General features: G+C 39.2%; 2 protein-coding genes across 5 annotated transcripts; one reads left to right on the top strand and one right to left on the bottom strand.

The window, feature by feature from the left end:
* The first annotated feature begins 54,115 nt into the window (after window positions 1–54,115).
* Klu (zinc finger protein klumpfuss) lies at window positions 54,116–124,283 on the top strand. Of its 4 annotated transcripts, none has more exons than XR_011731978.1 (3): window positions 72,105–73,192; window positions 117,011–119,340; window positions 119,749–124,283. XR_011731978.1 is itself a non-coding variant. In XM_071778104.1 (3 exons), the coding sequence occupies exon 3, from the start codon at window positions 117,095–117,097 to the stop codon at window positions 118,631–118,633; it is 1,539 nt and encodes a 512-aa protein (XP_071634205.1). In that variant the 5' UTR covers window positions 72,105–72,847; window positions 72,942–73,192; window positions 117,011–117,094; the 3' UTR covers window positions 118,634–124,283. The 4 variants fall into 4 exon arrangements, 3 of the variants coding, with proteins under 3 accessions (XP_071634207.1, XP_071634205.1, XP_071634204.1); XM_071778104.1 differs by having other exon boundaries at window positions 72,105–72,847; window positions 72,942–73,192; window positions 117,011–124,283; XM_071778106.1 differs by lacking the exon at window positions 72,105–73,192 and adding an exon at window positions 54,116–55,163 and having other exon boundaries at window positions 117,011–124,283.
* Window positions 57,339–58,338, bottom strand: LOC139813491 (probable chitinase 10). Its single transcript, XM_071779003.1, has 2 exons — window positions 58,332–58,338; window positions 57,339–58,145 (listed from the first exon to the last, which is right to left on the bottom strand). The coding sequence occupies exons 1-2, from the start codon at window positions 58,336–58,338 to the stop codon at window positions 57,460–57,462; spliced, it is 693 nt and encodes a 230-aa protein (XP_071635104.1). The 3' UTR covers window positions 57,339–57,459.
* Window positions 124,284–144,179: the final 19,896 nt, after the last annotated feature.

Here is a 144,179-nt window from a genome sequence, read left to right as displayed (position 1 = left end):
CAGACCTACTCCACCTCCCCCTACCCTCTTCTTGTCGATGCTCCCTCACTATAAAATCAGGATCGTCCTTCTCCTATACCACATCCTCTGGATATCTTTTGGAAGATTGCACATGCACCTGCCATAGATGCAATGTGCACTTCACGGAGAAGAATATGATTTCAAATCAACGATTAATGTTTAATAATTCTTTGATCTACGCTGCTTCGATAATGTCAAATAAAAAATCAAAATAAAATACAAAAGTTCCTGAGTTGTCTGCATATTCGTTAAAATAAGAATTACCTATTTTTAAAATTAAACAGCTTTTATATATTACATTTTTAGTATGTTATATATAAAATACTTTAAAAATGACGAGCTTTAAACCGATAATTCTAAAAACAATTGCGGCTGTTTTTTTATTGAATGGAACTAGTTGGTCCTAAATAAGGTTATGAGATTATGTCAAGGGTGCTTTTCTGGATTGTATATTGTATCACTCTGTATTTTAAGTAGAAAACACACAACTGATATATTGTGTAACTAGTTTTCACATGCGTGAGTGCAGTAGAACAACGTAATGCGATAGCCAGAACTAATCCCGAGCTCGGTCACCCGCTTCGCTTCCTGCTCCGCGTTACAAAGTACGGGCCGCGAGTCGCGCGGAGAAAAAGAGGATCGGCGCTTTATTAACGAGGCGTTCCGCAATAAAGCGGGACGCGCGAGCGTATTGCTCTCGTCTCGGGTCGAAAGAACCGCACGGGGGCCATGCTGTTATCGGGCCGATCTCCCGAACGGTTCCGCGCGAGTTCCTCCTCGCGAGAGAGGCGTGTTCGGAGGGCACGAAAGGGGTGTAGGTACGCGATACATTCGTTGCTCTTGCCCTCTCGCCCTCTCTCGCGTCCTCCTTCGTATCGATCGATTCTTCTTCTTACCCTCTTTTTTCGTATCGGACAATCCTGAATCTTTTTCGAGCCGTATAACTCGCGATCTTTTGTATATTTTCTGCCGGTTCTTAAAAATCTTGGAGAAAAACTTGGTGTTATCCGATTTACATTCTAAAGATTCGAGAATTCGATAATCCATAACTTGGTTATGCGAGTTTGTAGAGCTCATCCGTATGGCTTATTACATCAAAATTAATTCGCTGATAAAATTATAATACATCCCCTTCAAGTTATATTTAAAATTTTTTGAAAATAATCGGATATCTTATACACATACATATCATTCTTACAAAATCTCTTACATAATAAAATTGACTACTTTGTATACTTGACACACACCATTTAATTCTACTTGAAAATTTCTATAAAAACTCTCCAGAAAGCCACGTTTTGAAGCGATCAGTATATCATCTAACAATTCTATGGTATATAATTTATCTCTTATCTTCTACCGGAAAATTATAATCTCTCATGGGGGGGTTTCATAAACTCACTCCACGCGCGCTCCTACGCATCTGAAAAGTGCGCTTAGAATGCGCGCACGTTCTCTCTCGGGTGCATATAGGTATGCGAGACCCGTGAACGTTAGGAAGGCGCAACGGGTGAGCTCTTTCGCGTATATACGTGTGCACCGCGCAATTGCAATGGGCTCTGCATTAAACATAAAGCCGAGCCCCCCGCAGGAGCTCGGGCAAGGCGGCGATCTCGATAAAAACCAGTCCCATTTTCCGCGCATACAACCGATCTGACGCTCCACTATGGTAACCAGGCGTTCGTAACCGCGTTCCTGCTTTCGTATCCTTTGAGAATTTCTTTCTTACTCCTTCTTGACCGCCGCTCCCGCCACCGCCGCCTACCCCTCGTTGCTCCGCACGAGCTCGTTTTATAAACACAGCGGACGTAATAAATCCTGCCGCCGTTAATTCTAGCCCGAATCATCTTTCGTCCTTTCCCATCGTAATGGAACGCATATTCTCTAGTTAAGATCCCTGCTGCTCGTGTTTACTAAAGAAATGATCCAGCACGGGATTATCTAATTTGTGAAGCGTATCCTTAATGATGTACCATCAATATCTCTCAATATCTAAATACATATTAAATGATCATGGGAAACCAGTGGTAATAATAATTAATAAGTATCCGCATCTAATTAACATAATTGAAAACGAGTAAGACATAGCGGTACTTCAGGAGGAATATTTCTGGCAAAGCTAGTCAATCTTACGCGAGAGACTCGCAATCAGAAGAAAAACGAAAAAGGGGAGAGACATGTATGTAAAAATTGCGCAAATATTGTCTCGCTACCACATCTTTATACCGCGTCGCCACGCGTTTTCAGCACGCGGAATTCCGCGTAGCTCGCTTGACAATATCGGCGTAGGATCCTCCCAAGTGGGCATGACACACCGCGCGGAGGCGCATGTCGAACCGCACATGGACGACACGAGCCTTCAGCCTTTTACGGGCTAAACGCACGTTCTTGATGCCAGTACCTTGATCAGAGCTGTGACAAAGCCGCGCCGAACGTTGCCCGCTTCTTATCGATGCTTACGTCGTAAAACGGCAGGTGGCATTCGTCTTCTGATAGACGACAACGAGGATGTCTTCAACGAGTCATTGGTAAAACACACGCTAGAGAAATGTTTATGGAAAACGTATGTTAAAGATGCGAGACGGACTTTATTTTATAATAATTAATGATGCCGATTCAATCCAGTATGCTTTCTTCCAATCTTACAGAGAGAAAAAAATAACTTCGTAATAGAATCTTGAATATTTGATAGAATAATAAATAATCATCGTAAATAAATTAAATTATAAAGATTCGACAGCCCACTCATGTCGAATAAAACGCTTATATCGAGGCCATAAATATATTTCCGCGAATAGTCGTAGGAATGCTGTCGCGCTGACCGACGAGTCGCACAGTTCGAAGCTATAGCTGGTTTTTATTAATTGCGAGAGGAGGTAATTTTGATGTCGCGCGATAGATCGTAATAGCTGAACACAGAGTCGTCTCGTCGCTACCGCGTTTCCAATGCGCTAATACCGATTAATCAACGCACATTCGCGTCGTGCGGCAAATACGTTCCGCACGTGGAATGGAATGTCGCAAGGATTCGCGAAAATCGCGTAGGCGATATAATGCCACTTCTCGCGGCGCGTAATGCGCGTGCGGTTGCGTCAGAAGGTAACGCATGTGTAATTTATTAGCGTCGGGAAAAGGCGAATGATTCGATTTATTCCGCGCGGAGGCATTCGCGGAAAAGTTATGGCGTTTAGACCGCTCAATGCGCATTGCCCGCGGCGCGGATAGTCTAAAAGGGCTATTAGGACGGAGAGAACCTCCCGTTACGCGAACATCAACTACCCGAATGTTTTATTGTGCGAACGATCTATTACTAAAACGATTTGCAGAGGTATCCAATTTAAATGCAAAACACTCCGCGGTGCACAATTTTTCTCGCAAATGTGATACGACTGATACGTATAATACAAATTACATCGAACTATCTAACAGACAAGAGATACAAAGTTTATTTCTCTGATAAGTACAGAAAAAACAATAAAATTGATATAAAAGAGGTTGAAGAAAATACATAGAACGAATTTTATTATTACGTTACCTTACGGCTTCTTCTTCAACTGCAACTGTTCTTTTCAACCACTTGCTAGAGATACGCGATGTATTATCTCTCGTTACCCAAAACTGAAAATAAAAAAAAGTAACGTTCAAAAATGTTAATAAAATAGTGTAGAAGTATTTAACGCGAAGTAGAAACGTGGTGTGTGAATATAAAGAGAAGAACAAGCAGGAGAAAGAGACGAAGATTGAAGAGACGAACTCGCGCGATGCAGCCTCAGATGTTATTGTCATTTCACATTGCATAATAATAAGCCTTGATTAATTAACGGTTTGATAGATTGCCTGCAGTCGTACGGTATGAAAAATAATGAATCCGGTATACTAACTAGGAAGATGAAGATGAATTATTATAACTAGAAGAAAATGACGATAATGATGATGACGATGAAAATGAAAGACGATAGGCAGCTAGCAAGGCGAGGAAAAAAACAATCGACATTGTATTCTTCTGCTTTTTTTTCCTCGTCCGCAGAAATTTAATCGCGGGACCGATTTACGCGCGGGATTCAATCTCTCGGCTTCACCGAGTCAATAAACACGTCACTTCCGTCATGTGCAACGTTATATAACATGGAAAATTCGACGTGGAGGCATTGATTCTCGCATCGCAAACAATACAATGCAAATTTATTAGCGAATTTTTTTTTTCAAAGCCTTATTATGCGCGGCCGACCGATCGCGCACCAACAAGGATTCCTTTGCCACTGTGCTGTAACGTATGCCGTCGTCGTATTATGCGGAGGCACCACCTGTGGACATGTCGATACGCATTATTTACAGACACGCAACGACGCGGCGCGCGACGTCCGCAATCTTCCCGCGACGCGACGAGACGGGCTTGCACCGCGGTTTGTTTTGCACCTTGACTAATTTTAAAACGGGTCAGCCGCGAGTGCGCGCCGCCGCGACGATACATGATTAATGACAGACATTAAGACAACGATAGCCACGCTTTAACATAAAAGACAATGGTGCCCACTAACAGCCTCGCACGTTTTCCCTAATGACCATTGACTGGCAGAGTTTCTAAGGTGCCACCTTTGCACGCGAGACACGAGCGTTGGTTTCGAGCGCGCAAACTCGTTGCACCGGCCGGACTCTTGAGATCTCGGCCGGCAATCTGCTCGTGTACACAAATGACACGTTAGACGACGGAGTTAAAACAGCGAGTTCAACTATTTTACCCTCTCATTGCGCATCCTACTTCCAAGAATTGCCTTACGCCTACTTGTGAAGATTACACTAAAAGCAAGCCTTTGTAGAACGTCCGTTAAATGGATTATAACAAGAATAGATTGTGAAAAGTAAGAGATTAAATTATTTATCAGAATTTAAATCACTATTTATTATAGTATATATTTTTATTATCAAAACAAAATTTCTACTTTACATCTGACGTTTAAACTGTAATCGCTAGAATGAAATTTAGAAAAGTAGAAGAAATTTAATTTTCCAGATATTAATTGAAATTAATATCTGAAAGTACAATAATTAATTACACTTCAATATAAGATACTCTCACTTATTAGATATTGATTTATATCTAATATTGTATTAAAGTATTATGTACAATTGATGTTAACATTTGTACATAAAATTTTACGAAAAAGCTCGTAAAAACTATAATCCTCAACTCATATATCTCATAAATTCATCGTGGTTTCACATTATATAAAGTTGACTCGCAACAATAAATTATGAAAATTTGAATGCATTTGTCTAAAGTTTCTCTTAAACGAATAATTTTTATATTACGGCGTTCACCCTCATGTATAGTAAAAGAAGAAACCGCCGCCCCTTCTCCGTCTTCGGTGTACCCCGTGTAATTAGGTGGCCATTTAGAAGAAGGCGATCGCGCCGTAGAAACGCGGGTGCTCCGGAGCGTTAATGGGAACCGTCCTGGTCTATCATTACGCGTAATACGGACGTGTAATACCGGCTGGTACCTCGCACATTCGTACACACGTGTATACATGTAACGTGCACTTAAAACGAACGCTCCTACCGCGGACGGGAAAGATGCGCGCGGACAAGAATGGACAAGCTATCGCCGCCGCTGACATCAACAACATCACCGAGATGATGAGTACCACCATGTCGGTGTTGCAAACCCATATGAAATTGCATATCCAAGATCTAATAATCCATGCGATTAAACTATCTGTTACACTTGTGATGAGCGGATATAGCTATATTTTGAATCAGACAAAAATAATGAAAAGTGAAGCGTGAAGAATGGATATTCGGAAAATTTGGAGACAAATGTAACAGATGTTGATATTAGTTTTCTCTTTATCATAATTACTAAATTTTAGAATTAATAAACACAATAAAATTTTTTTTTTAATATAGACGATAAAAGTAAATATGAGAAAATAGTAAATATAGTAAATAAAGAGACACCTTTTCCTTTCATAAATACAATATTTCATTCTGTATTCGTTGCTTCGCGGATGCAAAATGATATAATATATAGACAAAGAATCGATGAGAGAATACTTTTTCAGATTATAATATTTTAAATCGTAGAAGTAAACATACAGATTTATTATTTTAAGGAGGACAGGCGCGTGGAGAATTTACCGCTATCCCAGGAAAACGAAAAAGGAACGCGGAATCCGAGATAGTAATTTCCACGATTCCGAGAAGCGCAATGTTGTTACCATTAGCATTACTATTCGTACCCAGGCGAGCACTTTCTCGCGCGAAGATGATCGTCCACCAACGACGAGAGCAAGAAGATCCGCGGAAACCGGCATTATGTAATTGGCTAAGGTTTTCATTAGAAACTATTATGAGCTACCGCTGCCGCGCGGCTGTCGGCCAGTAACGCGAAGAAACGGAATTATCGTGGAGCTTGAAGATACAAATAAGTCCGGCATCAGCCGGTATTGTGGCAGACACACACGGTGGGGTTCCCTCGTCGACCACATTCAACCATCAAGGTCGCAATTTTCTGGTACCGTTAAGGCGCTATAAATTAATTATCCACGTGCGTTTGCGCCAGGTCGGACTAGGGAGATTATAGTTATCATGCGTTTTGTGTTAATGTGTTTTATCGTACGACGAGAACCTCTTCTAGAAGCACTCAAATCGGACTGTAGCCAATGTGACACGTGATTTGTTGACGCTGCTATGATTCACTCCGCTATGTTCCATCGGTCAATTACAAAAACTAAAGTTTCTTTATTCTTAATTTATTGTCGATACAATTACTGTATGCTTAATTATATTATTAATTTATTGTTTCGTGGTTTTTAATGGTTTACAATTCAAGCAAAAACGCTTCGCGTTTCTTCCATTATAAGTGACAAATTGACTAAACTCTGATTTGATTAATTAGGTACGACCTCTTTTTTTCAGTGACATTCTGATGGATTACTTTAAAACGTTCATCACTTAAAAATTTCTTTATTTGATCGTTCATCGTACTTCATCTGGTTGTCTCATCGCACGTTTCGATTTTTTATAATCATCTATTATGTTCGAAAAATACCTCGTTTACGTTATACGATATCGACAATTCGTATCTTATTGTTGCGCGCAATATTGTACCGTCGGAACTCACTACAATCAAGACATTCCTATTGATGTTCCCGCGGCAGGGATCGAGATCTAAGACGACTCGAGAAGGAAACTGGTAGCCTTGAACGGCCTCCTATCGCAAACACAACGCCCGAGGCATCGAACGGCTCGCATTATCGAGGATAGAAGCTTGGCTCCCGCGTGTGGCTGTCTTGTATTATCTCTTTCTCTCTTATTCTCTCTTGTTGTCTCTCTTTCTCTCTCTCTCTCTCTTCTCTCTCTTCCTTCCTGACGTCGTACGCGTCGCCGGAGGTACGCGTACAGTTTATGGTTCTTGTCAATAGCTACGAACAGCCCACGAAATGCGGAAGCGTATTTACTGCTAGCCCTATGGCCCCTATTCGGATTTGCGATTGTGTTTTAACTCTCCCCTGAAGACCTTTGCCTTTTTATTGTATAAACCAAAGCCAATGGTCGAAGTGCATGTTCTACGATGATATTTATATTATTAATAGCGATCGAGTAGAGCTTTTATTGATTAAAAAAATAATAGAGGATACGTAATAGAAAGAGAGTATTATATAATTATATTAGAGTACATCAAAATTTATAAATTCTTTTTTTTAATTTAATAAAAGTGCTTGCAATTTTATGTAGATATTTAGTACATTCTCTATTATATAACAAGATACAAGGTATTCCTTATTTTCTTGTCCTTAAATTATGCTTTGCTTCAATTTTTTTCTTAACTGTATTACGCTACCACTTACGAGAACACATAAGTATGTGAGATAAACGTAAGTATCTACAGTATATTGAGTTTAGGTCCGTGAGCCTAAGCCTAAAATGACTGCGTGGAACAGTCGTTCCTGCGGAATCGTGAGAGAATGCCGGATGGACGCTGTAATGAAAATAAACAATCGGCACGAACGAGTTGATATTTTTATCTTATGATGTTTCTATCTTATCTATAAACAGTTACTCTACTGTGCAACTACGCCGATTGTGCAATTGAAGAAATATCTTGCAGTCGTTTTACAAGTATATACGCGTAGAGAAGCAATTATTTCTACGCACCATTTACTCTAACAATAAGCTAAAAATTTGACGAACAACGGGCTTTTCAATCACCGTGCAACCGGCTTGAAAATTGCTTATCGGCTCTAACAACGTGCTTCTGTGTCTCGATTCAATAGATCGAAGATCGTAAATCATAGAGAATTCATCGATCCGAGTGCGTGTCGCGAGAAAGAAGCCGCTATTAGCTCGTATTGTGGGAATGTGAGACGGTAATCTGCGAAAACATGTATAATAATTCGTCGCGTCCTAATTAAATCCTTGCGAGGAGAGCACGGACCTAGGCTATGAAAAGCCACCATTGTATGCAAACGATGCGGTAAGAGCGTAGCCGCAGAATTTATCAAAGCGACCGATATGAAAAACGCAGAGAGAAGTGGCGCGGCTACGGCAGTCCCTTCCATCTAAACGTAACGCCCGAGGCGTTCGAGAGAAACGAGTTCGCATTATCTATCCACATTCACGCGCACGTTCAGCCGAACGACTGTGCATTCGTGACGGGAGTGATCCGCGAAATTATGATCACCGATGGCAAATAACGCCACAAGAATGCCAGCTGTCATTACACGACCTGAATTACTTACCCCGGCTAATACACACTTCGCTTTTTCATAAAACGGCATTTTTTAAATTGCGTGATACTTTTTCTCGATACAACTGACAATCCATCGACGCTCGTTAAGCTCGGAAAATCCACTTGGCTTTAATTAAAAATTTTACTTAAAAATTAATGTTTAATTATGATGCCATTTAGTGATGATAATCAACAAGTTATTGTCTAGAAATTCCTATAGCGCGATGTTCATTACTTTCATAACCGAAAGGTTTGTACATCAGCCCTCTGGCCTCTTTCCCATCTTCTACAGAGAAATGCGTTCGCGACGCGTACGCGCTCAATTACGCGTCGGTATACGCGCACGCAACATCGTCGCGGTGCATGGCGCATTATCCGCTGCTTACGATGGCTGATGGTCGGCTGATAAATTTACGGCCCTGCTCCCGGTATGCCCGGAACGAGTACAAGAGGGGAGCGGCCCTCGTGTATTTACGGGTGCAAACGCTTTTTATTATCTGTACATGCGGTAGGTCACTTCCTCCCGTTCGCGTGCCCCGCGTGATTCCTGGAGAACGAGGCGGGAGCGTATCCTCTTGCCAACTGGACAATTACGCGATTAGCAGTTTAGCGCTTTTTGTTCCGAGACGGTAACGCGGTGTCTTAACGTCGTAATGTTAGGTTGTCATGAAAGATTTGTTGACTTTTCCAACGCGATCCTCGGGCTAATGACATAAAAATCCAGACTTTGTAAGATCCAAGAATGAAAATATGAAAAATTCATTCTTTGACGTAAATAAACATACAAAAAGTAATGATTATATATAACAAAAGTAAATTAATTATTTTTATTTTGGTTTAAATACTAATTATTTAAGTCTAGATATCAAAAAGTGATATAGCTGTTCATCCGATATATTTTCAACTTTAATATTGGGAAATTTTAAAAACTTAATTTTGTGTATTAGCTCTTTTTCAACAAAAAAGTTTTAGAATCCAAGTACCATGTAACGCACGAGCAAGATATAATTCACCGCAAAAAGATTTTAACAAGCTAATAGCTATCATCAAGATGCAAACCACGATAAATGTTTTACAATCACCAACGTTAATAGGAAGCGGCCTCGATGAGCGATCGCATCGACAAGCCCGATAACGCACCGATAAGCCGATAATTCAAAACGATACACGCTGGCGCGCGAGCTTTCCGCGCAGGATCGACCGGTATCATATTGTTCCAATGTTAAGCGGCAATTGATGCGTTACGATAAATTATAACGGCCGCGGTCGGCTTGTCAGTAATGATAAATAAATTACGTTGGTCAATATTTACGAGCTGCGGCGCGCGGGCCGCGCAGAAGGCGATCCTACCCTCCCCGTATATAATACCGTATCGTGATAGCGTATCGGCCGATAATTCAAACCCGGCCGGTCCCGCGGCCGACGACCCGGAACGACGCGTTTAACGCGCGTCGAAATTTTTCGCCGCCTTATCGGTCGCGCGCGTGCTCGTGGCGAACGCGCAGCGCATCTCGTTGCCGCGCGCCAGCCAGGCTCTTACGGAAACCCGAGAGCCTGCGGATGCGCTTCGCTGAGCACCCGACCGCCGCGCACGCATTAAGCGCCGAGCAATAAAGTATCCTTAATACGCCCGTCGACCGAATACATTATCGCCTTAACGATTCGGAATGCGGACTGCCAGCGGTAATCGGACGCATGCCCGCAGCAGGAAAATTCTAGCGACATTGGCGCCACAAACAGCCATGCTCAATTCTCAATTCAATCGTGACGATTTCGATGCATAGGAAGAATGCACATCTATTATTAGCTTGGACTAACTGATGAGAGCTTAGAACGTTCTTACACTTTTTTCAGGATATTTGTATGGCGACTAACGTGGGGCTTATCGTATATGTTACAATTGTCTTATTACAATTATTTTCGTATCGATTATCTTTTAATCTAATTAAATATATGTATCAGGAATCTCTTTATATACCTAATATATACGTATAATATACCGCGCTAAAAAAAAGAGAGAAGAAAAGAAGACGAATAAGATGCTTATTTTTTGGAAAGGTGCAGCAGGCTGAAGACGGATGGTTCCTGGCCGGATATCATTTGACCCCTATTACCCTCTCATTCGTTTTCTTCTGGTCTCTTGATTTTTATTAATTTGTCTGCCGAACATTGAAATCCCCCTTCGACTTTGTTCGCAGAGAATGTCACACATTAAATATGTAATTTTTCTCATCACTGTTTATAATTTTTGAATTTTTTATTAATTCATAAAACAATTAAGAAATAATTTATAAAATAATTGATTATTCTAGTCCAAAGGTATAAATTAATTTACATACAATCACACGAGACACGACACTATCAAAACTTAATATTTATCTAATTAATTCTAATTTATACGGAATAGCAACTATAGAAAATCCTTTAATCAATACCGTGAATTACATCGACCATTTCTCTCGAAAATATTTTCATTAATTTACATGCATTAAATAATTGTTTGGGAAATGGATGTTGTGCATAATAATGCAATGTAAAATGCATTCTCGATAAAATCAAATCATTATTCACACTAAAACGGGACAGACTCTGTTACAGATCGATTTTTAACCATTTGACCCCCATTATCCTTTCGTTCGTTCTTTTTCACTTTTACGATCTCTCCGTTTCCCCGCCCCCGCTCGCTCCTTCGCCCCGCGCTGTTTCTCTTAATTTTTCTTCGCCGGCATCGAAACTCCACCGGTGGAAACGGGCCGGTCGGAAGAGCGGGAGAAAGAGCGGGACGCATATTTATTCCCAGGAGCACACACCTAGGGTACACTGATATCTCGCCCCGAGGGCGGTTACGCAAGGATAATAATTATCGTCCCGGCGTACCTGGAGAGTCGTGAGCGGCGGCGATCAAACGAGTCTGCCGAACGAGTCGCCGCCGCGAGGATGGTGGGGACGAGAAAGAAGCCTCGGGGGCCCGGAGAGAGGGATCGGGGGCCCGCCGCCAGCACCTGCCGGATAGGGGTCCTCACGGGCACCGAGGTCGCGACACGCGGATCGATCGAAGCGCGCCGATACCTCCGTCTTTTGTCTCTGATCTTCTCAGGAGTCGCTTTTGTGTCCAACCTGAATATTCTCATTAATCGTGATTCCGAACTCTCATTAATAATGGCGTTATATAATCAATAGCAACCGTAAGTTATTTAGTCGGGAAGGGATTGACCGTAATTAGTTAGCGGTAGTAGTTTGGCGAACAAAACATTTTTTCAAGTTAGGTAATTGGATCCTTTTTTTTTTAAATTCTATTACAAAAAAAATACCTCACGTTTTCTTTCTACTACAAATTATTTTAAGCCCTTTAAAATAGCATTGCACGATTTGTATTCCTACTCGTTAGAATAATAAATAAATATTATCTTTTAACGGTTTAAAAAAAATTAATTTCTATCGTTCAAATTGCACGTGCACTTTAACACTTGCAATTCAATTTTAATTTGTAATCCTGTTTATCTAAAAAAATTAATGGCTCATGACTATTGGTTGATTAATTTCTCCAACATATATAATAAACAATATCGTTGCTATTCTTATTTAAATTTAATAGAAACCATTGGAAAATGTATCCAATTTTTCGAAACAATATGCAACTACTATCGCCGATCATACAGTACTGACAGAGACGCATTTGTATCGTGGTTCTGCGACTTATGTCCGAAGGACTCTCGAAAGAGTATGAGTCTAGTGACTCGGCTTGAGTGGGGCCCGTGGACCTCACGCTGCATACGCTGTGGTCAGTGGCCCCCGGAGGAATAATATTCCCACGCCCGCGCAGCATCTTTGGCCCCCTCCTTTACCGCTTTGCCACAGAGTCGAAGAACAAGACAGGTACAGAAAACCTATTCAGTTAAATGACATCTGTTCCAATATCCATTAAATTCAGGACAGACCACACCATTTTTCTACTTTGTTACAATGAAACATTAAATATTTCCTACATATTTCTTTGGTCTGCAATGTTCAATCGTCATTTAACGAAGTACTATTTTCCTCTGAGACATTTTTAAGATCCTGATTGAATATTTCCAATTTCACTAAAAGTTAACACGCATTTATATTTACCACCTCAAGAAGTATACATTCTCTTTTAAAATTAAGTAACGAAAATGTTCAAGAAATTGGACTGAAAAAACTTGATAGCAAATATAATAGCGACATGCAAATTATAAAAATAATACGATGATAATTTGAAAATTACTAACGAGTGTTCCACGCAATGTATGACAAATACTAAGTTTCGCGTGATAATGACGAAAATAAAGAGGCTGCACGATTAACGATAATGCCTCGAACGGAAAATTCGCGAGACCTTCTTGCGCTGTGCGATTCTAATATACTCCTCGCGCCAAAAAGCCATGCCACCCGCGTATACAGATAATTGTTAATAGGTAGCAAAACACACACGCTCTGTGATGCGCTGTTTCTTTCTCGTGGGAACGTAATCCTCGTGTCACACTGCGTCCTTGGCCTTCGCGCTGTCTGACAGTGGCCACAAAGTCGGCACATAAGTTGCGCTTATCACTCGCCGGAATTGTAAACCGTGGTACAGCTTGACTCCCGATGTTCCTACGTCGCCGCGTGTTGCGATGGACATATGCGATTAGAAACATCTTACATTAATGCTGGCAATTAATGTCAACTATACGAACATCAACGAGAATATGTCGATTTAATGCGATATAAATATTTAGAAACATCATCGATATTTCTCTTTGTATTAGAAAGTCACAGTTGGTGTTAAATAATATGAGAATTTGATTTAAGCATTATTTGAATCATTAATATGCAAAGATTTCACCGTTGCTCTCAAAATGTTTTAGGCTTAAAATTGTGATCTTTCCAGTTTTATATTAAATAAATTAGAAAATATTAATACAAAATTAATTAGTACAATTGACACAACATTTCGAAATAAATACGATATCTCATTATCAGTGTTTCTTTATGATACTATTGAATCTTTTACATAAAATCGCTATAGAGTATAAAACTATATCATTAATTACTATTTCAAAGAATTAATTAATTACAGAGATTAAAACATTTTTTATGATAATCATTATAAAATTCCTCAAGACAATAGAAAATGAAGCTTTCGCGTGTAGCAGAATTATAAATTATTATATCCGGTACCGTAAAAATGAATCGTGGCGATCTTGTTGACGTATGTTTTGAACACACCATCGCAGGTAGCCATTCTCATTAAAACACGTGACGAAGAATCGCCCCGGGTGACATCGTTTAGACGATGACTTTAATTGCCTGAAACACATATTAAAATTCGATCCGTCTGGCAATCTAGTTTAAGCCTGTTACGTTCCTCACAATACACGTATATATAGAGCAACATCTGGCGTCTTTATCAATTAATAATTTTTTTAAGATATAGCTATTTAATCGCTTGAACTTAATAACAGATCCAAAAATATAAATTGATTGAAAAAACTTTGATAATTGTGATCTATTAAGAAAGAAACACAAAGTCACACATATAAGAAATTATGACTATCTTTTTTATTAACTTTTCTTTGAAAAAAGAATAGAGCCAATAACTAAATTCCACTGTGTAGATATCTAGGTTCAGTGATCAGGTTGAAATCTTTCAGCCAGTTTTGAGAAATGGTGTAACGCAGAAAAACGCGTGCTCAGCATGAAACAGACCAGGATTCGACAGACATACATCGTGCGAACGCAAAAACGTAGTGACAACTTGCATCACCAATTCGTCGTCGGCTACGACAGCGAAACTCGCGGGACACGACAAACGGTACCGCCTATCCCCGGCTTTTAATTCTCGCCGTCCAACTTGCTCGATCGGGAGGGAGCTTGACCCACTTCTTCTTCTTCTTCTTCATCGTGTTACCATCGTGTGACGCGCGTCGTCACATCACCGGGACATCGATCGATCAGCTTAAGAAACACACCTGCGGTTTTGCACATGAAAACATCACATTGCAAAACTATTCACATCCGAGTATTTGTATATAATTTTTTTACATCTGTGCTTATTGTATTTTTAAAAATTCAATATCATGTACTTTAACTGTGGCTGCATTCCGTAATTTACTGTCACCAACTGTCAGTACTAAAAATCTATGGTATACGTGTCGTAAAATATAGAAAAATATAGATTTTCAGTATTGACAGTGAATATCGAAACGCAACCTGTATCTGTAGAAGTACAATAAGAAAATATTTTAAATAAATAAAACAAAATTAAATTATTGCAGGACCATCATCCTTTCCCCTTTAATTGATATTTATACATTGACATTAGCAAAACCACAATTTTTCAACTTCAATTTATGAATATATGTAGAAGATGCGACGTGTAGACCATTATCTTTCTGTAGAGTTTCTCACGCGGCCTCCATATCAATGAATAGCGAGTTTTGCGAACGTGAATTCGAGGTGCGGATAGACCTCGATATGAGAATATCTATAGGAGCTTCATAACAAGAGACCATGTAACGCCTACGCGATTGCTCTGCTATCTTCGCTTCTACAGGCGAGTCATATGCGCTCGTCCCCTACCGTCGGCTTTTACGCTTGTACTCGGGAACGATGATGAAGAGGGCAACCTCCCGTGGATAGAAAAAGATCCGTTCTAACGAACGCTCCTCGTTGGATTTATGTCGCCGTTTATCAAACGCGGGATGAAAACGTAAGCGAAATACATATATAATAAAACGAACTTCGAAGTGAGTATGTGGCTTTCGCAGCAACGCGCTCGCAAAATATGCGATCGTTTTTGGAATAACCGACTGGTAAAAAGTTTTTATGGATTTATCTGATTTAAACTTGAAGTTAATCCTGTCACTAAATTATTATAAGAAACGAGAATTCTATATATTCCATAATGTAGAAGCGACTTTTTCACATTCCAGGGCTTTAGCTAAAGATTTTCCGAAATATATAATTATGATCGGTAAATTCCAAACAAACGCTTAAAGGTGATAATTGATAGAGCCTAATCGAATTGCTTATTATCTCATTGAACGGCGAAACGTGATGAAGTTGATAGGATTTATACCGTCGCTTATAATCCACAGCGTGATTACATTAGCAATACATCTTTATTAACCCGCTATCTATACGAACTGTCCTCGTGATCAAGTGTTGGTACTTGATTACGGGCGTGATTCTCGATTGCTACGCGAATAAGATCCGATCTGGAGAAAACTTGTTCCACGACACTCCACTTTCGATTATGATTAAACACTCTCCTCTCGCCGGTATTCACCTACTTATCATACCCGTGTCCTTTATCACCATATGCAGATAGCTAGGAAGCAACCTCGAAAATTTATGCCGTTCAGGCTCGCCGCGACCGTCGCGCGTCGGGTGATATTGAGCCGATGGATCATCGCGATTACTGGCCGTCGTACCGGCGAAGTAGGCGAATCGTGCGACATCGACGTGCCAAATCTATAACAGTAATATCAGATCGTATCGACGATGATGTCTTCCTTCTACAGTGCAGAAAGAACGGTGACGAAGGAACGTCCCCGCGGCAAGTAGAAACATCCGTTATGGGGAACGGCGAACCCGGGGCGACTCCATCGTTTATCAGACGCAGGAAGGAAGCTCAGCGCGATGAGAATAATGGAGCGTTTGATTTTTCACCTTGCACACACGTGATACAGCGACTTGTAGAAAGACGGGAGAGAAAACTCACGCATTTTCATGGAGATCACGTAGCATCGATAAAACAAAGTCGTGTTCATGAGGCTTGTATGAGGCGGCCATCTACCGCGCGATTGATATCACAGATAATAAAGAAGTAACGGTATTGGTCTCTAACATAGGAAAGATCGCGTAAAAAGCACTGTATTATTAGGGAAGAGGCAAACATATCAATTTAACGACGATTTTATTTATAATAAAATAACGGATGGGGCGTAAGACTCTAAAAAATTTTTTTGTTAAGAATGTAATTGCATATTATGCATCAAGAATCATCTATAATATCTGTCTATTTACATTAAATGGCTATCGTATTTTTACGCTTCTTTTTTCAATGTTATCGTTTTATCGAACAATCTCAAGCAGCACTTGCAGTAACTGACTCTTCTTTCTAGATGTCAGTTGCCAATTTCCGAATCGCGTGCTCAATCACAGAGATAAGCGTAAAACAGGTCCATGAGATCGTATATCGATCCGGCTTGTCGCAATCATTGGATACTATCGCGCTAATGAAAGCGATTATGACTTACGTAAGTTAAGATACAATGTATATGTGGCTCACGCAGCATCGAAACATTAAACCTATATCGGTGAGATATAAGAACGCTTCCTCCTTCGTGTACCGGCACGGGTGATGAAGAGAACACTCACCAGAGAACATTACCTTTTTCTCCAGAGTTTCCTGAAGTGGTGATGCTCCCGCTTATCAGATACGGCTCAAGAAGCAAAAACCTTTAGACTTGCATGTCGCATAAGAAAATTCGTGTAGCAATAAAAAATAATGCAACTTCTGAAAAGGTCGGACAACAACAATTACACAGTCTAAACAAACTGATAAATTTTAAGATAAATATTGCGAGAAACTGGTACATCTTTTTCTAATTATAATAATAATGGAGATAGGAATTATTATATTTATGAAAATATAAAGTTCTTCTACACTTTCTTTTGATTAAAAAAAAAGTATTCCGCTGAAGTAGCATCTATTAAAGACGAAAGAGTAAAACGAGGTGAAGCTGTGAGTGAAGCATGATAACGCTTATCACGCAAAAAACTGCTACATAGCGTCTCGGATATCTCGCTTTAGAAATTGAGTTTTTCAACTGGTGCGTTTCATAATTCAAAGCTCAATGCGGTATTCGAGTCTTAATCTGGCTCTAATTCCACACGTCTTCCAGCAGCCGCGGATTAACGCGGTAGCTAAAGTACTAACCGCAAGGATGGACGTGCGTTGCCTGCTTCTAGCAGATACCTGCTCGTCAAGCGAACTCGGCGGAAGCCGTCTCGCGAGTTTACATCGATTCACTCTGCCGCGGCGATCATATACCACCATCATGCTGATGTTGCGTAATTGCGGCTTACAACCGACTAAGCAAACTGATGAGCAATAAAATGGTATCCCCGAGCCGCTTGCAAACGCATATCAACGCACGATTCTTGAAACCGTTATCAAGAATCCATTGCTTTCACTTGATTATCCAAAAATACATTAAAAAACAATATTTTATGAATAACTCTTAGAAGTCGAATTGATCGAATTATATAACATTTTGACACTTATATTAATATAATCAGACTTCGAAAGATTTGTAATTTAAAAAATTTTGTGAAATTATAAAGTTTTTGTAAAATAGTACCATATATATATATATATATACGATCCTAATTTCACAATTAAACCATAATAATAAAAAAATAAAGGTATAGTTTCTTAAGCATATGTTGAAAATGCATCGCGTAAACAATACCAAGTATGTTAAAAATCGCGTTTTTCTAACGCGACGTGTAGGAAGTACTCGCGACCTTTTCTACCAGGAATCGATGTCTCCCGGTTTACGAAGAGACTTCAAGACGACCGGCACTAATCGAGACAAATGGTCATCGCGCGAAAAGGGAAGAGAAATCTCCCATTGGGAAGCGTGACAATGCAAAGAATGCGATTTGATTCCTTTACCATCTTGCACCGCTTTTACACCGGGAGATTTAATTTCTCGAAAACACAGTTCAACTCTTACCGTTAAAAAGGATATTCCGTAGAATTGATTGAGAGAGAAACAAAGAACATCAGCTTGCGACGAAAAGGAATCGCGGAGAGATTCACACAGAAAGAATTATTTAAAAAAAAATTTTTTTTAAATTAAACGTAATTTAAATATTATATATGTAATCATTGTTATGATTCTATTTTTCATCCATATAAAGAATACACATTATATTAAAATTTTTTAAAGCTTAATATTGCAATTGTAAGGAAATAGCGAAATGACTTCATGCGTGACATGATAATTTTATCCGTGGTATTATAAGGCAATAAAACGATACGCTGATGATATGTTAAAATCGTAAAACGCTTTTAATGCGTTGCTAATATTTCCGCGTAATGTTTAAATATAACTCCCTTAATTTCTCAATCAATAACGCTTTAGAATCGTACAGTTTTTTACTATTTACCATTGCACCGGAACAAATCTTTATCTTCGTGCGTGTACAATTAAATTGTCGAATTCAGGAACTCTGTTTCTGAAGTGGCGTTGAAAGAAAAAATGCGATAACTCGATACGCATGCCGTCGATCCGCAGGGATTTTGAGAGGCAAAATCAATTAGCCGTTAAATTTAATTCGACGTGGCCGCAACGTGTCGCAAGAAACACATTGCGTTACGCGCGAATTTGCCCGCGGCCATTAACAGCTCCGCTCGTCCGTTCCGCTCCGACCGTAATTAATTAAGCTGAGCTTACTGCCTGCTCACTTACCCGTCGGCGTCAACCGATCCCCGTACGTACCACCATGCGCGAATATCAGCAGGAAGTGTCCATGAGACATCTCGCTGACGAAAATATCGTTATAAGTTGCCCTCGGGCCAGCTGCTCGGGGCATCGCGACGAGGCCGCAAACAAATAAATATGACGGAGACGACGCGAGGCCTGACTCGTAAATCAGTCAGGCCTCGCTGTGGATTCTCTGTCGTCCAGCAAAAGCTTGGATTCTCATGCGCTGACCTGCAAGGATATTTTTCCAAGTGACGTGTACACTACAGTTCTCCCTTACGTAACGTCCAGAGCATGTCGAAAGTACCACTACTTTTTTTAGTTTTCAAATGTTTAATTAATTCAATAATAATTTTCTTTAATAAAGAAATTTTGGCTATGTATTATCTATTTCGTGAGTTTTTAATACTAACAATTTAACATAAGATTAAGATTTTGTTAAAATAAAATTGAAGATGCACTCTCAACAACGTATCACAGTTCCATGAAGATACAAAAATGTAAATTCATAAAAGAATTTAAAAAATCGCAACTTTATACATAAATAGACCTAAAGAATTATACGACTTCACTACATATAGCATATATACATGATGATGATGATGTGATAGCCTAAAATCATAACTCGTGGATCAAAGGCGTGGCCATTTTGCGACAATCAATCAAGATCTGCTCCGTAATATATTTAAGTAGTAACTTGGAAATGTGTTCAATTTATCTTCTATCAATCTATCAATCTTCAATGCCTTCAAAGATTCCTCCCATTTGAACGCGTAGAATTAACCGGCGATTCTCATTGAGGCAAACGACCGGAACTAGAGTCATTAATGGCCCGCATGGACTTAATTATTACTTTCGGTAATTACACTTTTTGTAAGCATTTCTACTTCGCGGCTGGAAAGGAGTGTTTCATTAGTGCCTCGTACGGTTCGTGACACGATACGTCATAGTTAACTACCACAGAAATTTTCAATATTCCCGACGCTATTAATTATGCAAAGATGTAATCTTACAATTCTACAATCGCCCATTGAAGCACTTAAATGCGGTTGATCATACACTCGGAATAATGGAAGAAGTGGTTTTGAATAATGAAAAGAGATACGAGTCATTAATCAGGATCATATATCAATCGATTTGTAAATCGATTAGAATATAGATTCTTATTGACATTGCTGCATACAATAATCTTTCATACAATATCATAAACAGAAACTAATATACTTTGTGTTTACAGCAGGTTTCATTATTAATGCTTAATGTATACTTATACCAATAGTGGTTCTTTTAGAATTTCAGTTTTCATAAAATACACTAATTTTTAAGATAGACCACTAGTGAGGTAGAAGAAACAAGGACTAAGAGAATAAAATATGCTAATATGCTAAAGAATATAAGAATCAAACACATTTATATCCTTGGCCAAGTCTCAGAAGACGTATGGATCATAAGTCAAGTGTATTTCGTTCCCGCCGATTCGCGACGTTGACGTCGCGCAAATTGCTGTCCGGTAACGCACAATAAGGGCGTTTCGCGCGGGATCTATTGAGTTAAGCGGGAAAAATAATGCGCAGACGTGATGAAACGATGACATCAAAAGGGACGCCAGGTTTCTCTCTCATGAGGTCGCACAAGCTACGCGAGCCGCGGCGAGCCTCGTCGATCCGTACTCTAGCGAACAATTATCTTAATAGCGCGAGTGGCTCTAACGAATAGCGAAGTTTTTGCTTAGGCGAAATAAGGAGAGGGAAAGGCAGGACGCGCTGACGCTCCTGCTACTTCTCGTCCCTCTGCGGTATCGTCCGCTTGGCTCGCCGGTCCTGATGAACCGCGAGGCTACGTGAGGCTCGTTACCTCAACGAGAATACGAAAGAGCGCGTAAGAACAATCAAGAGAGAAAAGCTCGTTAAATCCGAAGTCGCGAGAATGTCTGCAGGATCGCATCAAAAAGGAAACCCCGCTATGAATTTGAGTTTCACCCGGACGCACTCCTCGTTAACGTTATGCCTCATTCGACGGTGTGATCTTATCTCGATTCACCTTGCTACGTGGTTTAGAAAGTTTTACCTGTTGCCTCCTCACTAAGCTCGGTAACACAAATTGCCAGGCCCCTGCTTTGTTTTAGCAATAAAATGGTCGCATTTCTCATACATATTTCAAATACGCTTTGTAATTAGGATTACGATTTAAGAGAGCGATTTCAAGGAGATTATTCTCCGTGATTTATATATTCGATCTATATCACGCTTATGTAAGATGTAAGAAGTAAAAACGCTACAAAAGAACACTATTAAGATTAAAAAGTTAAATAAATCACTAGGCAGTCACATGGAATCACATAAAGTTAAACTAAAAGTGCGTATAATACTTTATACTTACATGCTACACTCATTGTCGTCGACTATACATTATGAAACAGTTACGAGATAGTACATTTCTCTAGATAGAAAATCTTAGAGTATATCATAGATTTAAAAAATTATATAAGAAAATTTTTTTTGACTTCAAGATATATATCGAATCACTTTTCCAAGTAACAAATTTTTTCTCCCATTATATTTTTTTCTTTAAAATTTTTAAAGCTACGTCATTAATCAACTTATAACTCGTCTTAATCTAATCTCAGAATTTTGTCTGAAAATCCCTATGAAACAATTTTCCAATCTTGGCAAGTTTATACCTTCTTCCGTGATAGAGAAAATCTATAGAAGCTAAACAATAACGCACAGATAAAAGAGAGAAGATAGCGATGAAGGGGCTATAGAATATGCCAAAGAAAATCTCCGAGACAGCCGATTATTAAACCTTCGCGGAAAAAGCGCCGGTAGATTCACGGTGATGGAGAAACGGTGTATAGACACTTTATCGGAGGCTACCGACACGACGGCTCGATTGGTTATCGAGAATCGATCACCAGGATTGCTGAACGTCGGTCAGCGTTCGGAGTCGTAGAAATCTCTTCTTGCCTCCTTGCGGCTCGTATTCGCTGAAAGATATGACGTTGATTGCTCGTCCGTGGAGGGGACCCGGTGATGCACCGCGCAAGTCGATGACCTTCGTGACGCCCGACCCTTCGAAGAGTGAAGAGAAAACGGCAAAAAGAAAGGAAAAGAGAGAAAGAGTGAGAGAGAGAAGAAAGGTTCGCGGCAAGAGGAACTTTGACTCCCTGAAACGTCAGTTTCTTCGTCATCGTCTTTGACGACGACGACAACGGCAACACTCGCTTCGCGAACGTGCATAGCGGGCGGCTCGAATTCTTCGATGATTTCTCGAAGTTTTTCACACCTTGAGATTGCCGGTTATATCCCGTTAGCGAGCAAAAGGTTAAACGACGGCTAATGTTAACGCGAGTCAAACGGTGACGTTCACAAATCGATCGTAAATTCGTAACAATTGCAATCAATGATTATCCTCGCTTTTCAATCAACTGTCAAAAAATTTCCAGCCTATTTCTTGCTCCGATCATCATAAACTGCAATGGTCCCTTCTATTTAGATAAGAAAACAAAATCTTATTAGTTTAATTTAATAGACAAATCGGCAATATTGAATTACAGTCAATAGTGACATTAAAAATAAATTGTAAAGAGAAACTTATATATGTGTATGTGTACATGCATATTATAAATAGGATGGATATTGGTGGAATATTGAAGATGGAGTGGATTTTACGGAAACTTGTCTCGATTAGACTGAAGATACAATGTTAGTCCAACATATCGAAAACGATCGACCCTCGAATTAGCCGATAAAATTCCTCCTCTCATTCGCTCCCTTCCAAAAATATCTGGAGATAAAAGTGGGCTACTCGGACAACGTGAAACATCGTAAAAATTAGGATAACGCTTAAAGGTGCCGAACGCGGACGTACGAGACGTCTTCGCGCTCTTATCTGTTTATGAGTTTCGGAGCCGTGGCGACTCCGCGCTGCGCGAGATGGATAAAAAAAAACCGAACGGACACTGAATGACGCGGGTGGGGTCCAGCCAGCTCGTTTGAGACGACTGGACTTCTGCAGGGAGACGGAGAGAGAGAGAGGTATCGCGCGTTTCTCGTCCAGTGCCTTCGTTCAAGGCAAATTCGTCGATAACGTCCCACGCCTACCCGCCCGAATAATTAATCATCTGTTCTCGATGAACTGACGTACCGTTAGAGCAAGCCGCCTTCAGGGTACGTTGATCCTGCGTCGAGCAAAAACAATTTCAGTAACACAGCTTCAGTAAACACTATCTTGCGACATCAAAAACGCGACATGCATATTTTAATAAAACTATATTTAATTTAAAATAAGCGTAGAGCATTTATCGGATAAATATCGACGACAAAAAATTCGTTTAGTTCAATTTGAATGAAAAAAGAAACTTTTCACGAATAAAAAAGGTAATACGATATAAAAATTAAAGATTATTAATACAAATAAAAAGAAATTTATAATGTAAAAAACATAGCAACAATACGATCAAAAGAAAATATAAATAAAAAATAAATATTTATGTTTTTTAGTGCTTTTAAAACGTGAAAACGAGTCCTAAAAAAAGACTGACTGATATATCCAATTCCTCAGTCCTATTACTCGTGTCCGAGCGTGGTGACTTCTCTTCATATACATGTGTTGCGCACGTAGATTATACACATTGTATATGTCACCATAAGTAAATTAGTGCCTCATTAGTAATTTAGAATGTTCCCTGATAAGATAATCATCCATTAACTATAAACGAGAATTCTTCTCGAGAGAGCAAACTTTCATCTAAATAATAATATCGCAAAAAATATCGCAAAATATCACCAGCGCGTTGATTTCTCTTTATCTCTGCAAACGAACGTGTTACAATGTATCTCGAGTACAAACATATTTGTCTCTTGCTAAGAAACAGCCTGCGTTCCTCTTAATGCAGAACACACTTGGCGAAGGATCAAACTACATGTGGCGCAATGTGGCGACTAAGATTTCGAAGAATCCCCTCGTTGAACTGCGAAGTTCCACCATAGTAATCCTGAAGCCGGTAAGAAGAGCCTTCTCGGTAACCCGATCTCGCCGAATTTTACCGAGAATTTTTATGGGGCTGCTTAATGGCGTTTTAATTGCGTGGCCTCGCCGCCTCGGTTGATTAAGCAGTAAATTCACGTATTCATAAAACACTGTGGTTTACGAATGTACAACGCGCGCACGTATATGTGTACATATGTATACATATACACGTTCCGTGCAACTTTTATCCCGCCGCTTCGCCTCTCGCGCATCACTCCTTTTATTATCCATCTTCCTCTTTTTTCGACTCACAGACCTCACGTCGAGAATTATACGCACCACGGCGTCATTTCGATCCTCAGCATGTCGCGCCCGATCGAGGAAAATCGCCTTCGCGCGTTTTACGACGCGCCGCGTGAATCACTCCGTGCATCAACCGACGTATCGTTCGCACGGTGCGATTAAAAATGATATAACACAGTAATTAATCGAAGATACGCTTTCATCGAAACGGACATTAACATCAGCGATCCGCGCGTCCGCCGAAAATTCTTTACGCCAGTCGGCGGAGACTAATGAAAAGTAGCAGCAGAGTTTAATCTTAATTTAACGCTCGTTAAATGAACGGCATGTAACTTCCTTATCCGTACAGTAAGATATCAAAAATAAAAAAGAGACGTATGTGGAAGTGGATTTCAAACTTATCTTTCGTACTCAAGAGTGTGTTACAACAGCAACAGCGTTGCGCGGTACAGATCAGTTAACGTTTTGTCCCTTTCCAGGGTACACATATAGCCCATAACTATAACGTATATAGAGATGAAAAATATAGCTGACTGCGGTAGCGCTAAGCCGTCATCGATGCAACCGGCCCCCGAGATTGCTAGCTACTTTTAATGAGATGGATGCGGTTGCAGATACGCGATATCTGCGCGATAAATCACCAGTGATTCTATCTCGGCAGGGCATCAATACTGTTACTCGCGATGTCGCCCGTCCGTCATTAACTCGATCGCGAGAGCATGCCGTCGCACGGATTTGAGAGAGAGAGAGAGAGAGAGAGAGAGAGAGAGAAAGCTAGAGAGATTCTTCTTTTAGAAGCTCGGCACGGTGCTCGAAAATGAAGGAGGCGTGTGAACGAGAGAACCAGCTTCGTAAAGCAGAAGAAGAAGAAGAAGAACATGACGAAAAAGAAGAAGATGAAGAGTAAAACGGGGATGAGGGAGGTGTGTCCGTGCGCAGCGGCTACCTGCAAAACCACTCTCGGACGAGCTATATATCGCGGTCCCTCCCCCGCGCAGTATCGCTTTAATTTTAAATTAAAATTCATGAACGGGTTATTACCTTTTTGTCGGATCAGGTTACGCACTTTTTCGGGGCCAGGCCGTTGCGATTCTCCCCGGCCGCGACTCCGCGGCTGTTACCCTCGGTCGGCGTGCCTCTCGGTAGCCTCAAGGACGTTTATTTAATAAAACGTCATCGGAGCGACTAGATGCTCGTCGGCAATTATAAATCCTCGTTACGCCGCGAAAAATATCGAGCACCCCATAGATTATATCCACCGTCGAAGCTGTTGCTTCGCGTAGTGGGAACATTGCTGTACATTACAAAACAGAAATTCTACATCATCTTCTTTTGGTTTCTCCAGATAATTATAATTAGCAGGCATAATAATAGATGAACCGTCCGATAGAACAGCGATATAATGTATAATACCAGTTTTCGTAACAGAAAACAAAAAATTTCACACGTAATTATTATTTATTTCATCATATTATTTTTTAAATTTTATAAAATTGTCTAAACCTTTGTGTCATGCTAAAATAATCATGCGCGAAAAGTATGTACACATTTTCGCTCATAACTTATGTTATCACCAGCAAATTCTTCTCTGATTTGTAGATGTCAATGCGTTGTATATCAAATATCTTTTTAATTATTACCGAATTCGTTCTCGGTATTGATATTTTCGCATAAATTATAAAGGAATGTCCAACACGAAGAAAAAAGAGAGTTGCACGAAAGAATAGCAACGCAACTGCGATTTCGACCGACCTCAAAATTATACTTACAGAGTCCTAAAGTTAAACGTCGGCATGTGCTCTAATAAAGCTAGGAAGAAATTGCCCTTTTTCGCGTAAAAACCACCTTCGATGATCGAAGGACGACACTTCGAGGTGGCCTTGGTCTTCCGACTAACCCGAAATTATTGTTCTCTCTCCGTGCCGGCGATGATTCTTCGAATGCCAAGGACGCTTTTAACGCGCGATCCTCTTACCCGACACTTACCGAACCTAACATTATTGTAAAGATTATTGGAGCGATCTTTTGAGTAACCGCAGTTTATGGCGCAACGTCTACAAGTTGCGAGTCAAATACATCTAGTAACTGATAAATGGTCCAATCTACACCACCTTTATTTACGCGAAACTATAGGTATGGTGTTAACTACGAACGATAATGTACCAGAAGCTCGATAAGAAATAACCATAACCACTTTCCCGATGTTTATAGACACAATAATATATATTTATATCCCAATTGCACGATTAGATAGATTTTATTCATCGCGCGAGAACTAAATCAACTCCTGAAATTACTTGTTCTTGCAATTAGTTCTAAGCCAAGGCTTATTGTAATTGAACCTTGCCGTAATTGAAGAATTGAGTGTAAGTAGTATGCGACATTTGTAGCAGGATAAGAACATTATTTACCGATACTTCATATTATCTTCATCCATTACTTTTAGATCAAATTTTTCGAATTTAAGCAACGATATACATGTGCGTTTGCAAAATTGAAACTTTCTTGAGTATTTCTCGAAGATTTGTAACTCAATTGTGGTAACATATTACCTCCAGCCTCTCTCGGCTCTTATTCCACTCATAAGATTAGATCATACTTTGTTTTTACGCGCGATAAGCATTAATGCTGGTGCTTCGTATTAAATAGCGCGTCGTAAAATGCGCTTTACCTCGTGGTTATTAATTTTTTTCATCCTGGTGAAATAATCTCCCTACACAAATCCCGTAGTCGACGAGTTACGAACAAGATCGTTGCCTCTCGCGAGGGTACCCGTGAACCGCGCGCGTTCAGCAGGACGTAGCGTACCACGTCATTAATTAGGAGCGCGCTCAACTCCCTGCGTCTCGAGGATTCATTTGGGCCCAGTAATGAAACTCGAGCAACACGCAACCTCGGCGTACCGAGCAACGGTAGTAAGCTCCGCTTCGTGTATAAATAAAGCGTATAAAACATCTCGTAAGCCCACAGGAACACAAAGGGATGTATTTTTTTTTACAGATTATCGTAACTTGTTTCATCGTAAATTATCATTATTCGGAATAAATCGATATTTTGGCATACTTTGTATTCATGAGGAAAACATCGAGAAATCAAGTAACTTCTTAATGTCTTCTCTTCATGCATGTCAATCGCTTATCGTGTGTATATATATGTGTAAAAATTGAAAGATTTTTAAATTCTTCATATCAATTGTAGCTATATCTTATTAATACTAATTATAAGATGTAATTTATGCCATTTACGCACAACTGAATTCTTGGAAAGAATAAAAAATAATATCAAGATTAAATTAATTCTGTGATATTTAAATTTAGAGACACACATTGTTTCTACATTAAGTTAATGTATTATACTTCTTATACTAGCAAAAGACAAAAAAAAGAATTAATGAATCGCAGATTTTAAATCTGCATATCACACTTCTTAACATAGTGATTTACAATCCTCCGCCGCTTATCACGTTTTTTCTATTATTAGAAAAATACCTTCCACCTGGTCGTCATAAACTTATGTTCAACGGCAATGTGTTACTGTATTGCGAGACATAGCAAGGACGTTCAGCAAGGACTACACCCTAAGCCGTGACGGGCTTTGAACCGCCATCCGTCGCACTGAAAAACGTTTATTTGCATACCTATCGATTACGGTGCAATTTGAGAGAATATATGGCATACACGTTCGAGGTGTCCGCATAATACAGATGCCACAAAGTGAAACCCACGGCACGGCGAGCAAGATAGGCGGCATGTTCAGGGGCGGATTTAAATAAAATAATGTTCCAGGCTCATTATTCCCGCTATTGTTTTTTGTGGATCGACAATGTGTACATGCTTATTGTAGGTTGTAAAAGAAAATTATGTATGTTTGTGTAAAAGAGGGTAAATAAAGAAAGATATAAATAACTTTATCTCATGCTTCATTTAGTAGAAAATTTCCTTTAGAAACATAAATTTCTAATAACAACTTCGACTAAATAAAGTTTAAAAGTTTTAATTATAAAATACAAATATATACTAAAAATTTAGCTATTTAAGAAGACGTTAAAATATTCCATAATTAACTCTTATATTCCAAAAAAGATTAATGAAATTATTTTTTAATAAAACAAATACATTTACCAACGTTACTGTCGTACTTTAATGAATAAATAATATTTATTGTATATGATATCAATTGTCTCATGTATTGAAGTGTGTATGCGAGAAAGATATAAAATAATTATGGAAATTGTTCACCAGATTAAAGCCTGAAACGATGGGAAAACTATTTTGGTTGAGAATTCAGGAATTCGCCTACAAGATACGTTTATCTTTCTTCGGAATGGTGTGCCCCCAACTCGGAACCTCGTGGTTTGGTACCTAAATCCAGCGCTGGCGGTGTGGAAACTCGTTTCCACGCAGCGCACTGCCCGGCTAGACATGCGTGGGCGTGCGTAACGTAGCGTAACGTAGCGCAGGCCGCTGCGAACGCAAGCGCGCGCGTATAAGAGGGAGGCGGAATGGCAGCCAGGCATTTCCAGATAATGAGCGGCACTTAGGCCCGCGTGGGTGGCTGAAAATAGCCCCGTACAGACGATACGAACCATCGTGTGGCCTGTAATTCGAGCCTCGGTCAGGTGCGCCGGGTCGATTACCTTAATTCTCGAAACTCGTTCCCTTCTCGATTTACAGGCGCTTCCACAGGAGGAAGCATTATATCCCGTCCAAGCGACTTCGGTAATACCACCTTCGCCGGACGCTATAGTGCGAGATTGCTCACTTAACTTTCAGTTTTAAGTTATAAAGTTAAAATATTGCATTTAAACGCATAACTATACCTGCCATTTTATTTAAATCCGTCTGGACTTCTCGCCTGAAAGAGGTCTATCACCGATAATAAAGCGGTCGTAAAGCCTGAGAAAAGGTTGTATATTGATTTAAACCTCAATTAACGCACATAGTTATTATGATTTATATTTTCTTGGGGATATTAATTATTCGTGCGACTTGCTTTTTTCGGAATTATTATCGTTTCCCAAAATTTGTATCTATACGGATTATTTTTCAAGATTGTTACTTTCCTAGCCTGTACTAAAATTGTTCATGAAAGGATATTGTATTCCATTTTTTAAGGATTAGCAATATTATCCAGAAAACTTACTAAATTATAAAATTGCAATATTATCTACAAGACCTATTAAATTATATAATTTTTCAAGCAACCAAATTTCATATAAAAGCCCACTTGTTACATTTTATAAAATCGCAAAAGTAAGATTTGCAAAAATGCAAAATAATTTCCCGTTGACAGAATGCACCGTTAAGCTCGTCAACGGGTCACAGCAATCAATTTAAACAGAAGCGAACACACGCTAGACAACATAACGATGCGCTCCTCTCTTTCGCCCGTACCATTACCCGTACCGACCATTAAGGTATCCTCGCCGCGACGTTCTCTAAGAATATTAACCGAACGCGCCGTCAGCGCGAGAGTCCTGCGAAGGGGGAGCTTGTTAAAGCTTTAGTTAATCACGGCTCGGACATCGGTCACACGTTGTCGTGCTTAATTCTCGAAGTACGCCGTTCCTCGCGCCTTGTCGCGTCTCTCTTCATCCCGTGCGGTCCCACACCGTCTTCCATCCGTTCTCTATCACCGTCGGAACCTCATCCTGCCTTCTCTTTCCCCTCCCCTCATGAGCATGCGGGGCTCATTGGACATCCCACATAGATGTATCTCGGTCTCCGTATCGCAGAGCTGAAAACTCAATTACTGCTTAATGAATTGGCACGAAGGCCTCTCCGGCACGAAGGAGGCCAACAGGCTTCGCTCGAATGAGGTTCCAACGCGGCCCACCAGTAACGAGCCGCACGGTAACCCGTGCAACCCGCACGTACATACATCGGGGAGGCCGAAGAGATACGGGGCCCGAGATACGGTGATCTTCCCGAGAATCGATCCTCCCTTAGTGGCCACGATCGGCTGAACGCGCGCGCCATATCGATCAAGCGTACGCTCGTCTCTCTTAGCATAAACAGCTGATCGATCGGCACCGCGCGAGATTCAGCGCGATTCCGTAATCGGCGATTTCCCTGATCCGAGATCGGCACTAAGGGAAATACCGGTCGCGAACGCGCACGGCTTCAAATTTGATGAAAGATATTACATTGTACGTGATGGGCGGGATTGAAAAGTTCCGCGTGCACCGCTCGAGCGATAATCGCGAGTACGTGTGTAAGATTTAATGAATAAACCTTCCCCCGTATGCCTGCAAAGGGCCGTTAGCTCGAACTTCCGGTAAATGGAACCGACCAAACGCCCGAAACTTGACCAAAGGTCAGACGTTCATATTTCATGTAATATAACGTTCAAAATTCGGCAAATAAGAGACAGAAAAAATCTGACTGCTTAAACAATTTTTAAAGGCTATATATATGTGACAAAATGTAATCAAGTTTTATTTAAAAATAAAGCTTAATTACATTTATATTTATAATATTCTTTAATTGATCACTCTTTAGTCATTTATTTTCGAAAGTCGAAGTGAGCATTCAAAACAAAAGTCTTGTAGAGAGATAACTTCATTAAGCACGAACGGTAGGAGGACCACGCGGAATAACATTTATCTTGCCACGAGAGGCAATGACTATAACGAACAAGCGAAGTTTTAATGAAAAACACGGCATGGATCATTAGCGCTGAACAATATTTACGAGCGGCGAGCGCGTGAACGGCTTAGATTCCGGCGTAAACCGGGGGTATAAAAATTTTTCTCTGAACCAGCTTTCGCGCGCACGCATCGCCTTCCCTGCGTGCTAATGGATCGTCAAGCTCTTTCCTCCTTTTCTCTTTTTTATTTTTTCGAACGCGTACGAGCCGAGGTAAAGGCCGAGGATTTCACGAGCGGCGTCGTGCATGTTCATTGGCCGATCCCGCGAAAGTAGGAGCGCAATTAAAAAGGGCCGCGTAGAAATCGTACGATACGCAATTTGGCGCTAAGTCCATGAAATACCGGCGACGTTAATCGCCCGCGCTACCTGGCGCACGATCATAAATGTAAGGCGTAAACGCGCCGGGAACGCTACAGTTATCCCACATGTTTTGACGAGGCTCATCTCGAGAGGGCGGCGGAAGGAGAAGGAAGCCGATGAAGTCGAAGTGGTCTCTCGGAGCCGCCTCGTTAGCTATCGTTGCGCTCGTCGAAAGAAAAGCTCTTGCTCTAGCTAAAAAATTAACCTTTGGGATAATACTAATACCGTATTGGAATTTTTGATACACGTCATGTGTATGCAGTATGTTATATTCGAGATATTTTTTGCAGACACAACTGAGCGATTTCAATGCTCGGTGAAGCGATGTTGCGCCAAGAAAGTTCAACATACTCGATGCATATTTACGCAATGGTTCAAGAAAACAGTCTATTCCCGAATAAATGCACACTATATCGATAACTCTATCATTTTGCATGTTTGCGAATAATTAGACCCGCATGCCTTAATAGTAAATAAAGTAAAACACAAGATTGTACTTAAAAATTATAAAGCTCATATGTATAATCATTTGTATGCATCATGAATGTCATCGTAAACTAACTGTTGTAATTAAACAAATTTCAAATATTTCTAAAATATATTGAGTAATAAATTTATCCAAATCTGATATGACCTCCACAAAATGAACTTTTTTGTATAGCTTTAACATTGCGAGTTTTTAATCGTGGGAAGAATTATCGACGGTGTACAAACTCGAGCGTGAAAACTAATGCACCACGTAACAATTATCATAACAATCCGCAAACAGTTATTCTTCGCAAACCTGGAAAAAATCCCAAGAAGAGAAGCGCACCTAAGAAGAGAACCAAGCAGCTTTCTCGCAGCCGAGTATCGATAAGTTACCAAATCTCGATCGTCACGGATTACCAAATAATTCGTTAAATGTTTCGCGAATGTTCACGGAATTACCGGTAAGTAGATACGCCACGGAAGAACGGAGAGAAAAAAGGAAATGCCGGAAACAGGAACGGGGGTAATGCGTTGCGGTAAAAACGGAGCAGAGTTGCTTTCTTCCCCGCGAAGAAAAAGACGCGCGCTTCCTGTTACGCCGCGCGGCCGCGGATTTATTTTTCGGCGAAGTGAAATTAAATTTTATGTCCAGCGGCAATAATGAGACCGTTGGTAAACGCCAGAACGAAGGAGAGAGGAAACCATCACTACGAGATAATAATTTCACCGCGTATAAAAAGGCGAATAGCACGAACTTGCATTTGAGCTTTTTTTTCAGCCAGTGACTGTTCATCTCACGAGTCACTTAATTCCTATACTTACGAAAATAAAAAATGTAATATTTTCTAAATTCGTATGAAATAAAACAAGTAGAAAAGGCAGATGTACGATTCAATCTCTTAACGTATCGCTTATAAATTCGCGGATTGAAAAACAATGCTCGAAGAAGCGAAGAGGACAGGAGATATTGCTTTGTCAAGAAAGGTATAGGTATATTCCCCGTGAGAGCATGTCGAGGTGTTCGTGGCCATCGCGTGGGCGGGCACGCCGATAGAGCCTACATGCTCCTCGGCATGTGCAAGCCAGACTTCGTGGTTGCTCGACTTTTTCGATTACCTTTCTGCCTTTTTTATTTGCCGCCACATCGAGCCGCAGCGCGATGGAGCTCATCGCCAAGAAAAAAAGAGAAAGAGAGAGAGAAAGAGAGATGCGATGTTCGGCGCGTGGGAGGAACGCTTCGTTCGTTCGTTTCGTTGTGTTGGAGAATCGAATTTTAATAGCCTGGATGCCTTTGAAGATCCTGGTCAATCGCGCAACTCCCGCCGCAAAAGAAAGCGAGCGACGGCGGTGCACGGTTATCGATTTAAATATGCGGCAAACATCGAGTAACATACTTGTAAATATTGAAAAACGTCATTTTTATGCGAGAGCCTTACACTATTCTTTCGGCACGCGATAAGACACAATAAAATACTGACTTGTATTAAAGTCGGTAAATTAAAGCTACGGTTTGTTCGATCTAAATTAATGAGAATTGTCACATATTATTCTTGTAAGGACGGCGGAATTTTAATTAAGTTCCTTTAACCGATATGAAATTAGCACACGCGACGTTACGCGCGAATGCGGAGATTAATTCGAGCGAATAAATACGCAACTACGACCGATAATTACCGTCAACGTAACCGACATTGTTTTACCCTTCATTCCGCAACAAGATACGCTAATGGGCGCGCACCTGCTCGCGAATATTGGCTCTTCCACGAAGACTCCCGCTTCGACGAAATCGCATCGCGGAAGATTCAAGGCACTCCGCCCGTAGATTATGCATGCCTGTCCTCCTACTCCTCCCGAATGGCGAAGTGGAGCATCGACTGCACCCGCGGTATGAATATGCAACGCGCGTCCATCGCGCGCGTGAGCACAAGCGTGTTAAGCCTCGTCTACAGTTGAGAGCACGCGGGACAAGCTCACATAACATGCAAATCTACTTGTTCCCGCTTAAGTCATTCCTCAATGTATACTAAATAATAACGATTAAGTTAACAACATCAGTGACAATAATAACGTATAAAGTGAAAGAATTAAATACATAGGTAAATTATAAGATAGTGCAAGAATGGCATAATATTGTTACATATGAATAAGATTTAAAAGTCATCAATAGAAATACATAAATTCATGGACGATACTAAAGTTCTGAGTCGATCGTAACGACATTCGGTACGATACGAAGTACAAGCAAATGTCTCTTTGAGCGTGTACCAAAAAGCGATTCGAATCTCACGTGCGTCGGGACTCGCCTCAACATCCGCATTAAGTCCGGTCTACATATAGGCCGCAGTTCGCAAAACGCAAGACACACGCACAGAGAGATTAGATTGACATGTAGACTGTGTCTAGCGTGTGTCTTGCGTTTTGCGAACTGCGGCCTATGTAGATCGGGCTTTAAACATCCTCTGCGAAAAATGCACGCGTGCTCGAATGTGGAAGCGGCTTGAAGGCGCGCTCACACGCGCGTACGGCGCGGCGGTGCGGCGGCGCGGTGACGAATGCGTGCCGGGACTGCCGGGTACATCGGTAAGCATGCGTGTAAAATTGTACGTGCGACACACGTGCGTGTCGAGGGTGAGGCTCATGTGGGTGACTCTCTCCGTTCCACCCACACGCTACGTTCGCTCCTTGCTCACGCGCGACGACCGTACCTCGAATGGCAATAAATATCAATGAACTCTCTTTGTACCTGTCCCGCGTTAATTACCCGAGACCATTTCTTACTCTCACGAGACCTAAAGAAACCCCAAGGAAAATAAAGGTCCTCTTAATTACACATAGCGGTCGTCCCATCCCGGCGCTTTCATTCAGTCCCGGCTCAGAGAAGGTATTAAAAGAGCAAAGCTTTCGGGTTTTAATACCGTTAATAGCCATATAATAAACATCATATTAATAAGATATAGTGTGCTTTAACGGATGTATCTGCCATTCGAAATCTCGATAGCGGAAAAATCGCGTGATTTAATCCAGTAAATTAATTTTATTCCGGTGATTCGTTAACTCGGGATTCTCTAAGTGAAGACACTGGGAGTGCAGATTTAATTAAAATTCCTTAAAGTTGTAAAGAACGCTGTTAGAATCTTAGAAGCATGTAGACGTAGACGGTTGGAATTCGCAGCAGGTAACGCCTAGTCGCCTAATGTATTTTTAATTTATTGTTCATATAAAAACTAGATATAGGAATATATCATAAATATGTGCATACTATATAAATGTGTCTAATCCATAAATATGTTGACGTTAAATAAATATTTTATATAAAAAAGTATGTATTGTAATTTACCTTTTCCAAAGTCTTCAGGATAGAAACATCAGTGATTTTAATTTCAATAAAAATGTTCATTTTAATTTATTACTACATAATAATACGTCTTTATTTTTAAAAAATATGATTAAATTACTATAGATATTATTTTTACAGACACTACAGATTTTTACAGATACTGCAGACACATGACAATACGCGTCTTTTATGCGTTGGCGATCCTCTTGTTCACATAAATTATGCTGCGCCAGATAGGCCCCCCAATGCCCGAACATTTGATTAAAATTATCTGTTGATACTTGTACACATTTAATCTTATGCAGGCTTTCTCCTTCGATACTTAATTTACGCGTGTTTATCGTTCATGTAACAAACGAAACTATTCTGCGTGTTCAAAATCGTTTTCGCACTCAACAAATAAAGAAAAATGAGCATAGAAATTCGAGATAATAAAGAGTAATTTATACTTTTTTGGGGAAAGATGTAACAATTTAGGAAACACGCTAATAAATCTTGATGTTGTTGGAACGTAAAAAATTCAGCATGTATAGGTAGGTAGACAGAAATTGATTCAAGATTGTATAAGTGACATATATATGATAGCTCGTATTTCTGTTTTCTCATCAACAATATTTTTTGATACATATTGCACTTGTATTGTCAAAGCTGATCACGTCTTTCGGGGGGGGGGGGACATACAGGTACTCCATATACGTCGCGTGTGGAATCGATATCCGTCTCGTAAAATCTCGTGATACGTCGGCTCACGCATTATGTCAACCGAGAGGATACCGGATTTATACACGAATCGTCGTCCGACCGGCGCCTTTATCGTCGCGCGTTCAGGTTTTCAGGGTTGTCGAATCGGTTTCGGTTATCTAAATTGCATCGGAATCGATGTCGGTGCCCACGGCTTTGCCGCGGCGTCATAAACCAGCACCTGTTGATACCGACGCGTGCACGGGGTGGTCCCGCACGTTGTCGATGGACGACGTGTAAAAAACACGGAGACTGCAAATACTTCCACTTGAAATATAATCGTTGAAAGAATTCATTTCTTTTTATCATTAACGAATGTGCCGAGCTCAGCAGACATATTTTACGTAAGATAATGATAAGAAAGATAAATGGAATACAAAGTATATTCGGAATAACTGAATATTTTAGAAGAAATCTTTTTCGTTGCAATTCCTTTCTCAATCTTTGCGATAAGTGAGCAAATAAATCTCAATTAAAGTTTCTATTGAAATAAAATCAAACTGAAATTAATTGAAAAATTGTGTTATTGCATCTTTCAATTAGTCTTTACTTTTATGTAGAACATTATTATAATCAAACCATTTAAAAATATTCGTTTAATTCATGAGCAGATATTGTCCTCAATAATCTCAATATTTTCTCCAATATTGTTTCTAATTCATTACGTATAAATTATTGTGTGTGTGTGTGTGTGTGTGTGTGTTTTGGTATTTTTCAATAGTTTAAAAATATTATGTACAAATGTATTATGCCCATTTTTATTAAAAATTATTATTCAGTCAATCAGTTGAATCAGTATGAACAGATCTTCATCTGTACGACAATATTATCCCATTTTTACGTTCCTCTACTTATGTCGCCATACTTCGAGCAAGAAAGCCATCAGAGAAATGGTGCAAAACTTGTTTGAGAGTTGGGATATTTTGAGTTTCCGTTGGCAGAAGGACCGCGGGAGAGGAATTCCTGGAACTGATCGACCACACGAACGTCCAACTCCTACCGCGTGCCCGCGTCCGCCAGAAGGTAAGCCAGCTCACTTCCTTTGTGGAATATTTCATCGTCTGATTAACGCACGGCCTCTAATCACTCACACGCGCGTTTCTCACCGACGACGCGTTTGCGGCCTTAAGCCACATACACACGAGCGACGAGCGCATATACTAGCCGCAGGACTTACACGAGTTCGTCGCGCAACACTTGTCACGGTACGATAATCTGACATTGAATAATGAACTGTGAATAATTACGCAAGGTGAAAGGCACGCCACCGGCTCTTCTGGCTCTTCGGAACGTTTTGACGTTCCGGAAGACTCGCCGTCTAACCATCGATCGTGGGTGAGCTCGTAAAAGTCGAGGTCGATGTGCGACCTTCCAAGGTGACCAAGATGTGCGTTTAAACGTAAATCTATGCGCAAACTGTCTATAAATTTTACATTCGTTATTACATCGTATTATCATTGTACGAAAGTTTTTCCTTACGTACTATTTTAATCCATTATTAAAGACTGGAAATTTTTGCTTGCAAAATCTTTTCTTTCGCTTCTCACTTAAGTACGTACGGTTATTCTTTTGCAAATAAATTTCGTAATTAACATTTTATACACTTACATCTCTCCATACACTATCTATATTTTTATCAATAAATCTCATTTTTTATGTTTTACATATTTTCTTTTATTATTTGGAATGCTTTTCATCATTCTATACTGGTTATTCAAATAATTGTTATGTATTATTGATTTATTCATTCTATATTTAATTTAAATAATTAATACATCATACTTAGACGTGATTACTATAAATAATGATTAATAGTACAGTCAGTAATCAATGTAATTATCACAAATACTATTATATTATATACCACGCATTTTATACTTTGAATCGATTCCTGACGCAGAATTAATTCTAGCAGGTGATAAATATTCATACTCTCTTTTCGTCCTTCTTTTTTTGTACACCTGGACAATTATAGAAATATTATTTTCTATTTTTATCTTTAGAGAAAGCGGAATAAGGAAGTTTAATGCTTTCAAATTATTTCCTATTCCTAGGCATCATTACGAAAGCAATTCGATTATGTTCCGTATCTATGGAAGAGATTATATTCTTATAAACTGCAATGATTTATTGGTGGATTGACGTTGCGCGCTTAGAAGAGAACCGTGTCGAAACACCGAGAGACAAAGACGGAACGAGTCGGCTCTACCGGCTCATTAATTTTCTCTATTAATGACTGCAATCAGCGGTACAAGTGTGCCCGGTGAGCGCTCAATTCTGTTCTCGATTACGAATGATCCTCGAGATACGATGCCGACGCCTAATCACCATCGGTAGGAGCGCCGGTAATCATTGAAGACTCGGCAAAGATCTCTCTATCAACCTTATAATATTGTCGATTCACGTTCAGTATTCCAATGGAAATAAATTATGGCAATCTATACCATAAGAACCAACTACCGGTGATATCTGTAGTACATTTGAAATGAAAAGGGAACATTAGCAGATATAGATGAAATTCGGAAACAAAATCATTCAGAATAAAGTTATTTCTAAGAAATGATATCTCATGAGAATAATTTATCAGATTTTAAAGCAGACTTGTATTTTTTTTAAACGATTGTGATCATTGATTTTTACCTATACGTTAACAAATGCGTATGAAAATTAAAAAATCTGAGGTCTTAAGAACTTTCCAAAAGAAATAAATGTAAAAAAAATTTTGAAAATCTATAAACTTTAAAGAATCTGAGAATACGAAATTTCAGGGATGCAGATCTCCAATATTTCAAACGTGTTAAATTTAATAATTTACAAATTTAAGGACGCAAGGTATTAATCGAGAAGGACATTAAGTTCTCCAAAGATTGACCAAGATGCAAATTAATCCACACTACTTAACATAAATAACACAAGTATACGATAAGTGGTCGCAGGCGACTTGGGTTGTCAGTTCTTCGCTAGTTGAACGGAAAGATAATCCTTCGCTGAAGGGCTATGAAAGGAGCTACTTCATGGCACTCCTCTACTCTACCGCAAAAGAGAGAGCGGACACATATCCTCCTTCCATTCCTCAGCTGTCCGAGTTTCCCACAGTTCTCCGAAGGGGTGACCTTTGTTTCGGATAAGAAGGTCTAGCCAACTATCACCCTCCTTCTCACTATGCCCTATCTTAGGTCGGTTTTCACTACCAGCGATTTATCGACGGCGAATTGTGAAAGTTTATGTACCGAAAGTTTATGCGTTGCGCCGTGTTTGCGCCGAGCTCTCTTAACGACCGGTTTCTCTCCGAGGGATGATCGAGGAAAGCACCCCCCTTCTTGTAACCCCGTGAAAACGTGATGCGTATCGATTCATCATTCTGAGGGGAACTTTGGGCCCACCAACACCAACGAATTACGTGACAGCTACGGCTAGTGTTATTTCTTTGAAAGCGCGTAGAAAAGGCGAGAGGTACAAGGCATTTCAAAATCGCCGTTGCACATTTTAATGACAGGTGTTAGAAAAATCACTAGCGATTTATTCAATATCGAAGTACTGATAGTTTCTGAAATGTAGCTTGCTTTGAATATTAAGTGTCAAAAGAATCTTGTAAAGTATTTTATCATTACAGAAAAGTTATTTTTATTTTATGTTAAATATATACAAATTTGAAAAAGATGAATACAGAACAAAATTCATAAACTCAGTTCAGAAAAAAATGTATATGGCCTTAATATTATTATATTATTATTAAAATAGGTATCGATAGCATTGTCAAACAGTGATTTGTAATAACAATTTGTGTTTAAAGTAACAATAACATATATCAAACGTATTAAAATGATAATTAACATCATCATTCAACTTGATCTATCGAGAAATACACTTGCTACACTCATCGAACGGCTTTCACAGCACTCAGCCATCATTTGAATAATGCACGAGACAAAAACTGAATATGGATGGACCTGGGGTAGCGGCGTGTTGATCTTACGAAAGGACAATAGCGTACAGACAAAGGTAAGACAGAAAAGAAGTCGATTTGGAGATAAATAAAAAAGAAAGATCGATTCCATTCGGAATGGATATCTGGTGATATGGCGGGGGTGGGAAAGACGACTGAGAGAGAACACGACTGTGTGGTGGGCGTTTAGGACCGGTTGTATACATACGTGTACATGTGAGTGCACGTGTGTGGCTTTCCTCTGTGCGTTATGAACCGGGAGCTCGTTAATGCGCGTGCATGCCGTAACATAATGCGCCATCGAGCAACGCTAATAGTTGTTTCGTACCGACGACAATCTCGTGAAATAGGCCCCCTCGTGCTGGCCCATGTATCGTACGCCGGTACTTGTACGATTCAGCCGCCCACGCGGATCGCGGATGATTCACGCGACGCCTCCTTCGACGAGCCGACGCTCCTAAAGGACTGTAAATTTGTCTTCTTTACTTTCTTTATCCGAACCGTTCTGTATATAATGCGCCTTCTCCTTCACAATGCTCAATGAAAACTGACGACCACGCGTTAAATTTTCATCCTAACTCCTTTGATGTCTGCGTAGCGATTTGCACAATTTAGCTTAACGAGTAACGATCTATAATAAAATTATGACGATGATGTGTTAATATTGTACGTTAAGTAAGCTATTTTATGAAGATAACGAGATGTAACCTTTGTTAAAAATATACTAATAAATAATAAAGCTTTATCTTTCAATTAATTTTTAACAGTTTTTAACTTTATCTTAAATTTCAATACCGATATAATTTATTTCGCAGTTTAAAAAAGTGAACTGAGAATATCCAATCAAATTTTGATAAGGAACGATTTAATGTTAAAAGAGAGATTTGTTTTTATCGATGTATGTACTCAAAAATTCACAGACAAATAAATTGTCTATATTGTAGGAAATTTTCAAAAAAATTCTAATAATTTATATAAAAATAAAAAAACACTACCTTTGTCATTACCTACAACTTCGGTTAGAGCAAAATATTTTATTACAGGAAAACGCCCGTCAATTTGTGCGGCTCGACAGTAACTCTCGTTGTAACAAGCGGCGTTATTACGTCGTAATGTCAGAATAATGGCAACTTTTACTAGAACAATGGTGTTGGCGACACAACGACGTACCGCCGCCCCGGACACCTTCGTTCGTGGGTAAACACGATGTTTCTTTTTCCCCTCTCGCAAAGAAAGGCACCGTGTGGTGCAGCACAGACGCGTTATATTATGTATCGCGGTCTTCGCCACCTACGTGAAAATTTTAGAGAGACACGACAACGGGATGCGGCGTCTCTCTACTTTGCATACGCGGATCTTGTTTCACTAAAGCGCGTGTTAGATCTTAATGTATGCAATAACATATTTTGCTGAAAGCAGCATAAGGTGTAAAAAATAAACTTTCCGTATTACATCACTAATCCGAAATAAAAATTGAAATACTCTATGTGGTATTTTTCGCTTGTTATACATTTTTGTTTTTAATATTTAAAGAAAATATGTATTTATATAAAAATTTCTTTTGTATATTTTAATCAACAAAAAGATATTTTAAGCGGCAAAAATAGATTTATGTCAAAACTAATCAATAATAACTGATGATCAAATCTTATACGTTTCTCGTTCTGCTCAAGAAACTTTAAAGGACGATTTCGGTGGTGTCATTGACCTTTGGAAAATAGCATCCAGGTGTATGCCGAGACTTGTTTTCCGGAATCTCGGCACGCATGAAAACGCAATCGGATGATACCGATGGAGGGTACCGATGGAACGCTTGGAAGGCGAGTCTCTTAGCTTTCCCAGCTCTAAACGGTAAATGTTCCCCTTCGCATCTTGCGCGGTCAAGAGGGTGACGTGTTCACGTAACGAGAGTGTGCTATGTAAAAAGGGGGAAGAAGTAAGGAGGGGTAAAGGAAGGGAACGCAGCCCTGCAGTTCTTCAAAAATATATGCACCGGCGGAACGGGCGGTGTGCGTAAGAACACGTGTGCTTGCATCCGTCGAGAAAACGTGGGGGGGTAGCGACGAATATCCCCACGTGGGAGTGGACGCTTGAAAAATTCCTTCACAATACCCGTTCCCCCACAAGTCTGATCCAGAGAAATGTCATCGTTCTTCGCGTAATGCGCATTACTCCACCACAGGTCGGATTCTCACAGTCGAAAAAAACTTTCGCGAGTTGTGCCATAAAATATTACTGTGATATTTTTATACCTTTAATTTCGAGAATATTTAAATCGTTTTGCTTTAACTGGAATTCGTGGAACTGGATTTACCTTTTTATCATTTCTCAATAATTAATTTGGTCAAAAACACAATTGTACATTAATTGATAAATTCCTTCTGTCGTTCCTTTACTATATTTTTTTACTTCTAATTTGTTTAATATATAAAATTCAGAAGAAAAGAGAAAGAACATAATTTCTAAAAATTACAATTTTACGCACACGCGTTAAAAATTGAAAATTTAACATCAAATGTCAAAAATAAATATTTCTAACACCGATTGTTAAAATTTCTTTAAACTTAAGAACTCTGCGATACCGATTCTTAGTACAAGCATCTGTCCTTCGTCGATTTTACAGTTCATTGATTTTATAATGAATGTTAAGTCACCTGCCGGAACTTTAGCGGGAAAATTTCGACGATACCAAACTCGCAGCCCTGCGCCCTCAGTGCGTTAAATCCGCGGATCCCTCGCATGACGTGTCGGCTGCATGGGTCGAACGTGACATTAAAGGTTCTCCGACGGTGTTTTGGCGGGAAGCAATAAGATGTCTTGCTTTTGAGGCGCGCCTGCGTGCCTTGCGCAATTCCCACACGAAGACTGTATACGCACCGAAATTTCCCCCTCGTCATCCCCTCGTTAATAACTCCCTCGACAATAGAGGGACCGTTCCTTTAGGTTCCTCGAACAGCGGGAGGAGGGGGATGCTGACTGGATAAAGGCCGCCAGTTACCACCTGGAGGCACCGTGCGCCTGGAGGCAACGTGGGAGCTGCTGGTTCGTGATATACCAGAGTTATATTTTTTTATATTCGCAAATCTCACATGCAAAAATAAGGAGATGAAATCCGGACGCTAAGAATAAACTTCATGAAAGTTACGTGAACTTGTGCTTGTCTCAAATCGTTACTTGAAATTTACAAACTTTCGAATAAAGAAATTTGAAGGAAACAGTAAAAATATAAGAGGTGTATTACATTAAGAAGTTTTGCGAGATGATAGTTTTCCCGAGAATTCTGTTTTGCTTTATAATTGCAACTTATAATAGAGTCACGAATTATACATATAAACAGCGTACTACTCATGCGGAAAGAGAATAATTTAATGAAATAGACAAACTTGACGATTTATTGTAATATAGATGAAACTTGCAAATAGAGACATAATATAACGTATTAGTTTGCAAGATGCGATATAAGGCACATTATCATCGCTCCAGCAATTTGCGATTCACGATCAGCATGAATCATGAGGCATGAATCAGAGAAATGAAAACATGTAGAAAAAGATTTCTTGAAAAACTCAAGGATGCCGAACAGATATTAGAATTCGGTAACTCGCCGATCGTTAGCTCGGTAGATACAGTGTAAGGCATATTACGATCGGCATTCGAGCAATTTGCGATCTGAAATCGACGAGGACCGAGAATCGCGTACCTGTCGCGTCGACAGCCCGAGAGCTCGCCATCCGCTGATCCGCCCTGTGTCGCGTTCCTCGCGAACGCGCGGATAGGCACGGTTTATTCGGAGTTGCATTGTGGAGCGACGGGCCGAGGTCAGGAGGTTCTGAATCATCACGATCCTTATCGGTCCTGTCGACTCTCCCGAGTTGCACGGGGAAAGGTATCCGAGACAGGTAACCCTCGGTTGCCCGAAGATAAGTCACTGCATGTCTAAGCGCCGTAGCCGATTATCGTCCTCGTCGATCGTGCTCGATTATCTGCAATTCAAAATGCCACCAAGACGACAACGAGGATGACGATGACAACGACGACAACGACAACGACGTGGAGAATGACGGCGAAGTACGCGGCATTATCTTTATGCGGGAGTGCTTCTGCCTCTCGCGAGCACCGATTTGCTCTCGCTCGCAATCAGAGCAACGTTGGTTACGTCGCTCGCATTCGCATACGTGTCACGTAGAAAGCCGTACAATTTGTGACACGACGAATTGAAAGACTTCGCATTGGCGAGCCGAGTCGCGAATGAAGTCGGCAATGGAACAAGAGCGATTGAAAAAAAATGTTATTTCTATGTAAACCCTAGTAAATTTTTCTCGCATTAAACTTGATCACTATTATTATAAATTAAGCTTCAAAAGAAATAAAATTCAATAAACGCGAAAACGAAACGTTATCAATTAGTCACTGGGCATGATGAATGTAATAAAGATTGTTTACATACATAACAAAAAATTTTGTTACTTCCAATCACAGCGCCCTTATTCCTTTGACACAATTACATTTAGCCTAAACGGAAGCAAAACATAATCGTACACATACCTAACGTACAACCAGCCTCTGGACGAGCAGATCACAATCACATTGTTACCAAAACACTACTTGGAGCAGCAACAACGGTGGACCTAATTAAAATGCCGGTGCGAGTAGTGGAGGGCGGTCGTGGGAAAGGCACAGAAATAAAGCACAGCGAGATTTTCGAAAGACGATATCGAGAAACTCCCTGTTTCCTCGCAGAGGAGGCCTAGCCAGTATTTCGGCGACCCTCGAACCCTTAATCTAACCCCTTCGAGACGCGAACGTCTCTAATTTGCATGCGCGCGGTGCATTACATCTCCCCCTTCCTCCCTCTCTCTCTCCTTCATCCGCATATGTTTTCGTTCTCCTCGTTTGACCAAGTAAGAGCGACAAGTAAAAACGTGACGTGACGTCACGTTACTGCGAGAAGCAAGCAACCCCCGGCGAAACAGCTGCTCGCAAATTTCTCACGCGTCCAAAAGCCACCGCGAGACAATTGAACTTGATTCCGGTTCGCCTGGGGTGGCTTCCTCGAGGTGTAAGAGACGAGGGCGAAGAAACGAGGGAGAGATCCGGTCCACCCATATGGGCACGCACCTTCCGCCGCGAGGAGCCCGCTCCGATGACGCTTCCGGAAAAATCGATAGACAGGTGGAGCAGATGCAATCAGGATATACCGCGTGCTTATAGATGACACGGAAATCACCGCTGAACGTTTAAGCGAATCGCTTAACGTTTCATTGGCAATATTTCGAGATCAAATATTACCCGTTTAACATTTGTTCATTATAAATTTTTAATATAGCTATTAAAAAATATTGAGTTAGTGATTTTTAGAAATATCTTCTATGGACTTATTCTATGGAAATTATGTCGTATAAAAAAACAAAAATCTGCAACAAACTTAGAACGGTATACGCTATTTAAAATAAAGCATGCAGATAAATAAATCTCAATAAAATCCTTAAATTCTGTAAGAGTAGACCAATGATTCTTCAGGTTATCGTTTCACTATGACATGATTTTATAGTCAAGCAGCAGTCCTTGTTTACGATATATTCTTCTTTTGGGGACACGCACACGCAGCCGATCCTGTTAAATCCTGGATTCGGATCCTCTCGTCGAAACGCCGCGCCGCAACGATCAGCAGCGGTTATCGATGTCGAACTATCTCCAGACGATTCGGCAATTCGACCTCATATTCAGAACGGAGGTCCTTGCGTCCTGATCCCGCTGTTCGACCCGGCTAGATATCCTGAGGTAATATGCATTCGCCGGTCAGCCGAATGAATTATGCAAACTCCCAGGGACCCGATCCGCACAGTCTTTATGCATCGATTTCTCCTCTTCCTTCTACCTTATTTTCGTTTCCTTTCTACGACGCGTTACCCGCTCCTGCTGACCTAGAACTTACAAACGTCTAGGAAAAAAAATGTAAGGATATTCCAGACGAATATAGCTTTAATAACAGTATTAGGCCTCATTCTTATTTTTGCTTGGCTTAATAACGAATAAAATAATTAATAACTCCAAATCACTCCAGACTGCCTCGAATAACTGTTACTTGACTACATTAACATTACTATTACTATTAGATGCAATTATAGTGACAATTTATTATCTAAAATGCAACAGTTATTAATCGTAAATCAACAACTTTCAGTTGTTGATTATGATTATGTAAGTTTGATAATATAAAGTTCTGTGTAAAAACTCTTAAAATATATAACAGATTAATAAAATCATAATAGAAATGTAATAAAATATACATAATACTTAACGGAAACCTCTTAACATCTAATGCGTAATAGATAAAAGTGATGTAAAAAAATAGAACAGGGAGTGATGCCAAGCGATTGTTTGTTATTCGCAACGGCACTAGCCGAAATATGAAATGCGCGCGTGTTGCTAAGCGAATTCAGGCCCGATCTAGCAATGGAAACTGCACTCGGCAAACTTACGGATCTAAATTCATTTATTCGACCGCGCGCGATCGACGCAGTCTGGTTTCCGCAAGCGATGCAAATACCAAACAACGAGGCGTAGGTCTGTTTGCAATTGCCTCCCACTGCCACTCCGTAGTATCATCGCTGTTAGATCTAAACATAACCAGCTAGAACACTTATATTTATATCGTATAACATTGTGTCTCTGGGAAAATTGAGCATCAACGATATTCGGATAGTTGATGCTATTTACTACAAAAGTCAGAAGTTTAAGAAAAAATATATGTCAAAGTTGATAAGTCTTTGTACTTTATAAGAATACAGTTAATTTAAAAAAAAAATGATTAAAATTAGATATTTTTTGAAGCTATTGTTAAAATGTACTTAACATCAATTATTATTTGTCGTACATAAAGGAACAAAAACGTAGAGATATCTTCGCGTAACATCGACATCATTTTTTTTAGTTTCAATCATTGTTACATCGATATATAGTACTGATTTCGATCACTGTAGTGAATAATTAATGGCAGGTACATTTACTTTTTTTCTAACCCTCGCAGGAACGTTCTGGGAAGTTGTCATTGGCGCGACTAAAAGAGGTGGAGTTCGATACGCTTGGACGACCGCCGTGATCGATAGAACGATTCCTCGCGAAACTCGTATTATATACTCGTATTATATTGCCGACGTGAAAAAAATACAAGTTGCTTAGTATAGGAGCATAGAGTTGCAACGTGACTATCGCCGGATTGCAGTAATGTGAAAACGTTTAATCGACGCAGCATCGACGACACTCCGTGTGCGATTAATTATTCACGACGTCGACAACTATGTATGCGCGTCCGCCTGTTAATCATTTGTTATATCGGAGCGCACGAGCTCTGCGTGCCCTCGTTCGCACTTGGCAAATGACTTGATTTACTAAGATCGGAGTTAAGATTAAGTAACGATAAATTAATATTTAAATCGTTTTTTCTACCAAGACTCGCTTTTCTATACGTATATGTGTCTACGTAAAAGGTATTCCATTAAAATTGTGCATCAAGATTGTAAATACTTATATGATTGTACGTTAGTATATACGTTTTTCTCTATTCATTAGTGATACATTCATATATAAATTTAATACATAGGTATAAAATTAAATAGATTCATAATTCCGTGCTAGTACAAAAATTTATCTATCGTTTGTCTAATTATATAAACTTACTGATAACGTAAAAAATTTTACAAAAATATTTTTCTACATGTAATATTAATTATTTAGATTCCCAAAATTATTACTAGAGTAGAAAAATATAAGAATGTATTATTTTCTCTCTTTTCTTAAACATTGACGTTTCCCTATCCGAGATACCGTTAGACAATCGTTGTTATGGCCGGTTGTCATAAGAAAACAGTCCATTTATTTCATCGGTTGAATGAAATTAATAACCACACCGCACCGGAAGTGGTATGTATCACGAATATTCTTTCATGCGCGTTGTACTCACTTTCGTATTATGCTTGGTAATTATCAAGTTACTTCACACTTCACACGTTTGTTCTCACCGCGAAATTCCTCAAGTAAACCGTTTGAAACAAAGAATGCCAAATTTTAATGAGATATGTAATCGGGAATGAATTATTCAATTATAATCTAGTGTAATTTTAATAATTATTTGTGTCATACTGTATTAAAACTTTGATAAAATAATTATCAATAAGTATTGAAATAATTGACGGAGGATTGATTCGCAATTCAAATTGCAAGAAATTTATTTTGACAAAAAGAAGATCGTGTAAATTTATTTTTATCTTTGCAAAAGAGAAGGAAGAGAAAGGAGAGAGCGGCCATCGTGTGTCGCGGTTCATGACATACACGACAGAAGATGAATGCTCTGCGCTTTTGTGAGCGAGCCGCAACTCCTTGGGCGGGATGCGTGTTTTCTTCATCCCGCTCCGACACCGTATGTGTACTCTTATGATGAATGTCGACATTAACTGAAACAATAATTCAATTAAGACTACCGTTATTCGCGGCTCGCTGGCGTCGCGAGGTCGACAGGTACGTTGCTCGTGCGCGCGTGCCCATTGTGTATACTGCCTGTAATATTGATGTCGATCGAACGATATACGACTGAAAGTCATTCGTAATTGATACCCGATTTAACGTTGTTATGAAACAGAATACGTCGTGGTTTAAAAGTATATCTTATAAGACCTACACACACACGATATAAATACATAATTAGTGTAATTTATCGGGTATTTATTGGTCTCCCATGAAGATTTTATAACTGCACAATTTGTTGATAAATGCGCAAAATTCTTTATTTATCTCTGCTGTCTTTACTTAATGTCTAAACTTAATGCTTTTTGCTTCTAATAAAATATAATGTTATCAAATATAAATGCTGTTTACTAAATACGATAATACCATCAGAACGGAATGTCATTTTGCTTTTCTTTTGCAATTCTTCTTTCAAAAGAATTATTTCTTTCTAAAGAAAAATTAAATTCAAACTACAACTACTACTTTCTTGTTTCAACGCAAGAAGGAAACTCGCGTTTATTTTACGACACTGATTCGATCAAACGAGTTTCCGTACTCTCGGGATTGATGAGTGCACGGGACCATTGTTTCTACGTTTCGTCTGCGGCTTTCGGTTTTCACTCTCGCTCTCGGCGAGAGATAACGGCGTAGGAGAGAGACGAGGGTCCCTCACCGAGTATAATTATTAGTCACGCTGTGGTCAGGGAATGTATACCTGGACGCGGTCTGACCGAGACCAGCGTAGATTCCATGTTATTTCCACTGATTACATTCATTATCGGATTTAAAGTTAGTAGACCCTTAGTTAAGAGCGTCCCGAGCGTCTTGTTGGCCTGCCGAATGCTACGAATCCGACTGGGACTTCTGATGCACGAACACGGCGAGGAACCGTATATTAATTTTATTAAGCCGCACCGATTATTTTGATTTGTGTTGTTCTCCACTGCCCTACTTCACTATTTCTTGTTTTGCTATATTGCGAAAAAAGTAGACGTTTCCGTCGTTATTCCAAACAACCAGACAAAATCGAATGCAAGTTTCATTATTAATGATTGTTTGTACGTTTATGTGCGTGATTAATAGTTTGATTATGAAGCTACAATACAAAGTACTTATCAGTAGTAGTAGCAGAAGTGCTACGCCCACGTAAGATAATGCGAAAGTCACGTACGTGTATAAAACACGTGTATCAAAAATATTCTGAAAATAAACGCTTGAGAGTACACGCGTTCTAAAACGTTCCGTATTTCTCTCGTACGGCGGGATATCACAGGCTATAAAAAAAGTCTCAATCGAATGATCAGGTCGACGTTAGGTCATCGCTTGAATTCAAAATATATTGTCGAATATTCACTGATTTGTTAGCGCAATTAACGATTAAGTCATTCTTGCGGTTATATAAAGATAAAGTGGTTGACATATTTTTTTCTTAATACTAAAACAAAACAAAAAAACGCACATCTTGATTATGTTTTAATCATGTTTTGATCACGAGTTTACTAAGACGTTTTCAGTAAATTGTAATTACGTCTGAATCTTTATAATCTAATATTATAATCTCAATTTAATATAATCTTTAATTTTCATTCTTATACCCAAATTATAAGTGATTTTTTTATCTAGAATAAATAATGTTTCTAATCACAGCTGCGTATGATATATATTATGTTTTACAAGATAAATTTGACCTTCTCATATTGCAGATGCATCAAAGCATGAAATGGATCAATGAAATCCACGACAGATTTTTCCGTCGGGCAATGAAATTGCTGATCGAACGATGTCATATTGGCCCCGATCAATACAATTGCGGCCAATTGTCGATGTTCCCGTACCCGATCGATTGAATTTGCGGTGGGTGCTCGACACAGAAAACAATTCCGCCGTATCAATGCCGATGCGAATGGTACGATCAATGAGTGGTGTTCGAAACGCCCACACTGAAAGTTACGCAAACACCGATAATACGATTTTATCAAGTTTTATTCATAAATTGTCCGCGTGATTCGTACAGTATATTTCCTTCAGCTTTCAGCGTGTCTCGTGATTTTATGTATCTCAGATTTTATTTTCGAATTAGTCACGATAAACGAATACAAAAATATTGTCGAATAAAATAATTATGATAGATAATTTAATTTGCTTCTTTAGACATACGATTATAAATTAATGCATAATTAAAAGAAATAACATTGATATAACACTAATATCAAATATTTAGAATGAATAAAATCGATGTAATGGGTAATACCAATTGTTGTAAACATATTACGATAATATTATTAACATATATAATAACTATTTTATTCTTTCTACTATATTTCATATTTATTTTATATATCATCCTTGATCTTTCAATCGTGTAAATAACATTAGCTATTACATATTCCGAATCGTGGCAATTGAAAGAAAGATATCAGATTAAACGCGACGATGTTTAATTTATGTATAACTTTATATAAATAGATAACTTTATTGTTTATTTAAATGGTCCCAATAAGCTTTCAAATTGTTAGTTCGTTTCTGAATAATAATTTAATAAATAATAAAATATTAAATGTTAAATATTAAAAAAATACTTCAGTGTAATAACTAAATTAAAATTAAAACTATTAAATTAGTCTTCTGACAGATGTATAAGATTATTCGTTATATTTGTAAAGATATTAATTAACCATAAGAGTTAACTTATTCTGCGCTAAAATTAATTGCACAATTTAATTGTACGTAAATTGAAACAAAATATGCACACATCGTGCACGAAAAATTCGTGATATTGTTAAAATCTACAACTTAATTATTATCTGCGAAGCTTCTACGTAATATATTTTGAGAGAGCTGGTCTCGATACGTCAAACGAGATGATGCCGAATAAACTCGTGTCTGGCTCCACTATCGATACATTAATTAAAACATCAATGCTCGGCCGTGACTGGCAGCGAACTCACGCCCAGATTCAATCATTCGAATTTAATATAACGTAGTACTTTTATTTTGCTCCTCTTCTCTCACTTGACGTATCTCATTCTTCCTTTACGACGCCTGTTTTTAGTCTTGTTCTACAAGTCCGTTTTCTTTCATTCCGTTTATACTCTTGCAAAATTTCCCACATACAAATTAATTAAAAAATGTATCAAGAGAGTGATTAATTTACTCAAATAATCACAATTTTTTTAGACTTGGATTATCTTATTAAATATTCATAATATATCACGCTGTTGCTATACCAAAAAATAAACTTTAAAGAATTTTATATAAATTAAGATACATAATGAAATTAATATATTTAAAATATAGATGTAATTTTTAATGGTCCTATTGCTTAAAATTTAGCATATATAATATATTATATTACTATAATATACTATACTATATAATATATTATATTATATTACTATATTATCAATGTTTTATTGTTATTAAAACGATATTTGCAATATATTCGAAATTTAGTTTACAATTTATGTATTTCATAATAAAGCATAGCGATGTTTTCAACAAAGAACCCTGTATAAACCTCGCCACCAGTTGCTTCGAACTTACATCACTTCGTGTACAGCTACGCGCAGCGTGGGACACGACGAATAAATCTCAACCCCCGGTGGACGCGCCGGGGGCGGTAGCGGACGACTTCCGAGAGGAGCGGAGAATAGAGTAGTACGTGCTCTACCCCCGTAGAAGGGCGCGTCTCTAAGGGAGGAGCCGGGCAGCGAGGATGCCGTCGAGGAGGCGGTGGAGGAGAAGGGACGAAGAGAGGTATCGGAACGTGGCGTGGGAACGGAGGGAGAGAATGCTCGCCACCCCTCTCATCGCCGACTCGCTCATCGGAAGGGGAACAACGGGGGAAGCGGGGGAAGGTGAGTTTTGCAACCCCAAGAGATGGTCGACAACGAAAATCGTCGTCGACACTTAGTCGTTTCTCGTTCATTGACACGCGTGGGTTTGTTTTTCAGTCTCGACGTGAGACACGCGAATTCGTTATGTGCGATTCATAACAGAAGAAAAAAAATTCTAGCTGAAAATTCTTTCTTCCGGTATAAATACATATTAGCCAATTTACGCTTTTACCATTTACCAATTTATAGGAAATTTTATTGTTAACTTGTTCTTTATCGACGCGTGCTGTCGTAGCCTTAAAGAAGAGTGCAGAAAATATCGTGAAAGGATATCGTGTGCTCTTAGTTCTGAAATAATTCTAGAAATTATCGATTGTTATCATCATTTATCGATTTTTGATATGTTATGAAATGAATGCCGTCTCCCAGAGAAATTGTCAGCTTGCTACTTACATGAAAATCTCTTACGATGGTGGAGGTAATACATCCGTCGTACGTAAATGAGGAGCGAAGTTTTAAAGCGGTGAGTACAATAGATTATATAAAATAGTTCATAAACGATCATATTATTATGTTGCATCATATTATCGAAAACATTCGATAGTTTTGCTAATGAGAATGCTACCACTATAATCCGTGTGTAGGTAGTCTCGTGTGTGAGACGTTCCATTACATTAATCAATATTACACGTGTATGAAAGTTAGATTCATTGTGCACAACAAATTTAATAGACATTTCTTTCAAAAGCCGACCATACAAATGTCCTATCTATGTCTATTCTATAATTGATTTGTTATTCTTGATAGAAGCGTTTTTATACTAAAAAAGATCATGCAATAACATTGATTTTATAAATAATGAATTAAACTGATGTAACGTCAAATTATTCACGTCGGTCAAGTGTTGGCCGCAGCATATGATTAACAATAAGTTGTTGATCTGTATAAAACGTATGCTTGCGTACCGTGAGGCATATTGAGAAGTTTCAAAGGTAAATGTACATGTCAAGAGAAAGAAAAGCCAAAGTAGAGTTTTCTTGCGAACCAAACGACACTCTACGGATACGTATGAGAAACTAAGGTATCGCGCGTAATCGAAGGAGATGGAGGAGCATACGAATCGCGAACGAGAGGCTGAGATCGGTGGAGAGAATGAAGTGGAAAAAGAGAGAACGCGCGCAAGAGAGTCTGACGCGGAGAGAAGAGAGGGTGCCCCATGAAGGGGGAACCCGGAGGAACGAGGGGAGACCGTGCGTGCCCCACTCCCACTGACCCTCTCTCTCCCTACCAAGGCTCGTGTCGCGTGTCCCATCTCCCACTTCTCTCCTACCAACACGTACAACACCGACACCACCGCCGCCGCTGCCGCAAATCCGGTGTACCCACACGCGCGATCGCGCGCGCCCATGTGTGCATCTGCAAATGGTTTTGCTGTAGTTGGCCGCGCCGGTATCCACGCATTCGTTCCGATGAAAAATGTAGTAAGTATCCTATCAACGTGAGAGAGAGAGAGAGAGAGAGGGTGACCCACGCGGGCTATGGCATAGCCGCTATGCGAGATTGGAGGGGGAGGTACAGGAGGGTACGTCGTACGTGTCGGAGATGCACGCGCGCGCACGACGGTGTGACGGCGGCCACGCGTGTGGTGGAAAGAGAGACCCCGTCGGAAGAGAGGAACGAGAGGACGAGAGAAGAGACGAAGGAGAGAGAGGTGAGACTTCTCCTCGGGGGCCTTAGTCGCCGACTGTCCGCTACTACGCGCGGTGTTAACACCACTATCATCGTCATCGTCCGGTCCTCTCTCTTTCTCTCCTTCATTGCTCTACCTATCCCTCCCACTCTGCCCTCTCCTCCCTTTCCCTCTCACCTGTTGCGGCGCACCCCTTTGATCCAGTCGTTTTCGTGCGCCCCGCTTGAAGATCGCACTTCGCAGCGACGCGTCGCGCGCTACCTCGTTCAGTATCCTTGGAGACTAACTACCACGTGTCCTAGAAACAGCCAGGGTACGACTGGATCAGCGAGATCTTCGAAAGAAATCTCAAAGAAAGGACGTCGAGATATCGATTGCTTCGCTTCTGGATAGCAGATCGAATCGAATCGTGGGTATTGATCGAAAAGAAGTTTTAACCGTTAGCTCGCATCACAATGGAAAATTATTGCTTGTGAAAGAGTAGTCTCTCTCGAGAAAAAACTTCCAGAATATCAAGAAGTCGTAGTCACTTGTGAGTTTCCAAAACAAATGATGTCGGGTCGACGGTTGTAATCATTCGAAATTTCGTCGAAGTTGGTCTATTTACGGATTATTCACCGAACTAAGATCAATGACACGACTACCATGGATGTGGAAAGTGTCGAACGGAGTATAAACAAGATTGTTATACTCTACTAAGTCTACTACGCTCAAGATCTCCGAGTACTTCAAGTATGTGTGTTTCACTCGATATCGTTGAAAGTATCTCTGTATAACTGTTTTCACGCGAACTATGAAAGAGCGACCGCGGCGCAAACTGATGGACAATTTGTGAGAGATAAGGTTGTCGAAAGCTTGACAACAAAAGAAGTGGAACACTGCCGATGAACTTGTGGCCGTGTCAGTTCCCTTTTCATCCTAGTAGAAGCTGACTTGTTTAGAAAGTGAATTTTCAAAAGTGTCAGACAAATGCATATGAGTCCCAAGTGAAGTGGAGTGTTGGCTACGAAGTGTACTGGCATTGAAAGGTGCTCTCCATCTCGTTGTCACCATTGAACGACCGTCGATAAACGGATTCACGCTGCCATCTGCACGAGAGGTGAGATCGTCGCGAAACGTGATTCCTTATCAGAAACTTTATCGAATTTACATACCATTAATTTTATCTTAAACCAGACTCTGCTTACATGAACAAAAAACCCATGGAAGAGTTAGCAAGTCATTCAGACTAAAATATTCGATTATTTTTTATATTCTCTTTAACACTCTTAAATGTATTTCTCTAATATATTTTAATTAAAAGACTAAAGGCGAAAGAGTTAAAAGACTGTCTTAATAAAAGATCGTTGATATAAACAAAGGTTCGCGACTTCTCATATTTATCAGGATGGACAAGACTGAATTAGTGATGGAGAAATGTGGCGCTGATTTATTTAACAAACCTAATGCCCGCAGAGTTATGAATATTCTGTTATAATTGTCTATCATGTTTACATTCAGTTAACCTCGTTTTACTAAATTGCAAAGCATATCAATATTATTGGCGTAATTTTTGTGTAAGATTATTTAATTGTCTCATATTCTTTCACTTATAAACTATTTATCAAATCTAAGATACTTGTACCAATTTCATGATGTATTAAAATTAAAAGAAAAGGAAATTTCTATTCACATTATGAAGCGCTTAAACGTTACTCACGTCGCCAGAGATTATCGGCGGGAGATATCACAAAAGTTTGTCTGCTAATTGCTTTGGGACAACGGTGGGCGGGGGTGACGTATGCTGCAACGAATGTCATTAAAAAGAAATGGCCGTTTGCCTTATCAGAGATCGTTAGTACCGGCGTCTGTCTGTCTGCATCTATCGCTCCGAAATATTTATTAACGGCTCCTCCGCCACGTTGACAATTAAATCAATTCCTTTTGTCCGTTTCATATACACGTGAACTAAGGCGTCATCCCCGGCTCAAGAACAACGGGGCCCGATTGTAAAGCTGTCAGCGAGAACGATAAGCGAGCGTTAACTTTATGAGCGTTAACCCCTCAACAAAACGTGCGTTTGGTAAAAATAAACTTTCAAATGATATCATTTGCGGAGAATGTGTACCGAGAGCAAGTTTCTCGTACGCGCTCGCGTGCACGCTTTTAACGAGCGGTAATAAAAATATCTAATAAGCTACCGCCACAATAATTAATTCCGGCAATAGCATTAATCGTGCCCATCGTGGCGGCAATTATTTTTAAACGTACTGCCGTTACGCGTTTCATCGTAAAACTCGCTATACTGCCAGTGCTTTTTCTACCCAATATCCCGTAGCGGTGTAAAACGCTGGTTCTCTCAAAAAGCAAGACGCGCATTTACCGCGCATAAACGGAGCCTATCTTTGGAACATTTGGTCCCAGATAAAAATATTATCCGAGATCCTTTATATGTACACATATATAATTTTTTTAATTAAGGAAATAAATGCACCGTATTGGACTATATACGGAATATCCATTTCTATAACTTAAAATTAAGATAAGAGAATTGTGGATTTGCTGATATTGATTTTATTTATTCTCATTATCACTTTCTCAGAACTCCTAATCCGTAAAACAGATATTACGAACATTCGCGAAAAGTCTCTCGATATTCTGCTCCGAGACTTTCCGCCGTAAGTTATGGCAAACATGCAGGGTATCACATAAATCAAGCATGAGTATGCGGAATAAAAGGAAAAAAAAGTGAGAGGTAAGGTATGGTAGACACCATAGGTATATCGTCTAACGCAGATACACTATCGCACAATAATAGCGGTGCGTACACGCTCGCGTTGGCACACGCGGGCGATTCGGTACTTACATAATTCGCGCATGTTACAAGTAGTAACGCGGGTAGCCGACATGCAATCCACTCATTCTTTCGCGGTTGGAACTGATTGCATCTGAGATACGGGCAGCAAGGCGGGTAGCTCATAAGAATACGTTAGCACACAGACAGCTCCAGACAAAATAGACCACTCCTTCGCTCCGCAGCGCGCGAAAATCACCTTTTAACCTCCGGATGTAATATCTACTTCAGATATCTATATATCTTCATATTGCCTTAATATAAATAGAACTGATGGAAACAGGCTCGTTTATATGTTTCTATTACTTGTTGTAATGCACGTTTAATTTTATACGTCTCATCATGCCTCCTTTAATCTTTCCGCAGAGGGATAAAATTATTCCAAGGAATTCTTTCTATCTTACAAGTTTATTTTAAATGTAGGTAATTAGTATTCGATAGTCTGACACAAACATGGCTCTTTCATAGTTTTACAAAGTTTCAATCAGGCCGGATTATTTGTTGATTTTTTCTAGCAAAAATGTTGTCTGCTTTATTTTGCAATACGGAAAAGCATCTTAAATTAATTTACACATTTAGCTTTGTCGGGAGTAGTGCACTTCTTACTCGTGCGATCATAGTGAAGACCGCCATAGCAATACTTTAAAACATAGTTACCATTATTACACTCATGATACATATCGCAGTGACATTCGTGAGGGATTTTAACGCCATTCGTGCATAATTCCAGATTTCCACAATTTCCACCCGCACGATTTCCAACGCAATCTTGGCATGTGCGACTGAAGCACTTATCCGCAGGACAATATTCCAAACGCTTTTCACCGTTTTCGCACACGTAGAACATCCTACAATTGTCTGTTTCGTGAGGTATTTTGGACCGCGGCCAATTGCCATTTTTGTCCTTTCCAGGACACTGAGCGCAACCGGCTTGCCATGGCCAATCGCAGACCTGTTCGCGCCTATTGTAGTGCAACCTTTTATTCGGGTCTCCCGCGGTCATCAGAGGACAGTCTTGTAAGACTCCTTTACCCAGGAAGCACTTGTAAAATTTCGTACAATCGGTTTCATGTGGAAGATTAGTCGTGATGTTTGTCTCTGGGAATGGGCATTTTATCGGAATGTCCTGGTAAACTCCTTCCTTCTGAATCGATTCTTCAGGTTGATATTCCTTCGCAGTAACCTCAGTCCAAGATGCCAGGAAGGCGATAGCAATTACGTATATTCCTGTACCGAACGAAGTTATTGCTAAGATGTCAATCGTAGTACAATCAGATTGTAATATAATCGACTTTTATTACAATCAGCAAAATGTCAATTATTTATTAAATTATTAAATTTGAATTAATAAAACTCTCGACATGTACGATGTAAATGTATATCTCTATCGTTTTATTTTAATAATCTTATTATGGAGATACGTTAAACGCTTACCCTTCATCGCCTATTGTCTAGTCAGTCCAAGATTTGAAAAAAGAAAAGATGTAACGTTCGTTGCAACACCTTTCTCATCCGTTCAAATGCCGTGACTGGTTAAAGTCAAACGGACCGGCTTTTATAAATGTACATTATCGCGAACAAGGATTATCATATCTATCGATCTCTATCAAAGACACATATTTCCTGTTTATGTAAAAAAATATTATCCGTATCATTTAGCAGAAAAATCTTTATGCAACGTCAAATTTTAGTCATGAGTAATAGCAGTTTTTGTACGTCATCCGTAAAACAATAGTTATGACATGAAAATTTGATTAATAAAGAAACCCTTTATCGTGCAATTTTTATCGTTAAATTTGATTTGGTCAAACATGATTTATAAATACTATAATGATAAAAGATACGTAATAATTTAAAGAGGCGCAAAGATAACTCTATTGATTTTTCAGATGTTAGATAAAAATCGAATATTATCGATAAAAGATACGTAATAATTTAAAAAAGCACAAAGACACCTCTTATGATTTTCAGATGTCAGATAATAATCGAAACTCCAAAAACCTTTCATCACAAATTCCTAACGTATTACTGTACTTCCCAGTTGTTCCATTGTGATTTAAGGATATACATGAATCATTGAATTAAATATAATCTTCTGTCACCAAAATCTTGGACTTTTATGTCATATCTCAATTGACCTTTGCTTATAACGTTATATTATAACGTTATCAAAGCACAATCTGCATTGCTATCAAATACGATATAAAAAAAAGAAAAAACGAATAAGAATTTCTCACATAAGTTTAAATGAGTAATCGGTTAATCTTATTGCGGACACAGCGAAATATCTCCGTGCCAATGAAGAGACAGTTGCAATGACATTAAAATACGACGAGATACGGTCAATCCGTCGCCGTTGTCGAGAAATTTTGACTCCGACATCGTTGTGCGGTGTATTGTAACTCCAATCCAATATTTCGGTAGCATAATAATAATCAACAGTTGACCGTTCTGCAGGCGATTCATTGTTATACTAGGTGTAACATATAAAATAATAAATCGTTATTATCGTATTTTAGATATCCGAATCAATATACACGCATGAGTTTATTATTTTATATGTAATTATATCGCTTTATAATTACATCTTTGTTGAATCTGCACAACATTAACAAGATTGTAAATATGTGTGTGTGTGTGTGTGTGTGTATCTCTCTCTCTCTCTCTCTCTCTCTCTCTCTCTCTCTCTCTCTCTCTCTCTCTCTCTCTCTCTCTCTCTCTCATCAACTATCATTTATTGTTAAATTTGAATGGTATATAACTACTGTGGTATAGTCAGTCTGTTTAGCATAAATGAATTAGATGTAATAATTAAAGTGCAATACATTAATTAAGCTTCCAACAATGTTAAAAAACAATAAGCTAATTCTACTTTTACTTTTTGTAATGTTATGTGAAAAAAAATAAAAATACAAAATTACGAGAATATTAGATATCTAAAATTAAGCCAAGTATGTGAATGCCTATTGCTTAATTCTAAGTAGCATCAAACTATCATTGTTCATTAAGTACTGTGACAATCACGACAAATTATTTTCGTTCACAATAATGTTTATATTATAAAAATTGAATTTTGTTAGTAGAAAAGAGGCTAGAGTTATAATCAATAATTTATTCATCAACATCACATTCTCCATGAAAGGATTTCGACATCGATTGATTGATTTTATTCGCCGTTTATCATCACGTAGCGGTACATAAACAAAACTGCAATGTGAAATACAATGAAGTGAAAGTAGTTTCGAAAGAATGAACTTGTTTCACCGGATCTATTATTCCTGATTTATTGGCGATGTTATGACGGTGGTGGCGTTCGATACGAAGTTTGTTTGCGGGCTAATGTAACGGCAATGCTTCAGTTAACGTTTGAATGCGTTACGATAATATAATCAATGCTTTAGAAATATCTAAAACGTTCGTCGCGCGCATCCGTCATTTTATGTTGCGCCTAAAATTTAATATTTGCACAATTAGAATTTTTAATAGTTATTTATATTAACGCAAAATCGATTTTGCATTCTGTATATAATTTAAAGTGATTGAAGTTAAAAATTTGTAAAAAATTAAATACTATTTCGTCTCAATTTCGTTTTATCATGTTATTATGTTTCGATATTAAGGGCCGGTATCACAGTCTCCGATTAACGTGATTCTCCGATTAAACTCACTCTTCGTCTCTTTTTAGGGGGACAGTTAGAAAGAGATGCAGAGTGAGTTTAATCGGAGGATCACGTTAATCGGAGACTGTGATACCGGCCCTAATACTTTCTTGATAAAATACTTTCTTTTTAACTTTTACATAACATTTATAACGTTACAACAATATTATTATTTATAATTTAACAAATCTAACAAGACGGATCTACGTTCGAAATTCCAAGGACAACGGAATCGTAAGTTTCGATATGGCCTGGCTATACAGATACCATTCGATCATAAATCCCCACGCAATTCCGGTTATCGCATCGAAGTAGACTGCCACTCGGCGGCAATTTGTTATCGGCCGATTTATTGCATTTCAGCGGCTGTCGCGGCACGTCGTGGTAAACGAAAGTATCTATTCAGGATTGCGATTTCTGTCGACAGAGTATGTCAGTGTACTGTGAAGAAATGCCAATGCACTACGCCATAACCCTTTGATCGCCATACGTACCTACCAGTAGCATAGCAACTGGGGGCTGAATGTACCGACCTTATTGTATATGTGCACCATATATCACTAGCTCTTGCATGCCCGAACTCGCACGCACGCACGTACGCACGCATGCACGGATGTACGGATGCCTAGGGGCTGGATTACGTGCACGCGTCATACGTATAAATACGTTCCGCGTAGCGATCATATGCGCGCAAGCATCGTGTGTGCGTGTATGCGCCTGCCCTAAAGGTGACAGATGCGTAGCGCGCACGCATTTGCGTCCCGGCACGCGAGCACCCTCGCACGACTCTTTTCTCTCGTACTGCAGACTTGCCGAGCGATTCCGCCATCGTTCAATGAGATCTTGCGATGCATATAAACTGCATCCTGTGCAAAAGATCTGTATAGTTTCTTCAAAATTTATTATTAATAAAGAATAGATTTCACAAAGCACACTAAAACAATATAACTATGCTATATGCTTTTGCATCTAAATGTATATTTTAGACACGTGATAAGAGAATAAATTATTATAAATAAAGTCAAAGTTAATGTAAGATAAAATAAATCACTGACGATAAAGCACAAAATACTTTTCACAAACAATCTTTAACTATTTTGACTTAAATATTCTTTAATTAATTATTTTACTTAAAAAATATAAAAACAAAGAAAAATGTTCATTATAACTGTAAAAAATTGTATGCTCATTGCTTAGTCTTTTCTGTAATACTCAAATTAATTTGTTTTCTTGATCTTACATTTCAATTTCCATCGAATAATAATGTTAATTGTACCGCAATTACCAATTTCTTGTGCACCTCAAGATGCGTTAGATACCGAATCAGATCGTGTAATCAAAAAGCGAATTCGCTACGCTACGTATCCGTCATGGTCATCGTTGCCGCGAGGATGGCCCGAGGTTTGTACATAAAAAGATCCGTACACGCGAGAGAGACACGTGCCGCAGGAATCGTAACTTTGGCGGAGCAGCTGGCGAGGCGAGCCAAAAGAAACATCGAGGAGTTCCCTAGTCTAGACCTAGATCCGTCTCTAGACGATCAGATGGACGGGCAAGCAAACGGACAAACGGAAGGGAGGGAGAAAGAGAGACAGATCGCCAGACGTAGGGCCCAAAAGATCACGACGACGGTAGCACGTGCCCCATTCAAGACGTCGTCTTGCTGCTAGGGGCCCCTCCACCCTCGTAACTTAGCCTCACCTAATCCAACCTCCTTCTAGCCGGAACTATTCAACCGGTGACGAGGCGAGCTCTTTGTGACCTGAGTTCGATCAAAGTAGCGCTAGTACTGATTCAGCCGCCGCCGTCTCGTTTTCTTTCACGCTTTTTTTTATCGCGTTACACATCAGGAAGTTATAACGTCCGTTGCCTTTCGACGGGGCCTGCGGAGGCCCCCCGAACTTAAGACGGCTAATCAGCGCGAAATAATAGAACAGGGAACGGTAATAAAGATTGGGTATAGTGTGATGTTTCTGCTTTCAGCACGTAACTAGTCCAATACCTCTCCAAACTTTGATGTTCGTTCAATACCGTGACTCGCGAAAGAAAAGGGGCGTACATTTTGTTGCCGAGGCATGTGAAATACATATCTACAGATAAATTTAGTTTTATAGCTGCAACTATATAATTACAAGATGTGTAGGTACGAGTATAAAATGCAGGGAGTTGATTAACGATTCTTTTAAGTAATTCATTTATCGATTCTTTGATCATGTTAAAACAATCTGCTTAACAAAATAAAAATTTATTTTAATCTGATCTAATTTTAAATATCAAGTATTTTAATAACCATATATCAAATTTACCTTTCTTACATAAAAATGTAATAAAGAAATTATATATATAATTTCAACATATTAAATTCAATATCAAAGATAATGAGAAGTGAATAGAAAAACAATCAAGAGAGTATGGCACATCGTTTGTCAAATCTGGCATAGAAACCGCAAGTTGACATACATCCTGCCGCTTTACTCCGAACGTTCACCCGTGTCTCCATTTTCCCTTTTCTTCAAAGAAAATCCGACTTTCCAATAGTAAGTGCCAATTTGTCAGAGGTTCGCAGATAAATGGACATTTAGCACGCGTAACCGCCCCCGCACATAAATCAGAAAAAGAATATTAGCTTTTAGAAACGTTTACACGCCCTTCAGAAGCCTACAAGGGATTGCTTTCACTGGCTCTTGTAAACTCGGTGGCCATAAAGATTCGGAAGCTTTTTGACAGCTTTGACTTTTCTTTCGGGATAGCGAAGAGGGGGTAGAAAGGCAATGGGTCAACGAAGATGGACCGCCCGTTGTTCCTGTTTGCACCATTTAAGGACAATGGTACGCGAGCTACGCGCCTTGAAATTGTAGTGGACATCGCCGTCCCGTTCAAAGAACCGTAAAGATCGCGGCATGTTCACTCGCAATAGAAAAAGAGAGAAAAGAAGAACGACGAAAACCAACTAAAGGAGCATAAACCTTCCTAACACCAGGTCAGGGTTCTTTCCTCAAGAGGCGTGTCATCGCCATGGTCATAAATTTATAATTCTCCGATTTATATATAGCCAATACAAGAAACTCCTTATCTTTTATTGTGTTGTAGATATTCTCATTTTTTTCGCATTTTGTGTAGTAATCCGTAAAATTTAAAAATTATAAGTATCAAGATTCAAGCATTTATATTTGCGCTTTTTCTTTGCGAAATTCGATATATACGTGTATGTACTTCTTATATTATTCATATTTACTACAACCATTATAAATTAAAATAAAATAATTTTTTATTTTTTCTTATGAATTACACACTCCACTTTATTCTTTTCTTGTTTAGAAATATATGATTAAAATTAAAATTGAATTAATTAACAAGTATATATAAATTAGCAAACATAAAAGCACAAATTCTATCTTTTTAAAATATTTAATCATTCCTAATATTATTTTTCTATAATTCTGTTTATTAAAACTTTACTTTAATATCCACGTTAATTGAAAAACAATGCGACAGGCTTAGTAACTTGATCAATAATGCGTTTTAAGCATCATAATTTTTGTTACATATCGTTCAGCCTCTCACGCAGTAGTCCAGGAATAATGGTGATGGCCTCTCATTAGTTCTCGGAACACTAAATCCGTCCGTCTAATTACATAGCGGCCAAGGCAAGTCTCGTATGAAAACGACCGCACGAAGCAATGATGCCATAAGAATTTCTCTCTGAAATCTTAAAGAGTGTATAGGTATTTTTATTTGATTCTCCATCAATCAATACCGTTACACAATTATTTTACATAAAACGTTTATATACGATGTTTCAATATATTTTGCGTATCAATTGAAGAAATCTACGAGAAATCGTGAGGAACTCATGATGACGATAATTTTTAACGTTTTGTGAAAACATGCTATCTGAAAGTCACGACATATATATTTATCTTGTAACATTTGCTCAAAAAACTTTTCAATTTTGGCATAACCATATCATCAATAACGAAATATGTTGTCCAAAAAAATTCTCTATTATATGAAACCTATTTTCAATATAAACTTTTCAATTTTGGCATAACCATATCATCAATAACGAAATATGCTGTCCAAAAAAATCCTCTATTATATGAAACCTATTTTCAATATATTATACTAATACGTGTATATGGAGAATTATAAGATGCAAAAATATGAAATAAGAAATAATTCTTTTTAAATTTTTCGCATTGCGATAATTTATGCTAAACGTTCATTCTGCGTCGTAATATCACCGTACTCGCATGACGCGTCGCTACTGGACGTTACCGCGGTTAGTATAGCGGCGGTGAACCAATTCAGGTTTCTTTGGGGCCCGACTTCTCTTTTCACGTCGCCTCGAAAGGAGAGCTCGATATTCTTTCAGAAGACCGATAAAGGTTTCGCGCGCCCGGGCACACGTTGAAAGGAGGACTCTCGCAGCGTGTGAAACCATCGGCGCGATCTGCCGCGGGCGATCGTTAATAATAAGGCTTCATTATGGCCCGCGGAGCAACAGTATATAGCGTACAATTACGCGTCAATTCTGTCAACGTGTATCGTCACATCGCGGGATACCTATGCTATTCTTGAAAAGAATTATAGACATTCACGCGGTACACACATACGCCGACCGTGGCATGCAAGTTTCTTACAATTAGAAAATATTTCTTTTCGATCTACAACACATGTATGTGCGAATCGAGATTTTTCCTGATCACGCAGACTATTTTAACATTGGTAAAAGACATCGTCTTTCATTTAAAAAAATTGTACAGTCTAAATCACTTACGATATTAGTATCTAAGATCTTATGGCTGCTTACAATATTTTAATTATATCATTTTAGTATTTTTGCACATTAGGTTTACTGACAATTTTAAATATGTTTACAATTTTTAAATGTTTGTATGTTTTTATGATCGTATCTTTAGATTCTTGGGCAGTTGAACAAAATTTGAAATCTCTTAAACTTTAACAATTTGCAAAAGAGGGAAAGAAGGAACAATTTCCCTTTCTTTTCCAGATTACTCCGATCAAAAGATTTTCTCAGAGCATTGATATAACGGTGAGGCCCCCCACAAGATCATAATTATCTTCGCAGATCCTTCGATGCCTAGAAGTAGACGTAACGCAACATGACGGGCAACTCGGCGTTGCGCACCTCTCGCGAAAGATACAAATTGAGATAGCTGCATCACACAGAGGGCTACATCGCACCCCTGCGGCTTCGTTGTTCCTGTGCCATTGTCTCGTGAATACGTGTACGGTGAGGGGGCGGAGGGGGCCCTAAAAGGCACGTACACGCGTGGTTTACACGCGGAGTACAAGGCAAGCTGCAACAGCGAGCGTCTCATCATAACGGTCGCCGACGAGGTCACGGGGAATACGGGCGACAGGACAGGCAGCCAGCCCGAGGGCCATTATTGTGTGCGGACGACGATCTTTATGTGAGATCTTACACGGGGTCCTGTGGGGCCCCCTTTTCCGTCCTGCGTCGCACGCCCAGTACGGAGGGTGCTGCGGTTTCGCTATTTTTCTCTCCCTCATCAATCCCTCCCGTTCTTCCGCGCACTGGAGCCCTCTGTAATCTCTCACTCTCTCTTCATACTCGGGCACCCTCTCTTCAACGTCTTGTAAATCTCTTTAGGCGTTGAAAAATACTATACATATAACGTAAAGAAGGAAGAATTTTATGACCGGGAAAAAAATCACCAATTGATAACCCGTAACTTCACTAACAATAAGTTAATATAAAATAGATGGTTTTTAACACTCTTGTCTGCCTTCAATTGTTTATCCTGAGTGTATAACAGTCCTAAAACCTTTATCAAAGTATATAATGGTTCTCTTTTTTTTTTAAGAAAAATTATTCTCATTTTTTTAAGAAGAGAAAAGAAAATTGATACAAAAGAATTTTACAAAATCTTCTATTTTTATTATACCTTCTTATATCTTATTTCTCTTCTCATTTAATGTAATGTCCAACGTTACTCTAACGGATTCACTATCTTTGAATTAAATTATCCAACAAAGTAATTATCCTGGGTACAACGAGAATATCTTTACTCATCTCTATCTTTTCGTTATACGTCCACTCTTTAAAATTCCATTTTCGTAATTAATCTTCGCAACGACGGGAGTGTTCTTCATACAAAAAACCATCTATATGATTTCTTACTCACCATTATTTATCTTATATAACTGATGCTACAATCCTGTAAATACGTATTCGCATTTAGATTCTATCAAGAATGTATCTCCCCAAGAATAAATCGTGGTCTCTTTTTCTCTCTCTTCCTCTCCATCCTCAATGTCGCGATAGGAACACACTCAAGCGGCGGCAGTGGCGATAGCATGGTAGGGGCAAAATCCTAATGAGGATTCCCTCTCTACACCGGTTACAGCCGACCGGCGCAAAGTAAATGAGCAGGTGCCTCTGGTATGCGCCCCGCCTACGCTTTCCACTCCGCTCCTCGTTCTCCACACACGTTTCTCCGTGCCTTTACTTTTTTTCTCACTCTCTTCTCGCGCGCTCGTGATGGGAGATTGCGTGGAAAAATGGTCGCCGCACCCGACAAATTATTCGTTTTCCTTCGCAGTCTTTTCCCGCCGACCTATCCCCTTTCCTACGAACGCGACCAGTCACGACCGTATTAGGGTGCATTAGGAAAGCCAACGTCATAATTTACGCTCGAATTCTCGGTGTTCCGCTTCGCCACATTTGGGAACCTGTTGCGCTACGCGTTGTTGTGTCGTAGGTGGATCGTGTAAATTACTTCGGTATTCCATGTGCCACTTTCATGATGCAGGCATTAAATTTCCTCTGTCCTCTTTACGTTACTTCTATGGCCCGTGTACTAATCCGTATATTTATGATTCTCAAGCGGCGCCCGACCTTCCTATTATATTGCTTTACAAGTTTATTCCATAGATATCTTAAAGATTAAATTATATTTAGATGGACATGCTGCATTTCCAATAAAAAGGGAAGAATTGCACAACTGTAAAATCGCCATTCTAAATTAATTGGATTAATAATTACAGAATATCTCCAATCAGATTCGAACTTCTAAGTGAATAAATTAGTATTAACTATATATAATTATATGTTACAGAATAATAATTGTCTAACTAAAATTATGTTCTAATTAGCCTAAAAAAGGTTAATTTTTAATTAATTTTTTCTCTTGGACGATAGTAAAATACGAAAAACATCACATTTTTCTTCTGTAATAAAACTAATAAACACTTCTTTAAGTATTCTCATTATTTTTAAATTTTCAGTAACTTGTTACATAATCGTATATCAAAATGCGAGTACATTAAGTTCGGGTCTATTTTCTTCCGACGAAAGCAATCAATGAAAGCAGGAATTTAGATGAATCGACATGTAATCCCCTTATCTGTTCGATCACGGATGACGAATCGAGGATGACGGTCGTTAGACTTTCAGCCTTGAAGAGAGACCTTCCGAAGGTGAGCAGAGACGGTGACACGGCTGGCTAAATCGGGAGGAGAGTTCTCGGAGCAAGACTCCTCTCTTCTAGTCGTACGTGCCCGCGAAGAGGTCTTCGAGACAGAGCAAACGCGCGCGCTTTTTTAATACCCGTAGTCGTGCATGCTCAGTTGCGTGCTCGCGCATGAACGCGCGCTCGCGCGCGCCGTACCTGCACGTGTTTGCTTAAAATCTTGACGCATGACCGACCGTTTGATTTGTTTTTCCTTCCTCAGGGCCGGTATAGATGCTTGCACAAAACTAAGATGTCGGCTACACGAAATTGTTACCCTTCAATAATACCAAAATTTGTTCTCGAAACAGGGATATAGTAATTACTATTTGATGAAATTCTTTCCGTTTCTTCTTGTGCAAGTTAAATAAAAAATAAAATTGTGCTTTTCATATCCAAAAATTAATCCACAAGTTCCACAATTCCATTTCTAATTAATTCTAATTAATGTAAAATTACTTAATTGACACTACTGAATGCAGTAATTTAAATGATAACGCGAAAGTGTTATTTGACCTCGAGATGGGCGAATCCGATCCTGATTTCTGGAAGAGAAGTCACCGTCCGTCCTTCGTCGATCGTACATTACTGGCGACCTTAACGACGTGTACGTCTCACTCTATTCGTCTTCCAAAGTTATCGTATCTTCTCTCGCCTCTCGGAAAAGGACGAACACCTCCCTATGGGACCTTCCTTCGCCGCGGTATGTAAATACGAGAAACGAGAAGGCTCCTCATCTTGGACGACCGACCGCGGTGCATCGTATCGTATTCCGCAGCCATTTGTCTTCGCGATCCGGGATTACGTTACCACGATGATACACGATGACATTTATTTCGGGATTTGTTCGGCTCGGGCCGTGGTCCTTTCTCTCCTGCCCGGGAATCCTTCATGGGATACTCCTTTCGTCGCGAGCCACGCGCATTTGTGCACAACCGGAATCATGCGAAAATGAATGCCCGAAAAAAAGACATTTTCTTAAAAATTATTCTTACACATATTATCATACATAAAAATAAGACAAAATTTATCTATTTGAGAAACTTAGTAAAATATAAAGATAAATAATAGCACTAATTTAAATTTTTGCAAAATATCAAAATTCCATAAATAATAGAAATTATTTCTTGAATGTTACATAGCTAAGTTTATTATACCTAAAATTTAGAAAATTTTGTTTTCTTAAGTGTTATGTGTGATGTACCGTATATAAAATTATGGCGGTTTAGATCTGTTACCGGTACCGGGGTGTTCTCTCGTCATGCAGGGTATTAGCAAAATCTGATATAACGCGACATTACGAGCACGAAGATTCTGTAAACGCAGATGCCGTTACGAAATCCCAACGTAACGCGCACGAGCTCCCTAAAAAGGGAGCGCATGGCGGAGATCAAACAGCTGGATCATCTCGTGCGTGCCTTTAGGTAAGGATCTCTTTCTTGCGGGAAAGGTGGGTATACACCCAGGTGCAAAGCTCGAAAGGCGTGCGTCACAATGCGCGTACGTACGCACGCGTGGTTTGTGCGACGTGACGTGAAAGTCGCGCGTAAAAAAAAAGAAGAAGAGGAAGTGCAGTCTTTACGTTAATACGAGTCAATGACCGTTTTTTGCCTTCTAGGAAAGTGCATTCAAAAATACGCGGGAAATCTATCTTTATCAGTGTTCATCCTTGAATTGTTAAAATATATATAATCATAAATAGATATATTTTTAATTATAAATTAATTTGTAATTATTAATTATTTTATCAGTATAGATGTGATTGATGTAAGCATAAACATGATAACGTACAAGAATAAAAATTAAAAATAAATTTGTATTTTAATGTATTCAGCAAATCAGCAATTCCGGAACTATTAAATAACACTTGTTTATAATTGATATATATATTTCTAGATCTCTCAGTGTTAGATCTATCTTTTAGAACTCTATTAATAGAAATAAATATAAATTTGATATGATTATGGTTTCCTAGTAAACAGTCATTTACCGGTGCATCTATTTTTACTGCATTTTCATAATCGACAAACATGTGAGCATCGATTCGAGGAAGTGGTAATCAGAATAACGCAAATTGCATCAGTTGTTTCGCACTTGACAAAGAGATCAGAGAACAACAAGATACATTACGATCTATATATGTTGTACGCGCGTTGTGTCGCACGCTCCAACCTGCAATTACGTTAGATTTTACGGACCGACCGGCGCGGCGACGAGGTGCGTGGGCACACGCACTGTGGAGAAAATGCCGCGCCGTATGGATCGTTTCGAAAGTGCAACGGTTTCTAAGAGGCGTTAGATCCGACCTGAGCTCATTAAGGTTAATGACGTGGATTGCGCAATTATTCCAATAAGCGATGGCCCGGCCCGAGCTTCTAACCTATCAATTTGTTATAATTACAAGGAGAGTGAGAGTAGAAGAATATATATATATGGCTTCGTATTAGTCTACGCACTTACCAAATTACGCCTCTCGATTATAGGAATATTACTTATTATTAAGATGGGATAGATCGCGATTTCTGGTTCCGAACATACGTCGTCACGATTCACACGAAATTATTGACCTCGTCTTTGTGGAGCTTATTAATGTCGACAAATCATCATCATGATGGTTCATAAATCATCTAAAGGCGATTAAAAATTATGTAATCGTGATTTCCTATACGAAAGTCTGTAACGACAAATCATATTTGACCGCTCGGCAATAGCGAGTGATAAACTATACTGAGTGAGCTCGTTGCTTGTTGTTAGGTATTTTATTTTACGTGGTAATAATTCCGCGCATTATACGCGAGAAGAGGAAATGGATGACGTTAAATTTGTATTCGTGGCACGCGAGAGTTCCTAAAATAAATCAACTTCGACTATTCCGCGCTTTACGGTTCTCCATCTGGCATTAGGTCGCCGCCGCGCCGCGGCGGCTTCTTCGGTAGAAAAAAAAGAAAAAATGGAAAGAGGAAAAAGGCAAATACGAACGTCTAGAAAAAATTCAAACGGTCGAGCAGCCACTTAGCGAGTACTCTCGACATGGTGGACACGTGTCTAAAGTGTGGCCGGAGCCTCAACCACGTGTCAATATCTCAAGGGGCATTTGTTTACAAAAGTCGTACAAAGAGAGGACGACGCGTCAGGTATTTTTATCAGAAACTTTCCAAAAGGCTATATTTGAGTTTCTGCGTTCACGGAACGGAGTGGATGTTCCAAATTTGTCAGGCAACTTGTTTGCGATTATTCTTGAAAAAAAAAGTTGCTAAATAAGATATACTTATTGCTGATCAAATTAAATATCTCTTAATAAACGACAAATTAATGAAAATCAATAATTAAGCGACATCGACAAAATATTGGCACCTGAAACGTCGTCAGACATAGAATATATTAAATTTCGCTTAGGAAAAATTATTATTGCGATGGTCTGATGGTGCTTTTTCAGCAGAATCATTTGATAAAAAGATAATTTTTTCCAATGTTATCTATTGGAAATCGTAGAGTCAGCCGTGATAGTTTAAGAGCTATGCAGCGCGTGCAACGCCGCGCCGCGCCGGCTTTCTTATCAAAATGCCTCTGCGTACGTGTGTACGCACCCTTGGACGCGTGGGCAGTCCCGGCGAGACGCCAGTAAGATCGCTCTTTCTCTTTTTCCTCTCCTCTCTCCTTCTCTCTCTCTTCCTCCTCATTCTACACGTCGCGTGCAACCCTGTTCCCTCCCTCGTCCCTGTATGTCGTTCTCGCTCTCGGTCACCCTTGGCTATTTCGCCAGTAAAAACAGCGTGAACTGGTCGGTCGCGTGCACGAGGTAGGGAGATAGGCGTGGTTCGACGTTCGTACGTGCACCCACGCGCGATGGTGTGCGTGCGCGTACCTCGCGCCTATTGCTCTCGGTTAGGCTGACGCGACGACTAAGAGAGGGAACCGGTCTCCGGAGCCGGAGTCGTCGGAGAGGGTATAACCCAAGTCGATGGTGGGGCCAGCTGGCACGGGTTAAACATTGACGGCGGAGGGGACCTAAGGTCCGTGAGACACGAAAGTCAGTGGGGGATGCCGAGCACGTGGAGAGAGGGACGGAGGGTGGCGAACGCGGCCGAAGGTGAAACTTCCGAGCCGCCGCAGCCTCGTACTCCTCGCAGTCGGCGCGAGACCGCGCTACTGAAAGGATTGCCGTGTTGTCGGCTGTGCGAACGTGCGCCACGTCTTTCTCCTTCTCCGAGGTGTCCAACAACGCGCTCTCTCCCTCTCCCCTCATTCTTTCACTCTCGTGCGACAGCGAGAGAGCCGGACCACGTACGAGGAGTCATCGGAGCGCGAAAGGGGAAGTCCCACGAGGGGTTGTTCTCAAGAGGGATGCCGTTGCTCCCGTAAAAAAAAAAAAAAGCGCGCGCGATCGTCCGTCGTGGCGAAGGATCGTCGCGGGACAACTCAAGTCCGCTTATTGAGTTCGTCAATAGTAGCTGTCACGTGATACTTGGACGGTGATATCCCGACGGACCAGAGAATTCTGTGATCTCGATGTGCCTGATTGATCTCGCTAGCCGGCCGCTCGTATTAGTGTCCCGCGCGAACCTCTAACTGTTAATGATAGCGGAATATCGGGAGAAAGAGAGAGAGAGGGGGAGAGAGAGAAAGAGAGAGAAAGCCTACAATCGTTAAACGCGTGGGAGAGAGCATCGTCATTGCACATCGTCATCGAGTAGTGCCATTCCCGATCTCGACAGGAGCGTTCGTTCACACGTGAGCGAGAAGCGGAGGCTGTGAAGTGCCGCCGTTGAAGGGATCGGCGAAATTTCTGTGTGTATGTGCTAATGCAATGTGATCAAGAGTCGCTTCGTCGAGCGATCCCGCAGTCGTTGTTGTTCATTGTTGTTTCCGTTGTATATCGACTGGAGTATTGTCCGAGGGTATTAACGCCGCGAACTGTGCACGCCGCACGACGACGGCCCGAACATTCGATTGTTACTGTGATAAAGGAAGGAAAGGATGGTCCCTGTATAAGCTAAGTTCAGTGCCTGCTGTATTGTGATTTGTGACTATAAGGAGATAGATAAGGAGGGGTGTCCGGTACGATTAAAGTGTCCCAAGGTGGAGGAGGTTGAATCTCCGGAGGATCGGATGCGCGGCAGCCCCTAACTGTTACCCGGTAAGCGACGATCCGATCTTGCCACCCTTTATTGGTGAAAGCGCGCCGCGATGTCCGTCGACCCATCCTAATTATCGATACCTACTTATCGCGAAGTCTCGCTCCGATCGGATAGGGAAATCGCGAATATTGCTGGTAAAAGCAATGTTTCGTTAATAATGAATATCCCATAACGTTATTTCATTATATGTGTCATAATATGCTGGTCTTTCCGACTTCATTTTTGGTGATCGTATATTTTTTTACAGTTAGCCCGTCATGTATAACGTGAAAATTAGTGCAGAATTTGTGAGCAAAAAATATCATGTTTTATAAACTAATTTTATATGGAAAGAGAGAAAAAAGATTAATTAAAGTATGTTAAAGTAAGTGTAAGTGTAAGATGTTACACAATATGTTTTACAATGCTAAAGGATTATCGTGCAATTTTTCTTTGTGGGAATATACTGCCTACGTTATAAAAATGTCATGTTAATCGAGGGTTATCATAGTATCACAGGCGCGCGCTATATCGAAACTCGGTTAACGGAATAATATTTCGTCGTAGTTTTATTCGCTGCAACTTTGTTGCTTGCTCTATTAATGTCACAACTTTAATCGCTGCTCCCATTGCACGTTGAAAGAGAGAGAGAGAGAGAGAGATAGACAAAAAAAACAAAGAGGATTAAACACAAACTCGAAGAGTTGTACATTTTATCGGATGGCCCATAAATTGGGGTAGCAATGTGCTGCAAGTAATCACTTAGCCTTAGCGCATTGAACGAGAGCGAAAGAAGCAACCGGAGGAGTCTCGTCGGAGGAATCGAGAGAGATAATAATCGTGCAACGAACTGCCATTTAATATCAAAGCCGCTTCTTCCACCCTCGTTGACACTAGAATGCGTTTATAATCGATCTCACAGAAGCGAGTTTTCCTTCGTTGTCACGTGCGAGGGCGGTTTTAACATCGTTACGCCGCGCTCGTCGAAGCGTCGCGGCGCTAAGCGTCGGAAGTGGAGCGGACACGCGTGGTAAAGTAAATACGTATACGAGGCGTACGTTCTCGACTACTCTTTTTCACGCTCGACCTTTTCCGGCTCGCGGTTGAAATTTTCAACACAGATCGATGCAGAAGTTTGAAAACGAGTAGAAAATATTTATTTATTATTTCTCGATTGTTGCCGTAGAAATATATTATTCCAAGTTGTACGCAAAAGGAAAAAAGTAGTATTGCGGATTTTAAATAAGCACCTTTAAACAATAGTGCAAATGCGTGTGTTATATTTTAAATTAATGAATTCTCCAAGGCTTTGTTTTTGTGCATTCATTAGCTGTAATCTCATGTATAAATTGACAGTCAAAGTCAACTGCGACAGTGACGAGTAGTAGTTTAGTATTGAAATTGGCAATATTTCCTAATTAAAGTTTACCGATTTAATCTATGTGATATGTATACATTATACATGCATAATGTCCAATTATTCTTCCTCTCACTATTTTAAAATATACTGTACTGTAATCCGGATACGTGCATATACTGCGTGGATGTGCTATCGAAGATTTCGCACTTTCGACAGTGTTATCGTACGGGATTTGCGCGCTGCAAAGACTCGTGAGTTTTGAAAATATCTCCCAGCGACGTTACGCTAAATACGGGTTACCATCTTACGCGCGAGGGTGGCTTAATGTCGGAAGTGGAGCGGACACGCGCGTTAACCCAGCCACGTAGAACGATCTGCTGCGACCAATCTCGTTTACGCGCTTCGTCCCTTCACGCCTCGTGACTTTGACGCGTGCTAAGCGTGACACGTACGCGTTAAATCTCTACCGTCGTTACCGTCGCGCACGCGCCGATCTACCGCATATTACTACGCGGAAATCGGCCACGCCGAAAGTGCGTGCCAATATACGCAAAACAAACTATCGGATGATTATACAAATTAAGAAACGTAAAAAACGTCGGTTTAATTTTAAGAATAGAAATTTCAGAATATCTCTGTTTCCTCATTCCATCTATTAGGGCTATAATTTCGTTTTTAAATTGATATATATATGAATTATAATTTTGTACACTGCTTTTAACGTATAGTATTTTAATAATTATATTTATTTTTATAAATATAACCCAGAATATTAAAGAAAACATGGAAGTAATTTTTGGCCATTTCTATGATATTAAAAATTCTATACATAATATATCTTACATACCTACGTTAAATATTTTCTCTATTTTCATAATGTCGTTATTAATTTGGTTAAAGGTATACTGCTTTTTGACATTTGATATATAATCAGTTCATAGATTTAATCATATCACATTACATATCAAGATAAATCGTCAATAACAGTTTTAATTTCTCTTGCATTTTGGGTTTTAACGAATGTTTATTGAAGGAGGTAAGATATTCGTGTGAAACTTACTTCCATTGTTTCAATAAGTTCTTAATACGACGGAGCAATCCCAGAAGTCAGCGTCCTTCTTGACGTGCGTGGTAAAGAGAGTGGCCGGACACAGAGCACACAAAGTGTCAGATGTCACGGCTGTCCTGTCTCATTTGCAAACAACGTACTGAGCGACGAAAACGTTCTTCAATCCCACGAGCGATTCCCCTTTTAGCGTCAGCGCTTCATTTCATATGCTACTTTGATACATGATAATCGTTTGATGTAAAAAGTGTTATATAAAGATAAATTAATCCTATTTTGTTTACTATTTCAAAAAACTAAATTTTGTGGTTATTCGTGCCTGTCCTTACGAAGGGAATTATTAAATCGTAATTATGTGATGTACACTTACACGATAGATTTAATAAAGCTCTAAATTATATAGACGCAATTTGGATGTGACTAATATTTTACTCACGCATTTGGGTTTTAATCTATTTACACAATTTTAATATTTCAATCAGTCTTATATTAATTCCAGCCATATGCTTATTAATTGTCACTACACAAAAAGGAACACGAATCATCGAAACTAGACATAGTTTTTCTCAATTATCACCGTTCGGTGACTGTCATCCGTCGATCGATATCTATTGGCGGGCATGATTTATCGTGCTTTATGCACATATTCGCGCCCGCCGCCCGCCGCCAGTCGCCGATGCGCTGCAGCGGCAGCTGCATCGGCGGAGCCCTGGGTCCGCGCGCATAATGATACATTGCGCCGGACATGAAAGTTATAAGCTTTAATTCGAGGCTCGCGCGATTCACCGTGCGTCGGTGACCGTATATCGATCGCCAATTTGCTATGCAGATCGAAGGCCTTTCGGTACGCTCGCTCCCTGACGCAGCCCCTGCAATCTTCCTCCACCTCCTCTGCCCCGACTCTTTATAACCCTCCTCCCCTCGTCGTTCTTTCTTTCTTCCCTGTACGCATCTTTCGCGCTCCCACGTAAAGACGGCGGCCGTGCAGAAATAGAATAAGCGAGGATTAAGGTAGTCGCTATCTCGGCGATAAGATTACACGCGACTCCTCCGTTAGGAGAGACAACTACCAGCGCACGAGCGTTTTGTTGCTCTCCTGCAGCGACCACAGCGCGAAACAGTGTGCGCGTGCTTCTCAGGTTGTTCTTTATTCTCTGAAACGATTATCAATGGTAGGAGAGTTTATCATGTTTAGTGAAGTTCCTCGAAAAATATCGCACGTTCAATTTTTCCTAGCATTTAGAAAGATTTAATGTTTTTAAAATTCAAAAAATATGTATTAATTTAACAATAATCAAGTTTTCACGGTAATAACTGGAAATAAATTTGATTTTATGTGTTCCAAAATAAACTTGATTTTCGAAAAGAGACCAATTCTCTTTTTTATTTTGCCAATCAGAAATATATTCATTATCGAAACATTTGAAAATGCTCAGATTCATTCATTCGTATATCAATCAATTTCGTGTTTCATGAATTTTGCGTGCCACCGTATATCTTTCTGTTTTATATAGATAAATGTATCGCGGAATCGATCTTGTCAGATCGAATCCGGCGGCAGATATATTTCTCACGACGGCACACAAGAGTATACGACGGCTTCGATATCGCGATTTTTACTGATTCAACGGACGCGGGACGATCGAACGTGAGTAATCTCTTCGTGGCACGGCGCCGCAATTAGGAAATCCATTTGGCGTAATTGCGCCAACGATCACTCTCGGTACTAGCTACCGCGCTTAATCAAACGGCCGCCGCCATCCACTTCGCCATTTACCTGTACAGAACATTTCATGAGCCTTCGAGGGCTACAAGTGCGTATTTCTTAATGTATTCGTAATCGACTTCTTCTTTCTAAAGATTGAAAACTGAGCGAAACTACTTAATATCGGGAAATTACGAAATTTTACCGAATTAAACTTCAAAGTAAAATTTCGAGTAAAACTTGAGCCAAGACGCGGATGTGATAAAATCGTATTCTTCAGTCAATGCGGTCTTTTAAACATATCTCAATTTAAGATCTCACAAACTTCAAGATGTGTTCCAAGATGCATTTAAATCTGGGTATACACTTAGCGAACGAAAAGCGAACGCAAACATTCGTTGTCATTATTCAAAAGATATAATCAAAAATCTCAAATTGCTACATGCATGCAGCAAAGACCGAATCTATCGAATTGTGTTTGGTGCAACCAAACAAAAAAAAAGAACAACCAACCTAGGAACATAAACGCGAATGTCCAAACGTTCGCGTTCGCTGTTCGTTCGCTAAGTGTATACCCAGCTTAAAATGTCTTCAGAAATTAATATATTTATTTTATCTTATTGATTCGAATCATCTCATCTCTGAAATTTAATAAGAAAATTCTGCGGAATATCGTGTATCAGCAACGAAAGGCGGTCTCTGACGCGGGCGCAATCGCATATTTCGATTATAATATTGTGTAACGCAATGCTCGATTCGTTCGTTTTGGAAAATGATCAAATAATATATTCTTTTAATTCTTTATTAGTTGTAATTATTCATTGTTTCAAAGTATATATCGGAACCGTCGCAAAGGATTAAAAATGTATTCTCTCGTGTTTTGTGCCATATGCGTTTGCATTTCGTTATTTCGTTATTTTATTATCTGAAGAACATTCATTCGCACGTGATTTCGAATGTACGCCCACGAAAATCTGATGATGTCGGCATAATGATCGGTGATTATGCTAATCGCGGAGTCTGCGAAGGCAAATCTCGCGCTACGATACGCGTTGCGAATTGTCACCTGCACAACGCAAAGAAACGTACTGCAAATCGTACTCGCGAGGAGGCACGACATGCAAATCACGCCTTCAAGGCGGTCCGTAATTGACGATGTCGATTTTTAGAGACGCACGTTCAATAGGCGGTCGAAAACGTCGCGAACGTAGACATCGCGAAAGCCTATATTTTGTATTGTCAGTCTAATGATTCAATGGATCATAGCTACGTGTACAATATCATCAATAGAAACCGTTCAACGAAACGTATTTAATCTTTGAGGTTCGATGAATGGCGAAAATTCGAAGTTTTCTAAGAATTCTAAGGAATTTAATCGTTCCGATTCATATCTGATAAATTATATTAGGTATAATATAGAGTTTGAAAAACTTGCGTTTAATTTCCCGCGTTCATATAATAATTCTTTCATCGTTCAAATAAATTATATATACTTAGTTATTATAAATTTCGTATTTAACGCACAATTGTAATTATTATGATTTTCTTTCCTTTGAAAAAAATTAGTGTTATTTAGAAAAAGCATACGGGCCCATCAGAGAGAACATCGTTTTAGGACGCTATGAAAATGTCAGTCAGACTTACGCACGCGTATAATTGTATGCACCGACGACGAGCGGACGTACGGAGGCGTGTGAATTCTCCTCTAATTAATTCTTCGAGCGAACTGATAATACGGTTCTGAACGCGTCGAGCGAGCGAGCGAACGAGCGAACGAGCGAACGAAGCAGTGGAGTGCCGCCGCGTAGGTGGGCTCGAACGCGGCGCGGCGGAGTTTCCTCATCGCGTGGCACCGTGCGCAGGTGTAGCCTTCGCGTAACGAACGAACGAACGAACGCCCGATAGCTTTCGACGATATTTTATACCGTTGTCTGTCCTCCGTCGATTCCCGCCGCACGCCGAGAGATCTGTGGAAAGTAAACGCTTGCGTAAAACCGTCGTCTGTCCCGGTGGCCCCTTCTCCCCCCCGTGTCCCAAGGCGACTTCGTGCCAACGATTCTAAAATGTTCACCTCAGCGGGCGAGTAGGGTAGCCAACCTGTGCACAGAGGCAAATTTCGCTCCGGCTTCGTTTTAGCGTCCTACGCGAAATTCTTCCAGCTGCATAGACACCGGCGAATACCTACACTTGATTTACGCAAAGGCGCCGTTTATTACTTTAAAATGTAAAATGTTAACTATTAATGTTAACTATTAATGTTAACTATTATAATGACGAATATAATAGATGTATATAAGAATACTTTTAAATAGTCTCAATTTAATATAATAGAGCAAAGAAGTTAGTCATACAAAATATATATTTTAAAATTTGCATTATAAGATTGGTATTTCTTTCAAGAACTTGGCTTCACGTTAATCTGTGAATTGTGGAGAATTTTTATGTGTGCCTTATTGTGTACTCATTGTCAGACACAGGACCTTAATGCTCTAAATAAACCTATTAACGAACTTTGCACCACATCTCAGCTACAGGATGACGTTGATCGTTCTAGCCGCGAGATATAGATACACGAGCGCGGAGGTTGAAGTCGTTAATCACAACACCGTAAAGCTTAACCGGGCGCGCGTGCCGGGTGGGTGAGAGCGAGGGTCGCACGAGGATAACACGGAGGGTTGGTTTCACCGGCCTTGACCGTGAATCCACCACCCCTCCCTCCCCCAACACGGCACGGAGTTGCACAGGTCGGTTGGGTTCGTTCCACGGCACAATGCACACGGGCGCGCTGTGTGCGGTATGTCGTCTCGTCGTTCCTCCTCCACTCCCGCTGGAAATCAATATCGCTCTCCGCTCGTGCACCAGCAGAAGCTGCGTCGCGCCTACGGACCGATCCACTCCAGCCAGGCGACTCGGATGTATAGTGTTCTGGCTCGCATTGAAAAATATATCACGGTTTATCGCACAATTACGTATTACTTTTTTTATGCATTACGGATATGTCAAATACGCGAAAGATGGATCAAAGATCGGCTGATGGCGCTCTAATATAACGCTAGGATACGAATTTTAAGTAATTCCTAATTATTTCAAACAAATGTATTCAAATTCTGTATTTAAAAAATGTCAATTTTAATTCGTCGTTGATGCGTCACATTTGGGTTTGCGAGTCACGAAATTGGGATACAAAATTCCACTCGATTATAGTTTCTCGTGATAAATGAAAGTCAGTGACCATAAGACGCAAAGGGCTTATTCCAACTGTAACAAAACGAATGTTGCAGCGAAAGCTACATCACAAGCTTCAAATTGGAGCGAAGCGTATTCGTGCGGATGAACCATGAAGTACATACACCCGCATTAATAAATTTGCATCATTTGTTGCGACAAGCAATATCTGACTCGGATGTATTATTAGCGAATGTTATTGCGACTGGTACAATATTTCTGTTAATTGATCCCTCGAATCTTCCGCAGAACTTTAGATTGCTTACAAGTAAAATGATATACGACAATCTGTCTTTCGAGGCCGAAAGGTGCTAAACTTAGATATTCTCCGTTATAATCTAAAGCCGTTAATCTCGGAGATTATTCGCCATAATCGTAGCGCGACACGAAGCTCCTATATATTTATCTTATTATGTTTGCAAGCGTCAATATTTTGCTTTAACATTACTTATACGATTCCACCGATTTAGAAACTTCTTTTTAATTATCTTCATAATAAATGTAATAAATATTAAATTGATAATTTATTCATTTCTTACAGTATAATTTAACTTGTCGCAGTTTAATTATAAGTCTCAGTTCAATTAAGTATAATATTAATTGACAACAATACGGACTGTTAGTTTTTTTATGATAAAAACAAAGGAAAACACAATTAAAATTAATCAATGTTAATGAGACCGGCTCTGATAGGCAACCAGAGTCTATCTACCGTTGGGCGTATAATATACTTGCGATGTGCCTGTGACAGGCAGCAGCCGGGTATATATTATCATTATTATCAATATTTTATATCGCCGGTATCACGATGTCTAATACTCCCACTAACGTTGCGACGCGGCGGATTTAACGGAGTAATTAACGCTCACGCACATCTTCATAACGCCAAGTGTCGCAATTGCCTTTCGCCGCAATTCGCTACTTTAATGTAAGCAGATCGTACCGGCATGGCACTACCGGCAATCCGATGGCGAAGGTACGCAACGGACGTGATGTAGCGATTCACGATTTCCGGCGACGAATTTTTCGCCTTTTCCTCGCCAACGAGGATCGTTAATTGCCTATCGGCACGAGATCGCGCTTTGTCGCGACTCGTACATAAGGCTAAAACAAAAATCGACGTCCACGCGAGACAAGCTGCATGTTTACTGTTAATTGGACGATGGTGAATTTGCATTTTAATCGATCGCCAGTTCGAAGCCGCTAGCGCGCGTTTTATTTACCCGTGAATCACGTTTTTGAAATTTCCAATGTGGTAGGAGACTCGTTGTGCGGGTGCTCCTATACGAAAACAGCCAATGTCCGGCAATTTGAAAACTAATAAGTAGTAATCGATTATCCCCGCTACTCCCTGTAACATCCTTTAGCCTTTCGTTAACACGGTTTTGGCACACGGCATAACAATGTTCACGGTGTGATGCGATAACCCGCCTCTAATTTAAAATCGTTGCGCAATATGTTTATAGATGGATTTACGTAGATGTTGCAGTTTATCATACGGCTTACAGTGTTAAAATTTGTTTCTATATACTGTCTAGCAAAATTCGATAACGCGTATCGAAGTGCAAAGATCCCAGACATTTTTATACTTTGTTTGTTATTTACATGGAGAAAGTTCGCAAGGTGCTTCGCACTCGCCGGCCGCTCGCACTCCCTCGCCCGGAATTTCCGATGTTTATATAGGTCAGGAGATGCGCGTGGCGCCTATCGATCGACCCTGGGATGAGTTGAAGGTCGCGCATCTCGCGTTTCAGAGGCTGCACTGCTCTCTCGTGTTAGTATAAACTACTACCACATTCGGATGCTGAATATACGATGCGATAAACGTGAAGCTTGTCAGACTTTTCAAAGTGATCCCGAACATCCGGCGTGTTTGCATCGACATATTTCATTGGCGCAAAAAAAAAGTAGCTCGTATAATATAACGCGTGATGCTATTGTTTTAATATATCCATTATAGAAAAGAAGTGAAGATAATTTTATGCTTATAATCTTTCTTATAGTATTTTGTACATGAAACAAATTATGTGTGCATGCCATATATACTTGTCGATTAAAATTAAAGTTATATATATATGGAGAGGTAAGTCAATATTTTAAAAAATTTGACTTACACCACTATGGCTCTTAACCTTCCATATGTATAATGACACGATTCGAATACAAAGATATTAAAATGTATAAAATACTAAAATCAAATGCAAAATTGGAAATCGAACATTATTCGGTACGTCAAGATTGAATATTAAATTATGTATATATGTGTGTACACACAATATTGATACCATATTATAAAAGCTGTTTTATCCTCGATAACAAATCTTCTTTCGTATGCGCGTACTAACATCGCGTCGTATTTAACGCGTTTCATAATTCATAAGATTTTTTATACAACATAATATATGCTAGTAATTCTTATATAATATCTCCATAAATGTACATAACTGGTTTCTCTGATTGTAAAATATGGCCGCGAAGATCACCTTCCAAAGTATTACGACGATAAATTACTTACACAAATATATAATAAATTACACTTTGGCATTGTTATAGGCGCTTATATATGTCTTCACAACGTTTTGTATAGAATATAAAAATATTCAACTAAGATGTATGTGTCAAAGATTTTCCAAAGTAAAACTTGGAAATATAATAATTTAGGATATCTATATATATATATATATATATATATATATATATATATAGAAAATATAATACAAATTAAATAAAAATGAATTTATTATCCTACTCTTGGCTCTTGTTCATTTTTTACAAAATGAAAGATGTGTATTGTTACGTGGCAATATTCCTTTCCTTTACCTATTGTATAATGGAAAGTGCAAGATTAATAAAACTTTGACACAATAAAATACGTTATATTTATTTAGATTATTGCTTGAAGTTAATGCGACGCGATAAAGGCTTAAAGATGTATCTCAACCACACTACGCGAACGCACTGATTTCAGTCATTTAGCACGATAACATTCGACTCTCGCGCTCGAAGCGTTAATCTCCGGACCGATTCTCATCGTTCTCGTTTTCCCTCGCCTATCGTCATCCCTCTTCTTCATCCTTCTCCTTTCATCTTGCGGTTTGCTCGTTTCCGCAACCGTTGCTACCGATGAACGATCGCCGGCGCTAGGAAAACGATCATTCTCTATGGTCGAACAGGTAGCTGGGTTGGGCTTGGGTCGTTAAGTAGGTGTATGTACCTGCCGCGCGCGATCGCAAAGTTGCCGAAGTGCTATTCAGCTACCGGAGTTAACAAGTTGAATCAAGCTTCTCTCGTCCGACTCTCGCGGTCATCCACCCTTCCTCTCGCTTCTCTAGGCACGAAAGTATCAAAGAGAAAATCGATTCGGAAATAATCGAGTTGAAGAAACATGTTACAATTGATCTTTTTTCGAAACACGTCGGGACTAATATGTCAGTTTTTTTTAACTGATTAATGGACCGATTCTTAATTTATTCGTGGAACCATTGAAAAGTATATATTTACTTATGCTGACAGTTAATCGTTATCGTAATAATTGCGGCAGAATAAAAGCAATGTAAGTTTTGTAGACAGACTGGAAAATGGTTATTTTGCGTGTAATATTCTTAAAAAGTCTAGTCAACAAATCTATTTTAAATTTATATTCAATTATTTATATTTCAATATTTCTCGGTATTTTGAGACACTGAACTATAAAATGTCAATTTCCTTATAAACTAAGATTTGAATAGCCATTTAAAAAAAATGTATTGAAACTAAGGAAAGGGGTATTACTTTGATTAATCAATCAAGCATCGTTTATCTCTAGTCTCTAGTCTCCGCTTCTTTGTAAGACGCCGATCGATATGTATCCGTGCGGGAGAAAACGCATCGTGAGAGATATCGATATCTAACCACGCGCCTCGAACCGAAGATGAGGTGCATGAGGTCCCTTTACCTCTTCCCGCGCTCTTGTATTCACCGCTCGTATACATACAGAAGCGACTCTTATCGGAGATCGGATCGCCATCCTCTTCCTCTTACGGCAGCCTTACGTTTGACGTCCCGAGGCTCTCGGTCAGTGGTTCCCAAAGGATCGATGTTTCTTACATAGTATGTGACGAAAAGCAATATTCCGCGCGATAGAATATACGTAAATTGACATATCTTCGATGATTTAAAGGAGAAATTAATTTTAAAATTTGTGCATTTATAAAATTTTGAATTCTTTGAACACCTGAATATTTGAAACTCCTGAAGAATTTAATTGTTTGTTAGATCTTTAAAATTCTCGATAAATCCGATTTCCATTGGTTAAGCTTTAAAAATTAACGATCATAGAACCTTTCGTACTTTTACGATTTTAAATTATTAAATTTTGGACTATTATTTTCTTGGTACTTGGGTTTTTATAAGCATTTAGATTTAGAGCGTACAGCGTGAATACTAAGTCTGTACATTTTTAATTCAATGAATATCAGAATACACAGCGCTTATAGAGCACTTTTAGAGGCTGATAAGGAAAACAATATTTTTTACGAATTTTATAATTTTTTCAATTTCAGTATTCAATCTCACAATTTCTCAATAATATGAGAAATAATATGAAGTTGATGCCTCAATGGAAATGTTCGTTCAGGATATCCGCTGTTGGACTACCCGAGATTAATTTCTTATCTGCGTTGATTGAACAGAAAAAATGATGTCATTAAATGTCAATGTTAAACAGTCGAGTCGCGAGTGGCTCAGATGCGCGCAAAATTTCGTTGCGTTCAAGGTTCACCCATTACACCTGTTACATAGTAGGCTTTTTAGATTCTTCTTCTCTCCTACCTCTCATTTGTAAGCATTTCGTCCCTCCTCTCGCCTCGAACTTCTTATTTGTTGGCGCGGCTGCCTCTAAACGTTCCTGCCTACTTCTCGTCGGTCTTTCGGACCGCACGGCAATAAATTCTCCGTGTTGCTACTTCTTCCTTGTTGCTCTCCAAGTTTTTTTCCTCTCGTTTCCACATCCTTTTGACCACTAATCTATTGTCTTTTCATCGACATTATAAACTGGAGGTACAAAAGATATACAGAGGTTTGAAAAAATGCTTGAGTTTTTCAAAGATATCAACAAATTTTCATAAAGATTGTATAGATTGTCTTTCTTTACTCTAATTTCAGTGTTATAATTTTTCAAATTTTTTTTTTAATTTTATAGCATTTTCCTTTATTATTGAGATTATTGAAAGCCGTCCGTACTAACGCGCGTTAACGATATAAATTGTAATGGTAATTGTATAAACATTGCATTTGGCTGGATTTTCGAATGTTTGATGCCGTTAGATCTCAAACTACAGCTGTTCTATGAAACTGAGATGCATTGGCTCGTGCGCGCGATTCGGAGCGTATAATTTAAAGCCCGATCACTACGGAAACATTCAATATTGACTCGAGTATGCAAACACCAAAAAATATTTAGGCTTTCGAGTATACTAGCGTCCCGAAAATCCTGGTCTCCAAATATTCGACTAGTCAAACATCCAGATGTTCAAACAAACCGCCAAATTAGTTACCTATCAATCGAATATCGAAAGATCAGATATAGTATGTAAGTAATCTTTAAAAATATAGCCTTTAAAACTTTTGGTATTTGGATGTGTGTGTGTGTGTGTGTGTGTGTGTGTGTGTGTGTGTGTGTGTGTGTGTATCATGAAATAAATATATGTTTTTTGATATCATAAAACTTTATATCAGATTTTAATATCCATTTTGTATTTTACGAGTTTTACTCCTATCTATATACTAAAGTATTACAAATTTTTCATTTTTACCTTCATTAACAACTTAAAATGGCAGATATTACAAATTTACAACAAAACTAATAAAGAATTAATAGAAATATTATGTATTAAAGCAGAAATAAAACAAGCAAAAATAAAAATTATTACGACCAATTCTACAACAAAATTTGTCTCTATCTTCTGTTTTCGACAATATTGTTATTGTCCATTACCATTTGTTTTATTCTCTGTTCGTTGAAATTACGAGCCACCTGTTACTTGTTCTTATTCTCCCAGCTTAATTCGTTATTTAATTTCTTTATTCTTTATATGTAATATTTTAAATATTATTGAATTTAATATAATTGAAGTATTATATTTCGAAAAAGAGGGGGGAGAAAGAAAGAGAGAAAAATTTACCTAGTTTTGTATTTTTTCCTCGAGGCTATTTTAACAGCTATTTTGAATAGTACATTAAAATAAAATACCCTGTACATCTACCTTGCAGGTACCACCATTTTACACCATCGCGCCATCATCACTTTTTGTCGTCGTATGCTATTATTATTTCAGTTTATACCCGGTTAGCCATGTAGAAGAATTGAGTGCAAGTATGAGGCGCCAGGTGTCTTCTTCGAAAAAGTAGCTATGGGCTCGATACTGGTCGCGCGAATTCAAACACATCGAGCTGTAGTGATTTAATTTTAATTGGCCCATCTGTCCTGCCAAACCGTATACCTCCCTTTTTCAATATCTGCCTTAAAAGGATGACTTTATCGATCGTGATTTATATGTATGGTGTGATTTATGTATGGCGATTCTTTGAGCAAATTCGCATAAAGATTCGTACACTACTGATAAAGATCATCAGCTTGATAAAGTATTTTCTGTCGTTTATTTTGTTAACAGCTGCAACAACGTTATAAATCCCATCGAGATCTCATTCGGATTAACTAACTTTTTCTACATTTATATTCATTGTGGATGAATGAATATTAATTTTATTACTGCATCAATTACACGTAGTAAAGTGTCATTCTGTTTAATATTTTTAGGAAAATCTGTGTGTTAGAAATAATATCCTGACTAGATTCTGGTTTACTTGGACTCTTTGCTGATATTAATTAGCTCTAGTTACTATTTTAGCTACCTGGTTACTACCAATAAAGAGAATGCTCCACTTTGAAATTTGTTCGACGGATGGAAACGAATTCCATCGAACTGGGTCATTTAGCACAATCGATTAAAATTTATACAGAAATTTAGTGCTCTTTTGTTGCTAATTTGTTGCTCAATTCCCAATTTTGTTGCTCCAGCCGTTTCGGAGAAAATAGTAGCTGTGCTAACTTATGTTTAAAGTTAGCACAGCCATTCAAAAAATTGTGTTAAATAAAAAAAAAGACATAATCTTTTAGTGCTTTTTTGTTGCTAATTTGTTGCTCCATTCCCGATTTTGTAATTTCATTTTTAAACCCTGGAAACTACCCCCAAAGCTATTTCTCCTTAAAAAAATACTCTAAAATTGCAAATTAGTCAGATATTTAATTAATTATGTTCAAGATTAGTTAATTACGTTTTACTGATTTTATTGCCAACCATTTGCATTAATTCCGATTTTGTTGCTGCACCCTTAATGCTTAAAAACCACCCTTAGCTTATCCTACACCAGCACAACGCATTTAAATTGTAAATTAAACAGATTTCCGAATTGATTATGCATCCCTGATTTTGTTGCTCGCTATTTTTAACAAATTCGATTTTGTTGCTCCACCCTTAATGCTTAAAAACCACCCTTAGCTTATCCTACACCAGCACAACGCCTTAAAATTGTAAATTAAACAGATTTCCGAATTGATTACGTATCCCTGATTTTGTTGCTCGCTATTTTTACAAATACGATTTTGTTGCTCTACCCTTGACTCTTAAAAACCACCCTTAGCTTATCCTACATCAGCACAACTCCTTAAAGTCATAAATTGAACACATTTCCGAATTGATTACGAATCCCTGATTTTGTTGCTCGCTATTTTTAACAAATACGATTTTGTTGCTCCACCCTTAATTCTTAAAAACCACCCTTAGCTTATCCTGCACCAGCACAACGCCTTAAAGTCATAAATTGAACACATTTCCGAATTGATTACGTATCCCTGATTTTGTTGCTCGCTATTTTTAACAAATACGATTTTGTTGCTCCACCCTTGATTCTCAAAAACCACCCTTAGCTTATCTTACATCAGCACAACGCCTTAAAATCATAAATTAAACAGATTCCCGAATTGATTACGTATCCCTGATTTTGTTGCTCGCTATTTTTAACAAATACGATTTTGTTGCTCCACCCTTAATTCTTAAAAACCACCCTTAGCTTATCCTGCACCAGCACAACGCCTTAAAGTCATAAATTGAACACATTTCCGAATTGATTACGTATCCCTGATTTTGTTGCTCGCTATTTTCAACAAATACGATTTTGTTGCTCCACCCTTGATTCTCAAAAATCACCCTTAGCTTATCGTACATCAGCACAACGCCTCAAAGTCATAAATTGAACACATTTCCGAATTGATTACGTATCCCTGATTTTGTTGCTCGCTATTTTTAACAAATACGATTTTGTTGCTCCACCCTTGACTCTTAAAAACCACCCTTAGCTTATCCTACATCAGCACAACGCCTTAAAATCATAAATTGAACACATTTCCGAATTGATTACGTATCCCTGATTTTGTTGCTCGCTATTTTTAACAAATACGATTTTGTTGCTCCACCCTTAATTCTTAAAAACCACCCTTAGCTTATCTTACATCAGCACAACGCCTTAAAATCATAAATTAAACAGATTCCCGAATTGATTACGTATCCCTGATTTTGTTGCTCGCTATTTTTAACAAATACGATTTTGTTGCTCCACCCTTGATTCTCAAAAATTACCCTTAGCTTATCTTACATCAGCACAACGCCTTAAAGTCATAAATTGAACACATTTCCGAATTGATTACGTATCCCTGATTTTGTTGCTCGCTATTTTCAACAAATACGATTTTGTTGCTCCACCCTTAATTCTTAAAAACCACCCTTAGCTTATCCTGCACCAGCACAACGCCTTAAAGTCATAAATTGAACACATTTCCGAATTGATTACGTATCCCTGATTTTGTTGCTCGCTATTTTCAACAAATACGATTTTGTTGCTCCACCCTTGATTCTCAGAAACCACCCTTAGCTTATCTTACATCAGCACAACGCCTTAAAATCATAAATTAAACAGATTCCCGAATTGATTACGTATCCCTGATTTTGTTGCTCGCTATTTTTAACAAATACGATTTTGTTGCTCCACCCTTGATTCTCAAAAATTACCCTTAGCTTATCTTACATCAGCACAACGCCATTGATGTCTGTAATTTCGGCACTAAAACTGAACCAATAAAATTACAAGACATACCAAACACTATTAAAAATCCCCTAAATCAAGAAAATGATTTAAAATTGATAGGGATTGTGGATTATAAAAAACCACTGATGCTGACTCGAGGATCCGATACTGACAAATGTACCGGACATTACACTGCAATAACTCGGCGATCCGAAAACTGGATAGAATATAATGATTTGCAAGTAGCAGAAAAAAAAATAAAGAAAACCAAACAAGTACATCCACATATTCTTATGTACATCAATAATTAAATAAATTATATATTATATAAAAAACAGAACAACTTACTTATTAGTTACATATGATTTATTTATTGCATTGTCCTTAAAAAAAATTAAATAATTTATACTATCTTATTACACGCAAAAAAGTAATTTAACGAAAAATATTACACTTAATAAATTTTATATTAGAATACAAAAATATGTTTAAAACATAATGTACATATAACAAAATTATTATACAACAAAATTGTTATCAGCTAAAATATGATAAAAATGCAAATTTTATAAAAGCAAGATGTAGCAATAAATCCGAATTTGTTAAAAATAGCGAGCCACAAAATCAGGGATACGTAATCAATTCGGGAAACTGTTTAATTTATGATTTTAAGGCGTTGTGCTGATGTAAGATAAGCTAAGGGTGGTTTTTGAGAATCAAGGGTGGAGCAACAAAATCGTATTTGTTAAAAATAGCGAGCAACAAAATCAGGGATACGTAATCAATTCGGGAATCTGTTTAATTTATGATTTCAAGGCGTTGTGCTGATGTAAGATAAGCTAAGGGTGATTTTTGAGAATCAAGGGTGGAGCAACAAAATCGTATTTGTTAAAAATAGCGAGCAACAAAATCAGGGATACGTAATCAATTCGGAAATGTGTTCAATTTATGACTTTAAGGCGTTGTGCTGGTGCAGGATAAGCTAAGGGTGGTTTTTAAGAATTAAGGGTGGAGCAACAAAATCGTATTTGTTAAAAATAGCGAGCAACAAAATCAGGGATTCGTAATCAATTCGGAAATGTGTTCAATTTATGACTTTAAGGAGTTGTGCTGATGTAGGATAAGCTAAGGGTGGTTTTTAAGAGTCAAGGGTAGAGCAACAAAATCGTATTTGTTAAAAATAGCGAGCAACAAAATCAGGGATACGTAATCAATTCGGAAATCTGTTTAATTTACAATTTTAAGGCGTTGTGCTGGTGTAGGATAAGCTAAGGGTGGTTTTTAAGTATTAAGGGTGGAGCAACAAAATCGAATTTGTTAAAAATAGCGAGCAACAAAATCAGGGATGCATAATCAATTCGGAAATCTGTTTAATTTACAATTTAAATGCGTTGTGCTGGTGTAGGATAAGCTAAGGGTGGTTTTTAAGCATTAAGGGTGCAGCAACAAAATCGGAATTAATGCAAATGGTTGGCAATAAAATCAGTAAAACGTAATTAACTAATCTTGAACATAATTAATTAAATATCTGACTAATTTGCAATTTTAGAGTATTTTTTTAAGGAGAAATAGCTTTGGGGGTAGTTTCCAGGGTTTAAAAATGAAATTACAAAATCGGGAATGGAGCAACAAATTAGCAACAAAAAAGCACTAAAAGAATATGTTCCTTTTTTTTTATTTAACACAATTTTTTGAATGGCTGTGCTAACTTTAAACATAAGTTAGCACAGCTACTATTTTCTCCGAAACGGCTGGAGATTGTGCTGAATTGGCTGTGTCAGCTTAATAGACGGTCATTTACTTAAAGTTTTATCGATCACTGCGAAAACACTGCTTGAAAATTCTTTATTTATTTTGTTGGTGATTAATTTTCAAGAATTTCAAGTCATCATGCACGATTAACTTTGTCACGCCCGATCAGATAGAACATTTTTTCTAAAAACGGAATGTTTCTGTCGAATTAAACAAGTATAATAATATGTTTTCTTTCTGTTTTTTTATATTAATTTACATATGTATAAATAATATTAATTTATTATCGCGGATTGAATTACTTTTATTTACTACGAAATATATAATATTGCAAAATCCAAACGATACTGCGAGAGTTATTTTCAATTAATAATTATAATTTTCACACATTTAGTATGTGTTACTGCTTATTAGATATTGAAAGCGTGTATCTGCTATTATAATAGTAAAACTCATATGGATATTTAATAACAGATACATAAACAATAAGTAGAAACCTTTGGCCGCTTCCTCCGTCCGTATCTCCATAGAGATTTATCATTTTTTAGTCAGAAAAACGGACGAGAAGCCGTCTTCGGCGCTTCCGGACGTCTTCTGTAGACCGCGCACTTCCTTGATAAGATCGCTCCTTCTTGCGTGGTATTAAACTCTAATCTCCGAAGGGAAGCGGCTAACCAATGCGGAAGGCGATTGCTGTACCGCGCTTTCAAAATTGTATTACGAAAAGTATGCAGAGAAATCATATTCTACAATCCATTATATTATCAGATCGTTCTAAATTGATCAATTTAAATTAATTGTTATTTGGTTAAAAACAAAATTAATTTTAATAGTGTTTGCGGGATTTTCCGTTATTATAATTATGATTTCCGTAGTACGATTCAAGAGCTGTTCGTTATCTTTTCCTAACAGAATTCGTAGACTACAAATTACGCAGTTCCTATCGGTATAAATTACAAGTTACTATCAATTATATCGATAGTACCAATTTTTTATTTTGAATAGTTTGGCTTTTCAGGCATTTTATCTTGGTCCCTTTAATGACCTTATCTTATATTTTCGAATTACTGAATTTCTCACATCGAAATTTACAAGCCAGAAGAATCTTCTGGTTCGCTGTGGACAAATAAAGATAAGACAGTCATTGCGATAAAAAAAATTATTTGTTTTATCTTTTTTTTTCCACGCAATATTGTACAATGCACACGATGATATTGAACGGAATTATTTGCGGAATTATCGTGCTTGTTTATCTACAATATTATATGTTTGTATATATCTTGTTTAATATTGAACATTTATATTTTCCGCTCATTTCGAAATAATGTAAAGTGTGCATCGTAATTATAAAAAAATATATATTTATGCAAGCCATGTATTAAAATAAATATAATTATTGTTGCGTCGCAATAACATCTATTTTTAAAATTATGGTATCTTTTGTAATCAATAAATAATTATTTTTACTCGAAACTGTTCGATGAATTTACATTATCTAATATATTTTCATTATATTTTCCGATTCTTCCACGTATGGAAACTGTAATTCGAAGTTCAGTTTAATTATAGAAAAGGACAGAGTTGATTCTTCACGTGTTAGATAAATTTCTGCTGCGTGATGAGTTTTCTTATCTTTGCTTGTGGTGTTGAAGTGCGAAGTACGAATTGGAAAATATTATAGATACGCGGCGAAACAGATATTTATCGATTACTTTCGCCATCGTTGACAAACAAATACAACAGCCGCATTGCAATAATTGCAAAACAAATTTCAGATTTTAGAAAATTAGAATTGATACTTGTTAAACTTATAATATGATAGTTAATTGTTTCACTATCTTGAGACATGAGATTAATTTACATTTTTTTTTCTCTCTTTTTTCTCCCGATTTGATATTGAATGAAAGCATATCATATTTACATATATATCTTTATTTACAAGTCTATCTAAACAGACATATTTGTTTCATATATTTAGCTGGATAATGTCAAATTGCTCAAAGCAATAATTTATGCAAACAATTGTGCAATTTAGATTTTGGCATTCAATTTATGGTAATTCACGTAAAATTCTCGTTCATAGGATATTTTATCAGGAAATTCGGCGCAAGAGAAGTTCTTCGTACGTTCAAAACCGTTCATAGTTAGGGCGAGACATTTACTGTACCGTAACGAAGTTAAAGTTACAAGGAGCCTATTCTAGGTTTAATGCACCTGCGACTAGTTTTACGACTGGCTCTGGGAGATCGACGTCTCCTTGCGAAAATAGAACGTCATTTGGGACATTGTCGCAGTTCTCCATGCGTGTGAGCGACGAAGATGCGAAACGGGATGAACGAAGATAGCCGCAGGAAAAAGAGAGAAAGCCTTCGGTGCCGACAGTGACAGCAATGATTTAGAAAACGGTGTCCGCCAACGCGCAAAAGCGCGTACGCAATTTCAGAGCTGAAGCTCGCCCCACACACTATATCTCGCGCCGAATAGAATGAACTCTAGTTCATGAAAATAAATCATATAGAAATAACTCATAATAAATATTCCTTTAGTAATCTGATGCTTTTATGCGCTCCTATATTTATTTAGTATTTCAATTACTATGCTTTTATACATATATATATATATATGTATAATTAGGAATATATAATTAAGAATAATGCTTATTCATGGGAATTACTAAGTTAATATTAGCGGTTACCGTGGGATTAATGTAAAAATTTTTAATTAGCTATTCCTAGCATACTATAGTGTCCCGTTAAGACTTACGCGTCGGTACGACGCGGAGGCGGTGACTTCTAAAACATGAAGAAATCGAGGGTTAATGCCTTTTGTTTGTCTTGGCGGAATCTCGACGAAGTGAGTAGCTCATTTGCAATTTCGTTCGCTCGAGAACAGTCTCGTAAGAGATCTCGAGAATGCCACGAAAACTCTCCAGGCATTTGCGTCGCACACATATCACTATAACGTTTCTTCATCATCATCCTACGTCTTTTTGCATTGTCGGAAAATAGACACCGACAGAAATTATCTAGGAATTCCGGAGAGAGAAAATTTCTAGAAAAAAGCTCGAATATCGAGAGTATAATAAATCGCCGCAATTATATACATGTACCGAAAGAAAAGAATCACGTGATATTCTTAGGCGATTTATCGTCTTGGAAAAGTTAGAAGAGAAATCTGCCAGGTTGAAATCTGCCGTTCTCGCGGCTCTTCTTCTCTCGGCGCTTATTTCCATTAATTCTGAAGCGATGGGTCCGAAGAAGAAGTCCTTCCGGAGGACGATGTCGACGGCGCGGCGTCGCGTGGGGCCGCCATTATGTGGGCAAGTGGAATAGCCATAATATCTCGCGGGGCCTCCGCGGAAGGCCGTAACGCAATAATGTGTCGACTTTATGCGACAATTATCGCAAAGGCTCATGGCGCGGAAAGACGACGAAACCGCCGGCGAGATCGCATTAACCGGCGTATGGTGAGCGCCTCAGCGTGTGGCACCTGTCCGGTCTTTCCTCTCTTTTTCTTCCACCCTCCTGCGCGCTTTACCTTCGTCCTTGTGCAGACACATCGCCATTAGGACTTCTTTTCTCTCGAGATCCTTCTCCGAAGAGTCTTCGGAGTGTCCGTTGCGACATAAGAAAGGCCTCCCACTGACGTGCGATCATTGTGCTCTTTCCCTAGCCTTTTGTGATTATACCGCATATCTTTGGCTTTTCGGTTAGAGCAAATATCTGTATCATTGTTGAAAAAAAACTTTCGAAACCATTAGGACTAAATTATGTATTATTTTAATCTTCCTGAATTTAAATAATAGAAGAAAAATTATATAATATATTTTAAATTAGAATGTTTTAAAGATTTTGGATTTAAAAACTGTAAAACTTCTCAAAAAGCTTGCAATTTCCTCGTAATATTGCATCTTTAATGACAAAAAACATCGAAATTAATACGTCTCTTTTCTACAGAAGCACGAATAGATAGCACGAGATATTGGCATGATAAATTATCACGTTACATAAAATAAAACGATATTACGAGAACGGTGAAAATCCGTCAGATTATCTTTAACACGATTTGCACAAAACAAATCGGCCGTTAATTGAGTCAGTAATCAAACGGTATGTATTAGTCATCATCTTTTACGCGGATGAAAGTATCACCGCGTAAAATCAAGCGTACCGACGTAATAGCCGTGACTACCGCACAAGTTATTCGATCCCGTGTTTGTGCGACAGACCATATCAAACCGATAATTATCAACCTCGATTGCAGACCGGAGATAGCGGGTGCTGTTCGCAAAACCGCGCAAAATCTCAGTAGCTTTAATGGCGTTACTGCGACTTCGTGAAGTTCTTCTCACAACGAGTTCTTGCGTGCACGAGCTCTTCTTTCTTGGAAAGTCGATTCTTCGAGAGCTCACGTTAAGGCGACGGAGATACAGAATAAAGTAATATAGAGACTAAAGCTGTCAATATCACTGTTGTAAAATAAACGAGCTCACACCGTGATAATTTTTCTATAATGCATCTTATCGTGAGAGTAACTTTATCTGCAATAATAATTGCGCTTTAGAACATAAGAGTACCGTTGGAGTAATATTTTTTACTTCAGCGATCAGAACTATAGCTATAATTTTATTATAACACTTGAATAATGTTGCATTTTTCTCAACGTATGAATTAGCTTCATAATAATGATTTGATATTAGCGCGCAAGAAATATCAAATAATTCCGCTACTGTGCAGAAATACTGTACAAAAATCACACGTGCTACTTATAATTTTCTTTCATACAAATGATAAAACATATCAAAGTGATAATTATCTCGATTCATCGAGTCGGAGATAATCAGCTGTTGTTCGCGTAACGATGAGCATTTGACGCGTAAAACGACAACAAAGTCGTCGTTTTCATATATTAAATTTTTTCATGTATTAAATTATTGTAATCATACATGGCGATAATTTAATATCGTAATATTTGGTTCAACTCACGGCAGAGATATGAACACGTCTGTGTGCGTAATCATGAAAAATGTCACGAAATGCTTATTCGAGCTTAATTCCTCACAGCGACTGATACCTTCACCTCATTCTTTAGTGTAGATTCTACGCTATGAATAACTAGCAAGTACCAACGGATTAAGTAATAATCTGTGCAGATGAAATAAGCTGAACCAAACATACCCCTAAACTCTTATGAGAAACGAAATGTTTAAAATGAAAAAATTGCCTAATATATTCTCTCCCTAATGAAATCCAATTGTACTATTATTTACAATGTATGTACGCAGCGGCATTTTAATGCTTTCTTGTCTGCAAGATCACTGCTTAACCCAGAGTTTACGAGAGACCAAACTTTAGAAAGCCAAACTCGCGCGAAAGTGGAACAAACGTTAAGTTAAATAGTTAAAAGATACAATTCTTTTATCAATGAATGCGCACAATTAGGATCCATATAGGAATAAAAAGCAGTGTTATAAGTAAGATCGTAAAATAAATATGGTTTAATAAAAGTTTCGTGAAAAATGTTTAACGCAATGCTCCTGGAATGAATACAATAAACTCTGTTCGTTGATGATTTCGAGAAAGTTAGCAATTCCGTATGCTGGAACCACGTGGCATTAGACCTTGTAACAAGTTCTCCCGCGCAAGTTCCGTTGGAATTCCCGACGATTGCACCGGAGATGAAAGTGGTGCGTTTTACTTCGTAATAAATCGTTGGTATTAATGAATCGCGGGCGAGATGAAAGTCGGTGTATTCAGACCGTTAATCGATCGGCTCATTTTAGCAAAGTGTATACGTGCAGCGGCGAGAAGCGCGGAAAGAAGCGTGTTTGTCGCCCCACCGCACCGGTGCATTCGTCAAAATCTTCATAATTATTTTTGATAAATGAACGAGGGGCACACGGCGCACGGTCGTTCGAGACGGCTCGAGGTATGCAGTCAATTCAGTGATTTTCGCCGGCAATGTGGGCTGAATGCAATTAAAAATGTGTCATTGTTATTAACGACTTCTTGATTTTTTCTTCGAGTCGAGGTAACAGGAAAGTCGTCCGAATGAGGAGGGGGAAAACCAGCGATTAAAACAAGTTAATAAGCGTTAATTAAATCGGCGGGCTGTAAAATCGCGATCGAGAGGCGCATTTTCTTAATTGCATCCGCAGGCGTGTTCCTTTTTTGTTTTTTTGTTTCTTTTTTGGCTTACATTTTATGTATTCCGGCTTCGATAAAAAATTCATTTGTGATAATTACCCGTCGTGGATTTAAGGAAAGTCAACGGTATTCCAAATATAGGATAAAAGATCGCGATGTTTAATTTCGAACAAAATTATCAACGTTGAATCGCACACTAATGTGCATCAATTAACGAACTCGACGTTTCGATCGATGGTCCTCTTTTTAAGAGATAATTTCCAATTTCCTATTAATTCGTAACATACTGATCTCCTTTTCATTCGATCTCACGTCAATTTCCAAAATCAACTATTTACGCTATATAACGAATTATTCTTCTTTAATTCAAAGAAGATATAAATAAAAAGTAAACTTTAACTTTCGCTATGTTTCAAATGCTAGCTCGCCATGAAACATCGAATGAACATGGATTGGCCACCGTCCCTCTATGGCCATCTTACTCGAGTTTACCCTATCAATCTAGTAATCTAGTTCTTATTTTTACTTTTTTTATACTTTTAAATTGAGTCGTATCTTTCTTTTATTTTTCTTCAAATATATATTGCACTATCACTCATAAAAACAAATGTACGTTATGTGTAAATGATACATGAGCGGTCGCAGCATATTGTCAATGAGTCCGTGGATTCGCTAAGCCCAAATAACTGTACAGAAAAGTACAGACCAATTACCCCTGCGGGATCCAACGGATCAGAATGAGACAGTGTCGCAGCAACACGCTTTGAAGCGTTCATTCGCCGAACCAGCAGTATTTTTCTTTCTACATTGCTAAGTCGTAGACACAGATCGGAATTCCGTACGACGTCTGGCAGGTTAAGCGATTACTGACGTGCAATCGCGACTGTTTTATAACTTTTTTCTCTTTACTTCCATTTTTTTCCCTATCCCGCTCGTCTACATCGATCTCGGCGAAGCGCGAAAGGAAATCGCTGCGAAACATCTTTATAGCGGCAATCAAACCGTGTTTCCTCGCGGAGAAACTCACGCCCGTACGGACGGATCGGTTAATCCGTTGCCACCGATGAAGCCATAAAACGAAAAGTTCGTGAAAACGAGGAATGCGACCGGCTGCCCGATAGGCTTAGCGGAAAAACGGATGACACGGTAGCATAAATCAGTTTCTATCATACGTCTACTATAGTCAGAAATATGAAAGAGTGGATAAATGCAATTAGTAAGGAAAAGTAAGACTAAAGGAATGTACGTTCGAATCTTTTTGGGAATTAAGATTATTATTATAAAACAATCTTATATGCATTCATTTGTTTAATTATTTACCTACTTACTTATTTATTTTATATATTGATATTAATGTATTTAAAAACGGATTTTAAAACTGTTATTGAATATACAGTCAACAAAATAAAACTAGAAAAGCGACATTGAATTTTCGCGCAAATACACTGTAAAAAATTTAATGTCCCAGAAAGTCCACTTTAAATTTTGTGTTAAAATAACTCATGCATTGTGTTATTTTTTACATTTAGAAATGTTATATCGACTAAAATAACATTTCTGAATGTAAAAAATAACACAACGCATGAGTTATTTTAACACAAAATTTAGAGTGGACTTTCTGGGACATTAAATTTTTTACTGTGTAATTCTGTGTTGGCGAAGATCTAGTGAATAAATCACTAATGAATAAATAAACAATATACGTAAGAGCATCAAACCCGCTTCTCGACTAAGGACCGCGGAAGCCCATAATAATGCCAGATTATTAGACGTATCGTATTATTGAAGTGCCGGATTAGCGAGAGCGTACATAAAATCTCGAAACGATATAAATTATATAATAAATGATGAAAAATAATTAACTTAAATACCGAAGTTTGTAGCATGCTCAATATATTCTTTCTCTTTTATCAAAATTTAGTTTATCGCAATTGTAAAAAATAAGTTAAAGCCCATAAAGATATAAAAAATGCAAATTTTTTAACGTTAGACATAAAATAAACTATTATAATTTCTGCACCGTCATTTTTTTCCAAATTTGAAAAGTATATCGCATTTACCCGCGTAATACTGCACGAGATACGAAATAGCGATTTATGCGAGTGCGATAAATTTTATTCAAACTCGTCATTAATTATCCATTATATTGTGTATTTCCTTTTCGTTTTCAGCATGCGCATTATTTTCTTATTAACTTCGTTTTCACATAATCCCACCCGACATACCTGTTCCGAGCGCATATTACAACATTTATCAGCATGTTTCGCAGTGGATAAAATCATCAATTAAAAACAAACTTGTAATTAAAATATTTGGAATTAATATTTTATCTGCGCCATGGCATATATCGTTTATACGCTGGCGAATGTTATTTTGCCAGATATAGCGACAATTCTATTTACAGATTTACTTTGCTCTCGGTAACTTTACTTTTGAAGAAAGCTTTACTTGCGGACTTTTATTCGTTCTAAGAACGGCTGCGGAAACGTAATAGTGATACCCGCGAAAAATCGAGGCTGTTCGTAACGAGCTGTGGTGACGTGGTGCAAAGTCCGGTCGGTCATGCGAGGATCACTTAGGGCGGTAATGACGATCAGACGGCCAGATGGTGGCCGCGATAAAAACTCGCCTTCACCACGGCCATAGTCACCATATAATACCGTCCGTCCATCCATCGTAACGCGTCTTCCCCCTTCTCTTTCCTTCCTCGTGGATCATTTACCTTTCCGTTCTATCTGTCGAGCTATTTTCCAGTGCCGCCGATCTCTCGCATCTGCTAGTCTGCTAGTTAGTTTTAAAAACACTTTCTTCGCAATATTTCACATTATTTTTATCGTATATTTCCTTACCGTAAGAGAAATTCACATTTATTAATTAGCGATAGTAATTTAAAATCTCTTTATTATTTAACTGTAAGTGAATATATTAAAGCTTTTAAATACAATGGACGCGTTAGAGAAGAAGTGTGTATTTCTCTAAAAAATGTAATATAATGAAATTATATGAAAGTAACAACGGTATTCGTTACTTTATTACGTAAAATATATATGACATTGGCATATTTATATGATATAGATTATACTAGATCAGAACACTTGGATAAAATTTTTAAAAATAAAAATTCATTACATTACTAAGAAATAAAAATCCAAGAAACAAAAATGCATGGAGTGAAATTATTTACAATAGTGATTAAAGCGAACATTTTTTTCTGACTTTTTGGAAGAAGCGTATCGATACCATAATCGGGAATGAAACCGCATGAGAACCACTGCGATACGGTTAATCGACACTTCATTCGACAAGATCGTTTTTGTCGCGTCCGCGAAACGGGACCGTTAATTTCTCGCTCCGCGCCGTGAGATTTAATTTCGTAATTTTACGAGCGGCACGTAAGAGATGGGCGCCTTCATCCTCTGACGAGAGAGATCGTGCCGATCCACATCGAAATAGGCACATCTCGATGAATCGAGGATACTGCAGCCGACAACGGCGACTGACTAGCGCCCACGCTGGGTGGATCGGGTGTCGAACCGAGATCATCTGCGTAACACCCAATCTTTTTTTCTTTATACGGATAGAGCCGTCAGATCTTGCAATTGGTTCCCTTTTCTGATCGCGTTTGCGAAGCAACGAGTGATGGCAACGCTGCTCAGGCGGCCGATTCGTTGAATGACAGAGAGGCAATGCGTGGAGAAGAGATCGGCCGGTCGATACATCAACGAGAGGAGAGGAGCGCACCTCGCCCGCGCGTTCGATGACTCGGCCCGATTTGCCATCTAGATACCGTGCGCGATATCGCTGCGAGGAACTCTGAAAATCCGCGGGCGGATTCTCGTCGTGGCCGAGCTATATAATTTCAAAAGGCTCTCTCCCGGCGTCTACGGCGGGTGATTTATGTAGGACGCGTCGCGCCCGTTGCGGCATATAGAAACTGCCGTGGAGATGGCGAGGTGGAGCCGCCGCGCTGCGCAAGATCGTACTCCGGATAATCCTGTAAACTGCAGTATATTTCGCCTTTACAATCCACCGGCGCGCGGCGTTTCTCTCACGCCTGACACCGCGTCGCATTTTAATACTGTCTCGACAAAATCGCGCGAAATTTCTCACCGCGCAGTTTACTAACGGACCGCGGGTTCCTTACACCAATCGTGAAAATAGTATCGTGAATCTGACGAATAACGAATAACGAAGATTTACATGAAAATATGCTTAAAAATATTTTACGCAAATTATATATATGATTTCGTATATAAATTTTAGCTTTTATTATAAAAAACATATATAAGTTTCTATAAAATCTTTCCATTATTACACGGAAAAAAAATTAACTACCGTGGCAAATCTGGTCGTAAAATATGAACATTTTTTGCTGCGAAAGCTATATTTTTAGCAATAGTAGCAAAACCTTTTTAGCAATAGTTGCTAAAAATATAGCTCTTGCAGCAAAAAAATGTTAGTCGTCCATATTTTACGATTCCTTTTTCTCCGTGTATAATTGGAGATTATATAAAACTTTAACATTTTAGAAACAATAACATGAGGAAAAATTCCATCTTCCCTTTAGCTTTAATTGTGTTTCATATCAATCAAGGATAAAATTTTAAACTAATTATCAAGGTATTTGATATCAAAAATATGAAATTTACTCGATAAAAACAATGTTTTGAGAAAATGTTCGTCACTGAAGCGATTTTCCGATAATGACCAGGCGTATATTTTGTTCATTCAGACACGTTTTCTGCTCAGCATCTGTAATTTCACCGTCTCGCTACGACGCGCATGCGAATGTGGAACCTGTGAAAACAACCCGCTCTGCATTCTCATTTTTCCTCGCCCGCCGCGTTATCAGTCTTGCTCGCGCACCGCACAGATCTCGTTCTTGCATAATATACGTGGCCTGCGTGGCCATTCGCGATTTTATGCCTTTGTCGTAGAAAACATTAGTAAACGCTCGATATAAGGCGTTTGAATAAAGTATGGGCCATTCGTTTCGATATAGCGATATCAGATTTCTGTAAAGCATTTCGACGCCCATTCCGCCGATCGATTCGTGTCACGCGCAAAATCCGATCGTAATTTATCATTTCCGCACGTACTTAAAGCGATTGGAATGTTAAATAATGTTATTTGTTACACGTTCCTTTTTTTACTTATCCAGTAATTACTTCCAACAATTTTAACTTTTAACATAAAAATGTTTTTTTTATATATGTGTTTATAAATACATCATTATTATTATATCAGAGAGAATATTGAAAAATGAAAATGCTTATTATTTTTCGCGCTTCTTATTTTTACGAATATTCCATCAGATTTGTTATCCAACTTCTATTCCTGTTCTGCGATAGAAGAGAATTATGATTTACATGTAAAAAATAACGTCCTCGAGTCGAAGACGTTTCAACGCGGCCGCTCGCTTGCAGGAATGCGGCGATCAAACACGGGAAGTGCGTACGCGGCGTGTGCGTGATGTTTCGACGAAAGAAAAAACCGCGCCGTCGCGAATTCGTATAATAAGCAAACCTCGCGTTTACGTACGTAATGACCGAGTAGCCAGTCGGCAGGCGCGCCTTCTCGCAGGAAGGAAAACCCATAAACACGCGCGATCGGCATGCAATACCTCGATCGGCGTGTCCGGCCGGATTTTTTCCAATTTTTGTGCCACCGCCACCGATCGCGTTCCCGAATGGCAATTGTGACTATAGTCGTTAGATTGGCACCTACTCGCGAGACGGCCGCTTCTAATTATAATGATCGCCAAATGCGGTTACTGTTTGCATGGCCGCAGAGACGGTAGCGAAAAAAAGAGGCGGCGGCGGGCGGTTCGCATGCCGAGCGGCTCGTGAGCGGCTCTAATTTCTATCTTGGGCTTACGAGCGCACCCGTTTCTCTGTTTCCGTCGGCCGCGAGGTCGCTCGATATCATTAGAGCCACGGCATCGGCTGTCGACACGTTAATTAATTGCACCCGCCGCCCGTTCAGGCAGTTTTAATTGGTGACTCGGATCTTGCACGGCGCGTGCACTTGACTCTGCCTTCGCAACGTCGATGGAATACTCTCGCGAGCGCGGAGAGAAGGATCTTTAAACGAGAAAGCGATAGATCAGCGGTTAAGTTTGTTGGAAAAATACAGACGCCTCTAGACGTCAGAAGAACGATCGCGTGAAATGTTATACGTAAAATTCTTGGATTTAATGAGATTGCATTTGGCACAACGTTATAGACGATAGAAGCATAAGTTGCAATAATTTCCTCGTAAACATGATTTAAAAAATTTATACAAGATTCATTGAATGCATGGTTGATATTTGAATTTGTATACTTGTGGTTTGACTCTATGATGTGATAATTCAAAATTATATTGTAGAGTACCGCCTGAGAATTTTATTACATAAATTCATTGCGATTTAAATGATCATAGTTGGATCTTTTGCATGCGCTCGTATCAAGAATTCTGTTTCGTGCAAATAATATATTGAGAAAGTAAAAATAAATGATAATCGAAACCTGGTTTTTGTCAAAAAAAAGAATATTATTTCAAGCAAAAAAGCGATGTTAAATCTAATTTAATATCTTGCTTTAATATATATAATCTTTCGTGATCATTATATCTATTATAACTATAATATACCTACTTTAATATTTATACGTTTTAGTAATCAATTCTCACACACACACACATACATGTACTTCAAACACACATATACATATTTAAATGCTTATAATTAATGTTTGAAGCGTTTGAAAAAAATAACTGAAATTGCCAGTAAATCTTGTTGGGTCCCCTTTAACATAAAACGGTAAAGAATTAAAGTTTATATCACGGCAGTCCGTTTAAAGCTGAAGTAAATTCTTTATGTGCCGTCCGATGCTTGGCAAATAGTTAGTATATATTTGTATAGACGCTACACAAATAATTCATATTATTGTACTAACGATAGACCATTAATATGAGGACCACGGATAACGTTCGAGAAAGCGAGAGCAAGGTAAGAGCATACTCTCGCGCTCGGCACGCGACGTTCATTAAAGGCCTCAGGGTCGGTTGCTGCCGAGCGGGCCCTTTTTTTACCGGATACCTCGAACCTACAGTGTGTCTCGGGCCGGTGCGATATCGCGCCTGGCCCCCCTTGTCTGAGCCGTTATTCGTCGGCGGTGTCTCGTCGGGGGTGGTTAATTTACGTGTCGGCTAATTTACGCCGGCCACTCATCATCATGCGCCTGCTTATTACTACTCTCCTTCTCCTCGTTCATCTTTCTTCCGCTCCTATCTCTCCTCTATATCTCTTTCTCTATCTTGCATTCACGTGAATCCCTCGCGATCGCGCCTATGGCGCGGGTGGAAATACTCTCTGACGGTTAAGACGAAGTACACATGTCCCTCTCTTCATCATCTCTGACTACGCGCTCGTGTACCGTGACGATTGCATGCCGCATGCGACCAAATTGTACTGCCGCGATTTCTCGCCTCACAGCACAACACGACTTTGTAAAATAAACGTATTTCAAGAGATTGTTAAATCCGAGATGAATGTTCAGAATCAAAATTCAAACGTTAAAGACTCCTTTGCATATAAAGATAAAGATATAGCTTCTAGTTTACTTTTTACTTTTTTCCTGAAAATATTAAGCCAGAACTTGATCGATTATAACATTAAAAACACTTATATTTTATCATTTTTTAATCATTTTATAATCTATTCTTAATTTTTATTTTATGTGATCAATACTTGATAAACAAAAGATTTATGAAAAACTTCTGAAATATATTTTAATATATATTTCGAAATAATTAAATTCCGACAAGCATGAGAGAAGATTGAGAAGTGTTATAATGTATTAAATGTTATATTCATAAAGCACGTCTTAGCACTTCTCGATTTGGATCTTGTACGCGGGAAGTTCGCGCGTATAATAAGAATTATAGCGGAAACCCATTTGCCAGCGACCACATATCCGGTAGTCCGTAATTCAACTCTCCACGAAAATGAGTCATCTCAGGTCCTTCGTACATTGGTCACTTCTTTCTCTTCCGCAGTTTTTTATACTTTATAATTCTGTCCTATACGACTACGTGTGCATCTTTTTGGATACTGTAACATTCATCTGTAACGTTTTTTAATTAATCTATTAATACGGATAAGTATAGAAAATAGAAATTGAATTTGATATTTCTGTGATAAATAGAAAATCGTTAAACTTCAAAGTTATATAACTGAAACCAATTATTGTAGATATTACTAATTTGATAATAAGTTTCAAACTAGAACGCTTGTTATAAACTTTTCTTTAATTTTTCTTAATCTATATACGATTTCTTCGAGTGAACTTTATTCTGGATTTATAAATAATGATATGATAAATAACTCCGAATAGAAAAAAAATCACAATGATCATAGAGTAATGACAACATCAAGGATCGAGATACGGAAATTGTGCGCGATCGAAAAAGAGCAAGCACCTTTAGGTCCGACGCAGACTGCCGGTTTACGTGATCGCGTGCAAACTGCAGTACGGGACAGGACGGCAAGTAGAAGGGAACGAGGGAGGTCGATGATATTTGCATACGGGAGATCGCGAGTCCGCCGCGAATGTTTACGATATCCGCATAATGAGAGCGTGGGTGTTTCTATTAAGGCATACGGCCTATACCTGCCAGCTAAAGAGACCCGACCTATCCGAGGCTGATCTCTCTCTGAGAAGAACTCACATTCACGCACGTGCGAGCGTGTGCACACGCGTGTATAACGACCACAGCTCGAAGGAGACCTTATGCTTGACACCGAGAACTTAGAATCTGCTTGTGCATCTGCAACGAGTGCATCGCTCTGTGGAACTCTCTTCCAAGTGCCACTCGTTCCTCTGATTCCTTCTTTTCCTCCGCATCTAATCTCGTCGAAACGATTCCTTTTTAACCGAATAAACGAACAAACACCCACGCGCCACGAATAAATAATTGAGCTGCGTTCGACGTTGAGATCTCGACTTCGTTGAGATCGACATTGTCGGTCTCAAGAATTTCCCTCGCTCCGTAAAATTTATCTAGAATTCTGCATTGCGGATTCTGCGATGCATCGAAGAGAATATGGATTGCTCCATAGATTTTCGTTTCTCTTTAACAACAAAAAAAAGTTTTCAAAAGTTCAAACAACAGAAAAATGATTTTTATAAATTTAAATTGAGTATTGTCGAAAAAATATTTTCTTAAAAAGAATTTTTATACTTTTCACACGTCTGATGAATGACTCTTATCTATCTTCACTTTATTTGAGTCCAAGCTCTGTGTAAATGAGTCTCTAGATTTCGCGTGCCTGATTTCCATGTAAATTATTGCACGGACAATCGTCGGTTTCGCGCGACGAAGCGTAAAATATGTTCAACGAGCGTTGGACGAAGAGCCCAAGAGACTACTAGGAGATGTCTCTGTCGTTTGGCGAATGCGATTGCGTGCAGCTACGCGAAACGACAAAACGAGACAGGCCTAAGGAATCGCCCACGCCTTGTACGCTGTCGTCTGCCAGCCTCGAATTAACCCGCAATTACACGATAATGTCCGCCATACGAATGCCGTGGTTGGGATAGATTGTAACAGCCGTTACGACCGAATGCATTTACGCGTGTATACGCGCCGCACTACAGGGCTGGCTTATTATCAATTTTAGAGGATCTGTTAACTTACGACGTCGGAAAATTATATTTAAAATTTTTGAAAGATATTATAATTTTAATGTCAGATCATAAAAGATCATTAATTTCATTACTTTATAAAACCAAATTTTAAGGAATTACTATTCCATATCCCGAGATTAAATTACTGTATCATGTAAAATGTAAAGGTTATGTACAAATTATATTACTATATTATATTTCAAAAATGTGTGAAGTAAAATCGGTTATTTTAATATCCTTTTGTCCTTTCTAATTTTATATACATGCGTTTTAGAAATTCCGCACAAAATCATCCTCGCGCAAATCAACGAGAAATGCTATCTCATAAAATGCATACAATTTTAATTATAACGTCTTTTTTTAATTAGTCGATTATTTTCACGTCTGATCACACATCGCCTATCTTATCGATAATCGTCGTGCTAATGATCGCAATTTACTATACACGAAACCATCTCGTGAACGACGTTGTATAACTCTCAGCGTATCAAAAATGTAGAATCGACCGTTGGCTCGTAAACTTTTCCTTCTTATCGCTTTTATCAGATATTATCGTTAAAGCTAAAGTGTAATTACTACGATAAACGCCAGTTCGTTCTTACACGTGTGGTTAAACTTTGTCAGTTCGACATAATAATTGCATCCCGCTCGCAGAAAGTATTACAGCTGTATAATAACGTCTACATCTCTTGTCAAATTCCTGGCAAATTTTCTACTCGTTATTATTGCATTTTTCCGGTTTGAGGGACCTCCGTGACCGTATATTAACGATTACTGCGCTACATTTTGGAACCTGCTGCAGTCCTGCTGCACTGCAGTGCTATGACACTTTCGATGCGGCATCGGGACAGCGCGCATACAACACCGTACCTTGCATCTGAACTGTTTCGGATCGAAATACGCTCCGAGAAGAACCCAGCGGGTTATTATCAAGAGATGAAAGTTTTCAGTCATTACCTTATTTTAAAGTTTAACTATTTGTAGGTTATATAATTTATTTTCTTATGCGTCTATATAAATATGATACATATTATATTGCAGTTGTTAATAAATAGACGTATCTTGAAAAATCAGTGCACCGTACCGTTTACATCACCTGAAGTTTAATTGTAACTACATATATTCAATATTTCGAATTATAATATACATTATTGATAAATATAATTATCTACTAAAGTATTCCTTTATGTTATTAAATATTATTATATTAGAATGAAGCATTTTCTATGAAAATTAAGCTTTAGATTCTTTTTAGGTCTATATGTAATTATATACAATTTATTACTTATTTTTTTAACAGAAGAAAAATTAAAAAGAGCCATTTTATGACTTATTTCATCATGCGTTTGTTTTCAATCCCATCATCAAATATTCACGATAGTTAGGATTTATGTCTGTGTAATCAGACAGTGAGATACTTTCCCCTGATTGTTATAAGGATATTCAAGTGCCGCTCTCGGAGCCGGTTATGTGTGTTTTTATGCGCGTGCTCGTAAAGAATCAATGTTACTCGATTTTACGCGCAGCAGATATTAAATTTTTATTATTTTCCACTCGCATTGCGTTCTATTCGCGGATTATTTTATGTAATTCGGTAGCAAGTTGCGCTTTTGATATTTACGGCCCGCGGTGCGTACCATAATGACATGCGATAAATCGCGCGCACTATTATAAACGATGCTGTTCATATTGCGTTGTCAATGATATGAGTTCGCGGAATACTTTAGCGCCGTGACGCAAGGGAATCGATTGCGGACAACACGGATAGCGAACAGGAGCAAATGTTAAACGAATTGACTATTTATTTGTCGATTCGGACGTCACCGCATCGTATTGCCATCATCACGGATGTGTATTCTAAATTATCGCAATGTATGCCCACACAGGCTCAGACATTTTCACTTCGTTATACGTTCAAATCGTCGCAATAATCTAAGTACATGCATCTATTCATGCAAAGTTTAATTTGATAAATTATAATTTGCACCCTCTTGGCTCGATCGCAATTCATCTCATTCAATAAACTGCCGCACTTTGCGATAAGTTAAATATATGCTGCGATTTACCATGGCACTCTATTTTCAAAAACAAAAATTGCTCTGCTTTAGAATAAGAAGATTCAATTTTACTTCTTCGAAATTTTACTTTTTCGAAATATATTTTACACATATTAAATATTATAAATGTTAAAAATCATATAATAGTTTCTTCGATATTCTCTTTGGAAAAATCCGTTATTCAAAATAAGGTCGAGTGTTCTGAAATATTCTGTATGCACATGTAAGCTTTTTCAGGTGCGATGCGGCTCTCTTTGGTTTTCGTCGAGAGAGCGCTAGGTCGTTAATGATTACCGGCCAGTTTTACGCTGGCCCGTAAGGCGCCGACATACGCGTCACGTCTCTCTTTCTCTCTCTCTCTCTCGTGTATGTGGCGTGGCGTGCAAGGTGCAAACCGTAAAAAGCCAACGACGTCGACCGACGAACGACGGCAAGCAAAGTCGCGCGAGAGTTTAATTACCAGTGCGCCTCTCTTTCTCCCTCTTTTTCTCGGCACTTGGAGAGGGTCTCGGGACCGCAGGACCGACTGACTAACGACTCGACGATCTTCGCGGCCGCGGAGATCCCTCGGCGGATAACGATAATTTCAGGAGCATATTTTCAAACTGCCTCGTTTGACTCTCCTCTCTCCTCTCTTCGATCGCTGTCGCCGTCTCTTTTCCGCAAACGGATCGGCTCGGCAATCGGAACGAAGAGAAATAATATCGTTTCGCGGGAATGGGTTGGCATTTTGCAGCGGCATTTAAATATATATCTAGAATCTGCACCCTCAGGAAGTGAAATGAAAGAATATCGAGCGTTTACGTACCGTAATGGGATGCGCGGGTTTTGCGGCGGCGCGGCGTGCGGCGGCCAGGTGCATGGAGACGCATGCCGTGGAATAAAATGCGAGCGGCGCCGGGAAAACGCGACCGAATGAGAAGCCGGGATAATCGGATTATGCGCCCGTCGAAATGAACTCGCCTTAATGTCGACAGAACAGCGTGACATCGCGATACGTTTCGGTTGACTGAAAGATCGCAGAGTGTAATGGAGAGTTTGATGGGGGCATTTCGGAACTATGACAAGTGAATAACGGAAGTATATCGTATTTTTGATACCTTTCTCAAGCTTCATAAAAATATCGTTATTTGGAATGACTACTGGAATGACTGGAATGGTATATATTATAAAAATAGAGAGTTGTTAATACAATTATATATCAAATATATAATTTTTAAAATTTTGATTTATCTTGAAGTCTACTAGTCTTCAGGGCAAATTTCCAAAAATCTATATACAGATGCTAAAGTAATTTATCTATGCATGGCGATGAAATAACTTTTACAAAAATGCGATATTTCCAACATACCTATACTGAATTATAATGCATTTACACGTGGCGTAAAAAGAAACAATTGAACTAGAAATCCTTATAGTAAAAAATGATTATGTGCGCGAGAATAAACTGCACATAGATATATATATACCTGTTTTTCCTTTTTCATTTGCTTAACATATCTATATATGGCACAATCCATTAAAATGAAGAATACGGAATTAATGTCTTATTCAATAATGCATGATGCTGGATATCGCCATTTCAGCGTAAACAAGTGGAATCAGAGGAAACGGGGCGTTATCATATCGGCAAATTGTCCCGAAGGCGGTGTGATTCAGCGAATTCTAGCCCGTCCCCTTATAGAGACGAGGGCGATCGATTACACGCCAATCGGATCGATGGATCGCGCTAACTAGATCGTAAGAGTCGAGGACGACGATGCTCTATACCTGCCTATGAGCGCCAAGTCCCGCCTCGCCATCGCAGACGCAAAAACCGCGTCTTAGTCTTTTCGTGGAAGTTATCTAATGGAGGAGACTCTTGGCGACTCTCCGGTATCGCGATGCTCTCTATAAAGCGAAACCACGAAAGTTACTTTTATAATAAATGCATGCCGAATCTCTCGAAAAAGCTACATTGAGACTTTACGTGATTTTTTATCTTTCTATCTATCTGCATGCATATTGATTATATATGTATAAAATTATAAACATACAATAAGATATATCGTTGAATGTTTTAAAGATCTTTTTTGACAAATTATGTACCTATATCTTTTTGCGTCGCCAAATTGCTTTTTTTCGAACAAGAATCAGAATATGTATGACGAGCCTACCTCGTTTCCGTCAAAAAGTAGAATCAAAGCCTCCGCAAAGTCGAGCGCAATCTTGCTACACTTTATATATGCGTCGCGTCGTATCCTATACACGAAACAAAAAAAGAGACATGCCATAGCGGCGTGTTAGCATCTTCGTCAGGAAAAAAGATGAGCCGACAAGGATCGAGGAAGACGCAGAGAAAGATAAACGATCGCGCGCGCGCCCGCGCGCGCCTCGTTCGTCTCGTAAAACTTTAAATCAGTCTAGTTGGCCTGTCAGTCGTGCCATGAATACGCACACACTATATCTGCGCGGTGCACAAATTGCCACGCATTTAATTACTGTCCAATATCCAGCGGGGGGCCATTAATCACCCTCTCGATAACCCGTAATTTTCCGCCGACGATAAAATCTGTCGCGCGACGGACGCTCACTCGAGCAAGCGACTTCTTTGCATCGTAGAGAGACCGCATCGGGGGAAATGCTCTGTGGAGGGAAGAAAGACGGAGAAAGGAAGAGATAGATGGGGAGAGAGAGAAAAAAGCCGAGAAAAAAGAAACAGAATGAGGAAAGACGCGCGTTGCTTCTGCAACTCGTTCCGCGGAAAAGTGTGTGCTTGGCGAACGAGTCCTCCGCAGCTCGTAGGCTTGATATACGTTGTCAATCTCCTAGACGAGCCACCGGCTGGTATGCTTCAGATAGGCCTAATGGTTAACGAACGTTCATTCGTCGAGACAGATCGTCGACCTTCGATCGCCGGCCGTCTCGATTCCTCTAATTCTTTTTGCGGGCCTCGCCCTCGCGGGAAGATACGCTCGGATGGTCGCAGCTTCACTACCTCGTAGCCTATATAGATACCAACCACCGGCTTCCCTTCGGTAGCCCGTCTGGTTTTTTGGTAGCAGTTCGCCAGAGTCCTACCGCCACCGCGGCGAGCCTGTCTGCCTTAAGGCCGCTCTTCCTTTCCGAAGCAGGAACGCCGGATGGACAGCCAATAGCGAAAGGCGCGAGTCACGTTCACATTTATATAACACACACGTGTAACTACATTTGTTTTTATATATTTTTTTACAAAGACGACATTGTTTTTAATAACTCCTTATGCTATTTCTTTTTTAGATCGTATCTATCTAATTACATCTTAATTAATCGTTTAGGTAAATGAAAATGATGATTAAATAATGCATCAAATCGTATTAATAGACGCTATATCATTTGCGATTATGGAATACAACTTGTAACTACAAACGTTTGGAATGTTGATACGATTAAAACACAAAACTTTTATAAAATTCTAAGATGAAAATTCATTTTTAAATGTCACATTTTTTATGTTGCGTCTATTAGAGTGTAAAACGCCAAAGAGCATTCTGACAAAGAAAATTATTTTTTAAGGAGATGAAAATGTTTTTTGTATGTATCTGTGTCTTCAAGAAATAGTGAACATAAACTCGCGCGTTAATCGTACCCATCACTGCCGTAGCGCAGTGGCCAGTATATGGGCAGATCGTGCAGGAGAGAAAGATCAAGCGCTCCACCCACGCCCACGTCTCAACCTGTTCTGTTTCTCCCGTCGAGCCACGGTTACAGGTGCCTGCTCGAGGGCATTCCTGCTGGAATTCTTCACCGATGATCGTCCGCTCCGTTTTCTTGCAAACTCATATCCTCAAATCATCACATGTGTATCAAATCGTAGATAGCAACATCTTTACTACTTCTCTTTCTCGATACGAATATTTTGCTTATATCGAACTGAATGTAATATATTTTTCTTTTCACAAAGAAAATTATTATTAATTTTTATAAATATTTTGTTGTATACTTTTAAAAAATCAATACTGTCTTACATTTTTAGTATATCTTGAAATTTTTGTATCATTAGATTAGCACTTGAGAGCCTTAATCTAAATTTTTTAATCATCAAGGGAACACTTCTTAAATATCATATGGAATAAAATTATTTTTGATGTGCATTTTGTTAGCTTAAGATAATTTCATTAAATGGAAAAGAATAAGAGAAATAAAGAGAGTAATGAAATATCGCAGCAAACTCTCTAGAAGGGTACTCCTCGATCCTGAGCGAAGGCAAAAAGGAAAAAATCAAGGTGGTGGGAAGGTAGCGAGTAAGTACGCCCACACCGTCCTCTTTAGGGGACCTGTTCTCGACATTTACGTTCTGATATCTTTTCACTTCGTTTACGAGTCCCCTTTACGTTTTACGACCGATCATCGAGACCCTTTCTCTCCGCGAATGAAGGCGGAGAAGGGTAGGACAAGTGGCGGCGCCGAGAAGAATAAAAGAATAGCCACTGTAGTAAAGAAGAAAGGACCGAAGCGCCTCGAGCACCGTCAAACAAGATTCATTACGGATCTTCTCTAATCGAAGCGCTATTCTATGACATGAATGCGTTCAGATCTATTATCTATTCTCTTTTGATTGATGCGGTTTTGTAATCAAACCATGCAAGTATCAATCTATGAATTGACAGCATAAATATAACTTTTGTTAAGAAGACATCTAACCAAACACTTTATTCAAGAACAACCTCCCGCTAGGAACGCGCATTCTTTTCTGTGACGCCACTACATGTCCTGCAAAAGTATCATCTGGCTAATAAAAACAATCACTATGCCAACATGTTAATATTCATTCTGTCTCTTTAAGAGAACAGCATAACAAGACTTTCGAATGCGCATAAAGCAGTTTTTTTTTGTGCGACAAAGGCGCGACAGCGACGAGTCCTTATTCTAGAATCCCGAGAATGCCCCGGTGCGGTGGTGCAAAGTTGAAGGACGCACGTGGATTGAAATAAATCGCGGATTCAGCCGCATTAAGTCACTTAAGCGACGTCATTTAAGCGACTATCGAAGTCCGCCTCTCGCTGCCGCGCGATGGGACTGTGGCCAGGAATTCGCATGTTTCTCCATGAACGGATTTCTCGGTATTCATCGGAGGTAAGCGGGGCCGGCCGCGAAGATCGGTCTCGAAACGGCGCACTACGCACGTACGCGTCGGTATGCAGCACGCTGGAGCCGCTGGAAAACCGTTGGACAATTCTCCACATCCGCGTCCGCGACGCGACATACCGCGTTTTTCCAGGAAGCTGAGTAGAATCTTTATTCTACGATCGTGACGTGCTATCGAGACCGACGGCAGACTTGCAATTGAGATTATGCACGCACACGTGGCGCCAAGATACCGTCACATCGGGTGCCATCGTATGTGTATTGGTTTTAAAAAGATACCTCGCAGTTTGATTTCTCATATTCAATGATGTATTTAGTCGGCAAAACTGAAAGATCCTAAAAATCTGATTTTAATTTCTTTTGCTGTCCTCTTAGTTTTATTTAATATATAAACACTTACACAAAATTAATCGATTATTTTAATCTAATATGTCTCTCTTTTAATGCCGTTGGTTAACGAAAACGATGCGAAATCCTTATAAAGTTCATCATAAGTTTTACCGAGATTGGATAACGTCGCATCATAAGTAGTTATTTACATCATGTTTGATTTTTACGATTTTATAAACTTTTTATCTGTAAAAGAGCCGCAAGTAAGAAGAACCGCCGGTAATGGAGTCCCCAGAGTTAATTTTTTTAAAGTGCTGCACATGAACAATAGAAATTCGCCCACGCCGTCAAAAAATCACGGTGTTAAATGCCAGTCATCGGTAGTCTGTTCGTTGATTCACGTGCTCGTGCTCGCGCGATTTAAATTTCAAATATTCAGCAGATACATCTCTCAAGTTACATCGCGCGGTCTTATGACAAAGTGACGTTGTCACATCGAACAAGACGAACAGTGTGGTCCACACACATACATTTACATGGTGGATTAAAATAAATATTTTAAAAATCCCACACGACTCTTCGTCTATATTCGTTTCGTGGGAATTAGGTCCCCGCCGAAAATTCTGTATTCAACCAAGAGAACACAGAGTATCATTATTCATCTGTCACTTCGTGAATCGTCAAAAATACGCAATTTTCTACACTTTTAGAAATGCGCAATAATGTTTTAATAGATATTCAATTAACCCATGACGAATCTCTTCCGTTTCTAATTAATTTCCTTAGTAACGACCGTGTTTCAATAAATGATGATGCCGCTTGTTTACAAAGTGGGCAAGATTCTTTTATCGAGAACGTTAAAAAAAGTTCCGTTAGTCGCGGAGTGGTCGAAACGGGGCTGTATCGCGATAATCGGCACGGGATCGAGCGCGATCTCGTCGAGAGGCGATCGTCTCTCGGCTTTTAATGGCGGCCACGGCACTAATGACAAATGATCGGTCGATATCGCGGCGCAAAAACGTGACGAATATTCTAATCGCGTCTTGTTACGACAACTTGGCGCTTCTTCGTCGTCTCCCCCATTCTCTAGAAGACCTCCGTTACCTCGATTGCCATTCGTTCTAAGACGAGTCACGCGCAGTCCACACCTGTTGGTCTTGCACGTCAATACCTGTTTTTTTGGGATTGGTAAGATGGCAAGATTATATGTGAACGGTCATTCACACTGATATTTCATTGCTCTCGCGATTAATATAATAATTATATTTAACGTTTTGTAAAAGAATTAATTTTCGACACTTTTTATTTTTGATGTTGCTCACGTTAACCTATTTGCTTTTAACATAAATTGCATTTTATGACAGAGAACCGTTGCATAAGACCAATGTCTTATTTTATAATATTTATATGTTAAACTCTGTACGGTACTATGAACAAATTTTTAAAAAAGTCGTACAATAAAGTCTATTCTTGCTGGTCTATTTTAATAGACATACTAAGTTTTGTATTTTTGTAATATTTCTTTTTAATTTATTAAATTTTGCGCTTAAAATAGCGAAAATATATAAACGCTTATAAATTTTGAATTATTTGTTATAATTAATAATATTATATGCATTACGTGAGATCATATTAAACATGAATTGATCGAAGTTTATGTCTCTCGAAATATTATCATTAACCACGTTTCATTTACAAGTAGCGCTATCATAAATTCATATATTATTACGAAGTCATAGTTTATTAGCACCTGCAAATCTAAACCTTGCCCGTATAAATGTCACCACGATATGTCAATTACTATCATTAGCAAGCTAGCGTTGTTAACAACAACGTTGCGCCAACAAAATACTATCTAATTCAATGGCGCTCAAATCTCAAAGTATAATAACATATAATTGGAAGTTATTTCTCTGAAAATTAATTTGCGTTCAAGTGAAATTATATATCTTGTGAAATTCAAGCCCGAGTCACATACTCTGAATAATTTCTAACATAAATTGGAAAAAAGATCACGACCGAAGCAAGTAAAGTAATATATCTATATAAACCTTAGCGTATAGACATATATCAACATAATAAGGCATAATTTAATTCAACGATTAAACAGATTATCGAAATAATAATTAAGCAAATACACATGTGCGATAATTTAATCTATAAACGTCACCGCACACTTGTTCATTGCTTCAGTGCTATTCAAGTACTGTTTAAACGCTAAATTAAATAATTTATTTAAACTCGTATAGATAACATGAGCATCTTCGAATAACCACATCATCATCTTTTAATTGTTTCAGGACGAGGTGGGTGGTAGTACGGTGGTAGCCGAGGGTGTCGTAGGTGGCATAAGGGGCCCAGGCGGCGGGTGCCGCGCATCCTCGATGACGATGGCCGAGAGCGCCGTGGAGGACGCCGCAGCCGCGCCCCCGGGCCCGGCCAAGCCGCCACCACCCTCCTGTACCAACAACAACACCCTCGCGGCGACGGCCAACCGCAACCACCGGAACCCCCGCAAGAAACGAAGACGGTTGGAACAAGTAGTGGACACATTGCAGGCCCATCGCAGTTCACCATCCGAAGGCGAGGTGTTGAAGTTCGAAGGCAGCGGACCTGTGTCCGAGGAGGAAGATGTCTTCGGCTCGCCCAGATCGTCGTCCTCGCGATCCGCTGTGGATACCACCGCCGTGATTGGCCAACTACCATTGAGGTTAAAAGATGCGGAAGCAGTGATGTCAACCGAAGAGGAGTTCAACGAAATCAGTCAGCAGTATCACCATCATCCCCACCGACCATACCGATATTCGTATCATCAACATCACCATCATCGACATCGTTACTCGCCCTATCAGAACAACCACCGATTGTCGGCGACTAAGTACTCGGACTGTATGTGCAGTCAGTGCTCACAGTCGCTGGCTGCGTCGGCAGCGATGATGTCGGCGACCTCTCTGCAGACACCGCTGTCGCGAACCAGCTTCACGTACAGCAGTATATGCGGCACGTATAGCATATTCGAGCAGTACATGCATACCAAGTACCTGTCGTCGTCGTCACCAGGCGACACCTTCCGCGGACGCAGTCACTCCGATTCAGATGTTGTGCCCAAATGGGACGAAACGCGAGTACCAGCCGCGACCACTTCTTTTTCCTCTGTCGTCAATCATCCTCCGCGAAGTAGCTCTCTCGAGAGTGATGGTACAAGTCCTCAAGAATCGCCGTTGGATCTCTCTATGAAGAATCTGATGCTACAGTCCACCGCGGCTGCTTCGGCAGCCTCCAGCAGGTCACCGTCTCTTCAGTTGCTACCGTCTGGCATCGTAACGCGGGGTTCCGTCAGCGTGCCCGTAGTCAGGGGCGATGTCGCATCACCCACGACAAAAGAAAGCGTTGCAGTACGGTATAATTTGGAGGTTCTACCCGTCGTTGAGGAAATGGCGCCGGGCGCGGACGTGGCTTACGTCTGTCCAGAGTGCGGACAGATGTTCAGTCTGCATGATCGTCTGGCAAAGCACATGGCATCCAGACATCGTCGACAAGGTCTCCATGATGCCTCGGCGAAAGCATACCTCTGCGACGTGTGTCAGAGGAGTTTTGCGAGGTCGGACATGTTGACCAGGCATATGAGACTGCACACCGGCGTCAAACCGTACACATGCCGGACTTGCCGACAGGTGTTCAGCAGATCTGATCACCTCAGCACCCACCAACGAACCCATACCGGCGAGAAGCCGTATAAGTGCCCGCAGTGTGCCTATGCAGCCTGTCGCAGGGATATGATCACCAGGCATCTGAAAACCCACAATCGGTGCGCGGACGGTCCTATCCCCAAGACCGAACCCGGTCTACTCGCTGGTGAGGAATGTCCCACTTTCGACCAAAACGTGACAGGGACGCCATCGGCAGTTATTAAAGCTGAATGACAACGATCGGTCGGATGACCCTGGTTGCACTCTAGCTCCAGGTCTCAGCGAGGACATCGCGATAGGATCGATCGAGGATCCTCAGGAACCTTCGCGGGTCGATCAGGACTTCGTGGGAACATGTTGAGAGAGCGAAATCACCGCTCGACAACCTTCATGACATTAGCCAAGCGTTAGAAACAAATCGATACTTGAAGAGATCGCGATCTTGATGGAATAAGAGAATCGACGAGAGGCAAGATTTGTATTGTTGTCGTAATTCGATTTCGCAAGAATTCCGACAGACACTAATCAGTCTGTGATCGAACTTGAACTTCTGAGACGACTATTTTGGAAGAGATTGCAGCTAGACGCGTTAATTTCATTCTTTCGCTGCACTTTGAAGTTCCTACAGAAAAGTTTATAATATAACCACATCAATATATTTAAAGAATTTGTTAATAGATTTATGCAAATCTAACGATTATTTCTTCTCTTTTCTCTTTCATTTATGATATTAAAAAAATTGGAAAATACATTAACAGTGTGCATGTAACTTTTTCTACAAAGTGACTTTTTTTTTGCTTCAAAATTATTGCAACGTTTCGCAATCTTTTACTATATTTGCAAACTTGAAATCTCCCTTATGCACTCTGCTCAGCGAAAGAGTTAAATTCGCAGTCGAAAGCAGCATGGAGAGCTGAATAATAAAAATGAACTTCGCTCCCGTGAGTATTATATTGTATTTATCAAAAAATAAATTATTTTTTGTTTAACGATTTTTTTTATGGATTGCCTAAAAATTATCATCTTTCACGCGTCACACGCGATCGCGCGCGTTAACAGCGAACAATGCCGAACAGTATTATCGTACTTCTTCGCCCTCCGCATCTGATTCTGTTTCCGCGATTCGAGTTTTATTCTTCCTAATGTTTCATCGCGACACACAATATCGTGACTACAACTTCGGCCAAGGAACAGTCCGAGAGTAATCTATTTGCATGCGTAATAAATTATTAATTTATCAATAAACTTATTCCTCGTCTCATTTGCATTACATATATCTTTATGTATATTCTAATAATGTTTTCAAAATTTAGAAATTTTCTTAAAGCTTAATCTTATTTTTTTTTAAGATCTTATTTGGTTATCAACTGTATCGATTGCTGTTCTCGGAGATTTCTTGATTGTCATGGGAAAGATACGGCACCTAACCAGTTGCTCTCTTTGTACATCTTTCGCTTTTTCGTTCTCGAGTATAAAATTGAGACACACACAAGCTGAAAATAAAGCATTCCTGCTCGGCCGCACAAGTGCACGGAAGTACATGAAAGCGGTGCTTAAAGGCTCAGCGTTAGAATCGAATCGTGTTTTTATCGTGCTCGTAAAACGATCACGTGTCCAATAATACTGTATGTACATAATCAATCACATCGCGCGTCATTTCTTCGCGAAAAACTTTCCTAATCTTTAACATTAACTATGTAGAGAAATCTGGAACGTAGCCCGTCGGCGACGCGAACATACGTGCCAAATTTTAGATGAATATTTCGGACACGCGATTAACACACGCATCAACCCCAGTAAATTGTATGTCGAGGTTTAATGAAATCTATTTTTTATTTTTTATATAAATTCTTTAACTAAAAGATAAATCGAAACGTAAATCGTTGTCCAGAATTTAATATGATTTAAAATCATATTAAATTAATCGAAGATACAACAAAAGATTAATATAAAAGATTATAAAAAAGATTCATTAGACCTCAGTGAGCAGTTTTAGAGTTATCCTGTTTAGAACATATCTGTCGATCGAGCGCGATTTGCGGAACGGAGAAAAACTATTGGTGACGAGAGAATAATCTCGTCAACAATCTCAAAAGAAGGCGAGACAGAATCAAATCAATCAACGAGATAATTTCTCTGATTGAAAGTTTATTTACCGCCAATATTTTTCTCATGTGTCCATATCTATAAATAGCGAGTCGCCATTGGTAACCTCGTCGATTCGCCCGAAACCTGCTCAAGTTGTTGTTACTTGAAAACTTGTTAAGTCGACTTTCTATAGAAGTCGAAAAAAGCAAAAACAGTGATGTATTGATAGTTATAAATGTAATCGTGATCATTGTTTTGCGATGGACATTTTGTTAATGCGGAGTCGAGAAATCACGCGATCGCAAGAATAAGGACAATGTGAAAAAGAAATAAACATATTCGTACCTGCAGAAAGAGAGAGAGAGAGAGAGAGAGAGAGAGAGGAGAGGGAGAGAGAGAAAAAATGATGTTAAAGCATAATAAAGCGTATAGAAATAACGTTAATTAGTGAGTAATATTATTGACACTATTATTGCGTTTTATTATTATAACTATTACGATTATTAATTATTCGCGCCGCCGCACACCGGTAAGGAGATAAAATATTTTTTTATACAATGCACTTGAAGTATGTGACTTCGCGAAAGGCTTCGAATACGTGAACGCGAAGTTCAGTTTGAAAGTTGTTCTCACCTCGAAATTAATGCTAATTAAGTAACGTCGAACGTCACGAGAAATGATAACGTCGGCGTCAGTTCGTTACGTTATCGAGGAACGAACATTCAAATTGACAAGATCGATACGGTCTCTTCGAATTTTTTTAACGTTTTCTTGTAGAAGCTAAGTAAATAAGTATACGCGAACAGCGGTCGTTGCGGCGCGATTAATCGAAACTGGTTGTGGTGCTTAAGCGAAAAAGGGCGAATCCGACAGGTATCTTTGCGCTGTGAATCGACGAAGACAATCTAAAAGTATACTCAAGCCATGATCTCCGTACGGATAAGGTAGCCAGGCCGAGTAAATGGCGGATTGAATCTGGTAATGTTGCTCTAATAGATCTACAGATTTTGAAAAAAGTACTTTATGCATTATTTACCAATAATTCTCTCACATATCGTAAAAATGTATAAGATCTAGAGAAAAATTACAGAGAAAACAAAAGCAAATATGATAAAACGTCGAAAATAAAGATTTAAATATAAGTGCATAGTAGGTATTATGCACTTATTCTACAAGAGTATCCTAAGAGATACTCTTATGTTGAAATGCATTAAAATTTAATCTCGCTGTTTGCTCGGTACCGCGAATAAGTTCGTCTCTCGTTTCGGAAACGTCAATTCCATATAGTTTTACGATAGTCATATGGTGACTCGTTGAGCAGCACGCGCCGACATAATACTCGAGCTTACTCAGCCTCGATCGTTTTGTCCTTAATCCTTATCCTATACGTATGTATATTTGTGTACTTCCCCGATGTATCTCCTATTCCTCGTCGAAAGAAAAGTAAAAGTATCAACACGCGCTGATACACGCGTGGCACGCGCAATGCGTGATACGCGCATAGGTATATCTCTGTATTTTTGTATATCGAGATTTTTTCTAATTACCTATCTACCGATTAAGCGTTTTCAGAGGACGAGTAAGTAGCTATTGAGGAGAAAGTATTGTTGCTCTCTGCTTGCCATTTTACTTGCCCCCTTGATCGAACAATTGCTTGCGGTGTTTATCGTATGGTGCGACGCGCGAGGGAGGATCGTCGAGTCGGAGGACACTCGTTTCGTTTTTTAATCGATAATAGTCGGAATACATGTGCGGCAATGCGACCGGCTACCGTTCTAAAATCAAATCAAACGTATTTTTTGCTAATTGCTTTTTTTTTACTTATAAATTAATTAATTACGAAACTAAAAATACTTCAGGATTATAAACAAAAAAATATACATCTTCAATATGTGATGTGCGATTAATTTTCAAGTGCCATCGAGTCTTTGACGCGTTCCAACGTTCTTTTTTTGTTTCTTTTGTCATATTTCTTTTGCGTGATTATTAAAACGAGAGCATCGAGACCTCTTACTTGACGTTATCCCTCGCACCAATTCAGCCTTAAACTGACAGAATCTCTTGCGTAATAAGTCTGTAGTAACTTAAGTAAGAAAAGAGACGTGAGAAAAGAACAAAACACGTTCGCGTCTTTGGGCAGTTAAGCGATCGCCGTGCCAGACCTGTTCTTGTAATTATTCACAAGTATATATAGCCATTCGTATGATTATTATTATTTCTATTATTAATATTATTAATTATTATTAATATTATTATTATCTCTAGTTACGTTGTTAAGTGATTAATCATGTTTATGCTTCTATTATTTATTTTGTTATCCCGTTCATGAGTCAAGCTTTCTATTCTCCTCTCTTGTCTTTCCTCATTATCTCCATTCTTTTCTTCCTCATCCTATTATATGATTTTCCGTTTTACTTATCTCCATTTGATTCATTTATCCTTTACCGTCACCGAATCGGAAGAAGGGAGAGAGAGTTCAACTTACACGAAAAAAATTCATGGCAATGTCTTATAATAAATATTTAACACATTTTCAACTTGAATATAAGACAAAACATATTTTGAATCTCAAACTCACCTCCCTTTTCTCCGACTTACATGGCACAAAAGAGCTTGTCTCCGAAGAGATTTTGATCTCCAATTCCCAAACAAAGGCATATCTTTTGTAACGATAAAATGCTGATGAAAATTTGTATAAATGATTGATGATGATTGTGTACGTTAATTTATAAATTATGTTGTGTTTACGATTCGTGCCAGAATGGAAAAAATATAATTTTTCAACGAATCATCTCCGTACTTCGTCATTTTCACCCATATGTTTCCCATTATATTTTGTTATTCTATACATTTCTATATTTTTTCCTTTTTTTTAAATGTGTGACTTATATTTTAATATAAACTATTAAATATTAAGTAAATGAACTGTGTGATATATTTATTGAAAGATATTTTGGTAATATTAGTAATATAATGATTTTAATCCGGACTACACAGACGATTAAAGACTTGCAATAGACTTAATTTGCTTTCGATTATAATTTAGAGCGATAAAATTTTGTTTAAATCCTTTCTAAATGTTAATTTGATAATTATGTCGGAAAGTATGCGGTGCCTTGCAATGTTCGAGAGTTCGTATTTAGGATAAATAGATAAATCAATATGAACAGATGCGAATATATCCATCGTATCATTTTAAGGCTGAAACAAAAATAAATTATGTAGAAGCAGGATTCAAGCGAATTATTTTTTCATGCGACTTTTGGATAAGAGAGTTAGAACTTTCCGATATATACACGTGATTAAGAATTCGTAATCTATATCTATACACCGGCAGTCAGTGTTGTGCAAGACAATCGTGATTATTACCCAAATGAGAAAGTGTATCAAATATATAGATGTAACTAACGTGCTGTTGCTATTTAGATCGTACGATTTATCACATATCTTATACAGACCAACTTTTAGAAACATTTGATCAATCGATAAAACTATCCCTATTTATATCGTAAACAGATTTGATTAAAGAAATTCTTATTTGATGAATATTTGCATTTATTTGTATAATGCACAACACTACTCGCGATACCTACTGCAATACTGTAAATATTTCAAGGCCTTTAACAACAAGGGCTTACATTCGTTTTGTCACGATGTCATCTTTGTATCCTTTTCTACTGCCATGAATTTATAATCTGCATATCTGTACATCGAAATAAGAACAAGAACCTGTATGTTGCTGCACTTCTATGATGGAAATATAATATATACACGTTACTTGTTTCTTACTAAAGGATCTCCATAATTTTTCGTTGTACATTTATTTCAAACCTATCATAACAAAATTTTATTTTTCTTATCGTTTTAAATCTAGCTAAATAAAAAAGCACATTTTTCTATATTAGCTCTTAATTCAAATTTAAATTATGTGAGATTATTAGAAAAATTACTCGAGAAAAAAATTAAGCAGAGAGAGAGTGCGTATCTTATCGAAGTAATATCATATATATAAATAGCTTTGCATTTCCTAATATACATTTATTAATAGCCAGCAATATCTATGAATGTGTAGCGGATACCAAATGCTCGACCGAAGATGTAGCACGAAAAAGGGAAGTAAATACGTCCCGATTGAGACGACACTGATAACCCGGCCTGAGGCCTGAATGGCCTGTGACCCAATTGCCAACAAATTCACAAATAGTCGATATGCACGCTCTTCCGCTTCGTAGACGTAAAAACAACGAAAGCGATCAATGTCGTATATTTTCTCACATTTGAAATTTTTACGACAATTTATCCACATTTATTAAAACCATATTTATATCCAATTACTTATCTAGTAATTGAATTTAAAACACGTTATACTATTTATAGAAGTTTCCTATCTAAGCTATTGGAACTATGAAAAATAGAATTCTACCGTTATTAGCAATTGTATAATTTGTGCCATATAACTTCTGGAAAAAATAGTATATAATATTTTAACGATGAATTATAATTATTATGTCCAGTATTTATTATAAGACCCAAGATAAGTGTCGTATGGTTATGGTAATCAATTCCTTTCGATTTCGCTTGACGTAGCCCAAAAATGAAAGCGGGAGAAAGGTGATAGGTATGAAGTACTTCCCCCCCCCCCTTTAGAAGGGGACCGCGGGGGTGGGCGGGCGCGCGGACAGGGTTTACCGCGCGCCCGCAGTATAGACCACCCTCCTGGAGGAGCGGCGGGTTTTGAGATGATGTCCCCCATCCCGCCGCAGCATCAATAGACAGCTCAACTGAGCCGGGGAAGCGCGAAAGCGCTTTCCGGGTAGAAGCCCAGACATGGGCCAGGCGCTGAGGGACCCCGGAAGAATCAACGTTTCCCGGGTTTCCGGAAAATAATTTTATTGGATCACCAAAATAATTATATGAAACGCCGAAGCAATGATAATAACAAATTTTGAATATTCTAACAACTAGCTTGAGTGCCCTATAATCTACATAATTATTTTAATGATCTAACAAAATTTTTAGATTTGTATATAGTTAAATTTTTTGATACTACAGCAAAACCGTTCTTTCTGCATAATAAGAGATAACAATAATTATAATCAACATGAACTAATAAATTGATACAAAGAAATAAGTCGAAAGCCTAACGCAACATCCAAAATGTACTGTAAATCGTGTTAAGTCTTTATCCAGAGAATGCATATTGATGATCGGCTTGATGTTTACATCACGCGCCTGAATGAAATTTCAGCTCTACACCTTATTATACGCGCATTATGCGTTCGCTGGACGTACATCGCATCGTATCCTTTTTGGCGCGGTCGATATCCCGGATAAGCGGTAATGGAATAATCGACGTTTCGTGTAAGGGATATTCGGATAATCGGCTTGCCGATGCACTATCTCCATAACAATATCTGCTGACAATTTTTCAAATACACAAGCTCGTCCTACCAGCTGCGGCGAGCGTGCCATAATGGATACAGTCGCTGTAACACGGACGAAAATGCGTCAATAATGAAATTAATCCGTTTTCGGATCCTTAAGCATTCGGACCACGCCAAGATTCCGGGCGTTCTCTCCATCCGAATGCAAATATCAGCCCTATCGACCGGAATAGTTCGGTCTATTTGCTATGCGCTCGAAGACTAATTAATATGATACTATACCAGGTGATTAATAGTCCGACGCATTTGCACGATGTCTGTTGTTTCACGTATACTGTGCTTATTGTAGATATTTTATTTCCAATATATTTCCATAGATTGTATATAGAAATATAGTGTTGTTATTAGATTAACATATAATTTATTATCCTATTTTTAATAAAGATTTGATAAACATATTCATTTTCTAAAGAAAAATATTATTACAAGAAAAGATCGCATATATATGACATAATATATATGCTATCAAAATTATGCTCATTATCGTACGACACGGTTTCAAAATTATAACTAAAATAGAAGAATCCGCTGATATGTACGAGTTTCTTATTTTTGCAGCCTTCATATCATTCCTAGAGGTAACTCTTACCACCTCGTTATCTTTGTGCGAGAACGTGATGATGCTATGATACTCTAAGAGGTACCAAGCATACAGCCTTGAAAAAACGCCGACGAGGCAAATCGTGCTTCTTTCGCCCATTCCTTTTCGTTATAATTCTACTCCATGAATATCAGCTGTCAAACAATCTTACTTTTGCGAAATTCGTATAATCTCTTTTATAATTTACTTATAAATGCAATTTTTTTTTTTACGAGCTACTAATATCTAAATTAATTTTCATCATCTACCTATAAACAATCAGCTATAAAAAATTTTTTGTTTTCTTCTGTTATCAAATGCACTATTCTAAAATTGTGTGTGTGATCTGTCCATTATTTATACTCACTAACTTTAAACAATATTGAATAATATGTATTTCTAATTTTAATTATTTAATTTCTTTTAAGTCTCTTTTTCTCTCTCTCTCTCTCTACCAAAAGCATCGAAGAAATCAAGGCAGCGTTAACTCAGAGTATCACATCGTCGTGTGAAATCGAGTTGTGGAAGAAAATCGAAGGAATATCGAATTGGCAACAGTCTTTTGTGACGATTTATGGATTTCCTCCCGTCGTCATCGTCGCGACGTGTCGGCACTGCCTTTCCTTTCCGCGATTGGCCGCGCCGCGCCGCGATGTAGCATGGCACCACGTGACGCGATTCCTGTGTCCGTTTTCTCGCTTTTTCAACGCATACACACGCGCAATCGCCAATGCGAACATAAATGATTGCGTACGATGGTTGGAAAACAGTTCCGAGACGCAGACAAAAAAAGCTCGCACGATGCATTAGAAATTATAAGTGCCGCATCCCGCGCCACGCCGTTCGCTGATCGGTTCTCCGCTGACTCCCACTGATCTTTTTTCTCATAATACTTCTTTCCTTCCCGCGGCCACTTTTTCCTCCTCTTCCTCCGTCAATTCCACGTGAACCGGCCGCGATCGTACTTGTCACCGCTCCCCGCTCCACCCACGCCGCCGCCATGCTCTCAGCTTTCTACGGTTCTCGGACCGGTCCCATTTTTTTGCCGCGACAGCTTCCTTTGCCCTCCCCCCGTCCCCACTTCTGAGGGAGTCCTCCGCTGTCCTTTTCCTGATCTATATGTTCGTCGTTCGTTCGCATCTCCGCACGGTCGCCGCTTCTCTCTCCCTCTTTCTATCTCTCTTAATCTTTTACGTAGTGGAACGACTTGTCTATCTCACAGAAAAATATTGATCGTTCACCGAGATACTGCTCCGACTGAAATGAGTTGTCGTCGTTGCCGCGAATTGGCACCGTCATTCGATCGTTATACTAGGTAATAATAATAACTATCGTTACAACCTCGCTCTCCAAACGTTATTAAGACCGGAAATAATTTCATTGGGTTGCATTTGTCCAGAATTATGTTTGCAGTTTACATTTTTTTCAAAATGATGACGGACGCGCGAGTTCTATCTTGTACATTGTACGAGATTCAATTTTATTCAATAATCATAATCCCATAAGAAGCATATAACTTTTATAATTTGTCGAGAAATTATAAGGAGAGTTTAAAAACCTAAATCTTTTATAATTTGTCGAGAAAAATTAGTGAAAAGATAAAGCTACTCACGATACTACGTTCAATACTCAATGTTGAGGTAATAATCGATCGATTAAGGATCAATATCCTTGTGAGCGAGCAACGGAAACGCATAATCGTCACTGATGATGGGTGCGAGGCATCCGGCGAGTGGCTCGATTGCTTTGATTCACGAGCGCATTCGCGGCACAGCGCTAATTGAAACATATACAGGCGTCGAACCGTTACAATTATCGGCGCTTCCAGCGGTAACATTTAATTTCTAGTAATGAACGCCAAGCCGCGGTGCAAATCCGCAGATTCACGCGGATCGCGCGAGCGCGAAGATTAACGAGCGCGATGTGCTCGTAAATTACAACTGCGAGCGGACGATGAGACACGGTGCGACGAACTTTGCACACCATTGCCAAGCAGTCGCTTAATATGCACGACAATTAGTGAAAAATAGCTAAGTCGACAATTTTTGAGAACGGCAGATTAAAATATATCGGAGTTATACATCACTTATTGTGCAAACATCATAATGTATTTTTTAAGTTTTCGTATCATTTAACTGATACAAATTATTTAATTTCTCATGATTTAACAACATTAATTATTTTATTAACTAATAGTTCGATAAATGTAATGTACTATTTTTTCCGTATATATCTTAAAATGTGTATATGTGTGTGTGTGTGTTCTGTGTTTGACGCTCTTACTAAACCGATAATATCGCTTATTTGTGATTTCTAATTTCTTTCAACATAGCAATATATTATATAGTATTAGTCGTGGCTACTCCCGATAACTCGCAATCCTTAATTATAATCTTTATAACTTTTTCAACCTAAATATCACTCGTGTTAAAGGCGTTATTTTACATTATTGTGGACACTTTCATAAAACAAAAACCAGACAGATTGCGAATTAAGGAACATGTAAGCTGTTCATGATTATTATACGGTAAATACGGACCGAACGCCGATTGAGACCGTGCGTTTGTCTCGTAACATGGCATTAGAGATCGCGACAAAAACCAGTTTACGAGAGAAGCTGGAGACCGGAAACCAACAATAGACAAGTTCGAGCGTGAAAGAGGATACGGGAGAAAAATGTGGCGCGTTTGCGCGAGTTAGCGAAAAAGAAACACGCGCGAGTGTTCAGAGGGAAGCGCACCAACGCAACGCGTGTGCGCAACTTTTCTTGCAACGACGACCTCGAGGCATCCGGTCTTTCGCACGCATGCTGAGCACTTCTCCATTTATTAGGTCCTTGCGGCGTCGCGTCGCATGGAAAAACTCCACGGAATGTCAAAGACTTTGAACCGTTTGATATAACTAAACGTCGCGCGTCAATCAATAATGATATTTATATATTGTACAGCTTGATCCGTGCCTTGAAGCGGCGACTTTATTAAGCTAATTGTAAGTTTAGCGATGTGTTTAATCGTCGTGTAATCAACTTAATGTTTAATCTAATTAAAAACTTTTACTTCTCTATTTTATCGAGATTTTTCTTTAAAAAGATTATTAGTTTAAATGCTGAAGAAAAAAAATATATACATATGTCTCCTAAGGATTATTTAAACCAAGTATCAAGTTAATATAATTAAAGATGTGTATATATATATATATATATATATATATATATATATATATTCTTAATTACATTAACTTGCGCTTATCATTAAATAAACTGTTTGCTCACAGATAGTAAATTATGTCATTTCATGTGTCATCAGGTGACATGGCAATTCTGCAAAGTGACACGACATCGAGGAAGATCGCGCGTCGCGATATTGTAATCGATTAATAGCCATCGCGAGGCCAAATTTACCGCGTCCGTTAAATAAACGATCCTATCGGCAGGTGCTGCGTACGACGCAAAGAGAAATACGCGTCGCTGCGTGACGTACCCGAAAAAAGACAAACGAAAGAAAACCATCTCCACCGACGCGATATGACGATGCAGGAACGCCGGAACGTTTTACGCGTAGGCGGTCGCGATAGTATCGGATCGGTGGTACTTACGCCCAGATATATCTCCGTACTCATGTGTATACGTACGTACAACAAGCTCTATCTCTATTACCCGGCTAATTTTGCACGGCACGGCACAGCACGGCACAGCACGTCACGCCACGCGAACGCGATCGGCCTCGGATATGAAGTCTCCGGGCTACGGGACGAGCCGCGCTTACAAAATGTTCGCGCCGAGAAAACGAGGTAGCCGTGAAGCGAGAAACGAGTTCCCGGCGTGAAAAATATTAATTGTAAAGGAGAGCTAAGTGTTCGATAACTTTGGATACCGCGCGCGACGAATGCGACCACGAGCGTGGTAGCCAACTTATGCCCATGTCTTCTTACGAGCCTGTTATCTGTCGGATGAAATCATTTCGAGCAATCTCCCCGCGAGAGTTTTCTTACAATCATATTTCTTACCCCAGATTAGCTATATTTCGACTATATCTTTATTAAAGCTGTTCTAATCTTGTTGCCAATCATTTTAAACAAGTCTATCGAACTATCTTTTAAATTCTGCAATGGTATGTTTTATATACTGTCAATATATTCTTAATTCTTTATTTTTAGAATAATAAGCTTAACACACACACACACACACACACACACACACACACACACGCTAAACATTTTTAATAATATGTATCACATGTTCTTCTTTTTTTATTCTTTCTTCATTAGTCTAAAATTTTTTAAATACTTCCTAATATAATATTGTGATATTTTTTCTATTTTTCTATATGATATTTTTAAACTTCTATAACTATTTTACAACAATATAACGATAAATTTTTACATACAAATTTTGGTTAGCAATATAATTTTGAAAAAAATTTAATTTTGTTTCATTTCGATTTATATCTTTCCTTTATAATTTCTATTTTGATCACACAATTAATCTATTAATTTATTCGCTACACATTTGTACAAAAAATAAATTAGTTTACGTTTTTAAATATTTGTATAATAGTGTCTTTCTCTCCGCTTCCTCTCTATATAGCTTCTCGTAATCGGCGGCATTACGGAACATCGAGTTCGATACAGGATCATTGAGTACTTGTAAAAGTGTTGAGGTATAACGAATCGCCACAGTGGATAATCCACCTTCGTCGTCGCGTTTTTGTGTTACTTTTGTTGCGTTTACGCTTACCGCCGTTTAAAGTCAGGAAGGCGAATGCGAGACTCGGAGTACCTGACAAGAAAGTCCCGAAGATCGCGCAAGACTCGCGGCGCGATAATGCGCTTATTCATAGCGAATAATCCGCTTAATATGCCGCGACACTTAGTTATTAACACGCGCGCGCCGGTCAATTAGCACGGTTTTTCGACCCACGCCCGAGATTAAAATGCTCGGGATTAGTACCGGTAATTATACTGTATCGGGCATTAATTATTCCTCATCTTCGTTCGCGCGATCTGTGCGTTATAATTCTTCGGGAATAGAGAGACGCAATTAAGCGGGCGGATGTTGCAGTCTAGGATGCAAAATTGCGTTGCATCTGGTTGAAGCATCTTATAACGATTTATTCAGTTTAATGTGAAAATTATTATTATTCTACTTGAGATTGTTATGTTTTATTAAAATATCGTATCATATTATATATAGTAATATCGATATATTTCTCGCGTAGAAATTATATCTGGTGATAACGAAGCAAGTAACATTTGACACGATTGCTATTAAACGCGATATCGTATTTCTCTGGCGTGATTATGGCTGATTAAATCGTATCAAAGTATCTTGGCGTCGCCGCGGCGGAATTAATGCTAACGCATAATCGTTATTTCTCGTAATGACTTTTACCGAATCGCAGCCGGGGCTACGCGGAGAAAACGGCTCTCAACTTCGTTTACTTCTTGCGAGGGGAAAGCCAGCGGGACGTCTCGAAGAGCGCACACGTACATCAACGCGTACAAATATGTACTCTTTTATATCTTTTATATCGTTTCGCGATTCGCGCGATCGTCGACCAACGCGCGAGACATTTATCTGGCGTAATGGGCGCGATCAGACGCGATCGAGCCGATCGAGAATTACGGCAGCACGGGGAGAGCTATCAGCCGGCGGTACGGCGTCGCGTCGATTCCGAACGCAAGCGAAATCGCTGGCCGACGGGATCGTAATTATCTCTCACAGTCATTAGTCGGAAATATATCAGCCGGGTGACACGCGAAAACGCGCACTGACGTGCGTCTACCGACCAATGGACGAATGAAGAAGGGCACGGAAGATACTGATCTCGGAATATCGTATGCACCTTTCCTCGTATGCACCGTGTGGTGCTGCCGCAGGTGACTGCCAATCCGTCGTGGCCGTTCGAGCAATCGGCACTCTTCAACGTGGAGATACTTATTTGCTAGCGTGAGCTTTAATCACTCTCCTTGCAGTTAGCTACCATTGCGAACAAAAATATTATTCCAATAGTTAGATATATACACCGCATTAACCAGTATCATCACGTGTTGTATTAATAGTAATGTTTTAGTAGTAACGATGTTACAAGAAAAACAATAAGAAGTATGTAAAGTGAAGTAAATTATGATTTTTCATAATTCGCGGATGTATTACCTAAAATAATCCGTATTTCTATTTTTCTCCTTTGAGAACACTTTTAAGAACATCAAAAAGAAAAATAAATTTTCGTTAACCTTATGTTGTGTACGTGTGTATGTGTGTGTATGATTTGCACAGAGCGTGGGCGTAAGGATCGTTTTATTGATCGTTACTGTCGCACGACTGAGCATAGATCGACCTTCATCCTTTAAGATTCGATTACGTCTTTAAAGTCATCTCGAATGCCATCCATCGCGTCTCGCGAGACCACACAAGGTGACCGACCAAATCAGGTGGGCTTAATTAATCAGTGTTTATTCTTTCCAATTCCTCGACGGAGAATTTCGCCGATCGTCACCCGATTGAAGATATATTCTTCGGAAATGTCACGGTTAAGGAAGAGAAGATACGAAACGCGACGAGAGATTGGCCACGAGATCTTCACGGGAGATGAAGAAAGATAGAGAAGAGAGAAGACGTAAGACGCGAAGAGAAGAGGCCCCGCAGGCCGACGAAGAAGGAGAGGAGGACAAGGGAGAACCGTAAATTTCCGTTATGGGACTCCTCGTAAAGCCGGCTCCGGTCGGCGCGATAAAAAGGCCAGTCCGCAGGTTGCTGCTCCCGAGGATGACTCCTTCCTCTTGCCTTCCTCCTGCCCCACGCCCTCTCTCTCTTTACGCCTTCCTTTTGGGCAAGAACGACCAGGAAAACTGTGTGAGGAGAGACGGCGGCTGTCGTCTCCTACAAAGGTGTCCCTTAAAATTCGCGAGACACTACGATCGGCAACGCTAAAGAGAAAGAGGGTACTCGGCTCGAAAAGCCCCCCCTCCGCTCGTTAAGGCGGCGGTGGCGACTTTGCTCATCGGCTCCTCGCATCGTAATTGCTGATGCTCGCCCACGCGAAATCTTGCCAGGCGTAAATACGGCTTAATGTCCTTCTCCCCTTCTTTCGTCTGCTTCTTTTTTCTTTTCCCATGCAACGTTCGTGTTATTCCATTACTTGGATGCAATTGACAATCGAATGCCTTCTTATTTTTCTATTTCACAGCACGATACTGTCTTACAGAATCGAAGTCTAATTTTGAGGCAAATTATAAAAGAATTCATAACGAATCGCTACAATTGAGTCATAAGGCTTGAATTAATCATTCTTGCATCGTCACAAAGTCACAATGCAATATTATTATGTTACTTATAATAATTTGCTATCAGTATAATTTATATTAAGAATTAAACTGATCAAAAAGCTGGAAATATTTTCTATCTCTCTTTTACGGACATCATCTTGTATATATATTACAAAAAGTCTTTTATGATATAATGAACATAAAACTTTAATCACTTAATATCAACAAACAAAATATCTGTAATATATATTAATGTTTAAAAAAAAGTGCTTTCAAACGACTTTTAGAACTACACGCTTGTGGATAAATCTGAAGCTGCATGCTCGCTTTATTCATTATGAAACGGTATAAACCGGGTCGCCAACCGAGATCAAATATTATTTTACCCTATCCGGAAATACCTTCGTGTGAATTTCATACGTAAACGGGCATAATTTGGACTACAGTCTGTGTGCACGGCGTCCACATTCAATAATATATCCGGCGTGTTCAATTTGATTAACGTGGATTGACATCCGCGAGGGGTGAGTGCACCTGAGCCCAAAATCTAGAAATTTCGACTAATAAATAACTGAATCGTTGGGAGAGGTCAGATGGAGATTTGCTTCGTGTCATTCCATCGTCTATTTGAAAATTCGAGTTCATCACCCGGATGCAATATGTCAGTTATATACGGGATTTAGGTCAGCATTAAAAGTGGCGTAAATCTTTCGCGTATTTTAAAAGCGATCCGTTAAGCGAAATAATATCGGAATTCGTTTACATGTGCCAAATAATTTATTAAAACTTAATTTTTCAATGGAAAGTATTATCGATTCATTCTTTAAACCCTTTTTACAAATGTAAATATATTCACGATATTTCTGCACTGAATTGTAATTAATTCTTTAATTCTTTAGCCTTCTTCTCTTCTTCTGTGGCTTATTAACTTTTTTAAGTTTACGATAAGATATTATTTTTCAACACGTGACACGTGGGGAAAAAATTCGTAAAAATAATTTGCACGGCCCAACATCCGTCCGGTTTCCATATCTTCTATAATTATCTAATTAATGTAAATGTACGTCAATAACTTATAAGCGTTATTGACGTACATTTACATTACAAGAAGCTCATTGACGTCGGGCCGTATGTAGAGAACAAAAAGATCCTTTCGTAAATAGTACATCCCGGCGATCAATAAACTGCAATTCTATCCGTGGCAGAGTCATTCCGACGTAGTACGAGTAATAAAACAATCGTTTCGTTTTCCCGATTCGTAGTGGCAACTCGAGGTGGATTGCCGGCGAGATATAAATAATGTAGAGCCATCGGTCGTTAGCTCTAAAAGAGCTGCCTGGATGCTTCTCCGCATTTCTTCCATCCGCCGTTGCTCTTCATCCAGAGACAGATTGTCGAGGATCGCAATGGCGAAATCGATAGACGGTGGTCTGTTTCAAATTATTATAACCGTTTTTATCAATTCGCGAAAATAAGATTGCTTGTACATAATCCCTTTAGATAAAAAAATATCAGCATTTTATCTCAGAATTCAATTTACGCTAAGCTCAATGTGGTCTATTAAGATGTATATCATTTTTAATACCCTCTCGCTATTATCTCATTATCTGCTATTATCTTGCTATGAGTGTGTCAAACTCCGCGACATTTATTGAGCACCAACAGAATGCCCTCGGTTTGCACGCATGGTCGTTGCTGATTTTGTCCAAACACGGATAGCATGTTCGTGGCGAGAGAAACGCGAATGCCTGAAATGGTTGGGACTTGGTCAATCTGTAAAACATCGGCTCTATCAATGACTCTAAATGCTTTCGCGTTCGATCATGCCCAACTTTTTGTAAATGATTTCTCTTAAGTCGTCAACAAGGGGAAAGAAAGAATAAACTGCGACGGTTTTACTACCCACGGCCACGTAGCAAACACGCGAAAGGAGACTCGCGCATGTGATAGCCATTTCATGAGAAGTTGCATCCGATTGTTCGATTATAAAGCTGAATTTATAAATCTGTTTCTGTCATAAAAATGTAAGTGCAAGAGTGACTGGAATAAGGGATAATCATAATGTTCGCGGTAATTCAAGCCCTTATTATACATGTGTGAAGAACAATCAGTAATTCAATTATTATATTAAATATTATATCTGTCCTACAAGATAGAAAAAATTCAATGCTAAAAAGTTTGTGATAAATAATTAAAATTTTTAGTAAAGTTTTATCTGTGTGCTCGAGACTTCTATATTAGATTATTTTAAAAGTTATAATCTATAAATGGCTAAATAATGGACAGGCTATAAAAATATAAAATGATATAATGAGGTAATATGTATCATTTCTTGCAATAAAATACTTTTATAACAAGGCGAATCCTGCTTTCGACGCAAGTGGAACAATCGCAGTGACAATTGTAACAGACTGCACAATAATGCCCGAGAGCAGTGCTCTAACACCGCCGTGGATCTTCTCACGGATGAAAAGAGCTCGCGCGTCTCGGTTGACCATTAACTTCTAAATCCTCGATTTACGGTCGGTTTCTCACGCGTTTCAACTTTATGCGTGCGAACAATGACCGCCCACGCCGGAGTATTATATTTATTCGTCGATTTACCTGGTGAATGCGTGTACGCACCCTTCCTGCGCGCGTATATGTATGCACAACGTCGCAAGTCCCCGCGCGCGTTCACAGCGTGGCGTGTATATATCTCCTTCACTTCCTTTCCGCAGCCATAAACTTTCGGAGTATCTTCTCCCTACTCGACACGCCGCGAAAGAACGAAGAGAAAGAGCCATGGCATATATACATTGTCAGCCACACTGCGGCTTCACGCATTCTTCCCCAAAAATGAAAACGCGTTCCTCTGCTCGTTAATCCAAGAAATATTTTTGAGCTCATACCTTACGATTATCTGTTGATTCGGTGTAAGATTGGATATCCTATTTTCACATCTTAGTTTTATTTAGTTATTCATTTTCATCAATCAAATTGTGCGCCTTAGACATGCATATAGAAAAGCAGATTAATATAATTATAATTATATTTGTCTATTCCAGATAATTTAAAATCTAATTCATATCCTCAATTAAAAATGTGTGTAATTTTTTTATTCATGATATTATTCCTAAAATTAATAACATAATTTTGTTCCATATTATAGATAACATAAATGGAGCTATGTCTATAAACTCTCTCTTTCATAATTAAGAATAATTCAGATTTGATAGAATCTGAATTATTAAATTATCGAGCAAGTATTACATAGTAAGAATTATTTTAGTCTGTTTGCTAATTAACAGATTAATTTTTATTACCATTAAAATCAAATCGTTAATTCTTATGTCGATATTTAATATAATGCAGTATTTTATTTAATTAAATGAGTTGTATTTTGCAAGCGCTTTGAAATTTAATCGCAGAGACAATTCTGATTCAAGAGTGACGAATGGTATTGACCAGGTCGACGAATTTATTTATATCTGCTGTACGAGAAACTATAATCGTCGTATTAATACTCGATCGAAGCATGCGATAACTATTCAGTCTCACTCGAGAAAAACAAAATTAACGCGAACAGAAAGCACCGTTCTGATCTTCATCAATATGAGCAGCAAGGGAACGAATGTTTTTGCAGAACGTACAATGAAATCTAAAATGGACGAAGTTTTGAGGAGAAAAAAGCCAGGGGAACAATGAAAAATCGATTAGACGCCTATTTAGTGAACTTCGAGATAGCAAATGTACCGCGAAGCAAATGTCGAGCGATTAAAGTTAATTTCGTCAGATCAAAGAGATCGGGCTGTCGATATCGAATTTTTTGTCGGAAACTCGTTCTCCAGTTGCGAAGTCCTCTGTTCTCCTCGAGGAAGGCGGATGGCTTGACGTCACCTTTCTTTCCCCGTTCCGCCCGCGGAATCCACGACCGCAGATTCGTTTCGAATTTTTTTGTAGGTGCATGCGGGCACACCTACGTCAAATCGTAAATACATTTATTCATGTTAGGCAGTGGCCAAGTATTGTATTCCATTCGAACGACCCGGTAGACAATGAAACGGGGGCGTTTTCGTCGGTCTCTTGTCGGGCCCGTCGAGAAAGAGAAGGGAGAGGAATTGTGGATACTGGTAGCGAGATAGCGATGAAACTGTTCCGAAATTTATTTTGTTGTCAAAGACGTCAATTATACGTCGGCGAACTCTTACGTTCTCTAACGATGCATATGTACAAAGAAAATCATCGGAAATTGCAATATCGATTCTATATGATGCATTTGAAAAGTTTCTATACGATTCTATATTAATTCTGTACGAATTCAAATTAATCCAACCAGCGGTATGATTTTAATTTTAATGTCGTTTGTATAAAAGTATATAGTCAGATTTTTCATCGTAATACCGTATATTCGATCATCACGATCATTATTCATGATTTAATTATTACACTAATTATTTGCTAATGCTTCTTTTTCGTGTTAAAAATTTATGTTATTTATAGTAGATTTTATTATACGCGCGCGTTAAAAATAAAATGGCTTTTTTAATTATTATTTAATCATTATATAACACAGTGCTGATGGTTGTACACTTAAAAGATTATAATCAATATAAAGAAGAAAAAATTAAAAAATCTAAATTACAAAAATATGCTCGAGAATATCGCGTTTCGTATTCACGCGCGAATATCCACCGATGGGGTGTACTGAAGACTGACAAAAAAAAAGATAGAAATCGGCGGTCCCTTGATAGAAAGATATCCACTATTTTCTCGCAATTGGCAACAAGGACGATCGATGCGCGGGACGTTTAATTGGCAATTATTTGTTGAGGCAGCGAGACCGACACCATAAAGCATTGTAAATCGACGAAGGATAAATCCTCTCTTCGTCGAGAGGACGATCACCGGCGATCCTCCCTTCTCTGTTTACGACGAGAAATACATCCGGCTACGTGAACGCAATCGCGAGACAGTCTTCTCCCGCCCTTCCTTTCCATCCTTGCGATTTCCTTTTTTATGTGCGCGCTCGCACACGCGGATGGGAGCGATATATGCATAGAGAGGCACAAAGAACGCGGTTTCGTGCATTTGGGAACTGATCAACCAAGGAAAACTTACGAGAAAGGAGGTATCATCGCGCAACATAAACCAATCAATCTTCGATGCTTGAAAAATTTTTAGTGAGAGTTGATGATTTATGAGCTAATATCCATACCATTCGGAGAGAGAGAGAGAGAGAGAGAGAGAGAGAGAGAGAGAGAGAGAGAGAAAACCATAATATAGTTAATATAACTTCACTTTAATTCAATTCTTTTCTCACCCTTAAAATAAAAACTTTATTGCAGTTGTTTCAGTATGCGTTATACGATTGCATTGTCGCAGTAATACCTATTGCAAAACGTATTCTTTTATTTTCGCTATTTATTTCAGAAAATATAAGTAACGGCTCGAAGGTATGCAACGGTGAACGTGTGAAAATAATTTCTAAGAAAATATATCTTTTCCGCGAATAATTTGTGGCTTGCACGTTCCACGAGATGGAATTTCCCCAACTATACGGACGTACAATTTCTCCATACACGAGTCCGAAAATCGTAGAGAGAATGTAGCTGTAACGTCGCGAAAGTAACGGAAGGAGAGAGAAAGAGAGAAAGAAGCATCTCGATCGGCTCGTTAACCGCCTGCACCTGCATAGGAGGTGCACATATCGTTTGCGCGCGGCCGTGGCGTACGTGTGGGCCGATCTCGGCGGCGACCTCGGGGGCTGTTCGTAGCACTGTGTGTGGAACCCCCCCGGGACCGCAGGGAGCCGCTTATTACCGATGCGGAATCAATTTCAATTTCGCGCGGGTTCACCACCTGCGATGCCGGCCGGTCGCGAAGGCCGCGCGCCTCGCCCTGAGATTACCTGGGCAAAACGAACAAGCCTCGCAGCGCGCTACCTCGCACACGTGCTTTTCCTCTGCTCGCGTTCATTCAATCCGAGCAACGTGTATACGGCACGCACAAGCACGGTATTCGACTCGTACTTATAATCGTACGTTACTCTCGCATCTCCTCGACTCATTACCGAAAATAAAAGGATAATTTTTGACTCACCGGTACAACGCGCAGCAGCGGAGTTGCGGCATCTCTCGCTCTCGACGCTCTCATCTGCAAAATAAAGATATACATATCCGAATTAGTGTCGTCCAAAATAATTATCTGAATAATAATATGAAAAAGTAATTAATGCGCGCGTCTTTCATCCGACTGTCAAATAGATACTTACAATTAGTAAAACGATTATACATATTGTCCGAAAGAATTATTTTCTCAAATATAAATTTTCATAAAATTTTATAAGACACAAGTAAAAATCTCTTTCTCCCTCATTCTCTTAAATGTAATATATAAAATTCTATTATGTGTAATTTGCAATTCGCGATTTGCAGTGAAATTCGTCGTTCGCTGTTAGCAATTCGTATAGTTGATTCGTTTGGTACAGCTCTATATTACACGTAAATCAACGCGAATTAACTGATTCTTTGATATATTCGCTATCTTTCATCGAAAAATTACTCTGCTGGAGAATTGGCACGAATTTAACAAATCTGCCCATGCAATTCGCGAATCTCACGCAAATGGCAAAATCACGAATCGCACATAATCTGACATTCTAGCATAATGTATAATATAATACATAATAACGTAATAAATACGTAATATAAATGACAAATGAGACTCACCTACGGTTGCTCCGCCGTAGCCTGATGCCTCCCAGGCCTCCTCCTCCCCTCAGTCCCCTCAGATCCCGTCGTTGCACGTTGCACTGTGGCACTCGCGGAAAACCCTCACTCGCGGAAACACTGAAATTAGCTCGCCTATTAATGCTCGCGCGTCACTTAAACGGCACTCCCGACATTGAACGCACATGACGCCGTATGTCGCTCCGTTTTGCAACCATTTGCAACGAACAACGCGGAAAGAGCGATAACTTACGAGCCGGAGCCACTCGACACCGCGACGTATCGCAAACGCAACGGACGCATCTATAAGCTGGCGGAGAAACTTCGCGTAAACAAATCGCGCTACCAACTTCACGCGTCAGGGACAATTACCAGGACGCCGCGCCGCGACGACGCGACGCTACACCTGTCGCTCGTAGCTACACTTTCTTATATACTTTCTATATATTGAATATTAAAATAATACACGCTCCCGTTTTCCATCGCGTAATTGCCATCTCGTCTAATAACGCGGACAAATATATGCGAATTGAGAAATAGACGAGTCAGAAATAAACGTTCGCGGAACACGAGACTGAAAAATATAATCGTCACTTTGTCGTTTGCCCGTATAGCAGATTTCGATCGAGCAAGCTCGCGAAACGCACGTTTCAATGATTTACCAACGCCGAACGGATTTGGCCACTGTTCTGTATCTGCGACGTTTCGTTTATTCGTTTTCGACGACGAAAGATTGGACGACGAAGGTGACGCCGGCAACTTCATACTGACGCGACGCGCAATACGACACTAATCAAGTTGATTGGGCCGGACTCCGGAGTCGGATGTCGGAACGCACCCGCCGATGGGCCAATGAGAGAATTTCTTTTTCGAAAACGAATTTCTTTCATTCTATTGGCTGGGTTCCGACACTCATCTCTAACAAACGACTATAATTGTAGAACCGGCCTTAGCTAACAAAAATGCGACCGATTATTTGAAATCGAAATTCAATATTATCCATGTATCCCCATGTATCATTGTAAAAATTCTGTGAAACACACGTTATTTATGAATGCTCGATATATCACAGCTTTCTTAAGTTGTTAATTACACTTAAATCGTCGAAGATTTAAAAGTGCGATGCGCGAGATTTAGCCCCAAATCGAAACGTTATTAAAGAAACACGTTATATGCGAACTCATTGTGAGTAAATATCGTAATGACACAACCGCTTGTAGTTCACATCTTTTGTTACTTTCTTAACTTCGCACGAGTGAATTAAGGGACGAAAGCGAAATACGTGTCTCTCACAATCAGTGAAGAGATCCTCGATGTGCGTACAGCTTGCTAATCGCGAGAGCCAATCACTCGGATTGATACTCTTTATAAATGCCTATTCGTAATGAACGATCGTGTTCGACGTAAGGTATACGATATTATTTATTCTCATAAATTTCTATCCCCCGTTTCGATTTTTATTTGGAATAAGTAAAGAAAAATGAAAACGAAGTACTTTCGACAAGGAGAAGGAGCTATCGCCTCGATGTGCTTCCGATTACTAATCGCGGGAGTCAATCACACGGATCGATATTTGATAAGTATTCGTGAGGAACGATCGCTTTTGGCGTCTCCCAATACTCGCCGTTACTTATCAGTTATCATATCACGAAGAATAATGCGACGACATCCGAAACAGCTCGCACCGCTAACCGTTCGAGTCTGTGTGTACGCAGACTGCAGAGTGAAGACCCGGACACACACTTTTTCGTAACAGTAACAGTAAAGTTTCGACCAATCGCGTTGCTCGAATCAGGAACGTACGGCTTCCCAATTCGAGCAACGCGATTGGTCGAAACTTTACTGTTACTGTTATGAAAAAGTGTGTGTCCGGGGCTCTCCACAGTCTCCGATTAACGTGATCCTCCGATTAAACTCACTCTGCATCTCTTTCTAACTGTCCCTCTAGAAAGAGACGAAGAGTGAGTTTAATCGGAGGATCACGTTAATCGGAATCGGAGACTGTGATATCGGCCCCACTAATGCTAGAACACGTTAGAACTGGTTAGAACGCGTCGCGGCGCATGATTGGTGGCGGGGAATGGGAGTAAGCTGACTAGCCACGGTGCGCGCTCTCGGCGCGCCTAGTTACTTACCCCCGTTACTCCCACTACTCCATGTTTACGAGGTCGCGCGATCATCATGTATTCGCACGCCAACGGTTGAACGTACGACGCATAGCCTAGCCAAGCCTAGCACGAATTCGGCAACCGTTAATTGGCTATTGTTGAATCACGTATGTGCTTCACGGAGATTTACGCGATCGAAATATGCAGCTCGAACACTCGATAAAGCGACGATCGTATTAGATACCACGTTTTGACGATTAAATTCATTATATCGTGGACATTTATGTTACAATCGCGAGATAGCAATCGTCATAAAACAGCGAGTGAATACACGATTATTCAAAATGCGCAAAGTACACGATTAGTGGCTTGGTAAAACGTAGTGTCGGTAATCGCTTTTGTTGCGTTGCGTGAAAATGTCCCCTTCGCGATTTACGCGAGTTTCTTTGCCATTTTAATCTCGCGTTTGTTACGTGTGCTCGCGGAACGTCGGGTAGCGAGTGGATCGCAGCTTCGTTCTAATATATCGCCTTCTTATACGCGTTATTCTTTCGTTTCAAGTAAAATGCTCGGTGATTGTGATTAACGCCGCGATTAATTGTGATTAGTGTCGCTCGAAGGATCGCACGAGCATCGTATTCCGACGTTTAGATATACGACGCGTGGCACGGATTCGGTAACCGTAAATTGACTTGTGGAAAATCAGTTGTGTGCTTCGCGGAGATTCACACGATCGAAATTTGTAGCCCGAGCAATCGATGAAGCGTATTGAAAATGCGACAAGTGTGCGATTAGTAATTTGATTTGATAAAATAGGGGCAGTGTCGCCGCGACGGTAATCGCTTTTGGTGCGTGAAGTTGGCTCCTTCGCGATTTACGCAAGTATATCTTCGCCAATTTAATTTCGCGTCCGTTACATTTGCTCGCGGAACGTCGCGGGTGGTGAATCGCAGCTCCGTGATATTACCTTCTTCGTGTTATATTCTTTCATCGTGAGTAAAGTGCGCGTTGCTCGTGATTAACGTCGTTCGAACATCTTATGCCGACGGATAGATGTACGACGCCTGACACGGATTCGGCAACCGTACATTAGCTATTGTTGAATCACGTTGTATTTCGTGGAGATTTACGCGATCGAAATCTGTCGCCCAAGTAATCGATAAAGCGGTGATCGTATTAGATACCGCGTTTTGAGCACATAAATTATATCGCGAACGCTTATTATGTTACAATCGAGAGATAGCAATCGTCGTAAAATAGCGAGCGAATAAGTACACGACTGTTCAAAATGCGAAAAGTGTACGATTAGTAGCTTGATAAAACGGGCGTAGGCGCTGTCGCGACGATAATCGCTTTTGGAGTGTGAAGTTGGCCCTCCGCGATTTACGTGAGATTCCTCCGATTCCTCGCCATTAGTCTCGCGAGTCCCGCGACCGTTGGGTAGGTCAGGGTAGCAAGCGCGCGGGTCGCAGCGACGCAGCTTCGTTCTACGTGTTATTCTTTCGTCGCGAGTAAAGTGTGTCGCGTTGTCGCTCCAAGTATCGCGTGAGAGCCTTTGACAGTATTCCGACGGTTAGATATACG

This window comes from Temnothorax longispinosus, chromosome 5, assembly GCF_030848805.1.
Source record: "Temnothorax longispinosus isolate EJ_2023e chromosome 5, Tlon_JGU_v1, whole genome shotgun sequence".
Lineage (NCBI taxonomy): Eukaryota > Metazoa > Arthropoda > Insecta > Hymenoptera > Formicidae > Temnothorax > Temnothorax longispinosus.
The sequence above is the reverse complement of the archived record's forward strand: the minus strand, read 5'-3'. Positions and strand labels throughout refer to the sequence as shown.

What these genes read in the sequence shown, in the direction of transcription:
- Klu (XM_071778106.1), top strand. Translation starts at nt 117,095, where the DNA reads ATGACGATGGCCGAGAGCGCCGTGGAGGACGCCGCAGCCGCGCCCCCG.